The sequence below is a fragment of the Neofelis nebulosa genome, chromosome 7 (assembly GCF_028018385.1).
Source record: "Neofelis nebulosa isolate mNeoNeb1 chromosome 7, mNeoNeb1.pri, whole genome shotgun sequence".
NCBI lineage: Eukaryota > Metazoa > Chordata > Mammalia > Carnivora > Felidae > Neofelis > Neofelis nebulosa.
In genome coordinates this window covers 99,513,727-99,642,481 of record NC_080788.1, presented here as the reverse complement: position 1 = coordinate 99,642,481, position 128,755 = coordinate 99,513,727, and the positions used below count along the sequence as shown (strand labels likewise).

The window sequence follows — 128,755 nt, the reverse complement described above, 5'->3', positions numbered from 1 at the left end:
TCCATGCCTTGGGGATGGGTAGAGAGAGGATACCACTGGATCAGAGGAAGCACTGAGGTCCAGTCCTGGAGCATTTGGGATGCCGAAACGAACTCAAAGGGGACAAGAGAGAACAGGATACAGGTGCATCTAATGCTCATTGACAAGGAGCATTAGATGCATTCTACACCTCCTTTTTTTTTTCTTTAGAGGGCTTGAGTGTCAGACTTCGTCTTTAAGCCTCTTGTCAGGTCTTTGGTAGTAACTAAAGGAAAGGCAATCACTCAGACACATTCCTAGTAGGACCTATCAAATGTGCAATAAAGGACAACAAAGGAACATCAGTTTTTCCACAAAATGGTTCTGAGCCAATACGTTATTTTTCATGGTCTGAATCTTCCTGGGGCTGGGCTAACAATAACAATAATAATACCCTGTTTTCTTAGATCTCTTGTTTTTCTTAATTAATTTTCACACTTTAACATCTCTGCGATGAAGATACATCTCACATGTGTCAAAAGAAGGTCACCAGCCACTGGTACAGGGGTGGTCCTCAATCTCCACTGCACATTGAAATCATCTGAAGAACTCTAAAAGTAGTGATATCAGACTACTTGGTTTGGGATTCGGCCTGAGGATGTGGGAATCTTTTAAGTTGCCCAGATGATTCTAATGTGCAGTCAGGTTCGAGAAGGCAGAGAACGAGTGGATGGCATCCACTCACAATTTTCACCCCCTCTGCGGTTAGGAAATTCACATGATGTGGGTCGGTTCATCACCTGTTACTTCTGTGGAGTTATTTGCACTGATAGCTGGTGAATTTATTCATTTATCTATTTTTATTATTTTTAAATTTTAATTCCACTACAGTCAACATACAGTCTTATATTAGTCTCACGTGTACAGATAGCTGGTAAATTTAAATCCACATTACAATTATCACTTAAAAGGTCTTTTTAAAGATTCCACTAATAATGCAACATAGAACAAAATTTTGTGTATGCACAAAATTAACCATACATTGGATGCTGTGATTGAAAGCAGTAAAAATTGCCAAAATTCTGAGAACAGATAAGATTTTCAATTGTTAAGACCAACTGATGTGTCAAAAACTATCATTCAGATGCCCAAATCTATCAAAAGCTTCCAGCTCTTCCCAGAAAAGCTCTTTACTTAAACTTATTTGTAATGTAATTATCCACAACAACACAAGGTAGCCAAAAAGGAAATGCAAAGAAACTAATGAAACCCCACATAACCCACAATATTCTTTGATATGTGATTAAATTATTCTGCTATATCACAAAGATGCTAACAAGGTCCAGATCACCAGCAGCGGTTACCATTACATTACATGTAACAGCCAATGGCCATACTTGATAGGCATGTTAGACCCAATTGTGATTGTCATCCTGAAAAGGAAGGCAGCATGTATTTGTAGAGATAAATCTATGATGTTGTAAATTAGGTTTTTTAAAATTGGGTGCATTTAACATTATATTTGGTTGTGGTTTTCTCCGAAAGAGTTAATGTGAAGTCCGTGATACATCTTACAATCTCTGACAAAAGCTTGTTACAATTGAGAAATACGCTAATAATATTAGTGCTCATATATTGAATCACTTTGTTTTCCATGCAATGTACAAGAGGCTTACTTAATTTTCATCTTACACATTTATATTATTAACATTTAGAAATGATAAAAATTGAAGCACTGAGAGCTTAAGTAACTTGCCTAATGTCACCCAGCAGGCAAATGTTAGAGTTAAGGATTCTGTTTTTCTCCCCCACTAACAACAGCTTGTATAATCTTTATTTTAGCCTATAAAATCTGTTAATTTCTTTTAGTATTTTTATTTTTTAATTTATTTTTTACTTTATTTAAATCCAAGTTAGTTAACATGTAGTGTAATAAGGGCTTCAGGAATAGAATTTAGTGATTTATCACAAATATATAACACCCAGTGCTCATCCCAACAAACACCCTCCTTAAAATGCACATCGCCCATTTAGCCCATCCCCCCCACCCAATACCCCACCATCACCCCTCAGTTTGTTTTCTGTATTTAAGAGTCTCTTATCGTTTGCCTCCCTCTCTGGTTTTATCTTGTTTTTCCTTCCCTTCCCCTATGTTCATCTGTTTTGTTTCTTAAATTCCACATATGAGTAAAATCATATCTTTGTCTTTCTCCAACTGACTTATTTCGCTTAGCGTCATACACTCTAGTTCCATCACGTTGTTGCAAATGGCAAGATTCCATTCTTTTTGATCGTCAAGTAATATTCCATTGTATTTTTATGCCACATCTTCTTTATCCATTCATCAGTTGATGAACATTTGGGCTCTTTCCATAACTTGGCTATTGTTGATAGTGCTGCTATAAATATTGGTGTGCATGTGCCCCTTTGGATCCACATTTCTGCATCCTTTGGATAAATACCTAGAAGTGCAATTGCTGGGTCATAGGGTAACTCTATTTTTAACATTTTGAGGAACCTCTATACTGTTTTCCACAGTGGCTACACCAGGTTGCATTCCCACCAACAGTGCAAAAGTGTTCTCCTTTCTCTGCGTCTTCGCCAGTATCCATTGTTTCCTGAATTGTTTAGCCATTCTGATGGTGTGAGGTGGTATCTCATTGTGGTTTTGATTTGCATTTTCCTAAAGGTGAGTGATGTTGAGCATCTTTTCATGTGTCTGTTAGCCATCTGGATGTCTTTGGAAAAGTGTCTGTTCATGCCTTTTGCCCATTTCTTTACTGGATTGTTTGTGTTTTGGGTGTTGGGTTTGGTAAGTTCTTTATAAATTTTGGATACTAACCCTTTATCTGATATGTCATTTGCAAATAACTTATCCCATTCTGTTGGTTGCCTTTTAGTTTTGTTGATTGTTTCCCTCACTGTGCAGAAAATTTTTTATCTTGATGAGGTCCCAATAGTTCATTTTTGCTCTTGTTTCCCTTGCCTCCAGAGACATGTCCAGTAAGAAGTTGCTGCAGCCTAGGTCAAAGAGGTTGTTGCCTGCTTTCTCCTCTAAGATTTTGATGGCTTCCTGTCTTACATTTAGGTCTTTCATCCATTTTGAGTTTGTTTTTGTGTATGGTGTAAGAAAATGGCCCAGTTTCATTCTTCTGCATCTTGCTTTCCAGTTTTTCCAACACCATTTGCTGAAGAGACTGTCTTTTTTCCATTGGATACTCTTTCCTGCTTTGTCAAAGACAGGTTGGCCATACGTTTGTGAGTTCATTTCTGGATTCTGTATTATGTTCCATTGATCTATGTGTCTGTTTTTGTACCAGTACCATACTGTCTTGATGATTACCGCTTTGTAAATACAGCTTGAAGTTCATAATTGTATGCCTCCAGCTTTGGTTTTCTTTTTCAACATTACCCTGGCTATTCAGGTCTTTTCTAGTTTCATACAAATTTTAGAATTGTTTAATCTAGCTCTGTGAAAGATGTTGGTGTTATTTTGGTAGGGATTGTGTTGAATGTGTAGATTGCTTTGGGTAGTATAGACATTTTGACAATATTCTTCCAATCCATGAACATGGAATATTTTTCCATTTATTTGTGTCCTCTTCAATTTCTTTCACATGTTTTCTATAGTTTTCAGAATACAGATCTTTTACCTCTTTGGTTAGGTTTATTCCTAGGTATTCCTAAGTATCTTTTGGTACAATTGTAAATGGAATCGATTCCTTGATTTCTCTTTCTGCTGCTGCATTATTGGTGTATAGAAATGCAACCGATCGGGGCGCCTGGGTGGCGCAGTCGGTTAAGCGTCCGACTTCAGCCAGGTCACGATCTCGCGGTCCGTGAGTTTGAGCCCCGCGTCAGGCTCTGGGCTGATGGCTCGGAGCCTGGAGCCTGTTTCCGATTCTGTGTCTCCCTCTCTCTCTGCCCCTCCCCCGTTCATGCTCTGTCTCTCTCTGTCCCAAAAATAAATAAAAAATGTTGAAAAAAAAAAAAATTAAAAAAAAAAAGAAATGCAACCGATTTCTCTATGTTGATTTTATATTCTGCAACTTTGCTGAATTCATGTATCAGTTCTAGCTGTTTTTTGGTAGAATCTTTCAGGTTTTCCATGTAGGTTATCATGTTGTCTACGAAGAATGAAAGTTTGACTTCTTCCTTGCCTGTTCTGATTCCTTTTATTTCTTTTTGTTGTCTGATTGCTGAGGCTAGGATTTCTGGTACTATGTTGAATGACTGGTGAGAGTGGACATCCCTGTCAAGTTCTTGACCTTAGAGGGAAAGTTCTCAGTTTTTCCACATTTAGGATATTAGCTGTGGGTCTTTCATATATGGCTTTTAAGATGTTGAGGAATGTTCCTTCTATCCATACTTTATTGAGGGTTTTCATCAAGAAAAGATGCTGTATTTTGTCAAATGCTTTTTCTGCATCTATTGACAGGATCATGTGGTTCTTACCCTTTTTTTTTAATTAATGTGATGTATCACATTGATTGATTTGCAGATATTGAACCATCCCCACAGCCCAGGAATAAATCCCACTTGATTGTAGTAAATAATTATTTTAATGTATTGTTGGATTCGATTTACTAGTACTTCATTTAGAATTTTTGCAGAGTCAAGATTACAATTCAAACAGCCTGACTCCAGGGCCTGTGCTCTTAACCACTTGGTTGATTATAGGACACTGTGATTGCTCTCCCTAGGGTGCACCACATACAACACACTCATTCATTCAATAAATATTTAATGAGGATCTATTAAGCACTAAACGCTGTTAAATACTAGGTATACCAGTGAACAAAATAGACAAAGTCTCCATATTCTTAGACCCAATATTCTAATTGGGAAATGCAAATAATAAATAAGTAAATAAATAAATCTCAAGATATTTTTTTTTAACATTTATTTATTTTTGAGAGACAGATCATGAGCGGGGGAGAGGTGGAGAGAGAGGGAGACACAGAATCCAAAGCAGGCTCCAGGCCCTGAGCTGTCAGCACAGAGCCCGAAGTGGGGCTCGAACTCATGAATCACGAGATCATGACCTAGGCCGAAGTCAGACGTTTGACTGAGCCAGCCAGGTGCCCAAGCTCGAGATAATTTTAAATACTAAGACCAGAAATTGAACCGGCTCATGAGATAGAAAGTTTTGGAGTGGTCAGTACTTGTCTGAGGAGATGGTATTTGGGCTGCAGAGCCATGGGCAATGGCAGAGGGCCTTGGGTCTAAGGAGCTAGAAAGCAATGCAGTACAGCTGACCTGCAGTGAGATGGAAAGCAGCGCCAGGTGAGGCCAGGAGGTGGGCAGGGCCAAACCAGGGAGGCTCCCGCAGGCCAGAAACAGCAGGTAAGAGTCTGGTTACAAAAACTGGAACTTGGGCTGACCTAAAGGCACGGACAGAAGATATTACAATGGTAGCTCCGAAAGATGGGAACCAGAGCAGCTCCAAATATCGAGCAGAAACTGATGAGCCATTGGCCTTCTCCAGGCCCCACAAATGCTGCTCAAACGCCCCTGCTCTTTCCCATCTTTTTCTCTCTGCTCAAGATTTGATTCCAAAAAGATAGTGTGATTTTGCTTGGGTCCTGTGTCTGACGCTTGGCTGAGGGATGGCAGGACATCATGACTTAGAACTCAAACCACGGCATTCAATCTGAGTGCTCTTTCTAGAAAAGTGGGGAATGGGTGCTAGCAGCAAAAAGAGCAAATGAAAGTGACAGGTTATATCTATGCAGTGATTTGAGTGAATGAATGTTGTTTACGTCTGTGCCTTTAAATACTGCAGTGGTTTTTTTGTTGTTTGTTTGTTTACAAAAACAAATGTTTTAGAAATGGCAGGAAGCGAGGCGGCTCGATTTCAATCTCTGCAGAGAATAAACAGGGCAGGGGGACATCCTCTTCAGTATTGATGTTATGTCTCAGGATACTAAATGCTCAACTGATTTAGCTCAAAAAACAACAGAGCTTCCACAACTCGGCTGAATCTGGGGCCAGAGCCAATTTTACCTTCTACATGTTTTCTGAGCAATGAACACAAGAAGTCCCTGCCTCTAAGTTACTCAAAACTGAACTGGGAATTTTTTCTCACGACATAAAGATCCACATAGTTGATAAAAAAAAATTTTTTTTAATCATTCTTTGGGTCTTGCTGATCTGAAAATCTGTCTCAACAGAGTCATGAGTCACAAAAATCAGGTTCCCAGCACACATCAACCTCTTTATCACATATGAACTTAGACAAGGTAATTAACCTCAATAAGCCTTAGTTTGTCATAAACCGGAGATAATACCTACACGAAAGGGTGCTTGTAAGGATTAAGTGAAAAAATAATATATATGGCCGAATGTAGCACTTCCTTGGAATTCCTCTTGGTTAAGCTCTTGTCCATCCTGGCAATGCAGAATGGTCAGTATATAATTAAATATGCATTGCTCTTAGGTTTATAACGTGGATAGGGAAGGGGAAAAAAATTTGCAAGGGATTTTGGCCTTGAATAACTTCACAAGATTTTCATTCTTTGAGTATCGTTCACACCCATGTGTCTTAGGGCAAGTAACAATAGTCATTGTTACTGTGCTCACAGGGTACTGAGCACTATTCTAAACACTTGACAGGGGCGCCTGGGTGGCGCAGTCGGTTAAGCGTCCGACTTCAGCCAGGTCACGATCTCGCGGTCCGTGAGTTCGAGCCCCGCGTCAGGCTCTGGGCTGATGGCTTGGAGCCTGGAGCCTGTTTCCGATTCTGTGTCTCCCTCTCTCTCTGCCCCTCCCCCGTTCATGCTCTGTCTCTCTCTGTCCCAAAAAAAAATTAAAAAAAAAAAAAAAAAAAAGCTAAACACTTGACAGCTACTAGCTCACTTAATCTATAGAACAAACCTACGAGGTTGGCATTACTGTTAATCCCCATTTTAAAAATGAGGAAGCCTGGGGTGCCTGGGTGGCTCAGTCGGTTGAGCGTCCGACTTCAGCTCAGGTCATGATCTCACGGTTTGTGAGTTCGAGCCCCCCATCAGGCTCTGTGCTGACAGCTCGGAGCCTGGAGCCTGCTTCGAATTCTGTGTCTCCCTCTCCCTTTGCCCCTCCCATGCTCATGCTCTGTCTCTCTCTGTCTCTCAATAATAAATACATGTTTAAAAAAATTTTTAAATACAAGTGAGGAAATTAAAGCAAATACAGTTTGTGTAATTTGCCCAAGGTCACACAGCTGGTAAGTGATAGAGCTGGGCTTGGAAGGAAACCCCCACATGTCAGTTCTGGGGCCTTCACTCCTAACCATCTGTTCCATTTTCTGAATAGGAAAGAAGCACTAATCTATATGTACCCCCAGTGGGATGCCCAGCTTCCTCCCTTGCATACAGTTGTTCCGCTCAGGGTGTGGCCTAACAAATTACAACTCCAGTTTTAAAATTACATGTGTTTTGTGGATCCTCAAAAGTAGATTTTAAAGAGTTTTCAAGTTTTTAGTTTGTTGGAAAAATACTTTATGTGAATGAATTCTTTGAGGACAGGGACCGTGCCTTCTTTAGCATCCTTCCAGTAGGAAACAACTGAATATGCTATTCTTTATCTGCGTGAATCAGCCACAACAACCTATGGACACTCCTTTAATGCTTGATCTTGGTCAAGCTTCTCAGCTCCCTCCATTCATGAGAATGGCACACAAGACGTGGAGGAAGTGTTGGCAATTGGAATCAGACACTGGTGGAGGATTCGAGGGACTTAGGTCTTCTTTTCCTGGAATAGATTAAAGCGGTTTCTGTCCAAATATTTCACTATTTTAGATACTGATGTAAGTGAACCATGTAGCGTTGTCTCTTCTGAGACTGGCATATTTCATTCAGCATAATGCACCCAAAGTTCATCCGTGTTGCCTCACATTACAAAATGTGCTTCTTTTGGGGCGCCTGGGTGGCTCAGTCAGTTGAGCGTCTGACTTTGGCTCAGGTCATGATCTCACAGTCTGTGGGTTCGAGCCCCGCGTCGGGCTCTGTGCTGACAGCTCAGTGCCTGGAGCCTGTTTCCAATCCTGTGTCTCCCTCTCTCTCTGCCCCTCTCCCAGTCTCACTTTGTCTCGCTCTGTCTCTCAAACATAAATAAATATAAAAAAATTCAAAATGTGCTTCTTTTAAGGTCGAACAATACTCCATTGTGTGTGTACGCCATATTTTCTTTATCCATTCATCAGCAAATGGACATTTAGGTTGTTTCCATATCTTAGCTATTATGAATAATGCTGCAATGAATATGGGGATGCAAAAATACAGAGTCAAGGAACAGAATGGCGGTTGCCAGAGGCCAGGGGATAGGGGAATGGGGAGCTGCAAATCAGTGGACATTAAGTCTCAGTTAAGCGACATGAATGAATTCTAGCGATCTGCTACATAACACTGTACTTATAGTTAACAATACTGTGTTATACACTTAATTTGTCAACAGAATAGATCTCACACTGAATGTCCTTACCACAATAAAACAAAATTTAATTCTTTTAAAAAGGTTTATGTCCAGGACCTGGAGAAATTCTGATAGAAATCTGGTCTCCCTGGACCCTGGCCCTTGGCCTTGGCCCTCTCAGAGGATCACCAAGCTGGTGTAAAAAGGTTCTCTTCTTTAGGCTTTATTTCCCATCTAGTATCCACGAAGATTGAGACCAAAGCCAACACCAGGAAAAATTCCAAAACAAACAAGGTATCACTCTAGTAACCTCTCACTTTCCTCTCCAGTTCAGCCCTCCTCACCAGGAATACAGGATCCAAAGTAGGACAGCTCCCAACAACTGCAACTTACCCCATCCCTGCCTCAGGGGCTGTACTCAGCTCAATCTCTCCTCCACTTCCCTCGTTAATCAAATCTCCCAACCTACAATTTCCAGGTTACTGCTGCATCAGGGTAATAATCTCCAATAGTTTCTTACAACTTCCCACTAAGATATCCATATAAGCTTCTTAAAATACAAAAGTTTCAACAGCATTAGAAACCCTGTCAACCAGGGGCACCTGGGTGGCTCAGTCGGTCAAGCATCCAACTTCAGCCCAGGTCATGATCTCACAGTCCGTGAGTTCGAGCCCTGCATCAGCTCTGTGCTGACAGCTCAGAGCCTGGAGCCTGCTTCAGATTCTGTGTTTCCCTCTCTCTCTCTGCCCCTCCCCTGCTCATGTTCTGTCTCTCCCTGTCTCAAAAATAAATAAAAACATTTTTTAAAAAATTAAAAAATAAAAAAAAGAAACCCTGTCAACCATTTGACAGGACCCAAAAGGAATCTAGACCCATATGTCAGCACAAAGGATACTGGCCTGTGAAACATAATTGTGGCCAAGACACAAAGAGAACGCAGTGAACTAAACAGGCTCCAGTCCTTGGGACAGAGCCACATGGGCGCTTGGGAAGAACAGAAAAGGAGCACGAGTCACCCCACTATCAGCACCCAGCTCAGAAATGCAGGTCCTGCACAAAATAATACCCAGGAGCTATGCCCTGTTGCTCTCGATGGGGTCCCACCTCCTCTTTTTGCATCCATTCAGGACTGTACCTCTCAGACACCCAGAGCTGGAGGCAGAGGGCATGCCCTGCCCTGGAGGTGATGCTGGCACATAAGGGCTGAGGCAGGAAAATCTTCAGAGGCCAGCCACATTGAGGGTATTTGACTAATATTCTCGACAACAAAAATTATCTTTCCTTGTGAAGCAGAACAAAAGGGAGAAGGTTAGGACCAGAATTTTTTAAGCTGCAGCCACCGCTGCATTGAGGACACTGGAGACAACTGCCTTGGGGGAAAACTGCTTTTTTCCCCATTTTTTTTTTTTTTTTTTGTGAAAATGCTTTAAGGGAGGCGTACCTGGGTGGCCCAGTCAGTTAAGCGTCCAACTCTTGGTTTCGGCTCAGGTCGTGATCTCACGGTTTCATGAGTTCAAGCCCCACATAAGGCTCTGTGCTGGTAGTGCAGAGCCTGCTTGGGCTTCTCTCTCTCCCTTGCTCTCTGACCCTCCCCCACGTGTGCTGCCTCTGTCTCTCTCAAAATAAATAAATAAACTTAAAAATAAATAAATAAAATACTTTAAAGGAAACTCTGATTATGTAAAAGGAAAGCTCTGGCCCAGCCCAGCCCAGCAAGGATGACTGAGAGGATATGGAACTAAGCTGTTCTGTGCAGTAATGTGAGTCCTTATCTTTGTGCGGGTAGGTTTGGGTTTGCTTCTTGGTCTGTTGCATGTTAAGGGACTTGTTTTTTCCTGCTGGCATCCCAGAGATTGTAGTCAGGGGTCTCAAGGGAAAGAGGAGCTAGAAAAAGCCACTCTGATCTCTAAGGATGGTGTCTAAGAGCATGGAAGCAGAATAGGACCCAAGGAAAGAAACAGCCAGAGAGCAACTCCCTCTGACCGTCTCTGAGGGTCTGTGGACACAATGATGTCTGACAACTGATTTCGAGATATTTCCTGTGTTGTGACATAATTCTCTTCTATTACCACCCTCTGTGCCAAGTCTTTAAAGACACTTCTTAGCTTCCATAAACTAGTGCCAGTTTTAAGTGAGAAGCGTCTCAGCGCTTGAGACCAAGTGATTTGGGGATTGGGGAGTAAAGCAAAATCCCCAGGATTTATTGAGAATAATCCAGCAGCCAAGCAACACATTGCTTCTATCATGTACAGGGCTCTCAGTAAGGAGAACCGTATAAATAAAAATTTCTCAATTTTCTTACGTATTTGTACTTATTTTTAAGATTTCCTCTGCTTCCTGTATTAACTCTTTCTCTTTTGTGAGTCGGTTCCGTCTATTGAATCCATGCCTATCATACTATTGGTTTTCCTTAAATGTTTGGACATTATATTGGGCTGAGGGTATATTGAACTATGCTGATAGTTGCGATTTTTTTTTTTTTTTTAACCAGTGAGACTGTTCTCCAGCAAGAGGATTGTTCAGGGCAGAGGAGGATGTGGATTGAACAGATAGATAGTCCTCAGGTTCAGTCTCTCCAACCCTCCTGTGGCTATAAGTTACCTGGGACATTAAGCCGTTTATCTTGCCCAAATCTCTACCCCTGGAGCATGGCTTTTGAGGAGACCCACTCAAGGACTTATATCCTCAGCTTTATCCTAAGGTTCACCATGAAAGGAGAGGTAATGACTCATCTGGTAACTTAAGTTCCCAGTGGGTCACCGTATCAGGGGTCCCCCAAGACCAACTTTATGTTCAGTGATTTGCTACAAGGACTCACAGAATGTAGTTATACTCACAGGTACAGTTTATGGCAACAAAAGGATACAAAGCCAAATCAGCAAAGGAAAAAGATGCCTGGGGCAAAGTCCCAAAGAACCTGGAATCAGCTTCTAGATAACTCTCCAAGTGGAGTCATAGGATGTACTTAATTCTTCCAACAACCACATGTAGCAACCTATGCAAAGTGTTGTCTACCAGGGAACCTCACTAGACCCAGTATCCAAAGTTTTTATTGGAGGCTTCCCATGTAGGGACCTACCACGTGTCAAAATTCCAGACTCTCAGAAGAACAGGTGTTCACCAGAAACATATGTTTGTACAAACAGTCTAGGCTGGGTACAGTAAACCATCCTTATCAGTTAGAGAATGGTAAGAAAACTCCTGAAATCTAAGTTTCCATTGCTGGGCAAGGGCCAAACTTGCCAGTAAGTCATTCTTTTTTTTTTTTAAGTTTATTTATTTATTTTGAGAGAGAAAGAGCATGTACAAGCAGGGGAGGGGCAGTGAAAGAGGGAGAGAGAGAATCTCAAGCAGGCTCCATGCTGTCAGCACAGAGCCTGACACAGGGCTCAATCCAACGAACCGTGAGATCATGACCTGAGCCAAAACCAAGAGTTGGACACTTAACTTACTGAGCCACCCAGGTGCCCCACCAGCAAGCCTTTCTAAGGACAGCGGTCTCAGGCTGCTATGTTCTCTTTCCTGCACCATTTCCTGGAGGTCATTCTTTCCAGCCCCATCATCTCTGGTCTTGGAGTTGTTCTGAATCCTGTTGGGTAAGCTCAAGTCTTGGAGAACCTATAAGAGATTGCAGGACACCTGGTTCTATTCAGTTGTACCATCAGTACATAGGAAAATTTCAAAAACACGCACTGAATAAAATAACTATGGGAAAAAAATGGGGAACTTAAAAACTGAAAGCAAATATTCCAAAATATTAACAAAAGATGATGCTATTACATGAGATTTTTATGCGTTATATTTTTACACACCATCCAATTTTTCTAGAATAAACACATGCTAGTTTTATATTTAAAAAGTGAGTAGAAATAATATTAGTTTTCAACAAATCCAAGTGACAGTCTTAGAGACTAGATGCAGAATTTTCAGTGTTGGACCAAGAGCTACTGGGTAATTTTAACCCCAGGGATATTTTTCGCCACAGAGATTCTGAGTGAGGCTTACAGCACAAAACATTTGTCTCCTGGGACCCAAACTTAGTGCTATTTCCTTCCAGCCAGTCTTCATAGCTTAAATTCATGAAACACAAAGGTCAACACGCAAAACAGATTAACTAAAAATAAAACAATTAGAAGACCCACTGATGTTTCTCAGCCTACAGGGGTAAATGCCACAAACCGTGCTGCCACCAACTTCTAGCCATCTCCACTGATGGACAGAAATATTTTTTCGTAATTTTAATTAGTTTTCTAAGCTTATCTTCCTAAGGCTAATATTAAAAATGAGCTTCCAGGAGGAGATATTTTAGGTAGCAGTGGAAAGCTACCCAAATTGCTTTTTGTTTATTTTTTTGTTTAGAGAGACACAGAGAGAGAGTAGGGGAGAGGGGCAGAGGGAGAGAGAGAGAATCACAAGCAGACTCCAGTGCAGAGCCCGATGTAGGGCTCCATCCCACGACCCTGGGATCACGACCTGAGCTGAAACCAGGAGTTGGATGCTCAACTGACTGAGCCACCCAGACACCCCTATCTTAATTATTTTTAAATTTGTCATGAGCAATGACATAGTTCACATTGTTGCCACTTTAACTTATGATAGCAAATGAGTATTCAAAAGTATCAGTACCCAGCTAGTCTAAGTAATGCCAGTGCTTTCTTCCTAGCCTTCTCTTCAAATTACTTTCATCTTTACTTCAATCCCTTTACTTCAGGAGAACTGCACATTTTCTACATCAGGAAATTACGTTTTCTACATCAGGAAGGAAAAAAATGCCATTAAAAATTATATGTCAGATCTGGACAAATGAGGGCATGTGTGCAGGAAAAACAGGTTCTGATATCTCTATGGCAGCATTGTTCATAATATCCAAAAACTGGACACGACCCAAATGTCCACCAACAGTAAAATGGATAAATACAATTGTGCTACATTCATATAATGGAATATTGTACAGCAATGAAAACATGAAGTTTGGCAAGAACATAAATGAAACTTGCAGGCATAGTATTGAGTAAAACAGGTCAAACAGAATATCGATGTTCTGTATGGTTCCATTTATACAAAGTTTAAGAGAGGCCAAGAGGAGGGGTGCCTGGGTGGTTCAGTCAGTTAAGTGTCTGACTTTGGCTCAGGTCGTGATCTCACAGTCTGTGAGTTCGAGCCCCCCCATCAGGCTCTCTGCTGTCAGCACAGAGTCCCCGTAGGATTCTCTGTCCCCCTCTCTCTCTGCCCCTCCCCGCTTGTGCACTCTCTCTCAAAAATAAATAAACATTAAAAAAAAAAGAGGCAAGAGTAATTTGCAATATTGGAAATCAGGGTGGTGATTACCCTTAGGGAGGGAGAGTGGAAGTATGCCCAGGGGGCACTTCTAAGCTGTTCATAATGTTCTGTAAATCAGTCTAGGTGGGTGTGCACATGTTTTTCATTTGTAAAATTTGTTGTGATATAAACTTAAGATTTATCCACCAGCATATGTTTTACTGCTATAAAAATATTACTCAAGGGGCGCCTGGGTGGCTCAGTCGGTTAAGCGTCCAACTTCAGCTCAGGTCATGATCTCACAGTCCATGAGTTGGAACCCTGCACCGGGCTCTGTGCTGACAGCTCAGAGCCCGGAGCCTGTTTCAGATTCTGTGTCTCCCTCTTTCTATCTCCTCCCCCACTCATGCTCTGTCTCTCTCTTCTCAAAAATAAACATTAAAGAAAAAATTTAAAAATATTACCCAAGAAATGCGGTTTTACAAAAAAAGCTTATACATCAAGAGAGACACAGTTATGAAGATTCTTTTAGTAGATGTTTTATCATTCTAAGAACTTGGCTAATAGTATATCTGTAATGCCTATTTCTCCAGTTCTTAACAAGCCTCTGAGTCAGAGGACATCCCATTAACTCCAACACAAATGTCCCTGGTTCTTGCTACCAAACCTCCAGCCCCTATAGAACACGTCCTGTATTTCTGGAAGTCTCCAGAAGGTGTCTCCATGTGCTCCCAATTCTGCTGGCAACCGCCTCTGCCCCTTGAGCAAGCAGTTTTTCCAGACCCTCCTCCAAGCTGTGCAGGAGTGAAATGCAAGAGAATGACTCACCTGTTCAAGTTGGAAGGGAAAACAGTGTTTCTGGGATCTGAGTATTTTGTATAAAGCTTAATGCAAAAATTCATTCCGTTTTTACCATAGCCCTCTATGTCCCAATGAAGCACATGCTTCTAAGTAGCTAGACTACAGAATACAATCAAGAGATTGCTACAATGTCCCAGTCAGACACACTGCTCCCCTCTGACAACTAAGGTTTCCTCCTGGCTCAAGCTTATCACCAGATTCCTTTTGCCCTTAGGGTGAGTTCTCACCCAGGAAGCTCCTCAGACCTTACCACCAACAGCTTGCCAGACATGCTCATATACACCTGAACCCCACAGTGGGCATGACTTGACTTCCTCCCAGATGACTTCAACCTCCCCTGGGCACTTGACTTCACTCAGGCCTGTTTTATCAGTTCAGACATGCCCAGATAGCCTTGAAAACCTCTCTAGTGGAGACCCCTCTGTTCTGCCATTCTAATCCTGTAAACTCGTAGTTGACTGGGAAGCCTACTAGCACACCCAATTTAGGTGTGTCCTAAATCTAGCATAAGAATGTTAAGATCCTGGGGTACCTGGGTGGCTCAGTCAGTTAAGCATCCGACTTCAGCTCAGGTCATGATCTCGTGGTTCGTGGGCTCGAGCCCTGCATGGGGCACTGTGCTGACAGCTCAGAGCCTGGAGCCTGCTTCAGATTCTGTGTCTCCCTGTCTCTCTGCCCCTCCCCTGCTTGCACTCTGTCTCTCTCTCTTTCTCAAAAGTAAACACAAAAATTAAAAAAAAAAAAAAAAAAAAAAGAATGTTAAGATCCCATGCTTTCTTTTTTAATTTTAAGACTTTTCCAATATTCTGTCTCAGAATAAATTGTTTCTTTAGATTTCAATATTTTACATCTCCGATTTTGAAAGGGACAAACTTTATGCTCTGGCCCCAGTGACGAAAATAATCAATTTTGATTTATCTTCTTCAGAATATGGGTATTTTTTCAGGGTACTTTGGTGCAGAAATATCTGGAACAAAGAAAGAGAACTAAGGCAGTAATTAAAATTGCAATCTCAACCTTTGCAGAACCACTGGATAACCTGAGAGGTCAAGTTCAAACGGCACATTCCTCCACCTGCTGGTGTGAGCCTGTCTCTGCAGTTCTCGCACTAAATCTTACCCTCAAAAACGTGAAAGATGGTTTGTCATGAAAATTATGAGTGAGGTGAAACTTCATGTTTTCATCTTAAACTGGGAGTGTATTATGATTCCATGACTAAGATACTATCATTCAAGAGGGTGGAAGAGGAGATAGAACTTCCAGGAAGAAAGAGAAAGAGCTGTTGTCATTTGACCTCAAGACAAAGACAAGTTGCTCTTTCCTTCCTGTGAACTTAGATAGCACTTAAGGTCCTGGCTATTTTTTTTTTTTTCCTTTAGCATTGTTCTGCCTTGTATTTTCATGTGACTGTGGTAACTTAACATAGTTTAAAGTTCTTGGTAAGGCAGAGACTGTGGCCTCGATTTTTTGTACCATTAGCCGTGAACACCGTACCTTGTATACAGTGGGTGCTCATTCAGTGATTACTTTGTTGACTTTCCAAGTTGGCCAATACTTCCAGGTCCTTCTTCAGCCAGTACATGACCATAAGGGAGTCCCGTAGTCATGGTTGTACAACCTGGATCCAGTTGTACAATGACCACTCCCACAATAAGTATACAGACTTATTCTTAAATATAAAGGAGAAGGAGATCAAGAGAGGAAGGTAGTTCCCAGAAAACAGACTACCAGGGAAACAATGCATCTGGCTACTCTATAGTCAGTAGATGTATCTCAAGTGCCCAGCCCAGTGCTGGATACACAGTAGGCACTTAAATATTTTTCTAATAAAACAATAAATTAGAAATATTGAATTTGAAAAACAGAGATAGATTATGCTATGCAAAACTATGCTTTGTGAACTACAATCCGTAGAAGACAACAAGAAATGCAGAAAGAGGGGCGCCTGGGTGGCGCAGTCGGTTAAGCGTCCGACTTCAGCCAGGTCACGATCTCGCGGTCCGTGAGTTCGAGCCCCACGTCGGGCTCTGGGCTGATGGCTCGGAGCCTGGAGCCTGTTTCCGATTCTGTGTCTCTCTCTCTCTCTGCCCCTCCCCCGTTCATGCTCTGTCTCTCTCTGTCCCAAAAATAAATAAAAAACGTTGAAAAAAAAAAAAAAAGAAATGCAGAAAGAAAAGCCGTGCATTTGTGTATGAGAACAGCTTTCAATATAGCATCCCAACTCCCAGAACCCATCCTTGAAAATATCAAATGAAAAGGAAACTATTTTTCTCTGTGTTACATGTTTTAAGCCCTCAGTATCTAAACACCTTACTGATAGAGATTTAAAGGTTGGTAATTACACAGCTCAGAAATGTTAAAGTATCTGGCATTTGAGAACCTGGTGTTGGTGATTCTCAGATCAACCTCTAAAGAAACAAAATTCTAAAACCCAATAATATTTGTACAGGAGAACCACGAGGTTTTCAGGGAACCACAGTTTCTTACGGTCTATGTTTTATTTGGTTAATGCTTACAATTAATCAATCACACACAAAGGGTAAGTCAAAATGTGAGCTCACCTAGGTGTGCACATGACAAAGGGCCTGAGCCAAGGTTACTGGGATGCTGTCCCCAGGGCATGTTGCATCATGATTATCTGCTGAAACCCTGTGCTTAGTCCATTTCTCACTTCCCTTCACTTGTCAGGATTTGTTCATATCTCTTTGCAAAATTTTCTCAGAATTAATCTTCTCATTCATTCCCATTACAAGGTAAAGCTTTTTCTGAAACATGCATTGTTGCGTTAGGAATAATACCAGAGGCTAAAGCAAACACAGCAGTATATAAACTCAGTTAAATGAGAAATGCAGCTTTATTTTTCATCTATGTGATCTCGGTCAATTGGTCCATTCATTTGGAGACCAAGGCACCAGTGGAAGGGGTGGGGGATGGAAGCCTCAGGCTTTGACATCCCCCTGCCCCCCTCCTCTCCCCCTGCCCCGCCCCCCCTCCCCGCCCAGTATTCTCTGAGTCAGCTTCGCACAGGTCTCCAGCCTGGCTCCTGGTGGGTGGAGAGTCTTTGTGAACACATCTAAGCCTGGACCACTGAAAGCCTCCAAGCAGCCACATCCTCCCTGGGGCCCTGCTACCTCCCTGGATCTTCCAAGAAAGCAGAGCAACATCCCAGGCTGCTTTCACAGACTCAGACTACCTGGGTTTTCTGCTGTCTCCCCAGAAAAGCAGGCTCCAGGCTCCTTGCTGCAAGATCAGTTACATCTCTACTCCCCCATACCCGATATGTCATCTTTTCACTCCTGCCCCAGTCTCCTCAGCCCTTAGCCCTTCCTCTTCATGCATCCCCCAAACCAGGAAGGCTCATGTCTTTCCTCAGAGCTTATAAGTACAGGTGCTAGAGCAGCTTCTCAAGGGAGATGGGGAAAAGGCAAACTACCAGGAGAAAATTGAAATATTGACGAATGTAGGGCCTCCTGGGTGGCTCAGTCAGTTAAGCGTCCGACTTCGGTTCAGGTCATGATCTCACAGTCCGTGGGCTCGAGCCCCGTGTCGGGCTCTGTGCTGACAGCTCAGAGCCTGGAGCCTGCTTTGGATTCTGTGTCTCACTCTCTCTCTGCCCCTCCCCCACTCTCACTCTGTGTGCCTCTCTCCCTCAAAAGTAAACATTAAAAATAATTTTTTTAAATACTGATGAATAGGGGCGCCTGGGTGGCTCAGTCAGTTGAGCGACCAACTTCGGCTCAGGTCATGATCTCACAGTTCGTGAGTTCAAGCCCCACGTCGGGCTCTGTGCTGACAGCATAGAGCCTGGAGCCTGCTTCAATTTCTGTGTCTCCCTCTCTCTCTGCTCCTCCCCCACTCATCCTCTGTCTCTCTCTCCTTCAAAAATAAATTTTTAAAAAACATTAAAAAATATATTGATGAATATTTCCAAACATAATCCCAAGTCCAAAGTTTACATCTTAAGAATGCTTTTAACATAGCCTAGTATCTCTCCATGCACACCTTTTTTGAGCTTAGCCATTTTGTGGAGTGAACAGGACAGACAGCTTTAGTCTTATTTGGCAGAAGTCAAAATTGCACTAAGTGATTCTCCAGTCTCAGCATATTCCACACCAGGCATATTAAGACCATCAGTGATTTGATGGATGGGGAGAAGACAGATTGTTAAATATTTCTGGCTTTTCGGGAACTCCCACTGGGCCACACCTAACAAGCCAAACTACCGTATTAATGAGCAAATCAAATATGACAGGATCTGAAAGTGCCAGAAACACTCACTTGCTTCAGGATAAGCCAAATATATTCAGGTAGCAAGTGAATGGTCACAGTCACAGACAATTACAGAGATGGCAATTCGGTCAGCCGTGCTGTCTACAGATTCTAAGGGAATTCAACAGTATAATAAGTCTGGGCTCTCAGTCATCTTACTAAATATTTAAAACAGCAGAGCCTAGGTAGTAGCCTTGGTTGACAGACTCATACATTAAATATACTGAGTGGAATGTACTTAAATAAGCTCAGTGAACATGAACCTCAGCTCACCTTTATCCTGCCCATCCCCAGAGTGCAAGTGACCTGTTGCAGGGTCACTTTGGACTTCTGACATATCCCTGGATTTCAAAACTGATTAGAAGTAGGTCAAAAGGACAGAGAACAGTACTAAGCAAACCACATGGATGGGGTAAGTAGGTCAGCTGAAGGGCAGTCAGAATTCCGGTGTATAAAATAGATCTCAAACCCTATTTCAGAAGAGGGAAAACAACATGCAAAGACCTGAAAACCTCTTCAGCCCCTTACTCAAGTGGTCTTGAGCAAGCTGCTTACTTTCCCTAAGCCTCGGTTTCCTCATCTGTAAAATGGGAAGAAAGCTACAACTTGCCCACAGAGCAGGTGAAAAGATTAAATGAGGGAATGCACATTAAGCACCTCGCCAGAGCCCTCAGGAAACGCAGTTCTGATGAATCCGAAAGTGGAATGTCAACACAATCGGCTCCACTTAGAAACATACTGACTGTTAATCTATGTCTATCTAAAATCTTTCTGTGGTGGCCCCCAGAATGGGCCTCAGAGACCTCCCACTGTAGAAAACATAACTGAGCAAGGGCCCCAGACCTCCTGGACAGCCTCGCTGTGCTTGTACAGGGGCCATGCCTCCGGGGCATGCTCCCACCGATGACTCAGAGAGCACAGGGCCACCTCTGACAGTTGACTTTGGCCCCAGAACAGCCCTGTGGCCTTGCTGGTTCTTCCTAGGGCTTCAGGGCAGCCTGGGATGTCCTTTCTCATTCTTCCCTCCCTCTCTCCTTCAGTGGTACAGAGTGGGGGGAGGTGGTCAAACTAGCCTCACAGTCTGATACTCTCCCAGGCTAACTTGGCTCCTTCTCCGTTTTCTCTCCCACAGGCATTTGCCCTGATAAAATCTTTGCACGTTTAATCATGTCTTAGCATCTGCTTCTCTGAAGACGTGGATTAACTCACTTTCCCAACATTCGTTTCTGACAATGGGCAACTTATACTTGTCCTGTGAGGTCCGGACAGTTTGTTCAGGTATTCACAAGTGCCATTTCATCATAGCACCCGCGGGGGACCGGTAGTTGAGCAGCAGGAATAGCACAAGTCATTGCTGGCAATTCTGGCAATGGACTGTTTCTGATAGAGTCTGATAGATTAACACCACCCTTTGTTGAAGAAGCAAAAGCCTCTGATGACATCCTAAAACAGCACGTGTTTGCCTTTTCCAAGGCTTACACACACACACACACACACACACACACACAAATAGCACCCAAGCTGGAGGCAAACAGTGTGCAAAGATCAGCCTGTACTACAGATTAACACAGACTGCTTTGTGGGCAACTTGTTAACACGGCAACTGGCTCAGTGAGTTATCCCTTCACTTTCCACACATAGACCCTTTTCTTTTCTCCCTACCGCACCCCACCTTCCTTAAAAAGGTAATTCAGGGGTGCCTGGGTGGCTCAGTCGATTAAGCTTCCAACTTCAGCTCAGGTCACGATCTCCAGGTTCCTGAGTTTCAGCCCTGCCTCAGGCTCTGTGCTGACAGCTCAGAGCCTGGAGCCTGCTTTGGATTCTGTGTCTCCCTCTCTCTCTCTCTCTCTCTAAAATAAAAAATTAAATAAAAAATTAAAAACTAAAAGGTAATTCAAACAAGAGGCCTAACGTAAAAGCTCCTGCCGCCTCATCAGCCCAAAGGTCCAACGCAGGACTTTCTGATTCTTACTAAGTTGTCTCTACAGATGAGCAGTAGGGGGCTTTTGCCAGGGCAAACGTGGGTCTGAGGAGTCAAGAAATTCGAATCCTTGAGTCCTTTTAGCTGAAAGCAAAAGAGGCACCCTGGGATTTCCTTCTGAAGTCTGGGATCCAAGGTGGGGCAATGCCACGGACTGACTAGTGGGACGGGACAGCTGAAGTAAAGGCGTGCTGATCCCTTCAGATGCTTATTGGTGGCACCCCTTCCAGGTGAGAAATGACGACACAGCAGGTAAACTTCTGTAAAACAAAAGTTTGCCGACAACGTGCTTTCAGACGTCCTCCTAAAGCCGAGCATCTCCAGTGGGTTGACAGGACACCTGCCGTCCTTCCCCAATTCCCGCATTCGGAAACGAGCCGCCGAGTGGCTACGTGACCAGCCGGAGGTCCCGCCCTGGACCGCCCAGAGGGCTCAGCCCAGCCCCGGCCCCACCCCGCCGCGGCCCCGGCCCCGGTCCCGGCCCCGCCCCCGGCCCCACCCAGCCCCAGCCCAGGAGGGCTGGTGCGCACACTCCGGCCGGCAGGGGTCCCGCGCGCGCCCCGCCCCAGCCCGGCTCGGCGGGCGCGCACACTCCGGCCGGCAGGGGTCCCGCGCGCGCCCCGCCCCCGACGCCCCCGTCGCGGCGGCCGCGGAGTCCAGGGCGGGCCAGGTCCTCCCTCCGCCCCGCGGCTGGCGGGCCGGACCCGGGGCGGTGCCGCGCCCAGGGGCGGACCCCAAACTTTCTTCAGACTCAAAAGCGGCGGCGCACGGCGCGGAGCCCACTCCGCCCGTCCTGCCAGCTGCTCAGCCCCCGCCGCCGCCGCCGCCATGGCCAAGCCCCTGACGGACCAGGAGAAGCGGCGGCAGATCAGCATCCGCGGCATCGTGGGCGTGGAGAACGTGGCCGAGCTGAAGAAAGGCTTCAACCGGCACCTGCACTTCACGCTGGTCAAGGACCGCAACGTGGCCACCCCCCGCGACTACTTCTTCGCTCTGGCGCACACGGTGCGCGACCACCTGGTGGGGCGCTGGATTCGCACGCAGCAGTACTACTACGAGAAGTGCCCCAAGGTACCGGCCCGGCGGGAGGAGCCCCCGGAGTGACCCTCTTCACCCCGTTCTTGCCCCCGTCCCCCGCGGGGAAGTGCCCCCCCGAAGCCCGGGCTTGACGTGTTTGGGAGGCAGGGGACGGCACTGCGCCACTCCACCAGAGCCCCACCCGGGTGCGGCGGCGCCGCGCACCAGCCCCACCCGAGCCGCCGCGCCCGTGGGCTCCGACGACCGCCCAGTGGGCGACCGCCCAGGTTACCCTCGCTGCCCGCTTATTTCACTAACTTTTTTGGAACGTCTCTGCTCATCTGCGTTTAATAGGAGGTCTCGGGCGCCTCCTGCCTGTACGCCAGGCACAGTTCTAGGCCAGGCGGCCCCGAACAAAATGGACAAAAGCGCTGCCTTGGCTAAGTTTAATGTTTAGAGAGGGGAGACAAATTGGTCGTGAAAGGGGAATGTGAACTGGGAGAGTTGGGGGGGGGGCGTGGAGAGGAGGCAGAAAAGAGGAGATGAAGGAAGGTGCCTCGCTGCCCCTAGAGGCTTTGGAGGGGCTAGATTGGGGGATGCGTGGATGACCCGGGCTTCTCATCCCGTCTGAGGTGGAGAGGGAGGGGCAAGGGTGCCGCCCCCGCAGTCAGAGCTCTGCCCGCTGGCTCCCAGCAGTTCCCACCAGTGAGTGGGGTGTGGAGCTCCTGCACTTCCTTGTTTTCCTGCGGGCTGGAGGCAGAGGGCCAGGACGTGCTCTGGCCTCTGAGACCTACCGAGGAGCTGCTGGTGTTCACAGACTACCCCTGTCCACTGCGCGGGGGCTGGAATGCAGGGGTCCTTAGGGAGGTTTCGGGCGCACAGAGGGACAACCTAGGCCAACCTGGCCAACCTAGGAAGGTGGGGTGCCAAGGTTGGAAGGAACCTGGCAGGGAGAGGTGTTGTGTTGTGCATAACGAAGTGGGTGTGAATAAGTATTGGGAGAGGAAACTGGAAAGACTGGCTGGAGGCATCTTGGAAAGGGTGAAAGTGGAATATACCCAGGAGGCAGTGGGAAATGCATATAAACATTTATTAGGACTATTTTCAATATGTAAAAGCATGAAAAGAAAGAATACTCCAAAGAACCAATGAGCAAAAGAAATTCTCATAGTAAGAAACTGAAACTGTAACAAAGCTTTCAAATGCTTCTGTGCCCCAGAAGCCTAGGCCTCTACCCAAAGGTGGCAACTGCTAAAATATAATCTTAGAAAGCACTTTGTGTATTCTATTTATTGTATCTTTTTATTTGCATAGAAGGGACTGCAGCTTGGGACTTCCCATTAAAAATACTTTTATAAGTTTTTAAGCTGGAGAGTGAGGCAATGAGCCATATTTTAGAACCTTACCCCCACCCCCCACACACCCCTCCATAGCCTTTAGCACCATAGAATACACTGACCTTGTATGTTTCTCCTCCAGTGGCCTTATCTGGTACTTTATTGTTCTTCTGTCCTCTGGCTAGTTTCTTCACTGGCCCTGAGTGCAGGTATAAACTGGGTATTCTGAGAATGATACACTGGGGATACAACAGCAAACAAGATTCATTCCACACATGTTAATAAACTGTCTCCTCAGGGGTTCCTGGGTGGCTCGGTTGAGCATCTGACTCTTGATTTTGGCTCAGGTCATGATCCCAGAGTTGTGGGATCAAGCTCCTTGTCAGGCTCCGTGCTGAGCGTGGAATCTGCTTAAGATTCATCCTCTCTCCCTGTTCCTCTCTCCCTCCCTCCCTTCCTTTGCCCTTCTACCCAATCATGCTCACGCTCTCTCTCTAAAATAAAATGAACAAAAATAATAAAGTATCTCCTTTGTGACAGTTCCCCTAAACAGGAGATCCCTGGCCTCATTAGAGCAGAGAATGGAGCCAGTAAATGTGTCCAAGCTTCCCTCCCGTCTCCCCTGCTCTCTGGGAACCATGCAGATGAATCCCAAATCTGGACCTCTAGCCTGAGTTCCTTTTCAGACTCCATTCCTACATTTCTGAGTGCTCAGTGAACATACATACTTAAATCTCTTCCTATTTCCTCAAACTCAAATCATCACCCCCCACCCCCACCCAATCCTGACCTATCTTCTGTTTCTAATTTAATGGCATGGCCCTCCTGGCAGTCACCCAGACACAACGCTGTAGTCTCACCTTTGATCTTCTCCTAGATTCTTCATTCAACAAGTTGCCAAATTCTGCTGATTCCCGTGGGTCCTCTTGAAATTACCCACTCCCCTGCATTCTCCCTTTTCTGAGCTTGAGGCCCAGGCTCCTGGTGTATGAAGTAGACTTCTGAGCGGTTACCTTGCTTTCCACTGAGTGGTAAAGCTGGCAGTGTGTGGCTGAGTGTGGCTAGCCACTGTGTTTTGTTTGGCCAGCGAGACACCTGTAAGCAGTTAAATTTTCAGTGCCTTCGAGCAGGACACACACACCCCAGTTCTTGGCCCAGGACTCCTCATTGTTTCATGTGACTTCCATTACACATTTATTTTCCCTGCCTGGCTCCTGGAGGCATCTAGGTATGCAATCCCATCTCCCTCTGGGCACTGTAGCCCAATTAAGCTTCCTAAAGGAACACATGTTGCCCTCTGTTCAGATATCATGGCCCCCACTGCCTGTCACAGTCATGCATTTAAGGTCCTTCTCAGTCCAGATGGACCTGTCCCTCCTATCCTATCTCCCATTATTCTCCTGGACCTACCTTGTTCTCCTACCAAACCAATCTTCTATCCCTGTCCCTGCCCTGTACTCCCCACTTCTGAGCCTCTGCCCACAGTGCACCTGTCATGTGCGATTGCCCTTCCCTCCACGTGTCTCCACGCTCAACTCTTACCTGTCCTGCAAGTCAGTTGTGTTGCACCTGTTCATATGTCTTCCCAGAAGTACCCGGGTCCTCTGATTGATGCTAGAAATAAAAATAATATTATTTTTAAAATATTCTTGTGTCTTTTTATAAGCCTTTTGAAAATGTCCACTTTATGTAATATATACATAAAATGTCAGTAACAGTAGTGCATGTACACAGTTTTTAAGGTGTGTTGGAGATGTTCAAATATTTTACTACCAGGAGTATATTTTAAGTGTTCAGAGACCACTGACTCAGGTTGGAGAGAGTTCAATTTTTCAAGGTCTCATATATCCCCAAATAGGAGATGAGGTTTCCTCCCTGCCAAAAATTATTTATGAGAAAACAGGAAATCACTTTAAACAACATTTTTTTAGGAAGACCTTGAAATGTCTTAAGTCCATGCTAATTCATTAAAAGGGAAGCAAAGAAAGTGAACACAGGTGTGACCTCACAATTGCAAACAAGCTTTTTATACATCACTAAAACGTGAAAAGCAATAATACATTGTGGTTTTATTGAAATAATGTACAGGGAAGAATGGGGAAAACTGCACTGACATTATGCAAATGATACGTGTGGCTTGAGGCGTTCTTTCCTGTGCTATAGTAGCCTCATGGACATCCGTGGGGGTGAGTGACACCATGCGCCTCTTTGGCGTGTGTCTGCCTCAGGAAAGATACCTTTTCCCAACTCACACAGAGGCATCTAATAAGCTAATAACAGCTTTATAGATATTCAGACCACTGGGATAAAAATAATGATGATATACTCTGGAAGATCGCATTATACTACCCACGAAGATATGGATATTAACTATCCGTGGGAACACTTAAAAGCCAGTTGTTTCATTAAATGAAAGTGGCAAAAAGTGAAATTTCTAAGTTGAAATTTTCATATAGTATTTTATTCTAAATATATGTGTGTAACTAATGAGTTAAATATTATAATAAAAATCTGTTATGTTGAAGTATATTCTTTTTATGTTTTCAGGTTGACCAAATACTTTCTTTCTGCTTCTTCCTATCTGGAAATGAAAGAATCCCTAAAATTTGAAGTGACTTTATAGTGATGCATTTATAGATGTTTGTTGTTTTGCGTTTGGCCAAAAAGAAAAGGAGAACTGATATGGAAAGTAAGGCATCGTAAAAGGGGATGATGAAGTTATTCACTGATCTTCCTCTCTTTTTTTAATTAGTAAATTGCGCTTGTACTTTGAAAGGTTTCAGGCAACTCTGACCTTTGCACCTTTCACATTCAACTCAAATAGTATTTACCTGGCTTTCTGTCAAAGGCCAACAGTTTCTAAGTCGCTAGAGAAATTCCCCACCTCATCAAGAACAAACCCCAATAAACCTGAGGTAATCTTTTGTTATTGCCAGATCATAGCCTTTCAAGAATAATTGTATCCTAAAATAATTAATCGCAGTGTTACTTGCAGTGGTCTAAGTGGCTATAGTCTAGCCTTTGGGTGTATCTTGAAGGAGTTAATCTTTACATTTCTTGGATGAGTCGAGATGATCACAGTCAACCCCACCTGACTCTCATCCTATAAGTATTTTACAAATGATTGATGAGCTGTGGCAGTCTGACTTCTGTCCAAAACATAGCTTAATTTATGAGGTTTATGAACAGGAAGGAAACACACACACACACACACACACACACACACACACACACACAAAACACTGAATCTGATTAGTTGGATGAGTTTGCTCTTTTTCTCCCTAGGCATAGAAACTACTTTGCCAAAAATAGGGTGTAAGATGGTTTTTCTCAAAGCCAGTTGTCAGTTATGCTTTTATTTAGCGCTTCATACCTCTATAAGAGTCTTATTTGAATTTGTATTAAAGTAGTCTTGTCTGTTTGTTTCTTATTGGTGACCTTTTGTGCTTTTATGTTGACAAGTAAGGTTGGCCTTCTAGCATTAACATGACCTCTCTTTGTTTTCAGAGAGTTTATTACCTCTCTTTGGAATTTTATATGGGCCGAACATTACAGAACACCATGATCAACCTTGGCCTGCAAAATGCCTGTGATGAGGCCATTTACCAGGTACATTGTCTCCATATATCTTTGCTTCTCTCCCCTTAAATTTCAAGTTCAGTTCAGGAAACTTGGGAGCATAGCACCAAAAAAAAAAAAAAAAAAAAAAGTGAAAAGTTGTTTCTTTATCTGTGGCTATTACAATTAGAAATATAAACTAGTGGAGATCTCTGGTTTAAGAGAAACAAAGAGAACTGGTTTTGCCTCATGAGAATTTTCTTTTGCAATCAGTTGACACATTACAAATTACATGTTAAGAATCAGCATCTGAACAAGCCTTTTAAAAGTACCTGAGCCCCTGCTATCAGAATCACAAGTTTTACTTCGGGCTCCTATCTATTTTTTTTTTAAAGAATTTATTTTTGAGTAATCTCTACACCACTGTGGGGCTCAAACACACAACCCCGAGATCAAGCGTCACACACACGCTCCACCAACTGAGCCCTTCGTGTCTACTTTTAAAAATGATCAAAGTTTGCCTATTATTCATACATCAAGGCAACATGTATAAATAATAGGTTTTTAAAATTGCATTGACATACTTGCTTTATTGCTTAATGAGATGTAAAATACACTTCCTCCTTAAATGAAGAGCTTGAGGTCTGAAACTCAATATGCTAATTTGTTTTCATGAATGTATTTAACTGTTTCTCCCCAGAGCCTCAGGGATCTCCACGCTAAAAAACAAACAGTTTTTAATCCTTTTCATGTGATTGAAAGGAGAAATGTGTATTTGCAAAGACACGTTCTAAATGAGAGATTGTTCAAACCACTCCTTTTCCTTAGTATGGGATTGTCTCATGTGGCCAGCTGCTGTCACTAAGGACTGTTTTCCTTCACGTGGGAGAGGTATTTTCTATGAAAGAATCATTGCAGCTCCCCTGTTTCCCTTTCTTTGCGTCCCCTGATAGCAGGTGAAAATAATATACCTCCCCGCCCTCGCATAAGCAGGTAGGTAAAGTAACCCCTGTCAAGCTACTCAAGGTTTACAGCCTACTTTAGATTTACATTTTGAGAATTGAAAACATCCTGAATGTTGACGTTAGCACCGAGAAAGGTTTTTTCCAAAGTGGCCTCTCCTTTATTTCACTGTTATTTGTTCACAGCTACTCAAGTCACATATTTGTGTGGTATTACCTGAGTTGCTTAACCATTGTGTTGTTGGCTTGCACAAGGACCCCAGTAAACTCTAGTCACCAGGGAGCAAATTTGAAAACCTCTTCGACAGTAAACAGACAAAGCCATTCTTGAATTCTGAGAAGATTTAGTTATTGACACTGGTGTGAGAAAGCCACTTTTGGGATAAAGGTGGGGATCCAAGTAGGTGGCTCCATGAAAACCTGGGCATTAACTTCAAGCATGCTTTTAATTTTTATGGATGTTTGTAAATATGTTTAATTATGTTTCCATTTTAAATAATACTGGATTTTGTGGATTGCATCACTTTCAGCTAAGAATACAGTCCTTTTCACAACAAACCAGTATTAGCCAAGCATGGGCTAGGTTACTATCTAGTCAACATAGAAGAGGTCATTTAATTTATCTCACTGTCAGTTTCCTCATTGCAAGACAAACGGTCCAGAGTCATCTCCAGGGCTGCACAATTCTGACACGAGTCCATGCTGATGACAGTGGCCTCTGGCTGTGCACACCGAATGCTCTGGGTCAGGGAGCTGGTTGGGAACCAGTTCCATCTATCACCAGCGTCACAGAGGCTCATTGGCCTCCCATAGTCCCTTACGCACCACAGAAAGAAGCAGAGGATTTTGGCCCTTACCAGTTGGCCCACAGGGCTGTTTCCCTGACTGCTATCTGACCCCAGGTCTCCTGAGCAGTGACTCAGTAACTGGTTTTGGGTTAACAACCATTGACCCTACTGAGTAAATATGTTCTGGTCACGAAAAGATGAACTTTAGTTCATCCCAGAAGGTCTGACCTCATACTTTTTGATAGTTTTCAAAGTCCTTCAGCCCAGTTAGTATCAGAGTGGCACTGGACCATTCCTGAGGTTTTACCTCTTAGCACACACAAAAAAATAATTTTAAAAATGAGGGGTAGCTAATATTTATTGAGAAATATCTGTTCAGGGTAATTCTAAATGCTTTGTATACTCCCATTTAATTCATGGCAGCCCTAAATGAGGCAGATACTATTATCCTCATTTTTTATTTTTTAAAATGCTTATTTATTTATTGCGTGAGAGAGAGAGGATGCATCCGCATGAGGGGCGAGGGGCAGAGAGAGAGGGAGAGAGAGAATCCCAAGCAGGCCCCACACTCAGTGCAGAGCCCAACGTGGAGCTCAATCTCACGCACCACAAGATGGTGACCTGAGCCAAAATCAAGAGTCAGATGCTTAACTGGCTGAGCCACCCGGGGGCCCTGTCCTCGTTTTTGAAATAAGAGAAGTATAAGGAGAGTTACTTTGCCCAGAGTCAGGTAGCTAAGAAGTAACAGAGCCAGAAATGGACATTTGGAGCCTCCCCTCCTCCCCGAGCTGCTGCTGTGCCATCTTGTGTGGTATGCATCTGCGGTCGCCACCATCTGCAGCGGGCATCTGATGCCAGAATACTCTGTGAGGGTGCCCACAGAATGGAGTACACAGATGACCCAGGTGCCTGACCCAGAGCTTTAGGAAATGACTATGCTTTCTGAAATGGCCTGCATTTGTATCTGCATCCAGTGTGTTTTCCTTTCATCACTAGCTTGGATTGGATATGGAGGAGCTAGAAGAAATTGAAGAAGATGCCGGGCTTGGCAATGGTGGTCTTGGGAGGCTTGCTGGTAAGTGACGTGGTGAGTGTGTTCTGTTGTCCGGACAGTCAGTGGCTTCTCAGATGCTGCGTACCTTAGACCATGCTTACAGGAACCAGAAAGGCTCTGTAGGAGGAGTGCAAGGTGTGAGCTGGTTATAGATGGATTTGTTTTTGAGTTTACACTATGGTTTGATCAGTTCTACACAAATAGTAGAGGAGGGAACTTGAACAAAAGAGACATTGCTTAAACCCCTTGGAGACATTGCTTAAAACCCCAAAGTTAACCAGCTCCTTCCTGTGCGCTGAAGGGTTTCCAAAGCGGACCCTTTACTTCACAGTTATTTGTCCATAGCTGCTCGAATCCCATACTTGGGAGGTATGACCTCAGTTGTTTAACCATCGTGTTGTTGTCTTATGCACTTGACAGTTCGCTTTTTGACTGACTAGTAGGCAGTGATACACTTGTTATATTTTTGGTATGATTTAGTTCATGAATATCTTTTTTTTTTTGTTTGGACACAATTTGAGTGCTTTATCCAGGAAATGCTTTTTCAACAAATGTAAAAGAAAACATTTAAAAAAATACTAACTCCATTAAATTAAAGATATGCTTCCCTATGACCAAGCAATTCAACTTCCTGATATTTACTCTAAAGATATGCTCAAACAGGTACACAAGGAGGCATGTGAAAAAATTATTACGGTATTGTTTATTAAGGCAGAATATTAGAAATAACCTAATGTCCATTGATATAAGAGTAAGTATTAGAACATGTACATTGCAGTAAAAAAAAAAAAACACACACACAGTAAAAATATTACAGTAAAAAATAAAAACAGTAAAATTGATCTGTATATACTTCTCTGGGTAGACCTCTCAGGGGGGAGGAAAAAAACCCCAAGTGACATTAAAAGTAACACAGTGTGATACTATTTATGTTTTTTAAAAATTAAATATTTTCTGGGGCACCTGGGTGGCTTAGTTGGTTAAGCTCCTGACTCTTGAGTTCAGCTCAGGTCATCTGATCTTAACGGTTCTTGAGTTCAAGCCCCTTATCTGGCTCTGTGTTGGCAGTACAGAGACTGCTTGGGATTCTCTCTCTCTCTCTCTTTCTCAAAAATAAATAAACACTAAAAAAATAAATATTTTCTGTAAGTATATGTATAAATTCATAGGGAACAAAGTCTGGAGTTTGAAATATTCCCTCTGATCTTTCCTAGAGAAGAGTGCAAAATAGAGGGTACTGATGCCATCTGTAATGTTTCGATGTTTTTTTACAATGAGGTTGTATTGTGAAATTTATTTTTTTTATTTTTTTAATGTTTATTTATATTTGCAAGAGAAAGAGAGTCGAGGAGGGGCAGAGAGAGAGGGAGAGAGAGAATCCCAAACAGGCTCTACGCTGTCAGCGCAGAGCCTGACGCAGGGCTTGATCTCATGAACCATGTGATCATGACCTGAGCCAAAATCGAGAGTCGGATGCTTAACTGACTGAGCCACCCAGGCACTGCTTATTTTTTTATTTTAATTCTAGTATAATTAACATACAATGTACATGTGAAATTTAAATTGAGTAATAAAAATGTACCATCATACATGTATGTATCAGATTGTGCTCTGAAAAATAATCCATTTCTTCTTTTTCGAAATGATTTTACTCTTAATTTTACACACACTTTCAAATTATGGGAAATCCATTTGTGTGTATTTTGCAGCATTTAATCCTTACTACATTAGTTGCAGTGTTCGTTAATACTGCTGTTAGTATTAGAGATACTTACTACCTTATAAAGTCAACCATTGGACAATTTAGTAGGCTTTCCATGGGGCTATAGGAAGACCAGCAGAACCAGTGGCATATTCATCTAAGAATGACAACCAGCCTGCCTTTCATGTAAAGCCCCAGGCCTATTTGTTGGCTGAGTTAACCCCACTCTGTGCCTGACATTAATGACCTTGCTCCTGATAAGGAGGTAAGGTCAAAGAATGAAGTGGTGAATGAGGCTTGAGTAATTCTCATTAGATAGCCTCATTTTTACCTGACTGAAAAGGTTGGGACCCCATTCTGGTCAAGCTCTAAGAATAATTTGAGAGTGACCCAGGAAAAGACAAGTGGCCACAGCTATGAGAGAGCAGAAACTGGGGGAGAGTCAGGCTACATGAACATAGGGACTAGAAGACCACTGTGATGTTACAGTAACTTGAAGGCGTTGGCTGTTGGCTTTTGTGGATTCTCCATTTTAGGGCCCCACCATGACCCTAACTCAGTCCATTTCTGTTTGATCTACAAATGTTCTTTTCAAAAGGTTTTAGATCCTATTGTACATTTCCTCATTCTCTGTATATTTCTCAGTTCAAATTCCTGAGAGGGACAATCAGATTAGTGTAACCCCCCAGGTTGCTCCTGGCCACAACATAGATCCCTACTCAGTCTTTTGATTGGCTGCTTTGGATCGGAGGTTCTGTCATTAATGTTCTTAGCCACAAGTAACAAAATCTAGCAAAAATTTGTTCAACCAACAAGGACATGTGTTGTCAGTAAACAAGGACTCCAGGAGTTGGGCCGTCCCAAGATTAGTTCAACAGCATGATTCTGTCAGATCTTTGTGGTTCTTTTGGCTTTCCTCTCATGGAAAAAAAAAAAAAAAAAAAAAAATGGCAGGGGCAAATAAATCTTTCACTGCATCTTGCAGATTTCCTAGCACCTCTCCTTAGATTGTAGGTCATTGTGTGCCCATGATTGGCTTAGAAGCTTAGACCAAAGCAAGATTCATTTCCTGGCCCAGCCTCCCTGAAGCATATGGCCACCTGATATCTGAACAACATTGGAATTCCAGTAGCCAGAAAGAGAGGCTACCACAGATGTCCAGCTAGTTGTTTAGATGGTAACATGTAAATTATACTCTCCTGGGGCCGTCTTTTCAAGTAGGGGCCGTAGAGACAGCTTCCCTTAGAAAGGGTAGTGTGAGTGACAGACACAATAATGGATATATCTAAGGCAGGCCATCTTCTTTATCTGTTCTCAAAAAAAATGCCAACAATTTTAAAATGTTATTTTTAAAAAATTGAATACCCACTCCACAGCTGTCTCTGTGCTTTTAAATACCAATGTGTTTTAGAGAAAATGTCTTTTGGCTGCCGTGTTTTTTAAAGAAAGATGAAATTTGGACTAACCTTGATGACTCTGTTTTTTGCCTGTGTTCTCTTTAATTTAGCCTGCTTCTTGGATTCCATGGCAACCTTGGGACTTGCAGCCTATGGATATGGCATCCGATACGAATATGGAATCTTTAATCAGAAGATCCGAGATGGATGGCAGGTATGTGAGCCATCTTTCAAAATTTTGTTATTAAAAATACTTCTCCTTCATAGTATTCTGGGTGATTTATAATGTACAGACAATTAATATAAAGCTTTACTAATTTCTCTGGCATTTAATTGACATCACTGAAAACTATCAGTCTTCCCCCTTTGGGATGTGAGTTCCCTAAGAGCAGAGAGCCTACCAATATCATTCAGCACCAGATCCATAAGCACCTCACATAGTACCTGACTCATGAGAATACTCTGAAAATATTTATCATTGACACCTGAATGTGGACCACCTACAACGTACGATGTCTATTCTCTGCAGCATGCAAGATGGAGGAATACATTTTTTGACTTATGATCTTCCCCTATAATTCTTGATGGTAGGAAGCATGTTCCCATTTTATAGGTGAGGAAACAGACTTTTTTTTTTTTAATGTTTATTGATTTTGAGAGAGAGCGAGGTGGCGGGGGGAGCAGAGGGGAGGGGCAGGGTGGGAGCAGAGAGAGAGAGAGAATCCCAAGCAGGCTCCTCATTGTCAGCACAGAGCCCCACACAGGATTCCAACTCGCAAACCGTGAGATCATGACCTGAGCCAAAATCAAGAGTCAGGTGCTTAACTGACTCAGCCACCCAGTTGCCCCGAGAAAACTGAGACTCTTAAGTAGCATTACCTCAGATCACACTGCTGGCAAACATGGGTCTGTATCCCCAGATTTTCTCTACACTCAGTCTTGCCCTCCTTAATATGTTTATCATATAAGATAGATGAGTTCATTGTTCTAATTTTTTATAAGATGCAAGCAGGCAATTTTATAACTATTAAATCAAATAAATCTGGCACATATTTAATACATATAATTATAGTGCTCCACAGATATTTGCACAAATAGTCCATACAAATGACTCTCATTTGATTTTTATATAACTAAACTGGATTCTTGGGTGCTAGTTTCTTTTATCTTTGGTAATTCTTTAAGCCTACAATCAGCCCTGGTGTGGACGGTCTTTCTGATGCTAAGTGTGATTTAGGCTTTCTCTCTCCCTATCTTTTCCCCCTACACGCACATCATTGACAAAAAGATGCTGAATTTCACTAAATTCAAAAAGCCTACATTCTTGGAGCCCCTCCCACACTTCCATGAGTCAGTCTGAGGACGGAGTGCTCAGAGTTGGATGGGGGGACCTCAGCTGGAGCTAATCCCAGGGGAGAGGAAGGATGAGAATAAGCTTAGTGTCAGCACCATTCTCTCTCCCTCCCTCAGTATTTTGACACTCTGAGCCAAGGAAGAAGGAACTAAAAGGTTTGCATGTGAGGAGAGAATGCACCAAGGCAAAAGTCTCTGAAGGAGACTATTGGGAACATACTGAAAGACACACTTCCAAATTTTGTTAAGGACCAGTGTATCTTAGCTGTCCCTAAATAATTTTTTTTAATGTTTTATTTATTTTCAAGAGAGAGAGAGACGGAGCACAAGCAGGATACACAGAATCTGAAGCAAGCTCCAGGCTCTGAGCTGTCAGTACAGAGCCCAATGAGGGGCTCAAACTCAAAAACCGTGAGATCATGACCTGAGCCAAAGTCGGTCACTCAACCGACTGAGCTACCCAGGCGCCCCTTAGCTATCCCTAAAGGAATTAGGAGGCAGCATTGTGTAGAAAAAAACCATTAAGGCCATAACTGAGATCTAATTTCTAATCTGAGCCTAATTGCTACTCATTACACTTATGAGTTGTGTTGCTTTGATTAGGTTCCCTGACCTCTCTGATCCTCAGTTTTCTCACCTATAAAATGGAGATACCAGCTTCATGAAACTATTATGAAGATATCTACGATGTCTGGCACACAAATAGGCACTCAAAAAAGTGATAATTTTGCCTAAGAAAAAGAGGATACTTTAACAAATTGTGGTATTGTATAATATTAATATAGTTATTAATTTTAATTTTGATTATTTTGATTAATTTTAATAAAATGGGAGATTATTTATGTTAGTTGAAAAAAGGGGGTGTGGAATCATGGATTTTCAAAAGAAGCCAAAAAGATAAAGAAAAAATACTAGGAAAAAATACATCAAAGCTTCAACAGTGATTATCTCTGGGAGATACGATTACAGGTCACTTTTAGTATCCTACATCTTCAATATGACTCATATTTCACAAGACGTGTGTATTTTATAATCATAAAAGTTAGAAAACAAAATAATAGGCTCCCTTCCACAGTGAAGTAATCTAGAGTTACACTGTGAGAAGCCTAGTTTAACAGGCATTTCTAGCGTGACCAACATTTTGATACAACCCCACCAAACAATACATAGTATCCAGTCTCAGTCTTTGAAAGTATGTGTGGCATGCATTATACCTCAGAATAAGGATTTCCTTTCTTACCTCTTTACTGTTCTGTGAACAATTGAAGAGAAACTCAGCACATCAGTCTCAAAAATTTTTCTTCAAGTGCCTTTTCCCCAGGATTTTATGTAAGTTCACTGTTTTAAAACCATACCTACTTCCTTTGCTACTTTTTTTTAAAAGTTTTTATTAGGTGTTCTTTTTTTTTTATTATATGAAATTTATTGTCAAATTAGTTTCCATACAACACCCAGTGCTCATCCCAAAAGATGCCCTTTTCAATGTACCTTTGCTACTTTTAAATGGCCTTTATTCTAGGACACGTTCCCTTTCTCTCCTATCAGATCCAGGAAGCTTATATTTCTAGTGTTCATGAGAAAGAGACACTACATGACTTTTGCAAGTCTCCAAAGCTGACCTTGCTAGCCATCATCACTACTCTCACTATGACTTGAAACTGAGTCAGAAAAACTCATATTTACCATATCCATTGTTTACTGTGATGGGATTTTAAAGGGCAAACATAAAATACGTCGTACCATTAAAAAAGAAGCTATTTCTATTTAAAAAAAAAGTATCTTCCAGGAAAGCCTATCTTTTGAAGGTATGGGCATGCCCCCACACACATCAGCTACATCATTGCTCCTGCAGTGGAGAAGGCTGAAGAAAATGGCACGCACTGGGAAGATTTTTAAAGGTTAATGAACTTCTAGTTTTTGAAGTCTCTTCAAGGAACATTTGCAGTACTAAAGTGTTCATTGTGAATACCCTAAAGAAAATAATTTGATTTATTGATTTATTTTTATTTTAGAAAGAAAAAGAAAGTACAAGAGCAGGGGAGAGGAGCTGAGGGAGAGAGAGAGACAGATAGAGAAAGAAATCTTCAGCAGGCTCCATGCTCAGTGTGGAGACCCTAGAGGGACTGTCCCACAACCCTGGGATCATGATCTAAGCCAAAATCAAGAGTCAGACACGCTCAACCACCCAAGCCACCCAGAAACCCCAGGAAAGTAATTTTATTGCCAAAATTCTTGACTTACCTTAAACTCTAGTGGGGATCATTGAAACTTTATCAGTAATAGTCTTGAATGAAAATAATTGGCCCCTGGGAGGAAGGAGGGAAAGACAATTGGAACAGCCTCACATTAAAGTTTAACAGTCCCATACCAAAGCTCAGAGTAGAAAGGTGCTCACAGTAGGTATCTCAGAGTTGAATCAACCCTTCTCTCTCTCGCACAATTCACATTGCCCAGCAAGATTCTAGTTACCACTGTTGAATTTGTGGTGCCCCCATAAACAGTTTTCAATTTATTGTACCATCAGAAAACAAAGTTTGTTGGCTCACTAGTTCTTCATGTCCCATGTGTCCCAGTCGACGGGGAAAGCCTTTCTTACAGTTCAGTCACCAACAGAGCTCCCTGAGCTGACCTCTGCTCCCATGCTGGCTGGAACACAGAAGCCATTGCGTCATTCCTCTAGGAAGATGCCAAGTCGAGGCTGTGCCCCCTCCTCACCACCCCACCCCCTGACAGGAGCACCTCCTTCCTCCACAGACCCACACTTTCTTTGTCTCCGCTCTCTTTGATCCCACGTGTTCAGATCCAGCAGCCCACTTGGATGTAAATGAAAGCTCTTCTATCTTGCCCCTGCCCTTCACATGACTCAGCATGTCGGTGCGTTCAGGGGTCACTGGCTACATGGAAGTCTAAATTTACAGACCAGTTTGTTGATTCATTGGAAGAAAGCAAGGTAGAGAAGAGGTTTATCACCATTCTGCAGCTTCTGAGGGTTTAGTGGGGGTGGTGGCCGCAGTTCCCCTTTTCTCCTCTGATCTGTTCAGACCAGCCTGTGCTTATGAAATGTTGGCCAATTTACCTTAAAAACAAGATTTGTGAAATTGAGGGAATAATTAACCGGTTCCTTACCAAATCAGGAAGAGGTTCGAGACGAAGAACAGCAAGCTAGGAGTTCTGTCTTCCTACATAACTTGTTAACCCAGTGGAGTTGAAATCAGCCATTATTCAGGGAAAAATTAAAAAGACCGACACTTGATGGCATTACGAGTAATCTGCTGACTGGTGCCTTGTCACCTCATATTCTCTCAAAAGAGCAAATGCAGGGGCGCCTGGGTGGCGCAGTCGGTTAGGCGTCCGACTTCAGCCAGGTCACGATCTCGCGGTCCGTGAGTTCGAGCCCCGCGTCAGGCTCCGGGCTGATGGCTCGGAGCCTGGAGCCTGTTTCCGATTCTGTGTCTCCCTCTCTCTCTGCCCCTCCCCCGTTCATGCTCTGTCTCTCTCTGTCCCAAAAATAAAAAAAAAAAAAAGCCAAAATTTAAAAAAAAAAAAAAAAAAAAAAAAAAAAAAAGAGCAAATGCAGCCTCTGACTTGCTCAGCAGTGGGCCAGTGGTGACGAGTCCAGAGTTCATCTCTTCCGAGAGCATTTCACGCTGCTTGAGGGCAAAACGATATGATCCTGCTGCATTTCTCAGCAGAAGATACATTGTCAGCTCTCCTATACACAGATTTTTGAGGAAAGCTGTTTCTGCCTCATTGTCCCATTTTGTTTAATGCCTTCAGGTGGGTTTTACAACCGTCTCCAGTGCTGAAATGAGGTTTCTTCCTGTTACAGGAAGCAGTGTTCACACTGACCAGTGTTTGAAAACCCCCAGCCTGCCCTTGCCTAAATGCAGCATAAAGTGTTTTGTAAGTCAGGATGTTTTGATCCTTTGTGGATATGTTCATTTATTTGTGTAGCGTTTCTAGCTATCAACACAAGCTAATGGACTCTAACTTAACCAGCTTATCAGCTGCTAAAATTCAACCGTTTCCTTGTTAAATTTTTACTTCATTTTTTGATATTCTCTTCCGACTAGAATAAGCGGAAGTCTAAATTCTGAGTTGCAGTTACTGACTTTGTATCACCACATAGCTCCTGGTTGCACCATGGATGGAGCCCCAGGACACATGTTAAAAATGCAGAATTTCAGGGGCGCCTGGGTGGTTCATTCGGTTGAGTGTCCGACATCAGCTCAGGTCATGATCTCGAGGTCCGTGAGTTCGAGCCCGGGGGAGCTGACAGCTCAGAGCCTGGAGCCTGCTTCAGATTCTGTTCTCCCTCTCTCTCTGCCCCTCCCCCACTCATGCTCTGTTTCCCTCTCTGTCAAAAATAAACATTAAAAACATTTTTTTTTAATGTAGAACTTCAGGGGCATCTGGGTGGCTCAGCCAGTTGAGCATCTGACTTTGGCTCAGGTCATGATCACAGTTCGTGGGTTCAAGCCCTGCATCGGGCTGTGTGCTGACAGCTCAGAGCCTGGAGCCTGCTTCGGATTCTGTGTCTCTCTCTCTGCCCCTCCCCTGCTTGTGCTCTGTTTCTCTCTCTCTCTCTCTCTCTCTCTCTCTCTCTCTCTCTCTCTCTCTCTCAAATATAAATAAACGTTAAAAGTTTTTAAAAAAATTTAAGTGCAGAGTTTTATTTATCTTTTTTTAATTTTTTTAAACGTTTATTTTTGAGACAGAGAAAGACAGAGCATGAACAGGAGAGGGTCAGAGAGAGAGGGAGACACAGAATGTGAAGCAGGCTCCAGGCTCTGAGCTGTCAGCACAGAGCCTGACGCGGGGCTCGAACTCACGAACTATGAGATCATGACCCGAGCCGAAGTTGGACGCTTAACTGACTGAGCCACCCAGGCACCCCTTAAGTGCAGAATTTTAGACCTCCTCCCAGACTGACTGAGAATCTGCATTTTAACAAGGTTTGATCAGCTGATTAGCTCAAACCCAGCTCCAGCCTTCTCTAGGCTTCACCCTACCTGTGGTGCATCTTGCCTCTAGCGTCTGTCTCACGCCCAGATCTACTACCTGCAGATGTTGTTTCTCTGAGTCCCCTTTTGATTCACCCTTATGCACGTACTTAGTATTAATGGGTAGCTTACTGGCTTTCTTGATATAAAGTCATAGTCAATGTTTGAATAAATGAATGTGTATTTTCTTGTCTATCTGTTGACATCAGTGTTTTGTCCAATACCTGAAAGATACTGTATTTCTTTTTTCTCTACAGTATGCCTGGGGTAGGCATTGAACTTGTATTTAGGTGAGAGTCATGAAACATCCAGCAGTCTGTCATAATTCATAAGCAAAATCTTCTTAAAATAAAGCTATATATTCTAAGAGGGGAAGGTGAGGAATCAAATAGCTAAAATATCAATATTTGGGGTAATCTCTTTGATGAGTACTTTACACTAAAATCCCTTACCCCTTCCTTTCTTGTGAAAACACAACTAAATTTTTTGATATATATATAGTATTTTAAAGGTTTCACTAATGATATCTTTACTTTAAAAATACATCCCCCCCTCTCCAATGTGTTTTTTCTTGTTTGGGCATGTGTGTTGCAAACCAAAATTAATTTGATGTGCATACATACATGTCCATACATGATTTAAAATCATACAAATTATGATTTTAAAATTTTTTATAAAAAATGTGTTGTTATAAATTAACATAAACACATGGGGAAATGTTGAAATTGTCAAAAAATTCTTTATGTATTAATAGATGTTATTTTCAAAATGAACCATAATTAATAGTTCATTATCAGATCACAATTATGAAGGATTAAAGACTACAGAATGTAATAGTGTCTTATACCTATATTGAAATAAGCTTTCTTAAGAGAATTTTCTATTAGTAGTATTTTTATTTTATTTTATTTTATTTATTTTTGAGATCATGAGCAAGTGGCGGGGGGGAGGGGGGCAGAGAGCGAGAAGGAATCCCAAGCAGCCTCCTCAATGTCAGTGCAGAGCCCAGTGTGAGGCGTGAACTCACGAACCGTGAGATCATGACCTGAACCTAAATCACGAGTCAGATGATTAACCAACTGAGCCACCCAGGCTTATACTACTCTATGAGTAGTATTTCTTAACTGATTCTGGGTATTCTAGGCAAAAGAATCTTGACAGAAACCATCATCTAGGACCCATCAGGTCCAGGTATCCAGTTATAAACATTCCTGGATGGCCTCCCTCTATCCCTCAAGCTGGACAATTATATTTACAGATATTAAGACACAGGCTCTGGAACCTGCAGACCTAAGGTCAAATCTCAGCTGTACCATTTACCATCTGTGTGACAGATGTTATAATTTCCTCCTCTTTAAAAAAGGAAACATAGGGGTGCCTGGGTGGCTCATTCGGTTGGACGTCTGACTCAGGTCATGATCTCTCTGTGGGTTTGAGTCCCGCATTTGGGCTGTGCTGACAGCTCAGAGCCTGCAGGTGCTTCAGATTCTGTGTCTCCCTCTCTCTCTGCCCCTCCCCTGCTCATGCTCTGTCTCTGTCTCTCTCTCTTAAAAATAAATAAATATAAAAATAAAAAAGGAAACATCATAGTTCCATCCTATAGAGTTATGCTATGAGGATTAAATGTTATGTATTAACAAGTATTATTATTGTTAATTTAGGTAATACATTATTGTAATGTATTACCTAAATTAGGTAATACATTATTGTAATGTATTACCTAAATTATTGTAATGTATTACCTAAATTATTGTAATACATTAACAAAGGTGAATTGAGTTTCACAGTTCTTTCTTACGAAAAGTATTCTTGCATTGATTTAGTCAAAGATATTTTTGATTTGATATAATTGAAGGTCCACATCTCCTGAAAAATAAATTATTTTTCAAATTTTTTTAATGTTTACTTATTAAACATTAAATAATTGCCACCCAGGCATCCCTCCTGAAAAATAAATTCTAAGCCATGTCCTTTTTGCAGGTAGAAGAGGCAGATGATTGGCTCAGGCATGGAAACCCCTGGGAGAAAGCCCGTCCTGAATTCATGCTGCCTGTGCACTTCTATGGAAAAGTAGAGCACACCAAGACTGGCACCAAATGGATCGACACCCAGGTATTCAGAGTGTCCTCATGCTGAATATTTTGTACTGTATAGCACAGTGGATACATAGCATAAAGTATAATATGTATATGATACTGATATAGTACATTGTGTTTTGAATAATTGAAGAGTAAATTTTTACAAATAAATCCATTACTTCTCTTATTGAACACACTCATTTTGGAAACAAGGGAGCTGAGACCAAGAGAGAAGTGATTTCCTCAAGATCAAGTAACTTATCAGGGTCATTTTACAATCAGCTTCATCAGATTAATTGATTCTGTAATCCTAGCATGCCTAGCTCTCCAGTTTTATAAAAAGTTTTTGATGCCAAGACTAAATAAATGTAAATGTCATTCCTCACCTCACTGCCATACATTTACTTGCTACTTCTCAGGGGTAAATATTTTAAAACTAAAGTATTTATTAGGGGTGCCCGGGTGTCTCAGTCGGTTAAAGCATCCGACTTCAGCTCTGGTCATGATCTCATGGTTTGTGGGTTCAAGCCCCATATCAAGCTCTATGCTGACAGCTCAGAGCCTGGAGCCTGCTTTGAATTCTCTGTCTCTCTCTCTCTCTGCCCCTCCCCTGCTCACACTCTGTCTCTTTCTCTCTCTCTCAAAATTAAATAAAACATTTAAAAAAAATTTTTTTAAACTAAAGTATTTAGAGGAATGCCAACATTTATATGTTAAGAAAAATAATACAAAATTTTACAAATTGTTATTTTGTGCAAAATCACTTCTAGAAAAATAATGCTGGTGTCGATCCAAGCGTACTTAATTCATGGATGGATATGGAGCATTACCATGTTGCTGACCAGTTCACTTCTCAGCACCCCCAGTGATGGTTCGTGCTTTGCTGTCTTCTTACTTCCTGATAAATAACCCCTATTACGAGACTGCATTGTCTAATCTTTGGAGGCTCCATTTGAGATATTTGCTTAATAAATATGGTCTCAGGCTGGGAACGATGTGTCACTAGCCATTCTTTAAAAGCTTAAAGGAAATGGTAAAGACCAAGTAGATATTTTTATTTAGCAAAACTGTGAATGAAGTTCAGTATTGTAATGCTAAATTCAGATGGTTTGTGGATTATTCTCCATGAATAAAAGCTTCATTTTATTTTAGAAGAACCAACACCCATTTTATAGTTGACTTTTTAAACTGATAATTTATTCTGCTAATCCATGTAGAGCTATTTGCAGTTCAGAAAAATAAGACTATTTAAAAATGATTTTTCTATCTGAGGATGAATTTCTTCAACATATGAAATAGATTAGAAACTAAAATAGGTCATTATAGTATAATGGTATAAGGGATAAACTAATACTATAATTTCAAGATAAGTTTCTCTTTTTCTAAATTTAGTTGAACAATAGAATACAATCTAAATTGCAGTTGGTTACACATGTGATCAGGAGAGCTGTAAACAAATCAATCATTAATATGCCCAAAGAATTCACACACGTATTTGGTATTAAACTAGCAAGTATTTCGTATTAAACTTGCAAGTATTTGGTATACGTTTTGGTGTCTAAAAACTTCCGGTGACTTCTGACCTGTTCAAATGTATGTAGTTAACACAATCAATCCTGAAGCATTCTGTTTACACCAGGTCCCACTGTTGAGCTACCTTGCATTTACAGAGCACCTCTAAGCATTTTCATAATATATCCAGACGTTCAATTAGAAAGAATATATTTTTCTGTGCCCACAAAGGCAAGGTTATGGGGCAGGTGTCACATAAGGTGAGTTGGCCCAAACTGTGCAGCACTTTATGGATTTATGGAAGCCATCACCCAAATCAGCCCCAGGTCTGTAGCTGGTGAGGTCAGAGAGCATGAGGACAGGCGTGGTATACACATGCTGTGGGCAGCTTCCAGGAAACTGAGCAATCCATTTCACATGTGTGTCAGCACTGGTCCTCTGGGAAGCAGACACCAGAGAGAATTAGAAGTACAAGTGACATATTGGGGCAATTGCTAATAGTGACAGAGAGGAGGGGGCAGTTGGAGGAGGTGTGGCACCTGTGAAGAGAAAAGGGAAAAGAAGGAGGATCCTCGGGAAGAGCTCAGGTGGCTGTGTATTTCAGAGCAAGCAGCCAGGTTGGTGGGGCCTGAGATTAAAGATTGCTCTTGAGCCAAGTCCTAGCTCTCAAGCTCCGACATGATGGAAGCATCCCTAGGAAAGCACGGCCTCAGCGGCTCAAGCTCCCTGGTGGCAAGTTCTGCGTAAAGTTCTCTGAAGGGTATCTGAGTGTATTTCCACAGCTGCCTCAATTACACTTCAAGGATCAGAGGACAAATCCTGTTTCAACCCAGATTCACTCCCATTCTGTAACCAACTTTTCCTGATGGATCACAATGTACTTTAAAAATCTCCAGAGATCTGTCTTTCCTGGTAAAAGGTATTTAAAGGAGGGTGATTTATTACTTCGAGGTCCTGGTATTCATGGAAGCATGATTAAATATATGTGATTGATACAGACTATATGGCTTCATTCACTCATAACTCACATTAAAGAGCTTTGTGTTTCGGTTTCACCCCTACCATTGACTGTGACTGTGGGCAAGTCACTTCTCTCTCAGCCTCATTCCTGTCATGTCCAAAAAGAGTGGGTTGCACTAAGTGATCTCTAGCACTCTTCAGTCCAGTCAGTCTGTCATTGCCTTTCTTTTTTTTTTTTAATATGAAATTAATTGTCAAATTGGTTTCCATACAACACCCAGTGCTCATCCCAACAGGTGCCCTCCTCAATGCCCATCACCCACTTTTCCCTCCCTCCCACCCCCCATCAACCCTCAGTTTATTCTGTTTTTAAGAGTCTCTTATGGTTTGCCCCCCTCCCTCTCTAACTGTCATTGCCTTTCCTTAGAGCTTGACTGATGAGTCAGAATAGAAATGAGTCTTTTCCCACATAAATTTTAATTCATGTGAAACACAGTTACCTTCCTGTACTTCTCAGTCTCAATGACTGCCACAAAGACTGAGCTACCAATTTTCCAAAGCTCACCTCTTAACACCCATCTCAGCTGATCATCAGCTGATTGGTCTCATCACCAAAATAACTCTTCTCCATGCAACTTTGAAAAATCTAGCATAGTATTTTAAACGTCATCTATAATCTAGCTGCATATGTTTCTGTTCTGTTAATTTTCACCATATTTGAAATAAGACTATTGAATTACCTACACTAAAATTGCCCTATTCCTGTTTTTAGTGAATACAGATTCACTTTGTCACTTTGCACATCATATTTTATTATTTTTAGAACAATGGCTTATTCTGAAACATGAAAGATCTGCATCCACATCAAGGCAAGGGACACAAAGGGAAGGCACCATTGACATGATTCCGGGGACCATCAGTCTAGATGGTTCCAGCCACCCAGATTGCTCCAGTGGGAGGAAGCTCCACATGGTCCCTAATAACTTACCCTCCAGTCCTAGGACCCCCATCTTGGTTTAGGCCCCTCACAGTCTGAGTTGGTGATGGAGCCAGGAACAGAAACCCAGTTGCTAACTTCCATCCCATTGTTCAGCCAACATCCCTACACATGGGAAACTGAGCAGCTGCTTTGGTTTAATCCCACAGGTGGTCCTGGCCCTGCCATATGACACCCCGGTGCCCGGCTATATGAACAACACCGTCAACACCATGCGCCTCTGGTCTGCTCGGGCGCCAAATGACTTTAACCTCAGAGACTGTGAGTACAGACTGGGCTCTCGTGTCTGTGTGTGTATGTTTAATATTTTGATCACAGAAGCAACCAAATCAGCACCAACTCTAAAAGATGGCACAAAACAAAGATATTGGGGAGTGGGGCATAAATGGTTTCTGTATATGTGTGTGTATGCCTGTGTAGTCTTTCTGATTAATAGTTAGTATCAAATTGAGCTTGAGAGAACAGTCTTGAGTTTCTGATAGAACTCTTAAGTGGCTGAGCAGCCATTTTATGGAGCACATGCAAGGACATTTTTAAAGCAGTCCTTCTGTCTGGCCCTCTTAGACTCTCATGCAAATCACAGCAGGGAGATCTATGGAATTCCTTTTGAACTTTCAGGAATTGTAGAATCCCTACATCCACATGGCATGCAGCAAGCATCAGGTGAGGTCAAGGGGCTTCGATAACAGTGGCTGGCTTATCTGTTTGTTCATTTTTCTAACCTTCCCCCCAGTTAACGTTGGAGACTACATTCAGGCTGTGCTGGACCGAAATCTGGCCGAGAACATCTCCCGCGTCCTCTATCCCAATGATAATGTGAGTGGTCAAGCTTGCTTTCCCGGTAGAAACAGAAGCAGCTTATTTCAGAAGTACCCCTTTATAGCCCATAAAGCACATCTTCAATACTGATTTTTTTTCTTCAGTGCACAGTAATCTCTGTCACCTCCTGAATTACTAGATTTCCCTTCCACTCCCCGCCAAGTAAGGAAAACAAATTTGTACATTTCATGAAATCAGAATGGGTATTTTGCCCTTGACTAGTAACCTCATGACCAGTTGGGAGGTTATGTATGTGCATTTCAAAACCAAGCCTGGATATAAAAGATGAAGGGAGCACTGGTGAAATACTGCTTCAGTTCCAAACAGAAGTTTCTTCCACAGGGTCAGGAGACCCTGGAAGTTTCCTGCCTGGCCTCTTCCCCTTGCTGACAGGCTCGTCCCAGCCTTCTGCCCTCAGGCAAGCTGGGGTCTGGACCTGGGAGCAGACTCAGAAGCAAACATTTGTTTCTTATGCCACTTATTCATCCCTTGAAACTTTTTTTAATAGGTGATTATTCCTAATTTTACACTAAAAATAGCTAAAATTAGGGGCGCCTGGGTGGCGCAGTCGGTTAAGCGTCCGACTTCAGCCAGGTCACGATCTCGCGGTCCGGGAGTTCGAGCCCCGCGTCGGGCTCTGGGCTGATGGCTCAGAGCCTGGAGCCTGTTTCGGATTCTGTGTCTCCCTCTCTCTCTGCCCCTCCCCCGTTCATGCTCTGTCTCTCTCTGTCCCAAAAATAAATAAAAAACGTTGAAAAAAAAATTTTTTTAAAAAAATAAAAATAGCTAAAATTAAAAAAAAAATCTTTTTTAAAAAACTTGGAACTGGATCACAGAAGACCACTATGGATTCTCAGTTGATTTAAATAGACTTAGCTCTACCTTATATATGGGTGAAATTGTTTTCTTGAAGCTGTAATGATTACTCTTTTATAATAAGTCTCAGGAACAACCAAATTAGTACTGTGCTCTGAAAAGTGGCACAAAAGAAGGATTGGAAGACTGGGATATAAATGGTCCTTAAGACCGGGTGTCCACTTGGTGTTGAACTATAGTCTCTACAGAGGATTAAGTTTGCCGTAGTATTTTCAGAAACTTTATGGTATAGTTTTTCCTTTGAGAGAAACATTGTGACTTCAGTGCATGTCAGAAAAATCTCTGACCCAAAAGCAAAAAGTGGTCTTGTTTTGTGGTCAGTTAATATAAGAATCCTTCCAAGTACTACCTAGCTAAACCCAGCCTCCCGAATTATTTAATTGGAAGGGGCTTAAAATGCATCCTCCAGCTTCAGTAGGGGCCAAACCTAACTTTTCTTGGAAGTAATTATCTCTAGCAGTTCACAGTTATTATCTGTAATTATCTCAGCAGTTCTAAGTTAGCATGGGATGCAAAGTTAACTAAATTCATTGAGTAAAAGGTAGCTCTCGGGGTCATGCCTGTTTTTAAGTACAAGTTAATAAATCATTTTTGTACTGTAATTACAAGAGCACACTCATTCTCTCTTCCCAACTTGGCCATAGCCCTCATCCAGACATTAGTCTCTCTTCCAGGAATCTTGCAACTGTCCTCCCTCTGCTAGCTAGATTTTTTTTCCCTTGCTTAAAGCTCTTTAAAGTCTTCTAATCACCTATAAGAAAAGTACAGAATCTTAGACATGCTCCCTAAGTTCCTCAATGATACAGTCATGAGGGGCTCCTGGGTGGCTCAGTCGGTTACGTGTCTGACTTGATCTCAGCTCAGGTCATGATCTCCTGGTTCAGGAGATTTAGCCCCACATCAGGCTCTGAGCTGACAGTGCAGAGACTTCTTGGGATTCTTTCTCGCGTTCTCTGCACCTCTCTCTCTCTCTCTCTCTCTCTCTTTCTCTCTCAAAATAAAGAAATAACCTTTAAAAAAAATGACACGATCTTGAGTTCTCTGACGCATCCTCCATGGTCTTGCCCTGGTCTGAGGTCTGACCATGCAGGACTATTTGCTCTGATCTTTCTCACCTCCAAGAGAAGGCTCTTGTAGCTTCTTTCCTCGCAGAATTAGTGTTGGCTGCCTGTGTTCTGAAATTTGATTGGGAGAAGAAAACTTAGAGTCTCAACAATTCAGCACATAAATTTTCACTTAACTCCCTTTCCCCCCATTTTCAGTACAGAGTGGTAACCCTGCTTTCGACTGTACCTGCTTCCCTCCAGCCCAGGGAACCCTGTGTTTCCATCTCCAGAGAATGTCAGCTTCTGTCTGAGTTGGGGAAGGAGATTGCTCAGCTGAGGGAACTGGGGATGAAGTCTGAGGCCAGCTGCTTCCTAGGCTTGCAACTAACCATTTATTTTTAAATGTTTATTTATTTATTTTTGAGAGAAGGAGAAAGAGTGGAGGGAGGGGCAGAGATAGAGGGAGAGAGAATCCCAAGCAGGCTTCATGCTGTCGTTGCGGAACCTGACGTGGGATTGGATCTCACAAACCTGTGAGACCATGACCTGAGCCTAAATCAAGAGTTGGACACTTAACCAGCTGAGCCACCCAGGCACCCCCTCGCAACTAACCTTTTACCGCATCTTCACCCCCACTTCCAAATGCACCCACTGCTGCCAAGTCTGGAGCCTTTAGAGGATTTGGCACATAAATTTAGCTGCTTTTTGGCTCTTCTCCTCTACCAGGTCAAAATTCAGCTTTCCTGGGTCTTCTGGCCCAATTACCACTCATCGATCTATTTTTCAGCTTCAAAAAGTTTGTTACTGTTGTCTCCCATTCCTTTCATCCTTTATTTGTATGCCTTCTTTAAGCCCCTTTACTGTCATTTTAATAATGTTTCAGGAAAGAACAAAGTCTAATGCTTGACATTCAACCTGCCATCTTCCACCGTATGTCCTATGAGCTTTAGTCTTAAAGTTCTCTGGGCGGGAGATCCCTGTCATATTTTGGCCACGCCCACTGGGTGAGCTACTCTCACTCAGTCTCTCTGGCTTGAAGTTTTTTGAAGGGAAGGAGCTACGATTGAAGCAGGAGTACTTTGTGGTGGCTGCTACCTTGCAAGATGTCATCCGACGTTTCAAAGCCTCCAAGTTTGGCTCCACTGACAATGCCAAGACTACATTTGATGCCTTTCCAGACCAGGCAAGTATTTGGTCTGTGAACACAGACAGGGACAACTGAGGGCTCAGGACTTCCTATTAGATTTACAACCCTTTCTCTGCTAAAACATTTGAGTAAGTATGGTAGGCTTAAAGCACCCCACAAAAGGTGGGCATTTTGCTTGGTGCTTTGCACAGACATGCATGACGATAAGGAAGCAGACACTAGGACATCTGTCACCTTCACACCGATGCCTTTTTCCCCACACAGGTTGCCATCCAGCTGAATGACACACACCCCGCACTGGCCATCCCTGAGCTGATGAGGATTTTTGTGGATATTGAAAAATTGCCCTGGTCTAAGGTCTGGATAGTTTGGCTTCCTTTTCCCTCAACTAACTAGAATATCTGTGGTTCTGAGATTTTGCCAAAAGGTCCTTTTACGGTTTTTCAAAATAAGTTACTGTTGCTAACTCCCAGTGGTTAAAAATAAGTTTGCCCTGGTGCTAACATCTCTCTCTCCTTACTGCTTTACATGGAGTAAGATTAAGAAATAAATACATTCCTAATGGGACACAGCTCAGTAGTTCAGACTTTTGTTGTGTTTACCCTTATTTCTGCATCTAAAATGATTCTAAATTAAACTCTGCAACCTCAGAACACAGCTAATTGAAAACATTACTTGTTTGTGTTCCTCAGATTTTGCTTATTTTATAAATAAAAGGCATGTTAGGATAGTAGAGAAACCTTATCAGTATATTGTCTTCAGTTTTATCGGACAGTTTTGCAAATAACTGCTTCCCAACTACCCCCCCTTACATATTCCCAGTCTCTGGACCATTCAGGAACCTGGTAGAATTGAGCGTGTCTTACTGTGTAGATGAACTGTCCTGTTGCAGACTGGCGGGAGCTTAGGGAATGTCTGGTTTTGTGTGATGGGCCACCTTTCTTGCAGAGGAAAGCTGCTAAGCCCCTCCTTTTCCCGTAGGCATGGGAGATCACCCAGAAGACCTTCGCATACACCAACCACACGGTGCTTCCAGAGGCCCTGGAGCGCTGGCCTGTAGACCTGGTGGAAAAGTTGCTTCCTCGACATTTGCAAATCATTTATGAGATAAATCAGAAGCATTTAGATGTAAGTCATTTTTAGAGATTCATAGCCCTTTTGAGAACGAGGTCTTGAGATGTTAAGGGTAGCTACAGTGTTTCCTCTTACTGAACTGGAGGCCCAAACATCTTTCCGTCATTGATACATAAAAAGTATTCAAGTCTGGTGGGGCTTTGTTAAAAGTATCTTTTTGAAAAGACTAAAATGGAGGATGGCATCTCCCTAGGGATAACCCGACCCCTGTCTGTGGGAGTGAAGTTTTGTATTTGCTCCATCAAAGATTTTGTTTGGGAAGTGAACAACATTATCTCACTGTTGCTTTAAACCTGAGTGGCCAGCAAGGCCTTTCTCTTCCTTTGGCCAGAGAATTGCGGCCTTGTTTCCTAAAGATGTCGACCGTCTGAGAAGGATGTCTCTGATTGAAGAGGAAGGAGGCAAACGGATCAACATGGCCCACCTCTGCATTGTGGGCTCCCATGCTGTGAATGGTGTGGCCAAAATTCACTCAGACATCGTGAAGACCCAAGTGTGAGTGTCCATTCCTGTGGTGCTGGGTCTGAAGTTGCTCCGTCAGTGCACTGGTGCTAGTCGATGCGGGCTTGCATTTGGGGATAACAAAAGGCCCTATCAAGATGTGCAGAAGTATTTTCTTCTACACGAAGTAACATTCACTTAAAAAAGAAAAAATGCCTTCTTCTCTCAACCATCCTAGTTCTAGATTTAGGAGAAAAAAAAAAAAAAACCCACACAAAATTATTCTGCTGAAAAGTCTGGTCTATATGTCAGTGCCAGCCAGGAAATCATACGGAGGTGATTCGATGTGGAGTTTTTCTTGTAATTATTTGGAATTGCAAATGGATTTCTATTTCAAATAACAGCCTTAGCTGCTGCCAGCTCCTCCTTCCATCTTTTAATCTTGCGAAGCCTACACTTGGCTTCTTGAATGTAGCAGAAACACACTCTTGCAGCCAGATTCAGTGATGTGTCTCTTCTGTCTCCAGATTCAAGGACTTCAGCGAGCTAGAACCAGACAAGTTTCAGAATAAAACCAATGGGATCACTCCAAGGCGCTGGCTCTTACTCTGCAACCCGGGGCTTGCAGAGTTAATAGCAGAGGTAACCGGGAAGGGGTGCCCTTGCACTTTGTGAACCCAGTCTGCAGCAGGCGGCTACATCAGCCACCAGCATGTGACTTGTGCTGTCCCACAGGCTCTGTGCTTGACTTAATTTTCCACTGTAACCATCTTGAAATTCTTGATTTGTAAAGGAAGGGCCTGCAAATTACATACCTGGCTGACCGTACTCCTATGACACAAAGATGAAAGAGGGTAATGCTATTTAGTAAAAGAGAATAACAAAGGCCATATAAATAACTAGTAGAACCTGGGTTCCGTGTTACCCCGTTTAGGTAGGTTTCCTGTTTTTAACACTTAACACCACTGAAACTACATTTAAGATACTAGCAAAGTGTTCTTCCCACATGGCCTTGCCAGCCTCTTCTGTGAGTGTGGCCATTCTGGGTACTATGTGGTAGGTCAGCCATCCTTGCTGTAGGCGAGCACAAGCACTCACCGGACTGACAGAAACTGCTCATTTGGGCTTGACTGCCATCGTGATTAAATCACATCTTCTTTAAACTGAAAGAAAATCGGGGAAGACTACGTGAAAGACTTGAGCCAGCTGACAAAGCTACATAGCTTCGTGGGTGATGACGTCTTTCTCCGAGAACTCTCCAACGTGAAGCAGGTGAGGCTTCCCAGTGTGGATTCTTTCCACGGCATTTGTTCTGCTCCAGTTTTTATTATGGTTTATTATTGCTCCAGTTTTTAAAAACAGACAACCTGATGCTTCTAAGTCAAAAGGGCTCTGGCATCGTGCACTGTCTCCACAGGAGAACAAGCTGAAGTTTTCCCAGTTCTTGGAGAAGGAGTACAAAGTGAAAATCAACCCATCCTCCATGTTTGATGTGCATGTGAAGAGGATCCACGAGTACAAGCGGCAACTCTTGAACTGCCTGCACGTGGTCACCATGTACAACCGTGAGTCAGCCCTGTGGCCACCATGCCCCCTGGAAGTGGAAGTGACACTCTTGGCTGGCGCAGGTCTCGCCTCCCTAGCCATCAACTGCCCTCCGTTCCATCCGCTTCTCATTCTCTTTCAGGTATTAAGAAAGACCCTAAGAAGTTATTCGTGCCCAGAACAGTCATAATTGGTGGCAAAGTAAGTTGATTCTATTCACTGGGGATTTGGGGGCCCTGATCTCTTACCATTTCTCCACTTGATCATGGCTGCATTCTGTCAGTGTGTTTGACATTCTTCTCCAAGGCTGCCCCAGGATATCACATGGCCAAAATGATCATAAAGCTGATCACTTCAGTGGCAGATGTGGTGAACAATGACCCTATGGTTGGAAGCAAGTTGAAAGTCATCTTCTTGGAGAACTACAGAGTATCTCTTGCTGAAAAAGGTAGTTTCTTCATCACAAATCATGCGGGGCCAGGACAAATTCTAGAGAAAGATGACATGATATGGAAAAATGAAGTAGCTGGGCACAGGAAGCCAGTAACTTAGGATAGAAGAATAAGGGCCTAGGCTAAGAGCCTTTAAGGTGATCCAACTCACAAGATTGCTGTCCCTAAAGTCAGTATCACTGATTACATTTGCAAGTGCATTTTCCTGCCAGCTAGTCAGAGCTGGGTGCTGGAGGAAGTGACCCTGAGGTTTTGGCAAAGTGTAGACTGTGCTCTCCAAAGTAAAGGAAAGGTCTTCCATTCCCAGCTCCAGTTTTGCAATAGAACACCAGTTCCCCAGCCCCTGATAGTCCTCTGGTCACTTCGTGGAATGAAGAAGGGCTGTCATTTGTGTACATGACAACAAGGAGTAAGGACAGACATCAGGCTGCAAAGCATGAGGCTTACCTGTGCTTAGATGGGCACTGATCACGCATGGAGTTCCCACGTGGGGAAAGTCAGGCTGGCAGAAAGCCAACATCCCTTTCTCTACCACTGGGACCTTTGCTTATTTGTATCATGTGCTCACAAAGCACCATCCACCTGCAAATGCCAACTGTGCATTCACCCAAGTCCCAAACTGAAAACAGACCTTTCTCTTTTTGAGGTATTTCTGGGTCCTCTGAAGTTGCTGTTTAACATTGTATGCATAAAGAGAAAAGAGCCAGGCTCCTAGAGATGCAAATGAAGATATAGCTAATCCACAAAGAAGCCTTCAAAGTAAAACAGAGAATTCATCCTGACCTTTGAAGTCAAAATGGTCAAAAGGGACCTTCTGGCAATACTAATTTGTGTGTAAATTAGGCTGAAAGGTCAGAGGCTTGGTGTCTAGCCCCAGGCACACCACAGGTGCTCAGGGCTGAAAGAGGGAAGGAGGAGGTGAGAAGAGGAAGGAATGCAGACGATCCAATTTCCTCAGATTATAAAGGGAGAGTCAGGAGAGGCTGAAATTTCAAGTTCAATAAAGAAAAGTTTTAATATATTTTATAAAGTTATAAAGCAGAAGAAATAAAAATAAAACCATAACAAAAACTGGGAGGAAGAGAAGAGAGAAATGTAATGTCAACTTTTATAGCAGAGAGCAGTAGATACTCTTCAGAGTTTCCAGTCCAAGAAAGAGTAGTATAAGCATATAGTTATTTAGCACTGTGGCAATAACCACCCAGATAGCACATCAAAAATGGATAAAGGCAGTTGCCTGAGTCCAGGGGAAGAGTGAGATCCATCCTTCTGTATACCATAGGAATGTTTATTTTGATGTACGTGTAGTACTTTAATGATCAAAACAGGCCAGGTAGATAAATGTTCAGATACAATACAAGCAGGTCTAGAGAGACAGAATCAACTGATTTTAATACGCCTTGCTTGCAGTCATTCCAGCTACAGATCTGTCGGAGCAGATTTCCACCGCAGGCACTGAAGCCTCAGGGACAGGCAATATGAAATTCATGCTGAATGGGGCCCTGACCATCGGGACTATGGATGGGGCCAATGTGGAAATGGCAGAAGAAGCTGGGGAAGAGAACCTGTTCATCTTTGGCATGAGAGTAGATGATGTGGCTGCTTTGGACAAGAAAGGGTAAGAGAGCAGCTCCTCCTTACTGGGCGGGTGCCCTCCACCCCCAGGAGAGTGCCTGCCCACCCAGGTATCCTGTTGATGTTGGGTCACATGAAATGTGGCCACAGAAAATCTCCCATGCATCAGAGGAGCCTCCTGGCCACAGGTTAGTTTTATTAAACCTAGCAAGTGAACATGAAAGGAGCTAAGGCACAGGTACATGAGGTCCTTGCTATTAGTTATCAGCCACTGAAGATCTGGGCTTAGTGAGCTTTCATTTCTGCATCTATGATTTTGACTTTGATCAAAAGATGAGCCAGTTCCTAAAATTTTTGCCTATAATTTAAACCACTGAGTGCTCTTTTAAGATTTCAGGGAAATGGACTAAAATGTGGTAGAGGATAGGTATGGATATACAGAAGCACCCATGAATCAATCATACTAGTTTCACGTAATATCTAGATACATTTTTTAATCTGAATTAAAACAAATAAGGAGCTCTGCCCAAAGAAATGAATAGGGATCCAAAAATTTGGAGGGTGTTGGATATACTTCCTGGCCCTTAAAAGTGAGTTTCCGCTAAAGAACAACAAATTTGGGGGATCTGTGGGTCCAAAAAGCAACTGGTCCTCTTAATACAATACTTGCTTAGAGCTGTAAAGTCCTTTTGAAATGAATCTTACTGTATTTTACCAGATTAGATTATATTTATTATTTACTATTTTTTGGGTCTCCAGTTATAAGAAACTAATCAAATTTAGGGGGGAAATTTTCAAGATCTAGTCAAATATTATTTATACCCGTGTTCAACTCCATAATGGCTTCTATAAGTGCTAATATTTCTGAGTGCATTTTTTACAGGTAATATAGTATCTAGTGTATCTTTTTTGTTATTGTTTGTTTTTTAATTCCAGTATAGTTAAGATACAGTGTTCTATTAGTTTCAGGTGTACAGTATAGTGATTCAACAATTCCATACATCACCTGGTGATCATTACGAGAAGTGTACTCTTAATCCTCTTCACCTATGTCACCCATCCCCCCACCTACCTCCCCTTTGGTAACAGCCTGTTTATTCTCTCTAGTTAAGAGTCTGCTTTCTGGTTTGTCTCTTTTTCTTTGTTCATTTGGTTTTTTCTTAAGTTTTACGTATGAGTGGAATCATGGAATTTGTCTTTCCCTGAGTGACTTATTTCACTTATCATTATTCTCTAGATCCATCCATGTTGTAAATGGCAAGATTTCATTCTTTTCATGGCTGCTTCCATAATTTGGCTATTTGTAAATCATTCTGCAATAAACAGAGGGGTGCATATATCCCTTTGAATTCGGGTTTTTGTATTCTTTGGGTAAATACCCAGTAGTAGAATTACTGGATCATATGGTAGTTCTATTTTTAATTTTTTTTTTTAAATTTTTTTAACATTTATTTTTCAGAGAGAGAGACAGAGACAGAATGTGAGCAGGGGAGGGCAGAGAGAGAGAGATAGAATCTGAAGCAGGATCCAGGCTCTGAGCTGTCAGCACAGAGCCCAACGTGGGGCTCAAACTCACGAACTGTGAGATCATGACCTGAGCCGAAGTTGCACACTCAACCAACTGAGCCACCTAGGCGCCCCTATTTTTAATTTTTTGAGGAAACACCATACTATTTTCCACAGTGGCTATACCAGTTTGTGTTCCCACCAACAGTCCATAAGGGTTCCTTTTTCTTTACATCCTTGTCAACACTTGCTGTTTCTTACATTTTTGATTTTTAGCCATTCTGACAGGTGTGAAGTGATATCTCATTGTGGTTTTGATTTGCATTTCCGTGGTGATGAGTGATGTTGAGCAACTTTTCATGGGTCTGTTGGCCACCTTTAATTGTCCATATTTAATTGGATTATTTGTCTTTTTGGTGTTAAATTGTATAAGTCTTTATATATTTTGGATACTAACCCTTTCTCAGGTACGTCATTTGTAAGTATCTTCTCACATCCACTAGGTTGTCTTTTAGTTTTGTTGATTATTTCCTTTGCTGTACAGAAGCTTTGTATTTTGATGTAGTCCCAAAAGTTTATTTTTGCTTTTTTCCCCCCTGCCTCAGAAGAATGTTGCTATGGCCAGTGTCAGAGAAAGTACTACCTGTGCTCTCTTCTAGGATTTTATCAGTTTCAGGTCTCACATTTAGGTCCTTAATCTGTTTTGAGTTTATTATTGTGTTTTGTATAAGAAAGTGGTTCAGTTTCATTCTTTCATACGTAGCTGTCCAGTTTTCCCACCACCATGTATTGAAGAGACTTTTTCCCATTGCATGTTCTTGCATCCTTTGTCAAGGATTAATTGGCCATATAATCGTGGGTTTATTTCTGGGCTCTCTATTCTGTTCCATTGGTCTATGTGTCTGTTTCTGTGCCAGTACTGTACTGTTTTGAATACTACAGCTATGTAGTACATCTTGAAATTTAGGATTGTGATACCTCAGTTTCGTTCTTCTTTTTCAAGAATGCTTTGGCTATTCAGAGTCTTTTCTGGTTTTGTACAAATTTTAGGATTATTCTAGTTATATGAAAAATGCTGTTGATATTTTGATAAAGATTGATTAAATGTGTAGATGGCTTTGGGTAGTATGGACAGTTTAATAATATTTGTTCTACCAATCCATGCCCATGGAATATCTTTTCAATGGCTTATATCATCTTCGGTTTCTTTCATCAGTGTCTTATAGTTTTCAGAGTACAGGTCTTTCACCTCCTTGGTTAAGTTTATTCCTAGGTATTTTATTATTTTTGGTGCAATTGTAAATGGGATTGTTTTCCTTAATTTCTTGTTCTGCTGCTTCATTATTAGTATAAAAAATGCAAGATTAAGGGTGCCTGGGTGGCTCAGTTGGTTAAGTATCCGACTCTTGATTTCAACTCAGGTCATGATCTCATGATTTGTGGGATTGAGCCCCACATTGGGCTCTGTGCTGACAGAGCCTTCTCCTTCTCCCTCTGCCCTTCCCCTGCTCACACGCACACACACACTCTCTCTCAAAATAAATAAACTTTAAAAAAATGCAAGATTTACGTATATTGATTTTTGTATCCTGTGATCTTACTGGATTTATTTATCAGTTCTAGTAGTTTTTTAGTGGAGTTTTTAGGGATTTCTATATGTAATATCATGTCATCTGAATATAGTAAAAGTTTTGCTTCTTCCTTACCAATTTGGATGGCTTTTATTTCTTTTTTGTTGTCTGCTGTGGCTAGGACTTCCAGTACTGTGTTGAAGAAAAGTGGTGTCTTGTTTCTGATCTTAGGGGAAAAGCTCTCAGTTTTTCACCACTAAGTATGATGTTAGCTGTTGGTTTTTTGTATAAGGTCTTTATTATGTTGAGGTATGTTCCCTCTAAATCTACTTTGTTGAGGGTTTTTATCACGAATGGATGGTACACTTTGTCAAATGCTTTCTCTGAATCTATTGAAATGACTCTATGGAGTTCTTATCCTTTCTCTTTTTGATGTGATGTATCCTGTTGGTTGATTTGTGAATATTGAACCATCTTTGCATCCCAGGAATAAATCCCACTTGATCGTGGTGACTGATTTTTTTTAACATAATGTTGGATTTGTTTTGCTAATAACTTTATTGAGGATTTTTGCAGCTATTATGTTCACTAGATATACTAGTTCTCCTGTAGTTCTCCTTTTTTTGTAATGTCTTCATCTGGTTTTCATATTTGGGTAATGTTGACCTCATAGAATGAATTTGGAGGCTTTCCTTCATCTTCTATTTTTTTGGAATAGTTTGAGAAGAATAGGTATTAACTCTTCATTAAATGTTTGGTACAATTCACCTGTAAAGCCATCTGGTCCTGGACTTTTGTTTGTTCGGAGTCTTTTGATTACTGAATCAATTTCATTGTGGGTAATCAGTCTGTTCAAATTTTCTATTTCTGTCTGATTCACTTTTGGGAATTTGTACGTTTCTAGGAATTTATCCATTTCTTCTAGGTTGTCCAACTTGTTGCCATATAATTTTTCATAATATTCTCTTATAATCTTTTGTATTTCTGTGGTATTGGTTGGTATTTCTCCTCTTTCATTTCATTTCTGATTTTATTTGAGTCATCTGTCTCTCTCTCTCTCTCTCTCTCTCTCTTTTTGATGAGTCTGGATAAAGGTTACCAATTTTGTTGATACTTTCAAAGAACGATTCCCTGGTTTCATTGATCTGTTCTGTTGGGTTATTTTAGTTTCTACATTGTTTATTTCTGCTCTGATCTTTATTATGTTCTTCCTTCTAATAGTTTTGAGCTTTGCTTGCTCTTCTTTTTCTAGCTCCTTTAGATGTAAGGTTAGGTTGATTCTTTGAAATTTTTCTTATTTTTTGATATAGGCCTGTATTGCTCTAAACTTCCCTTTTAGAATAGTTTTGCTGCATCCCAAAGATTTTGGATTACTGTATTTTCATTTTCATTTGCCTCCATGTATTTTTTATTCTCTTTGATTTCTTGGTTCACCCATTCATTGTTTAGTAGCATGTTATTTAATCTCCTTGTATTTGTGCTTTTCCAGATATTTTCTTGTGGCTCATTTCTAGTTTCAAAGCATTATGGTCAGAAAAGATGCAGAAAAGATGTATGACTTTAATGTTTTTAAATTTATTGAGACTTATTTTGTGGCCTAACATGTGATCTAGTCTAGAGAATGTTCCATGTGCACTTGAAAAAATGTGTATTCTGCTGTTTTAGGAGGCAATGTTCTGAATATATCTGTTAGATCCATCTAGTCCAATGTGTCATTCAAAGCCATGGTTTCCTTGTTGATTTTCTGTTTGGATGCTCTATCCAGTGATTTAAGTGTGGTTTGAGAGTCTCCTACTATTATTGGATTACTGTTGTTTACTTCCTGTGTTTCTTAATAGCGACGTTATGTATTTGGGTATTCCCATGTTGGGTGCATAAATCTTTACAATTGTTATATCTTCTTTGGATTGTTCCCTTTATGCTTATGTAGTATTTCTCTCTTTTTACAGACTTTGTTTTAAAGTCCATTTTGTCTGCTGTCAGTATTGCACCCTGCCTTTCTTTTCATTTCCACTTGCATGATAAATGTTCTTCCATGTCTTCACTTTCAATCTACATGTGTCTTTACTTGTAAAGTATGTCTCTTGTAGTGAGCATTTAGATAGGTCTTACTTTTTTGTCCATTCCATCATCTTGTGTCTTTTGATTGGAACAGTCTATTTACATTCAAAGTAATTATTGATAGATATGTACTTATTGCCATTTTGTTTCTTGCTTTATGGTTGTTATTGTTTTTTTCAGGTTTATTTATTTTGAGAGAGAAAGCATGAGCAGGGATAGGGTAGAAAGGGGGAGAGAGAGAGAATCCCAAGCAGACTCTGCACTGTCAGCAGGGAGCCCAACATGGGGCTTGAACCCATGAACTATGAGATCACAACATGAGCTGAAACCAAGGGTCAGATGCTTACCAACTGAACCACCCAGGCACCCCATGGTTGTTTTTATAGTTCTTCTCTGTTACTTTCTTCTCTTGTCCTCTTCTCTTGTGGTTTGTTGGCTTTCTTTAATGATATACTTGGGTTCCTTTTTATTTTTTGCATATCTATTACTTGTTTTTGATTTGTGGTTACCATTAGGTTTGTATATAACATCTTACACATGTAGCCATCTCTATTAAGTTCAGTCACTTAAGTTTGAACCCATTCTTTACTCTTTCCACTCCCCCCCCCTCCATTTTACGTATATGGTATCATACTTTACATCCTTTCATTTTGTGGATCTTTTGACTGATTTTCATAGATATACTTTTTTTTACTGCTTTTGTGCTTCCTACTTTTCTTACTCCTACTTATGGTCTTTTCTTTCCGCTCAAAGAATCCTTTTTAACATTACTTGTAGGGCTGGTTTAATGGTCATAAATTCCTTTAACCCCCTTTTGTTTGGGAAACTTTATCTCTCCTTCTATAATGAATGATAAAGTATTCTTGACTGTGTGTGTGTGTGTGTGTGTGTGTGTGTGTGTGTGTGTGTGTGTTTTCTTTAAGCACTTGAGTATATCATGCCACTCCCTTCTGTCCTGCAAAGTTGCTGCTGAAGAGTCAGCAGATAGCCCTATGGGGTTTCCTTTGTATGTAACTGTTTTCTTTTCTCTTGCTGCCTTTAAAATTCTCTCTTTACTACTATTTTTTTTGCCATTTTAATTACTATGTTTCTTGGTGTGGACCTCATTGGATTGATTTTGTTGGGTGCTCTCTGTGAATCCTGGATCTGGATTTCTGTTTCCTTGGCCAGATTCAGGAAGTTTTCAGCTATTTCGTCTTCAAATAAATTCTCTGTCCCATTTTCTTTCTCTTCTCCTCCTGGGATCCATATAATGTGAATGTTATTACACTTGATAGAGTCACTAAGTTCCCTAAATCTATTTTCATTTTTTTTTCTCTCATCTGTTCTACAAGATGCTTCTCATTACTCTGTCCTCCAAGAAGTTAATCCCTTCTTCTGCTTCCTCTAGTCTACTATTTATTCTATCTAGTATGCTTTTAATTTCAGTTATTAAGTTCTTCATCTCTGGCTGTTTTTTTTATGTTTTCTCTCTGTTAATGGTATCACTGGGGTTCTGCACTCTTCTCAACTCCCATGAGTATCTTAAGACCATTACTTTAGAATCTCTGTCAGGCATATTACTTATCTCCATTTTGCCTATGTCTCTTGCTCTGATTTTGTTCTGTTCTTTCATTAGGGACATATTCCTCTGTCCTTCGTTTTGTCTAACCTTCTGTGTCTGTTTCTATGTATTAGGAAAGTCACTTACATCTCCCACTCTTGATAGTAGTGGCCTTGTGAAAAAGAGGTCCAGTAGTGCCCTATAGTGCAGTGTCCCCTGTTCACCAGAACCTGATACTTCAGGGGTATCTCCTGTGTGTATTGCATACACCCTTATGTTGTGGCTGAGCCACATTTTCCTCCAGTTCAGGTGTCTGCAAGGCTCTTTGCCTGTTGTGGGCAGGGTTTGGTCCCTGTGTCATTAGTGGGCCAGTCTGGGGCTGCCTTGAGCTTGAGTAGAGTCAGACCAGGTATTTTCCAGAGCTGTAGTCGCAGCTGCAGTGTACTCTCCCTCTGTTGTCCCCTGAGAAGCTTTTATTGATGGGTGGGGACTGTAGTCAGACCAGCTGTCTGCCCCCAGCCCTCTGCTGGGCCTGAAGTTGGATTGTTGTATGTGGTTCTCTTTCCCTCTCCCTGGGGCAAAAGTCACTTTGGAGTAGTGTTGACCCCCTTGGGGGCTGCTTGCACACTGCCCTGCCTGTGGCACCACTTTGGATGGGCTCCAGCCAAGAGCATACTGTAGGGAGCAGGACCACAGGAGAACACGGGGGCAAGGTGGGCAGTGCCAGCAAGGTTTGCACAGGTCTGCTGTGGGAGGGGACCTGGAGCAGAAGACTGGCTGGTGAGATGTATCTGCAGGGGAACCTGGAGGCTGGGCACACTGTTAGCAAGTTAAGGAGCAAGTGTTGGCACAGCAGTTGTTCTTGCAGGTGTCCATGTGGCTAGGCTGGGGGACAGGAAAGGGAAATAGCACCTACCAGCTCCTTTGTTCCTAGAGAAGCCTCCCAAAGACCCCTGCCCCTCTAGTACATGCTCTCAAATTAGTAAACTGACATTCCTCCAGTTTACCTCAGGTGTTTTTCAAACTTCTGCTTCCATGCTGTATCTCCATAGAGCTGTTTACTGTACTATCTCTTTAAAGTCAGGGACTTGGTTTCCTATTGCTCTCCCAGAGCCAGCCTGCTGATTTTTAAAATCCCAGGTGGTAATCCCCGCTGATTATAAGAACTCACAAAATTCAACACTTCTGGTTTTCAAAGCCAAATGTTATGGGGATTTGTCTTCCTCATGTGGGTTCTTCTGTGTGAGAGTCTGTCTCTCTACCCTCTCCATGCCCACAGCATCCCTCCCTCCTAAAGACAGTCCCATGGGTCACTTTAGTTCCCAACCATGTCTCTGTTCTTCCCACCCTCTTTGGCGTGGCCTCTTCTCTACATTTAGCTGTGGAGAGTCTGTTCTGTCAGTTTTTGGGTCATTTTCTGGGTTATTTACACTAATGTGGGTGTTACCTAGCTGTATTTGTGGGACGAGGTGAGCTTAGGGTCCTCCTGTTGCATCATCTTCCCTGGAAGTCACCTGTCTAGGGTATTGTTAATCACATATACTAACTTAACCTTTTTCTTATCATCCCCACTCCCATCTCACAGGTATGACGCAAAAGAATATTATGAGGCACTTCCAGAGCTGAAGCTTGTGATTGATCAAATTGACAATGGCTTCTTTTCTCCCAAACAGCCGGACCTCTTCAAAGACTTAATCAACATGCTATTTTATCATGACAGGTGAGTTCCCACAAGAAGATGGTGTTTCAGCCATGAAAAGTGGACAAGAATATCTTAAACCAGCTGTAACACACCCATTTAAATTAGAATGCTCTGTGATCTGAGAAGCTAACCTACTCTTAGAAAGAAATATTAGATATTCTCTACTAACCAAGCTAGGAAGGTTTAAGAACAAGACCCACAAATCTGGTATTCTTTTTCTCTTTCTGCTGGTATACCCAGCTTTCACAAACATCCATATGTTGACATTCTTATCTGTGGAAAGAACCATATAAAGGTTGAAGCTGGTTAAAATTCTTGTGAATTGAAATGTAAGTTTGGTGAACCAGCCATACCTGACATTAAGTAAAACAGAATTTTAAGTGGAATCTTAGCACACATATTTTAATGAAGCTTTTTGTTGGTTTGTGTTTTCCTTCCAATCACAAAAAACAGGTTTAAAGTCTTTGCAGACTATGAGGCCTATGTCAAGTGTCAAGAAAAAGTCAGCCAGCTGTACATGGTAAGTACATTGATGAGACCTATAAAAGGACCCAGTTTACTATGGTTAAAATTTTTGTTTCTTTTTATTAAATCTAAATAATAGGGCCCCATTATGAATCCAAAAAGAGAAGTGAGACAACTATCTAGATTATTCAAATCAAAACTTGGCTTTTGTCACATTCAGGCAGAGGCTGAGATTTGACATGTAAGTAGTAATTGTGAATTTTTTAATATTCAAGTAAAAATATCACAATTCAGTATTTATTGAACACCCACCATATAGCAGGCATGGCCTGGAAGCTAAGATTATAAAGCCAAGTTAAATATGCATTTTACCAACTCGTTGATTTGACAGAGAGGCTTTGGGGACTCCTTGGTGGCAGGCACTGGACTAGAGCTCACCACCAAAAGTGTGCATCACAGTCACCGGGAGCAACTTCTCCAAAACACGGCTGCCAGCCCCACTCTGAGAGATGGTGACCCAGTAGTGGGTGGGATCACCATCAGTGTCTGAAAACTTGTTAAGATGATTCTCAGGCTGAGCCTCAGTTAATTAGGTCAAGGACTGACCCCTAGTCCAGGAAAATTGCACAATAAGTACCTCTCCTGGACTACCCATGGAGTGGGGCTATCTGTACGATACAAATATATAGAAAGAGGGGAGGTTTCATGTTTGAATTTTAAAAAGGAAAAGAAAGGAACAAGAAAGACTGGGCTTTATTAAAAAGAAAAAAAAAAAAAAGCTAGAGCCATGTGAGTAACCCTTCACATGCAAGGTTATACATCTTCAAATAGCCTAGCCCTCTAGGAGCATTTAGTAAATGCTAATAAAAATGGAAATTTAGTAAATATAGAGAGGTTGATCATCTCTGATAAGAAAGACTTTCAGTAATTGCTGGAACTACAGAAGAGTAGATACAGGAGACTGGCTCTGTGCCAGGACTCCAGAATGGTTTTCTTGAGGTTGATGCCCTTGAGCTTTCTGGGCATGGTTTCCCTCGCTCATATAGTCTCCATTTTTGCCCTTTAATTCAAAAGCCTTTATACAGCAGAACAGCAAGTTTCCATAAAATTTTCTCCTGCCCTTTGGACACATGACTGACTACTTCCAACAAAAACATGCTTCACTAACATTTCTTTCTATTCCTTTCCCAAAACAGGTGACAGGTAGTTCCTACAGTTATCCCATGGGTCCCATTGGGGTTTTAAAATAAGATCAAAGCCCATGCTGCTTTACAGACCTTATCTTCTGGTAGAATCATATCCAGTCCCCCAAAAATGTATAGACCACAGTAAATTCCAGCTAATGGCTCTAAGCAAGGAAGGGCAGTCCTTAAGCTGAGTGGCTCACTACCTGCCTCCAAGAACTCAAAACAGGCGAAAGAAAGTGGCCAACTCAAGCTCTTTCCTCTTGATCTCAACTCATGCTATGTGTAGAATGGCTACAGAGGAAAAGAAATATAAATAGAGCAAGACAGGAAAATATGAACAAGGGCAAGGACAGATGTGAATGTCAGTTTTGCACAATGGATCTCTTTGCTAATGTTCTGGCCCATATCCAAAGATGCCTATCTCAAAGCCCTGCATTTGGTTCAGTCTTTCTTGTTCATTTGTACAAATTGCAGTTTTTACTCTTAACAATAATCATATTGTTAGGCTTAGAAACATGTTGGGAAGTCTATTCATTATAAATTTAAATAGTTTAAAAAAGTGAAAAAAGGTTTTTATTTTCCTCTTATTTTAGTAAGTTTTCAAAGCCTGAATAAACTGATTTTAGACTCTGTTTTGCAGTACTTGTGGAATAATGGAAGTTTTAGTTTTTCTTCTAAATGCTTATGATACATTGCTAATGGCTTTGAATCATGCTCTGGTCATTTTTAATGAACTTTCAGAGTTCTTTACAATATCATGAGAGTGTAAAATAAATAGCTTCTTGTATTCTTTTGTATAAAAATTATAAAATTTGGATATTATATATTTTATTAAGGGTAAGGCCTTAATTGATCCTGTTTTGAAATCCCAATGGAACATTTGGGATTCAGTATAAGTCTACTGGAGCATCTTTCTTCAGAAAGAACAAAAAAAGAGAAGTAGGTCAATACGTTCTCCCATTAGATTATTTGCTGCATGATAGCTGTCATTCTAGAGTTTTTCAAACTGTGATGTCAGCCACAGGTTAAATCTCTTGACATGGCATCTAGCAAACAATGAATGTTGTGTCTAAAGGGAGGTAAAATAAAAAATAAAAGCATGGGAAATATGGCTTGCATGCCAGAACACTGTAACCATAGCAACAATTACCAATTAGGGAATTTATATCCATGATTTCTCTTAAAATGAAAAATACTTTTTTTTCACTCTTAAATATATTCTAAATAGGAGAAAAGCACAATCTGCCCTATCTAGCTCTCAGCCATGAAAGAAATATATTTATGATTCACTACAACTTACGCTTGTCATTTTCTCCATGAAATGTGCTTGGGTATACTTGGCCTAGCGTTTGTCATAAAGTTTGATGGGCACTCAGGCTGTGGGCCATATATATGTATGTGTTGTTTACAGAATCCAAAGGCCTGGAACACAATGGTACTCAAAAACATAGCTGCTGCAGGGAAATTCTCTAGTGACCGAACAATTAAGGAATATGCCAGGGACATTTGGAACATGGAGCCTTCAGATCTCAAGATTTCCCTATCCAGTGAATCTAGCAATGGGGTGAACAAAGCCAATGGAAAGTAAGTTGTAAAATGTCTCTAGAAAAAAAATAGCTTCTTACTGGATTTGAACACTTTTACAACATTCTTTGATTTTGTTTTGTTTTGTTAGCAAATAATCTAAGAATTTCTGGGCATTGGGAAGAAAGTATAAGACTGTATTAGGGCTAAAAATAAAGTGTCAATTTACAAGAGCTGCATGAGTGCCAAAACTTGTTATTTGATGGCAGATTGAGTAGCATGCTAGAACTTTTCCCAGTGCTATTCAAAAAGCTAGGAAATACTTGAAATGTTTTAATTCCATTTAAATTTACTAAACTAAAACAAGGTATTTAACTACATCGGAGCACCTTTCCTACACTTTTAAGTCCCAACCACAGACCACCTTATTCATAAATATCCCCAGGATGTTTAATAACTGCACATTTTTAGATGGGATCCAAATTTTACCAAATTCTGATTCTCTACAGTGAGGTTTCAGTTTGTTCCACAAAGTAAACTGAGATAAGGTAAATGAGAACTTTCAATAACACCTAGCATCCATGCTTTCCCTCCTTACTAAAATGGCAGGTGACTTGTACAAATGTCAGTGACTTCAGCTCATCCAAGCAGCCCAGTGCAGTTTCCCATAAAAAATATATATCATCGGTGGTGTTCAGACCAAGTCTTCACTGTAGATTTCCATCCCTCTCAGCCCTCATGCCCACTGCTTGCTCAGGAAATCTCTGCAAAAAAAAAAAGACCTAGGTCAGCTCACATGCCTTCTCTACTTCCTTGTCTAAGTAAGCCAGAGCAGCCCTAATTGCCTTGAAGGGAAAAATAATCACATTTAGTAAAGCAACTCTTACCTCACAGTTTTTAACAGCATGGGGCTTTTACAGAGCAAGTTGTGTTGGAAACCAGGAGGAAAGATCACCATCTTGACCCTCTCTTTGTTCCTGTATGCATTATGTGCAATTTCATAGAGCTGCACGGGACAGAAAGACCGAGACTCAAAGGCTGACAATCAAAGGTGGTGTTTTTCTAGTTTAATTTTCCTAAGAGGGTACAGAAGCAGCCATCTTGGGGAGGTAGTCCCATTAAGTCAGAGACGAGGGAGTCTCCACTCCCTCCCCCCAGCTGGTTGCCTCTACAACTGAGGAACTGAAAGCTGCACAGCTCACGCGGAACACTGACGGGTTGTCATCCTTCTCCGCCAACACCCTCCCTGCATGGGGACAGGAACTGCAACAGACCATCTCTGTTTATTGACATCCCATTTTTAGAGCTGCTGTGGGAGAGACTACATGGAGGTTCCCATAGCGGCCTGGGATCTTTCTATACCTGCAGATGCATGGATGAGGAACCAGGGTCCACCACAAACACACCTTCAGCTAAGTAGCACAGCACACTAATGCTTCTTGTATACGCCAGGCAGCATGGCTATTTAGGGGTGGAGAGAGTCCCTCATAATGTCAGAGACCCTCCTGTGGGCTCTAATCAGACTGTGGCTAGATGAGAGAATAGTGAAATAAGCATGGCATGTTTCAGTCAGCACTGGGCTTAGTTTACCTTTTTTCCAAACTCCAAAGGCACCGTGTTGTCATCCTCACCATGTATGATGAGAAGGGGAGAAGACAGGGATTTAACACTAGGGACAAGTAGAAGAAGAACAGTCTTGAGGTTTGCCTTAAAATACAGGATCTCTCTTTCCTTCTCTCCCAGGAACCACAACTTTGTACATAATAAACTTCATATAGTAACTGTTTCTTTCCAGGCAAGATTATCTCTCTTCTGTTTACTCAGACAATTTAATTAAGTATTTAATTAATTTAACTTATTTCTATGTGATTTTTTAAAATAATGAAGAAGAAAAATACTAAAAACACTGAATTTTTATACTTAAAAGGACCTAATCTTTTTCTTTATTCTACCTTATTTCATAATTTCTGGAATATTTTAATTAAAAGACCATATAAAAGAAAATAAAACAATTCAAAACCCAAAAATAACAAGAACCACCACAGGACTAAAGAGAACTCTTTGTAGCAATGTTTTACTTTCCCCCATAAATGTACAGATGGACACGTGATCAACAAGTTTAATCAGCTTCCTGGTCAACCTCCTGATTTAGTAATTCAGAAAGGCTACAGCAGGAAGAAGACTTGTTCCTCACTCTAGCAACTTTCTCAAACAGTACTCCCCAAATTCTGATACTCATCTACCCCATCCCAGTGACTCACTGTTACTCCTGGGAAGGTTAGATCCCTCAGTTGTGCTGACATAGAGAAAGGACTGATAACAACGGCCCATTTGGAGGCACTCTTACCTTCTCCAGCTGCAAGAGCTAACCTGCCAAATTTTGGTCATTAGACCAAGTAATGTTAGGCTAGACCCCAGAGCTCCTTTTAAAAGGTCCTGATTTCTGATAGACCCTAAATCTACAACTCCCTTTACGACTTCAGAGAAAGTACTGAATTGGTGAAGTTATAAAATCAGACATGAGGAAAAATATCAAATACTAAATATTTGTGGACACGTTAGCCCATCTAAAAATTCTCATCTACCCATTCAGTAAGTCACACGATAGTTAACCCCCTCCCAGAATCCCACAGATATAGTAATGACATATTTTCATCATTAGCTTACTTTTCATCATTAGGGAAGACTATTTTGTCTTTTCTCAGGGCATCCATAAGCATGCGTAAAAATCCTGGAAGTTTCCGGTAAATCTATTTTTTTAAAGGAAAAAAAATTAAAACATGGCCTATATCTGTGTCATTTGTTAGTTTCCTACATGAATTTTAGTAATGTAGACAATAGCAACTTACTACATATAATAAACTTTAAAAAAAAAAAAACCTCATGAATTTAAAAGTAACTCGTGTCATTGTAGGAAAATTGGAATATACGAAAAGGAAGAAAGGAGAAACAAATCACACATAATCCCCACCATCCACAGATAATCACTGTTAACGTTTTGTTGTTTTTGCTTCCTATCTTTCTTTAAAATACAAATAGCACCCCTAACTCTTTTTCTTCACACTTGTAAAGAAGCAGTGATATGCATAATCTAAAAATTGCTTCTATGGTGAACATAATTTACTGGTTTAGGTGTGAAACAGAATATTCTGATTAGTCAAAAATTCTGTTGAAAGTATACAATACATAGATAATTTTTTAAAGGATTTAAACATTAGAAACTGTTGAATAAAATTTAATGTTGCAGTGCTTTAAAAGGGCAATTTAGGTTTTAACAATGACCACAGGACTCCAAATATAAAAATTATCATTCTAAACATACTGAATTTCCTCTTCAGTGGCAAATTATAGTAAATAGAAGGCTAGCCTAATTAGCTTTTACCACATTGTTATTAAATCAATAAGTAAATTCGTTTACATGTCCTAAAAAACATCCATCTCAACTGAATATGAGGAAAAGACAGGAACCCTGAGCAATATTGTACCTTTGTCACAAAATTCTAACCCTACCCCCAAACTATATCCCCAATGCATTCATTTCTCTCCATTCCCACTGTCACCCAGCATAATCTACCCTTCTCCTCTTGTTTGGATTGTGCCAGCAGTCTGTTGTGGCTCCCTGCTTCTAGCCTCAGGCTGCTATAATCCACTTCCCATGGGGAAGCCAAGGTGGTAGTTTTGATGTGCAGTTTGTGTCATATCACTCTTTTGTTTCACATTTTCGAAAGGCACTACCTTGGCCTTCGAGGCTTTACAGAATGTGGCTGCTGTGTCTCTTCTCTCTCACTAAGCCCACTCCTGTCCACCCTCAGGCCCTGCTGCCTTCCGTTCCTGGAATATATCAGGCTTGAGCCCATCTCAGGACCCCTGCCTATCTTTTCCCTCAACTCAAGACCTCCAGATTTTCCCATGACGGCCCCTTATCATGCAAGTCTCACCTCAGATGACAGTTAAGAGAGGTTTTCCCCACCCCCTGCTTCCCCACCACCCAGTCACTCCCTGTCACAGCACTACTCACTCCTGAGAATCAGCTTATTGTGTACTTGCCTTCTCTCTGTCTCTCCAGCAAGTATATATACTTCCTAGGAGGTCAGGCCACCATTTTCTTCCAACCGGTGGTATTCCCAGAACTTAGAAAAGTTCCCGGTACCTAGCAGACGCTTGGTACCTACTTGCTAAAGATGGAATGAATCTACTGTGCAAATATCCCTGGAGTAAACGGTAAGCTATTATCTGTCATTTTCATCTTAGTGTGACTTGAATTTCATTCAGATTTTATTCCTTGGAATAGATTTGCTAAGAGAAAAGGCCAGAAAAGTATCACATGTATTCCTCCATTGTGCCTACGAGGGGAGTGGGGAGGAAAGAGCAATGTAATAAATGGGGCGTTGCCAAAGGAAGGAGATGAGTACAGCATAGGGAGGCTGGGGCCAGGAAAGACAAACAACTGCTTCACAGTTTAAAAAAGAAAAGAAGGATATTCACTGTAGAAGCAATTTTTAGGTTATGCATATCACTACCCCTTTATGGTATGGAGAAATTAGAGTTGCCAGCTAGCATAAATCATTTACTGTAGTCTCTTGCTATGAACTGTAGTGATAGAGAACAGCATCTTTCTAAATATAATGAACTTAAAAAAATGTGGTTTCCTGATTTTAAAAAATAATTCCCGTCACTATAGAGAAAGTGGTACAGAAAAGGTACGCTGGGTCCAGTACAGACAAACGTCTGCTTCACAATTTTGGTGTAGGCCTGCTGTTTTCAGGAAACTTCCATGTTTTCATGGGATTTGTTTGGCTTGCATTTCTTGCATGGTCTCATGGCAAGTGATTTGCATTCAGGTGCAACCTGGAGATCCTAATACACCCTCTCATGTCCCTTCTTCCTTTTCCCTCCTCTTACCCATAACTAAGGGCAAGATTTCTTGTTTTGTTTTCTTTTGTGTTTGTCGTCTGATTCTGCCACCCCTGGGATCAGGACTCCTCTGAGGGAAATTCAGTAAGAGAAGCCCTTCAGCAGTTCATCTCAAAGTCCAAAGGCATAAAAAGAAAGCATGCCCAAGTCAATCTACTCCCACTATTCCTTACCAGCCAGAGGTAAGGAGACTTAGACTCTTGAGACTCAGCGGTCACACCATCCCCTCTAGCCCAGACTACAGTGATGGGCCCCTAATTGGTCTTCCTGCCTCCTGTCTTCTGGAATGCCACCAAATAAATATCCTTAAAAGACCAGTTATGCAAAACGTACTGTCACAAAGCTTTGGCATTACCACACAAGCTACTTAAAACAAGGAACTTCTATCTTGACTGCAAGCCCATCCACATCTGGCCACAATCTTTCATTCCAAAGGCTGCACAATTCCAGTCTGTCTGCCTAGAGTTAGAAGATGTAGGATTGAGTCCCATTTCCTCTTCTTATAGGGTGTGTGACAGCTGGGGAAGCCTCTGAGCCGCCATTTCACTCAGCTCTAAGTAGAGGCAGTGATGCCAAACTCAGAGAGTTGCTATGAGGATTTAAAAGGATGACAAGTATGCAAGATATTTCATGGAAGCCTTATATGACTCTCAGGTATTTTATAACACACAGTTGCCCCACTCCACAACGTGGTTTGGTTCACATTCTCCCCTCCCCTCTGTGTTTGCTAACTGTTCTCCCTTACCTTCAAGAAAGGAACTTAGATCCTATCTTATGGCCTTCACTGACCATACCTGCACACGAAACCCTTCTCTTCCCTGAATTCTTCCTTCCCTGAAATTATTGTTCTGGATCCCACACTAGCACTTACCTTAATCTACTTTGCAATAGAAAACATGGGAGGGGGGGAACACACATTGGTTGAGTGCCCACCAGCAGCTGGGTACTTTGCAATGATTATCTTACTTAATTTAATCTTCTAAACAAGTGTAGGCAGTATCAACCCCATTATATAAAAATGGGAAAACTCAGAGCAGGGAAATAACTTACCAAGGTCATAATTGGTTAGTGGCAGAAGCCAAATTTCAACCCAAATCTGTCTGGCTCCATAGCCCATGCTGTTTTTTCCACCGTGTCACGCTGCCTTCCTATTTTGAGTAATGAAATTGATTCCAAAGTGACATATGGAAATCCCTGTCATTGTTTTATACCCACTATTAATTTCCTGTCTCCCCAACTAGACAGGAAGTTCTTGGGAGTGAGGACCCATGCCTTTCACTCTATTTGTATGTCTCACGCCACCTACATGTTCTTATTTAACAGTCATATTCAGAGTAAAGGCACTCCACTGATACAAAAATAGTTAATGGTCACTCAGTGCTTACTTTGTCCTGGGAACTATTATATTATAGATGCTTTTCATATGTTAATTTATCTAGTTATCACAGTAATCTGGAATAGGTTATTATTACCCCCATTTTATAGATAAAGTGTTTAGTCCTTAAAAGCAATTAGTCCAAGATTATACAGCTGTTACACGACAGCCCTGGAAATCAAGCCAGCAAGTCTGACGCCAGAGCTGTGGTTCTTAAAGACAACATGATACTACAGAACTCCTACATTTCTAAACCATAAATGTACCTATTAAACTAAGGTTATATGACATTTTTAATTAAATTCCAAACTTAAAAATATTAGGAGATTCCCCATTTCTAATAATGGAATTGTTACAAACCAAGCCTTTTGCCCAAGACAGCTAGAAAAACTGGAAAAAAAATATTTTAAAAACCTTTCTGTGAAGATGTCAGAGACCTACCAAGGCAGTGAGGTCTTGAGTGGTCTAGATCCCAGAGAGGAGGGAATCTCAGAGAGGTGAAACTGACATTCAACACCACTTTTCCCCTGGAGACACAGCAGGCAAGTCAGGGAAAGCAAAACAGTAGAGACGAACACAAATAGAAACAGATGACACAAATAGAAAAGAACATAGTAAGAAAGTAGATTTAAACCTAAATATATCATAACCACATTAAGTTAACTAGACTACTACAATTAACAGACAAGGGTTGTGGTACTGGAAAAGAAATCAAAACCCCACTACATGCTGCTAATGAGATATATGTTAAATACAAGAATTCAGAAACGTTGAAGGTCAAGGAATAGAAAATGATACATCATGCAAACACTATTCAAAACAAAGGTGTATTAATATCGGACATGGACAAAGTTGACTTTAAGTCAAGAAGCATTATTAATCAACAAAAGGGATATTTCATGATAAAAAAAAGGATCGATTTCACATGGAAGATATAAAATGAAATTATTACTAGATGTATGTTCCTAATAACATACCCTTAAAAAAGCTAAAGCAAAGATTGACAGAACTAGAATAGAAATAACTCCACAATGATGATGATGAGACATTGTAATACTCTTCCCTGGGTAACCAATAAAACAACCAGTGAGAAAAATCAGTGAGAATATAGAAGAATTGAACAGCATGAGTAATCTTGACCTAACTGACATAAATAGAACACTACGCCAAAAACGGAACATATTCTTTACAAGCATATGGAACATATACCAAAATTGGCCATATGTTGGGACATAAAGCAAGTCTGAATAAATTTCAAAAACTGAAATCGTACAGAGAGAAATCTCAGATCATGATAGAATTAAGCTAGATATCAATGCCAAACATAACCAAATCCCCAAATGTATCAAAATTACAAAATATACTTGTGAATAACCCATAGGTCAAGAAAGTCACAATTTTTTTTTTTTTTTTTTTTTTTTTTTTTTTTTTGAGACAGAGAGACAGAGCATGAGCAGGGGAGGGGCAGAGAAAGAGGGAGACAGAATCGGAAGCAGGCCCCAGGCTCTGAGCCATCAGCCCAGAGCCCGACGCGGGGCTCGAACTCACCGACCGTGAGATCGTAACCTGAGCTGAAGTCGGATGCTTAACCGACTGAGCCACCCAGGCGCCCTGAAAGTCACAATATTATAAAATATTTTGAACTAAATAATAATTAAAATACATTTGAAAATGTGGGATGCAGCTGAAGGGTGGCTTCAGTGGAGTATGCCTTCATGAATAAATTAGAAAAGAGGAAATACTGAAATAAATTATTCAAGTACCATCTTAGAAACTTTTTAAATTTTGTTTAAAGTTTATTTGTTTTGAGTCTCTGCACTGGGTGGGCCTAACACAGGGCTTGATCCCATGACCATGAGATCATGAATGAGCAAAAATCAAAAGTTGTGTGCTTAAAACCGACTGAGCCACCCAGGCATCCCTAGAAACTTTTAAAATAATAAATTGAATCTAAAGAAAACAGAAGAAAGGGAATAATTCAGGTAAAACCAGAAATTAATAAAATAGAAAACATTCAGTGTAGGTAATCAACAAAGTCTGAGTTGGTTCTTTGAAAAGACTAAAAAATAATTCTTGCTATAAACACTGGCTGTCTCCCTTCTCCTTAGCCTTGGATAACCAAAACCATCACCCCTAGAAGGTTATGTCACCTTCCTCCAACCTATCCTCTGACCCTGGGGATAACAGAAACAACCACCCCTGTTAATTCGCAGCTTAGAGTCCCATGTGGATTAGACCAAAGCTACACTTTACCTGAAGTTACATCTTGTTCTGCTCTTTCCCCTTCCCTATCCTACAACCCTCATTCAAATGACCTTGCAGGCTTCTCCTTTATGGTACTCTCTCAATAAATCGTGACAAATCTCTGCCATAGGTTCTGCTTCTAGGAGAACCTGACCTAAAACTAAAATTAAGAAAACCTCAATCAGTCAACATAAATTTATAAATACCATGTTCATAAATTGGAGGATTCAATATTAGAAAAGTATCAATTCACCCATGTTATAGACCTAATGCAATTCCAGTCAAAATCCTGGGATGTTTTTTATAGAAATTGGTAAGCATATACCAAAATGTATGTCAAAATACAAAGGATCAAGAATAGTCAAGACAAATATTCAATAAGAAGGAAAAAGCTGAAGCAGTTACATAGCCAGATATTAAAAAAAAAAAACCTATATTATACAGCCCTAGTACATAAGAGATTGCAGTATTCATATAAGAATGGACAGATAGACAAGGGAGAAAAATGAGAATCTACCAACAGATCCATATATATTAAGCCCTGATATATGCAAACATTGGCTCTGTAGAGTTGGTAGGGAAGGTTTGTTTAGTAAATGATATGAAACCAAAACTGGATATCCACATGGACTGCCTCGTACATATACAAAACCCACCTGTAAATTATAGCTGTAAATGTAAAAGGTAAAACAGAATTTCTGTAAGATAGCATAGAAGAATATCTTCATAATCTTTGGTAACCAGAGTTTTATTAGGCAGGACACTTTTCTTAAAAATATTAACCGTAAAAAATAGTTGATAAACTGGTCTACATTAAATTTAGGAACATGTCTTCATCATAAGATATCATTCAGGGAGTAAAAAAGGCAAAATAAGCAAATATACTTGCAGTACAAATAATTTTCTAATGACTTATCCTATAAAAAAAACTTATCTTACAAATAAAAAAAGACAATTTAAAAAGGAGCAAACACATAAACAAGTATCTTACAAGAGATGATATCTAAATGACTAATAAACTTCAAAAAATGCCCACCTTCATTAGTCATAAGGGAAATACAATGAGATATCCATACAAGGGCAAGGATATGAAGCAACTGGAATGCTCACACACAACAGGTGGGAGAGTAAAGTAGTAAAGTCACCTTGGAAAACTGTTTAGCACTGTAATTACTAAAGCTGAACATATGCATATCTTACTATCCAACAATTCTACTCCTAGGGTATATACTTCAGTGAAGCATATACACGTTTGCAGAATACATGTTCAAGAACATTCATAACAACTTTATTAATTACCCCAAAGAGAAAGCAACTCAAATGTCCATAAACAACAGGTCAATGAAGTATAGTATATTTATACGATGATATACTATTTGGTATTATGTTCAATGTTATACAAATTATATATTTATATAAGTTATAAATTAAATTATATAAAATTATATTGCTCAGAGAGGCACACATAGGCAATAACACTATAAAGAGAAGCTTGGATATGATGACCATAAAACTCAGTGTAAGGACTGTATATCTAAGGTGAGCCTTATTGGATTGGGAAATGTCATACAGGAGACTTCTGGGGTACTAGTGATACTAATTTCTAGACTTAAGTGTTAGTTACATGGATGTTCTGTTCATAATTGTTTGTTAAATTGTGTGTTTCCCTATTAGATTTCAAAATTAGAATTTCAATAAAGAAACAAAAGTACATGGAAAGATTGTACCTGAATTATACTTACAAGTTAGTGAATTTATTAGTAATTAGAGTAATATAATAAATGCTCATTAGTGGTTACCTTAAGATGAATATTTAATTGTCTAAAACCAATTGGAAGTGTTTTATTGTATCTTAAATTATTCAGCATTCAGTATCATCTATTAATGGGAAGATTCCTATATTGAGATGGAGTTTATAATACAGTTATTCTCAAGATTATGTGGTTCTGTGAACTAGCTGTCCCAGGAAGTAATGAGCTACCTTCTCCAGAAATAGTTAAGCAAATTCAGAGAGTTCTATGATGATTTATTGTAAAAAAAAAAAAAAAAAAAAAAAAAAAAAAAATTCCAAAAGTAGGCAGTTGAATTAAAGTACCCTTAAAATGCCTTCTGACATTAACCAACAATCTAAAAATTTGGATCATGTTGTCATGTATCCCCTCTGAGAATCCTACCACTCTCTTTCTCTGTCTCATTTACTAACATTTATATGGAGGCATGACTCTAAGCAATTGAACATTAGGCATGGAATTATGAAAATAATGAAAATATTAAATTAGGATAATCTACATGACAGGCTTAAAAATGACACTTTGTTGCCCAATTCTTTAAACTTTATGTTCTTGGGAAGTTTGTCTTCTCTACTTGGGATAAAACCATTTGGTAGTTTCCTTGAATTCTCTAAAGACTTTTTTTTTTTATAATCATAAAATAATGAAAAATATATGGCTGACAATAATAGGGCTAAAAATGATGTATGAGAGGCATGTTATCACCTTAAAAAGAAAGTGTAATAAACTAACCTAAGTCAAGTCTATTTAAAAAACTACATGATAAAAGATACAGTTAGTGGAAGAGGAGGAAAAAAACTTTGGCCCTTAATAAGCCACTATCTCAATTTATTAGAAGAAAAGAACTAGAAAATCCAAAAGCATTGTGCCCTCCTTCAATAGCAACTGGCTAATAACTTGTCTTAGGTTAGAATAACTTAGAAACATATAATACCAGAAAATGGTTAATAAGCATAAGTGTGTGGAAATAGCTTTGGAAACACTTTAACATCTTGTGAAGATGAATCAGAGACTCACCTTTAACAAGGGATAATTGATAGTTGCAACCCATATGTTGGTAAATGGAGCCTCCAGGATAATAGCATCAACTGGGAATCCTTGAAAATAATAAAAAAGAAGTAACTCCTCTATCATATATAAATACTACCTTTCTTAAATAAGGAGTTCTAAGGTCTTGTACATGAATTGCCTATGCCAAAATTATTTGTGAAGCTTATTAATAATGCAGATTCCTGGACTCCACACTAGACTTGAGTCAGTCAAAATCTCGAAGGAGAGGGGTGGAGAATGCACACTTTTTTAAGTAGGCTTCATACCGAGCATGGAGCCCAGGGCAGGGTTTGAAGTCACAACCCTGAGATCAAGACCTGAGCTGAGATCAAGAGTTGGATGCTTAACTGACTGAGTCACCCAGGTGCCCCAAGAGTGCTCATTTATTTTTTATTGTTTATTCTTATTTTTATTTATTAATTAATTTTTTTTTTTTTTGAGAGAGAGGCAGAATGTGAGCCAGAAAGGGTCAGAGAGAGAGGAAGACACAGAATCTGAAGCAGGCTCCAGGCTTTGAGCTGTCAGAACAGAGCCCGATGCAGGGCTCAAACTCACAAACCATGAGATCATGACCTGAGCAGAAGTCAGGTGCCCAACCAACTGAGCCACCCAGGCACCCCCAAGAATGCTCATTTTTAACAAGCACCCCCACCCCAAGAGATTTCTATGCACATGATAATTGAAAACCATTACCTTCTTCTAAAACATAAAACCACATTTTCATGACTTAGATAATTTAAGAAAGCAAAGTACTATAGGAAGGGAGATTGTTCTGCAGCTCATTGTTTAGAAAGTACTAGATGCTTACTAGTTTGTTTTAGCCAACACTCCCTCTAAGAACAATGAGAAAATGTGTGTTAGACGGGGATATGAATTTGTATATGTACACAGTAGTCCCCCTTTATCCACAATTTCACTTTCTGCAGTTTCAGTTACCTGCAGTCAAGTATGGTCCAGAAGGAGATAATCCTGCTTCAGTCATATTATCAGAAGGTCAGTAGTAGCCTAACACTACACAATGCCTACATCATTTGCCTCACTTCATCGTGTAGGCATTTTATCACCTCACATCATCACAGGAACTGAATACAGTACAATGTTTTAAGAAAAACCATAGTCATGTAACTTTTATTATAGTATACTGTTATATATGTTAATGTGTTATTATTAATCTCTTACTGTGCCTAATTTATATTTTGAGAGAGAGAGAGTGCAAGTAGGATAGGGGCAGAGAATCCCATGTGGGGCTTAATCCCATGAACCAGGAGATCGTAACCTGAGCCAAAATCAAGACTCAGACGTTCAACCAACTGGGGCACCCAGGTGTCCTGTGCCTAATTTATAAATTAAACTTTATCAGGGGCACCTGGGTGGCTCAGTCAGTTAAGCATCCAACTTTGGCTCAGGTCATGCTCTCACGGATCGTGGGTTCGAGCCCTGCCTCGGGCTCTGTGCTGACAGCTCAGACCCTGGAGCCTGCTTCGGATTCTGTGTCTCCATCTCTCTGCCCCTCCCCCATGTCCCACATACTCTGTGTGTCTCTCAAAAATAAACATTAAAAAAATTTTTTCAAAAAAGCTTATATACATATACAAAAAACATAGTATATATAGGGTTTGGTATTATCTGTGGTTTCAGGCATCCATTGTAGGTCTTGGAACATACTCCCCATGGATAAGGGAGGGCTACTATATGTATATGTGTATGTTTGAAGGCATCTCAGAGCTACTAAATCAATGAGATTTTGAGAGCCAATAACAAAAGAAAAACAGCCACAAGATTTTGAGCTGCTTTTCCCCTCAAAGCAGTTGAAACTTTGAAAGCAACAGTGGTGGCTGCTCATAGAGGCTTAGATCTAGAGAGAACTTTCAGCATTCCCACAGGATCAAAAGGACAAAAATTAGAGTTCAGAATCTGCCAAGAAGGAGGGCTCAAGAAATTTCTCAGACTTTTGTTGGGACTTCAAAGGACTACACCCTGGGAGTAATGGTGAACTAGAAACAGACAAGCTGTCATAAAGACTGAAGCCCAGCTTCAAATCAGCTCAATTTCTGATTGAATTAAGGTGATCTCCCCTCTATTTTAACTGCCTTTCAGAAGAAAAGTAACTTTGTCTGGAATATTATCCCTAGTCCCTCAAATCACCTCTACAATTTCCATAAACAATGTCTACATTTAATCAAAAATAACTAGGCATACAACAAATAAAAACAAAAACATAAAGAGACCAAAAATACAAAACAACAACAACAACAACAACAGGTAACAGAAACAGATCAACAAAGGAACTAGATATTGGCATTATGATATATGGACTTTAAAATAACTTGTAAATAAACTGTAATATAGTAAAATATTTATTAAAATTTTAATATTTAATAAAATTTGGTATTACATAGTAAACAGTGTACTATGTCAAAAGAAAATATTTAAACTGGAGCATAGGAGCACCTAGGTGTCTCAGTCAGTTGTGTCTGACTTTGGCTCACGTCATGATCTTGAGGTTTGTGAGTTTGAGGCCCGCATCAGGGTCTGTGCTGAAAGCTCACAGCCTAAAGCCTGCTTCAGATTCTGTGTCTCCCTCTCTCTCTCTGCTCTTCCCCCACTCATACTCTGTCTCTCTGTGTCTCTCAAAAATGAATAAACATTTTTAAAAAATTAAAAAAATAAAAATAAACTAGAGCACAAATAGAAAAATGTCTGGAAAACCCAGAAAAGAATATTGGAAACATACAGGACATGGGAACAGATCTAAAAAAATACATATAATTATAGTCCCGGGGGGAGAGAAGATGAAAAATGAGGTAGGCACAATATTTGAAGATATAATGACCAATTTTCCAAAATGGATGAACATCAAGCCAGAGTTCAGAGGTATTATGAACCCCAAGCAGGGTAAGTACTAGGAAACCCACACCTAGGAAAATCACAGTAAAAATGCTGAAAACCAAAGACAAAAAGAATCTCAAAATAACCAGAAGAAAAAGTAAACATTATCTTCAAATTAAGGAGCAGCAGTAAGACTGGAAGCTGACTTCCCAATGGAATAGTGAAAGCCAAACAAAATGGATGATGTCTTCAAAGTATTGAAATAAAATAACTACCAACCAAGTATGCCCAATGGAAATATCCTTCAAAAATGAAGATAAAATAAAGATATTTTCAGGCCCAAACTGAGAGAATTCTTCACCACAGACAGGCAGAACAAAAATCCCAAATGAAAGCACAGAAATGCTATAAGTAGTAAAAAGCAAAGAAAAGGGTAAATCTAAATATTGACTTCATACTATAAGAATAGTAATGTTTTATGGAGCGAGTAATAAAGAGGAAATTAAAATACATGATAGCAAGAGTTCATAAGTCAGGAATGTAAATGGAATTAAAGTGTTCTAAGGTCATTGCTTATCTAAGAAGTGAAGTACTCATTTGTGTGAGAATTTAGGTCAGATAAATACAGCATCATCAACACTGTGCAGGAAGTGTGTGCAGGGAGCTATGAGAACTTAGAGGAGCAGTAAATAATATCTGCTTTATTTCCATAACTAAGACTGCGTATAGCAGGTGACTTGCTTTCAAATGTTATGTAACTCAACCTGACCTGTATTGACAAGTTAGGTTTAAGATATAACGCAAGAGATTACGTGCTTTTAACGTACATCAAAATCCCCTTGTCCTATTCACAGAGATTCTAATTCATGAAAACAGCTAGGATCCAGGAACTGTGTGCTTATAACAAGCACCTCTGGGGATTCTGATACAGGCAGCAGTCAGAACACTTTGGGAAACACTGACATAAACGTGATGGAACAAGGGCTGCAGCAAGCAAGTCCTGCTTGTTATTTCATAAATGTATTTTTTCCTCCCTTATAATCCAAATTACTCCATAGTAACATTTACTTCACAGTGAGGGCTTTTTCAAAGGTAATTTTAACTGTTCCTCAGCATTTACTTTTAATCTCATGATCTTGAAGAGCAACTGTTATTTTGTATTAAATAGAAAAAAAAGCTTATTACACTATCAGAAACTGTCTCAGGTTGGGGTGCTTGAGGTATCTCTGTGTTCTGAGTGTGCACAGTGTTTACTTTCCCACCCCCAGCTAAGAAATAACGTGTGAGCATTTTATGGTACCTTTCTCTTCCAGTACTTTTGCGGCATTGGTTGCAACTCTGTAAAGCAATGAAAATTAGTACATTTGTGAAGCAGTAACTTAACAGTCAAGTAAACAGTACAGACATCCAATATGAGCATCTGATGAAAGCTCTGGACCCTCCGCTAGAACACAGACACAAAATTTCGCATAGGATTTCAAGGAGTTCCAGTGGCCCTAAATTAAGAATCCTTTTCTTTAAAACTCTCAAGGAGAGTTCTGGAATGGGTTTCAGTGTCACAGATGACCATAGAGCTACACCCTCCCGTGCATTACAAATTAGCACCTGTGATGGCAATTGTCTCTAGCCACATGTGGGATGTGAGAGAAACCAGAGCCCCCTCTCCTGGCTCAGTGCTCCTTCTTCTGTTCACTGCTGCCTTTGATATGACACCAAAGTCCTAAGGACCCACCTAAAGCCATCTTCAGACCCCACTTACCCTGTACCCAGAGAGTGGCCCCAGAGACACACAGGGGTGGTACCACTTCTCGCCTTGGTCCACTCATAGACACAAATAGCATCTGCAGTCAGCCCCTCCTCTGTGGGCTTCCCTGTGGAGTCCCCGAACCCTGGCAGTAAGGAAAGACAAGCACAGAATCACTACCTCCAAAACCGGGGCCATCAAAAGCCCTCCTGCTTATTGAAAAGTCTTTATATACTGTTCTTAACACATACCTCTGTAGTCCACAGACAGGACATGAAAGCCACCGTCACTCAGCACCTAGATGACAAAGGAGCTGTTACCATTTTAATTAGGGGGTGTAAACAGAAAAGGTGGTATAACCTCCTCAACACTTCCATAAAACTAGTTGTGATGGTTTCATAGGCAGGGAATAGATGAAATCTGCTGCCTGGCTTCAAATGTGAGAAGGTCAGCCTCAACAGGAAAGGAGCGAGGCGGGGGCAGAGCAGGATCAGACAGCCTGTTCCCCCCCCCCCCTCCGATGTGCCCCTTACTGGCTGTGTGACCTTGAGCAAGCCACTAAACATCCGAATATGTAAATATTATTCTGAAAAGTGAAAAACACTAGTGGCTATCTTCAGGATCATTGGAAGAATACGTGAAATGACATATTAAAGTATCTTGGTACATAGTAAATGTCTGTTTCAAGAATTCCCTTGAGAACAGAAGGTCTACACAGAGTTGTAGCAGAGGAGTCAAATAATGGGAAGATATTTATATTAAATATGAACAAAGAGTTAATACCAATCAAAAATAAACACATTGCCTGATTCTGTGAAACCATTGCCAAGCCCCAAGTGGATGAATGAGGAAGGAATACGAAAATATAATTTCAAATGAAATGAATTGCAATGATAGACAAAGAGAAAAGGGGGACAAAAATGTAAAATGTTCTTTAATCCTCACAATAGTCCCTAAAAGGTAGGTGTTATCCCCATTTTATACATAAAGAAATTGAGTCCGAGGGTTTAGGTAACTAGTTCTTGGTCACCCAAATGGCTAGAGGCAGAACCAGGATTCACACCTGGGACTGCTTATGTCCAAACACTGCGCTTCCCCTGCCATTGCATAGTGGTAGGTAGCTGAATCTCACTAGGAATCTTTAAATATAAATCCAACCGATAATGAGAAACTAAGTGAAACTTTGTAATATCTCCAAAATAGTTATCCAAGACACAGAGCAGTTAGGCATCCGGGGAAATTGGAGTATTCACGTGATCACTATACAATGAAAGACCACTTGATGAAACAACTCAAGAACAGTAACAGATCTTACTCCTAAGAATTGATCTCTAGGAGAAAATTCCAAAAGAAGAATAAACTAAAGGCTTAAAGTTTTCTCTATCAATATTATTTAAATGATTTTAGCAGGGGGACTATTGACTTTATAATTAGATAATGTTGTATCTAAGAAAAGTGGAATAGTTAAGTAAATAAACAAGAGTCAATAAATATAATGGAGAATGACCACCTTTTAAATTAGTGACTGTGATAACTATGGGAAAACATGCAACAATGTTTATAATGTAGTATTAAGAGCACAAGATAAAATTACATGCAGATACAATCACAGTTATATAAAAACTTTATATAAAGAGATAAAGACGTAAGGTGGATTACAAATTAATGAAAACAGCTGTGTTGAATGACTGAAGCTATGAATGAATGGATGAATGAATGAGACAATGAGGAGGGAAGGAAAGAAGGCAAGAAGAAAGAGAGGAACGACAACAATAGTAAAGATCTAATTTTTTTAAGTTTATGTATTTTGAGAGAGCGAGAGAGGGCACATACATGAATGGGGAAGGGCAGAGAAGGGAGAGAGAGAGAGAGAGAGAGAGAGAGAGAGAGAGAGAGACCCAAGCAGGCTCCACGCTGTCAACGCAAAGCCTGACACAGAGCTCGAACTCATGAACTGTGAGATCATGACTGGGCACAAATCAAGAGTCGGACACTTAACCGACTGAGCCATCCAGGTACCCCAAGATTTAATTTTTAAAGGAAATCATCCATTCAAAGAAGAGAATGAAGGGCTAAGATGTTTGGTCAGGCTGGGAAATGATGACCATGGCACAAGGTATCCAGGGTCGGCCTGGGAGAAGTCTTATCATACCTTCCCCTCCCACCCCAACTACCACAAGCATGACCTGGCTACTTTTCACACCTACACCTACGACTCTTTTCCTTTCTGTGCACACAGGGGATATACAATTCAGCTTTGCCAAGAGTGGGAGAGGGAAAAATACATGGTCTCATGGACATCAGCTTCACCACCATCTGGCCTAGGAAGTGTGGAGAGTGAGGTGCAGGGTAGAAAGCAAACCTAAAAATTATTAGACATGATCATCCCAGGCAGAACTGCATCCAGACCACCACTCCTCCGCAAGAGTCAGTCTGAGAAGGCAGTGAAGACAGGGAGGAGTAGACAAGAGAGGAGTTTCCTGTCTGAATAAGGGAGGGAGGATGAAGGGGGCACTTGGCCATTCTGGGCCTGGCAGGATTCCCATTAACGCTGTCACGCCAGGAAAGGGCTCTGAGGTGGGAGGGCATGTGGGGGGAGAGATCAGGTCCTGCGGTCAATAACTGGACAAGCAGCCTGGTCACCTGAGGGAGAGGTGACCCAATCAGGGTGTGGGAGAAGATGAACAGGTAGCTGCCCTACCAGCCATGAGTCAGATATGGCTGAGTGGAAAGCCTGCTCCCTCACACTTGGAAATGCAGGGGCCGCGCCCCACAAACTGTAGTCAGGTAGCAGGCTAGCGAGAAGAGCAGTATGGCCACCATTTCACTTGCAAAACCCTTCATGGGACTGAAGCCAGAGCCTGAATGACTTTTTTTTTTTTAATGTTTATTTATATTTGAGAGAGAGACAGAGCACGAAAGACATGTGAAAGAGAGAGGGAGACACAGGATCTGAAGTAGGCTCCAGGCTCTGAGCTGTCAGCACAGAGCCTGACACAGGGCTGGAACCCTCAAACCATGAGATCATGACCTGAGCTGAAGTTGGACACTTAACCGAGTCACCCAGGTGCCCCCTAAATGACTTTTAAAAGCAGACATTCTATGTCTTTATCCTCTTCCACTAAAAGAAAAAAAAAGGGGGGGGGGCTGTTTCCCATAGGAGTAACTTTCACATTTAATATACTCTCTCAACCCTCCTCCCAGCCCTCAGAAAAATCAAATAGGTCTTCAACTCCATCTGGTGATGAAGGTAATATATTTATGAGTGTTTTGGTTCTCAGAGATGTTCACTTCTGTTTTCATCCCCCGTGGTGACTGCAGGAAGAGAAACCCATGTGAGGGACTTTGAACCCTAGACACCAAACCCACTCTCAGGAGCTCTCAGTAGATATCCGTGCTGAGGGCTGAGAAAGATCTGTGGCTGTAGCCCAAAAGAGAATAAATAAAGACATAGAATTGGCACCTTGAGGCCCCTTCAGACATACCTTTACGAGCTTAAGTCTGTGAGGAGCTGCCCTGTAAAGGAGGTAAAAAAAAAAAAAAAAACAATTAAAAAAAAAAAAAAAAGAGCAAGAATTAGGAATTACCATGACAAATCCAATAAAAATCACTATCATGGTTCTGGCATCTGACCTCATGCATTTCTTTTTCAGGTTAGGAAAGTAAATAACTAGGAGGAAGGGAAATGGTTTTTGGTGTCATAGCCCACTTGGATGTGTCAGGGTGAATGATGGATGGCTCCCCACCGCTGCTGTGTGCGTCTGTATGGGTGCCGGATGCCCAGGTGGCCAGTGCTTCTCAAAAGAGGCATGTGATTAACTACTGGTAATCCACTTCCTTTCACTGCTACACAGCAAAACTTATTTCTAAGAATACTTTTAGAAGCTAAAGGAAAATCAGTTCCGGAAAGTGGCTTTTCAGAACAAAGGATGACACAGCCATGTTCACTAAACTAGGATGTGCCTGTACCCTGTTCACCCTGCCATTAAGTGCAAGATGAAGTGAAGGAGACAGACTCACAGTCTCGAAGGTACAAGAAACCCTTTTTCCCCCAAATAACCATATCATCTACTCTCTATTAATAAAAGGGAGACAAAGATGATTCAAAAGGCAGAGGATTCTTTTAAAAACCATTTGAATTTTTGTTTTAGAGCCTAATGTCTTCAACTTCCGTGGATCATGGAGCCCTTAAAACATGTAATTAAAGCTATGGGCCCATTTCCCAGAAAAATATATCCACACTTGACATTTTCTGTACAATTTTGTGGAAAAGGTTCAGGGACCCTCCGGGGTTTTTCTCTGGGTCCCAAGTCTAGAACCACTATTTTCACCAAGGTCCTGGTGACCTCCCATTTGGCCTCCTTTTGGCTCAGTACTGCTGGTAGCAAGCTGAGACTTCTGGCAGGAAACAGGAAGAAGCTGGGGCTCACCCCAGAGCCAGTAAATCTGGGATAACAGCAGATTCACACAGAGGGGCAGAAATGAACGTGTGGGCCAAATACATACACTGTAGCACCGTGCCCAAGTTTGCCCAATCAGAACAATGTTAAACAGTGTTGAAAGATGTTGAATTTCATGGAAAGCCTCTGTAAATATCTCTCTAAAATGGACATCTCCTGAAAGCCCTTGGTGCAAAGTCAAGTCTTGAGAAAGCCATCAAGACAAAAAAAGAGAGTGAAAAAAAGACACAGGCAACAGAGCCTAGGGGCAGATTCCAGAGCTTGTCACTTAGTGTGCAATGTCCCTTCAGAGACAGAGCTGGGTCTGTAGGTCTCTGAGGCACGTCACCCCTCCCCCAACCCAAAGCGATGCAGTCACAGCTGATAATCATCACCGATGACAGGCCCACTGGAGGCTCTGGCAGCACATCAAAAGGGAGCAGGACTTCAGGGAGGCGTTCTTTGTTACAAAGCAAGGATGGAACAACAGAGAGTGGGCTGAGGCATCAGTATGCTAGACTAGAACCAGTCAGATGGTCCCCAGTACCAGTGGTCAGAATTCCAGATGATGTCTCATAGGGAGTCCATGCATTTGATTAATAGGATGCATGGTAATTAAGGAATCTCCATGTACTTCTGTGAGAAGACCATTGATATGGAAATTGCTCTCCTTTTCCCCATATCTCATGCCTGTTCCCTTTCCAGTTATCCGTGGGCTCAGTTCATCATTTCAGACACTCTTTGGAGTAAAGGAACCACTGCCTTCCTTGAAATTGGGATCCAAATTTTAGAAGTTAGTCTTTCAGTTAAAGATCTACTTTATTCTACATATGGAATATGTAGGGTTTTTTTTTAAGAGAAGCCTATTGCCAGAACGCCCTCAAATTTCCACAAAGGAGAAAAGACTATATGGAGGCATGCTTCCAGAATTGAAAACTGAGCTCTGCCTTTTATTCCCCTATGGGGCTGAAATGCTACTTCTGTCTTTAAAAAACAAAAAACTCCAAGCAAAGGCACTGACCTATGTTCCGCGCTGCCATGAAGATAAACAATGATTGGATTGCCATCATGAAGGGCTGCTTCATACCAGCAACGGTCCTTTCCCTTCGCATCCTCACCCCGGCAGCTGGGAACCGTGTGCCTGAAGAGCAAGGAAAGGTTTTAACAAACAGAGGGAATTGGCTTTCCTAGCCAAAGTCTGAAGCCCTCCTTACGTCAATCATAAATTTATATGTTTATATATGTATAAATATATACTACATATTTATGTATAGAAATTTCTGAGTATTATATGCACCTGGTAAAAATTAAAATATAATACCACAAACATCTTACAGCGGAAAGCACTACTCTACCCCACCTCCCTCATGCACAGAAACAATCCCTTTTAAACATTTGCTGTTTTAGTTCTTCTGATGCCTACACCTATTAATCTTCCAAGACTGCGAATCTTAGGTGCTGTCCATTGAAATGAAGTCCATTGGGTGGAAACAAGTAAAAGACAATAGGTATTTGTCACCTGCTATTTGTTTTGCTGAAAAAAACAAGTTGAAAGAATTTAAAGGGAAACCAGTTTAGGTAGGAGAAAAGAAATTTAGTGTGAAATGAAGCTGTTCTCCAGAAAGCTGTGACCTTGTGATTTTAAACACCTGCCTAAACGCCAGTTCCTCCACCCTGTTAAATCAGTGAACGAATCCTGAGGACGCAAATCCTGCCATATGACATGTCACAAAGGGACTTGGAGAATTGGCTACGTAATGATAAATCTTCAGTCCTCTCAACCATTTAGGGGCACAAAGTCTGACATCAAACCCATCAGCACCGAGAGGACAGGCATCACTGCCAGCTGGATAAGCCAGGGCAGGAGCAAAGAATAAAAAGATTTTTTTTTTCAACGTTTTTAATTTATTTTTGGGACAGAGAGAGACAGAGCATGAACGGGGGAGGGGCAGAGAGAGAGGGAGACACAGAATCGGAAACAGGCTCCAGGCTCCGAGCCATCAGCCCAGAGCCTGACGCGGGGCTCGAACTCACGGACCGCGAGATCGTGACCTGGCTGAAGTCGGACGCTTAACCGACTGCGCCACCCAGGCGCCCCATAAAAAGATTTTCAAATGCCAGCACAATTAGCTGAACCACACGCTGCACATTAGGAAGAAGTTATGTGAACCCATGTTGGTTTCCACACATTCTAGGAACACACGTTTGAACTCAGGAAGAGGAAGCATAAAACAGGACACTGGAAAAATGGCAGCCAAGAATAAGTAGTAGAACCAAACAGAAAAAAATACTGACATTAGCATAGCAAAAAAAGCAACAGAACGCTCATGATTTTGACAGTGGAGTGTCTTCTCTGTGCCAAGCACTGTGCTAAGCAGTGAAAACCCACCAACAAAGTCACCTACAAAAGTTACAGTCTTGTAAAGAAGACTGGCATTAACCAAATAATCGCACAAGCACTGAATTACCGTGGGAATAAATGCCGTACAGGACAAGCACAGGTGGCCTACAATGGGAGATGAGGCAGGGCTTCGTTGAAAATTACCAAATTATCATTGAAATGGAGACCCTGAAGATGAGTAGGCAGTTAGCTGGCCGAAAGGAGGGACCAAAGTGTTGCACTCAGAGCATATCCTGCGAGAGAGTGGCTTGGTGTGCAAGGAGGCCAGCAGGTCTGCAATAGTGTAGGAAGGCTGGTGTGGAATAAGGCAGAAGAGTGAGGCAGGGCAGGTCCTTCAGACCCGGTGAAAGAGCCAATGCACAGAGCAACACCCAAAAGACTTTGCACTCCAAGGTAAAATTAGTGAGAAGCAAATTCAGGTAGGTCAGATATCCGTACAAAGGGAAGGTATATGGAACAGCAAGAAACACCAACCTCTCCACAGGTGACTCACACCGTGCTGCTCACCCGTGCCCTTGTAACATGAAAACCACGTCTGTGAAGCGGCCCAGTGTCCCTCAGTGCACTCACCAGATTCCCAAAATCACCCCAGGTTCAACTCTGATATAGAAGTTCACTGTGTGAGCAATCTTTAACTCCGGTCTCTTCAAATCCACAAGAAAGGGTGCTTTGACTAGAAAGCAGAAGTCATTATCAACACCCCAAATCAAATTCCGTGTCTTTTAATCACTATCGAAAAAAGTAGTTAGTCTCATGGTTAACATGGTTTCTAAGTTGCAAGCTACCACACGAAATTCTTAGCAAAGTGTTTTACTTTATAAACTAGGAGTAGCCCACAGGAGAGGTGCCAAAACAAAAACAAGAAAACAAGAAAACAAAAAACCCTAAAGCAAGATTTTAAAATAGCACCAGTGTGATAGACCATAATAGAGTTTATTCAATCCTTAGCCTAGTCTTAAGCTAAAAACAAAGGAGACTATTCCCCTAAAAAGTTAAGAGGGTCTAGAAGAAAGGAATGAGTATTCTTCCTATGTCAAGCGTTACTGTTTCCACTAAATAAAATCTAATCATTAGCCACAAACCATGAGATGGCCAGAATCAACATACCTGTGGGACCAGGCAGTGAGAGCATTGGCTGTGTGCTGGAAGGACTGTGTTGTTACAATGTACACTGTTACATTAATTAACAGCACTCAGTAGAAAAAACATGGGAAAACAGATTACTCACATCAGTGTCTCCCCACCCCAGCTCTCTGCTTTCTCTCTCTTTCAAGGGGTACAGGTAAAATGAAGAAGCAAGAAAGTAGAGAATACACCAAGCAGTAAGGTATCCATATTACCAGCTAATATGAAGACTGAGCTCCTGAAGTTAAACCCCACCCACAAGGCCATGTTTTCCTATCCATCTCCCCCCAACAGTTTGCAAGGATTCATGCTAGACCCCAAAGCCAGTGTTAAACAGGTTTCAGATCATTGAAATCTAGCCACAATTTTATTTTATTTTTTTTAATTTTTGAGAGAGAGAGAAAGTGCGAGTGAGGGAGGAGCAGAGAGAGTGGGAAAGAGAGAATCCCAAGCAGACTCCACACTGTCAGTGTGGAGCCGGACACAGGGCTCGAACCCATGAACTGTGAGATCACAACCTGAGCTGAAATCAGACGCTAAACTGACTGAGCCACCCAGACGCTCCTCTAGCTACAATTTTATAGCTGACATGCCTTTTTCATTGTCACAACTTAAAAGGCAGTGAGGTCTTTATTTGGGAAAAAATACATAGGCAAATTAATGAAAGATATATACTTACAAAAATTAAAAAATATTAGCATGTTCATCAAAGGAGGAAAAATGTGTTCTTTTAACGGTTTACTAGTAAAGCTGTTGTACAGAGCCACAATTTTTCTTCCTAGTGTTGAACAGGAACGTGGAATGGATCTGAAAGATATTGTGAAACAAAAACAAGGTGTTCAAAATCAGTCCAAGTTTTGTCTTGGTGTGGTTTTTCTCTTAACAACCAAATAGAATTTCAGAGACTAACACTGGGAATTACAGGTGACTTGGCATTAAAGCAAAATGTTTTACAGAATTGTAGGTCATTAGGACAGATCAGGACTGGACACTAAGGAGAATAGGAAAGGAAGGCAATAAATCAAGGCCCCAACCAGCTGCTGACAAAGCCCAGGTTTCACAGAACAGAAGTGGGAGGGGGCATGAATGCACCAGGGTCAGGCCTGTTCCCTCAGTGCATCCCCAAAGAAGACCAAGGCTGGACCCCAAAGTCATCAGGAAATAGGATGCAGACTACTAACAGGTGCCACAGTCTTTGATCACATCACGATTTAGTGCTGTATGTGTTAACTATTATTAGTCTAAAGCAGTGCATGAAAAATCATCAGATTCCCCAGTCTTCTGGCTGGGTCTTAAGAAAAAATGAGCCAATGAAAGAAAAATCCCCACTTCTGACGTGACATCCCAGGTAAGAGTGGCTGTGAGGAGCAGGGTGGGGAGCAGGGGAGTACCCGGAGGTTGTTGCTGCATCAGGGCGGGGGCCTGGTCAGGAAATGGGACACAGCAGGCCATACACATTTTGTTTATTCTACTGTTTGTTCCCATGACACAAACCACCCAAACCAGGAGCCATCAGCAGACTAGTTAGTTAGGACTTGTCCATGAAGGGTCACTAATGCCACCTCGGTCTCGAGCCACATCTCTTATCAGAGTTGAATGCTTCCTACCTTTGAGAAACGAGGGACACAGGAAGTCAGTGTCACCACTTCCTGCTTCCAGTTTTTATCCACATCATCCATTAAAGAAATCCCTTTCCCTCTTTCACGCTGTCAATGTAAAAGACTGCTCAGTGTATCAAATCATGAGGTTGTGGGACTGGAAAACATTTTGGATGCATTGTTTCCCACCCCCCCCCCCCCGATTTCTCTGCTAGACCAGAGCATTTTAAAAGATAGCTGTTGTTACCTGCAACTTGCAAATGAGGAGACTGAAAAGTTTAAGTAAGTTCCCCAATGCCACAGAGCCAATGAATGGCCGAGTCACGTGTACCCAGGTCGGTGTGACCCCAGAGTTCTATGAAGATGTCCAATGAGCTGTCACAGTCCCGGTGAATGCTGCTTGCCATCCACACAGGCACAAATGAACCTCAAGAACAAGGCTGGCTTCTGGCAACAAAATTCAGTCCTTAGAGGAAGTTGTTTCAGGACCACCCCCACTCTCGCCTTCTCCCCTTCTGCACCCTTGGCCTTTCTTAGGGTCCATTCTTCCTCCCACGCTCTTCTCCCTTCCTGTTCCTGTGTTCTCAAGGAGCCTTCTGACTCCAAAGTCATTAAAGAAAGACCTCTAAAAAGAAATTCTCCCTCGTGTTAATACTAAAAATTCAGAGTGCTTATATGTCTGGAAGAGGCATGAAGGGAGAAGATCATGCATCGCCAATGAATTTCCAGCAATTCTGCAGGCTGTGGAAAAGAGACGTGGGCTAAGTGTAATGGGTAGCCCTCCAAGTAGCAGGCATAGGCAACTGCCTACGCCTAAAATCAGCAAGGAGAAAATGAAAATGATTGTTTCATAATACTTTAAAATAGCCTCCATGAAGGAGGTGGGAAGGAGAGGACATTGTTGTTCTGATTTTAGAGATAAGAAACCAACACCCCAGAGAAGCCGCTTTGAGCCCCAGATCAAGTCCAGACGGGCAGAACCAAACACAGGTTGAATTCTTATGCTTCCTTCCAGTTGGCTGGCTCACGCTTTCTTTCTCCTGATTCTGAACTCACGCTACCCTGCCTGTTAGTCTCCCGCTAAGTTATCTTTTGAAGGTAGCAGGGTGCTTGGGAAGCAGAGGCAGTAGAGGGAAATACGTTTCTGTTTTTAAAGAATAATTCATACAGGACCCTTCTCTCAAATAGCTCAAGGCACTTCTGTGAGAAGCACTGCGGGAAGAGAACAGAGTGACCAGATCCCTCGGAGCATCAATAATGCACAGCAACTTCTTTTAACTAGGGGTTGTCAATTTGACTTCCCCTAGATCAGCGGGGGATCAAAAGTCACCAGTGGCTAACAGACCTTATTTGAGTGGAGGATGCAATTTCAGCCCAATCCCCGCTAACGGCCAGCCACATCAAACAGCCACCTTGATGCTGTGGTGTTCTTTCGCCTGCCCTTTGATCAGCTGTGGCTGTAACTGCACAGCATCCCACAGGGGCCACAGAACCTAACTGGATCATTCTTACCTTGGAAGCTGAGTTGCTGCGGGGCGAATCATTCATGTTCACGCTCAGAGGCACCAGCTTTAGGAAGCCCAACTCTAACCCCATTTGGCAAGACAGCTATTCCAAATAGTAAGACAATGCCACACAGGCGTCCCGTGTACCCATTCATTCAGCCAACATGAATTGATCACCGAGCACCTAAGTTATAGCTGTGTTCTCCTCCCTTCTTTCCTCCCGACCAAATCCTCCCCTTCCGTCAATCCACTCAAGGGTTTCTTCTTTGTTGAAGCCTCTCTCTGAGATAGACCTTCCATGGTGACCTTCCCTCTCTTTTCACCCTTCCCACTAATTATAATTGGGCCTCAGTTTGACCTGTAATTGTTCTCCAGCTGTTTTCCCACTATCAGTCCTGCGTTCCCACTGACGAGAACCACATGGCATATAGTGCTGTTTTTACGGTGCTCCCTGTCTAGCTCGGGTCCGAGAACTGTCCTGCAAGTGGACCTCTCTCGTACGGGAGAAGGAAGCAATGCGTATTAGTAGCTTCAGGGCAGAGAAGAAGGCCTTCATTCTCTTTTCTGAATTACAATTGAAAATCAATGGGAGAGACACCTGGGTGGCTTAGTCGGTTGAGCGTCCAACTTTGGCTCAGATCATGATCTCACATTTCGTGAGTGAGTTTGGGCCCCACATCGGGCTCTGTGCTGACAGCTCGGAGCCTGGAGCCTGCTTCGGATTCTGTGTCTCCGTCTCTCTCTGCCCCTCCCCCGCTCATGCTCTGTCTCTCTCTCTCTCTCTCTCAAAAATAAATAACAAAACATTTAAAATTTTTTAAAGAAAAAAAGAAAAGAAAATTAATCAATGTGAGCTTCACAAGAGCAGGGATTTGTGCCAGTTTTATTTACTTCTTTGTGCTCAAGCCTAAACTAGTGCCCAACGGGGAGGCGACGGCCAGTGCTGTGGAAAGAATGAATCCGTCTACCAGCCTGCTCATGGGGGGGCGGGGGGTATTCTTAAATTATCCAGAAATGCAAAGACTCGGGGTGAATGGGGAGCAACGAAGAGGGAAATAGCCCACTGGCTTCCCTCAGCTTCTTTCCTGAGCACATTTCCCATTTTTCTAGTTTGAAGAAAACCAATTGCAAGTGAAGATTTACTCTCCTGGACCCGTCTATCTTAAGTAGCAACTACACCTTATGAAATATTTGCAGAATAAACAGATCCCCAAGGCATTAAAAAATAATCACTGAAAACACCTTTTCATTAAATGTTTTCCTTGAGTCACACAACACATCACAATAGATCCTGTGCGACTAGCGGTTCCAGACACAGGGTCAGCCCTCCGTGAATGCTTGCGGATCTAAACTAACTTGGCTCCAAGAAACAAAAGGATCCAGGATGCTGGATATCGGTCTGTGCTTCAGCCTCAGCAGGTCTTAAATTAGAGCAGTAGAGATGACGAAATGTGCTTGTATCTTATTCTTTCAGGAAGCATCTCCTGAGACTTCTTTTTTAGTAATTAGTAAAGCAAGTAAGAGAGGGTCCCCAATTCCCCATGTCCCATTCCATTATCAACAAAGTGGATTGTTCTCTAAAAGCATGAACTGCAGCTTTGATTCTCTGCCAAATAAATGTTAAATAATCAGCTGTCAACTCTAGAGAGAGCATGAAAGATAAAGCAGAAAATGCCACCTTTTTCAGAACAACCATGTCAAGGAGGTAAGGCCCAGGAATGTGAAGTTGAAAAGTGTAATCAGTCAGGATATTCTGACTAATGGTCAGTGTGGGTCTACATTGCTGGCCCAGGGGAGAGCTGCTGTCTGCTCCAGAAGGAATAGAAGAGACAAGATCGGCTTTAGTCTTCATCACTCACACATTTCAAAGTGAAGTCCCTGGTGTCTGGATGTGACTCTTGGATATTTTGTAATCAGCAATAAACAAAACATAGGAATATAAAGGAAGGTGAACAGAAATGCCAATACCTTCCCACCCCAACAAAACAAATCAAGATACTGAGTCTCCTGAGTCCAGGGTCTCTAACCAACACCTGGATTCAATGCAAATGAGACTGGCAATATATTGCTGGTCGATTCAGGGTAGTTTAACATTACTGTTAAAGCCACGGATTTAAAATAGGAGAAAGAAGAAGTTTAAACCCACTTGATACAGACATTTCAGAGTTAAAAGGATGTAAGAACTTGGCACAGGTATGGTTTCAATGCACTATACATTTTTAGCATTATGGAGGGATGTTCTTTAAATACATCCAAGAGAGTTCCCCCTGGGGGAGCTGGCCTTCCGCCCACACAGACAGGCCTTTGACCTAAGTGGATGCCATCTAAGAGTCATGGTAGATTCGTATTGTCACTATTATTGGTCTTTTTAAAAATCCGCCCGGAATTTTAGCACAAAGCAGGTAAGAGACCGGTAGAGGAACCTGAGCCATCTTTCTGGAAATCTCTATTTCAGAAACCCCAAGGGGATGTAAGCTCCTGAAAAAGCAAACCCTAGAGGCTCGCGGGTGCGAACAGGCGCCGAGGCGAAGGATCACGCAGCCCAAGGGCGCCGGGGCTCACAGGGCTCTGGGGGCCCCCGAACCCTGCGGGGAGCCCCAGGGCCAGGTCCGCCCGCCGCCTGGGGCCCGATGCGCCCTGCCCATCCCCGGGGCTCAGGGCGGGGGGACGACGGGGCGCCGGGCCCTGCGCGCGGCCAGCACTCACCGCAGGTTCCGCGCCACCATTTCCCACCAGGCGGCCGCGCAGTCCCGCGCGTCCATCTCGGCGCCGCACCGTGTGCCCAGCCGCCACCGCGGAGCCCCGGCCGGGAGCCCGAGCCACCCCCGCGGGCGCCCGGCCCGCCCTCCTCCCCCGCGCGGGGGCCCTGTCGGCTGCCGGCCTGGGGCGGGCCTCGGGGTTCCGGCTGCTGGCGGCGTGACCCCCGCCCCCCCCCCCCCCCGGCTGTGCTGGAGAAGCCAGTCACCCACGCCTGGGGCTAGCTGTGCACGATTTTACTTTCCAGTGTATTCCATACATCTGTGGATGTGTGTGCGCGCCCCGCACGACGAAATAAAATAGATTTCTTATCATGGTGGTAATAGCGCAAAAATCTGATGGTCACAGTTTTAGATCTGCATGAAGAGTATAAGCTTTCCTCTACTTTGACCCCTCTTCTTTTTTTTTTCTATGTCTTTATTGTTTTTACCTTTTTCTGAAGCTTACCCATCTCCAGCATCCCTGCTCCCCTCCCCCCCCCCACCTCCAGCCCCCTTCCCTTGAGTAATGGTTTATCCGTCCACAGGCTTATGAACTACACAATTAACACTAAAATTAACACCCTTTTGCCATTTGGTTTATTTAGCAACATCTCTCAGAACCTTGCCCTGTATCCAGGGGTTCACGCCTTGACAGGTTTGGCCTACATAATGCATTGCCACGCAGGGAAGTCGCCTGGCAAAGTGTGGAGGCAAAGGAGGAAGGAAGGGAATGCGGTCTCTATCAGATGCAATTTGATGCCAGTATGAAGATTTCATCTTGGAGGCAAGGAGCAACCTCCCCAGGAGGGAGCATGTATGTATGTGTTTTTGTTTGTTTGTTTGTTTGTTTGTTGTGGTGCTTGTGCTATGGGGCAAAGGGCATAAGGGAGGACTGCCAAACCCCAGAAAGTGCACAGGGACCCCCCCCCCCCCCCCCGCTTGGGTCCAGTAGGACAGTCTGGAGAAAAGCACTCATACCTTTCAAGAAAGGGCCGTTCTCTTCAAGGACTAGGCCATTTCCTATAACTAGCCAGCCAAGGAGGAATTTTGTTCACTGCCTCTTGTAATTGCTCTGGGGATGTCAATTTTCTGGGTCCTATCAAGACAGAAGAGGAATCAGATCAGGAAGGATGGAAGGGATCTGGGCCTGACTGATGAGCCACCTGCAGGTGAGTTTTCTCAGGGCCACCCACACCCTGCATGGTAAGGGAGGTTACGTTCCCACTCAAGCAGATGTCCTTCACAAAATGGGTCTGGAATCCCATAGAACCTGTTTAGGGAAGCTCTGGAGGAGACCCTAGGCCTTGCCATGTGGAGGTGGAGCGATCAGAAACAGGGAGCACTGGGGGAGGACTATGCAGCAGCTGCATTTGGTCCCAGATTGCATTTCCATCTATTTATTCAAGTTGAGAGGATAGAGGTCCACAAGCTGGTTCAGCCAAAAAGTTGTAGGCCCCAAGTCTAGCAAAATGTTTGAAATGCTCAGCCAAATCCCTGAAGTTGGAAATCACTATGGCCCCTTTTTTAAAAAGACTGTAAAGATGAGGGGTGCCTGGGTGGCTCAGTCGGTTAAGCGCCCAACTCCGGCTCAGGTTACAATCTCACAGTTCATGAGTTCGAGCCCCACGTCAGGCTCTGTGCTGACAAGCTCAGAGCCTGGAGCCTGCTTCAGATTCTGTGTCTCCCTCTCTCTCTGCCCTTCCCCCATTCACTCTCTGTCTCTCAAAAATGAATAAACTTAAAAAAAAAAATGTGCTTAAAAAAGACTGTAAAGATTAAAACTCTAGGTGAAAGCTTTCCCTGACATTAATAGCCCCTTTTCAAATGGCATGTCCTGGAAATCAGAGAGCAGAGTCTGATTGGATTTGGCAGAATCTAAAACACAAGTGATTCATTCATTTATTCAGCATTATTCACTAGGCAACTTTTAAGTGCCAGGTACCACGTTGGGATACAAAGCAGCGTCCTGCCCGGTAGAGAGATTTATCTCGGAGGAAATCATGAGAACACAGAATAGGAATTGAAGAGTGCACTAAGGGCACTCAGGTCAGGGGGGCACAGGGCCTGGATGTGGGGAGAGGAGGTTGAGTCCAAAGGGATATGAGGGAACGTTCTAGGGTGATGGAAAAAGTATACATCTCCAGTGTGGTGGTGGTTTTATGACTGTAAGCTTTCACCAAAATTCATAGAATTGGAAACCTTTCAAGGGTGAATTTAACCGAATATAAATTGTACCTCAACAAACCTGACTTGTGGAAAAGAAATCTAAGAAATGTATGGACAAATTATATAAGTAAACATGTCTTATGTGATTTTGTAGAAATGACAAGACACTCCTGGTACACATATTTCAGAAACCAATGGGTGGATGTTATTTACGCTTCTAGTAGAAAAAGAAATCTCAGTTAGAGATAGATTAATTTTACCACCAAAAATTGTTCTGGAGGAGCGCCTGGCTGGCTCAGTCAGAAGAAGGTACAACTCTTGATCTCGGGGTTCATGAGTTCAAGCCCCACATGGGGTGCAGAGATTACCTAAATAAATAAAAACGAAAAAAGAAAGAGGTATTCTGGCAAAAAGGAATCGGAGATAACACTGTCTCTCAGTTGCCACGCAGCTGTGAAAACAAACTGCTGGTGACAAAGCACTTGAGGAACAAAGAAGTAGCAAACAACAACTCGCTAATTTTATATTATTTAGAGAAATTTTATCTTGAAAGTATTCATCCCCCTTGCATTTTCTTCTTTTTATTTTATTTTTTTTAATGTTTTTATTTATTTTTGAGACTGAGAGAGACAGAGCATGAGCAGGGGAGGGGCAGAGAGAGGGGGAGACACAGAATCTGAAGCAGGCTCCAGGCTCTGAGCTGTCAACACAGAGCCTGATGCGGGGCTCGAACTCATGAGCTGTGAGATCAGGACCTGAGCTGAAATTGGATGCTCAACCGAGTGAGCCACTCAAGTGCCTCCCCATTATTTAATTTTAGAATATTTCATCACTCCAAAAGGAAACCCCATGCCCTTTGCTGGGTCATATGGTAATGTTGTGTTTAATTTTTTGAGGGACTTCTAAACTCTCTTCCAAAGTGGCTACCCCACTGTTCAATCCCACCAGCATGAGCACCCTGTGCACCCCCTTGCTCGACGTCTTCACCTTGCCTCAGTTTCCCATATGCCAATAGGCAATTACCAAAAGAAACAAACTGATGCTGTTGATGCTGAAATGAAACATTAAAGGGAAGTCTGAGGACAGTCCCAGATGATAGTGAGTGAGTGAGGTGACTCACTCAGAACATTCATTTTTCTATGCTTTTAAAGTTTTGTATTGTCTCTGCCTACATCAGGTCTAATTTAAAGCCTGATTTATTACAGTTACAAGAGTGGATGGTTACTCTTGGTTTGAACTCCAGAGTGTTCCTCTGAGCTTCCTTTTAGTGGAAGGGGTGATTTCTTTGAGAAGAGAGAGTGATAGGAGAGTTGAGCCTGGGAGCGAAGTGCTCAAGTGCCTTCTATCTTCCCAAGAACCACGCACGGTCCAGGACATGGCCCAAGGGCTCCCTTGTCACTCCGTTGGCAAGAGTTGGGACTCTGCCTTTTCCCTGTACCTATGGAAACACTGGGCCCAGATGAAGGCCCAGCAGTTAAAACTCCTCGTCCCTCTCTGGATGCTCTTCTTCAAATGCCCCTGGCCATTCCTTAAAGGTGACTTGGTCTGCAGGCTTCCTTCCTAGCCCTGCTTCTCTTCGCAGGTTATACCAGTGTTTTCAGTTAGGGGCGCCTGGGTGGCCCAGTCAGTTAAGCATCTGACTTCAGCTCAGGTCATGATCTCAAAATTCATGGGTTCGAGCCCCGAGTTGGGGTCAGTGCTGACAGCTCAGAGCCTGGAGCCTGCTTCGGATTCTGTGTCTCCCTCTCTCTCTGCCCCTCCCCACCTCCCAAAAGTAAACAAACACGAAAACACACACACACACACACATTCAGTTATTTGGGAAGCTTTGGGCTGAACACAAAGTATGTTCCTTTGGCCAGGACCTCATGTCTCAAAATAATTACCTGGCCTGGCCAATGCTCTCTGAGAATCTCAAGAAGGATGTATAGAATGCAGCTCTTCTCTAAATTCATCTCCTCCACTCCCTGCCCCAAACCTGCGTGTTTGCAGGACTCCCTGTCTTGAAGAGCAGCCTCATCACACACCATGTTTCCCAAACCGCAAATTGGGGCTTCACCCTTGATTTCTTCTGCCTCCCTTAAGCCCAGAATTCCCTGTAGACAGAAGGAAGATTATTCCTTGTTGTAATATTTATTTATTTAACAAATACTTACTGAGCACATTCTGGATAGTATCTGGCTTGGGAAGCTTACACTCTAATCTCAAGGACAGGACCCACACAGACGGAAAGCTAAATAACAACCTGAGATGTATCACTAGGTAATAAATAAATACGCATTACAGATACTATCATGCTGTAGGCTCGGTGAGAAACATGTTTGTGGGCTGAGAGGTCAGGCAAGGAGTCAGGAAGTACTGTTCTGTTGCTTGGAAACAGCTTTCGAGATGGGAGGTAATTTTAAATGGCTGTCCAAAAGGCCTCATGGAATGTTAAAACTGGAAGAAATATAAGCAGTCATTTGCCAGTACTCTCATTTTACATAGAGGACACTCAGACCCCCAGAGACCAAATGATGATGTTAAGCTGCTTTCACTCAGTATGGATTGAGTGCCCACTGCGTGCAAAGGCTACACTCATTCAAAACAGCAGGCGAGGGGCATCTGACTCTTGGTTTCTGCTCAGGTCATGGTCTCGTGGTTCGTGGGTTCGAGTCCCGCAACGGAGTCTGTGCTGACACGCGAAACCTGCTTGGGATTCCCTCTCTGCCTCTCTGCCCCACCCGCCCCCGCTCTCCCTCTCTCTCAAAATAAATAAAAACATTTAAGAAAAAAATTTTTAAGAACACTAAAAAAAAACAGCAGCAGGCAAAGTGAGACTAATTCTCAAAGGGCACCTGGTATCTGGTAAGAAACCAACCTGTGTCAAAGCAGCCCAAGGGGCAGGGCAGTGACGGCAAAGTAGGTGGGACCAACTGGTAGTTGTAACCTGGGTTACGAGTCCTTCCACTTACCCTTGAAAATGCAAGAATTAAAATAGCCAATCACAAGTTAGTTCTTTCTTCATGAGTAATCAGGGTGGAAGAATTCACCACCCACAGTACCTGGTCAGATACCCAGGTAGGAAATTCTGAAGCAACCTTTACAGTGTCCACTCCAGGGAAGGTGATACAGCCTGAATTTTTGTGAAGTGTAAACACTGCAGGTTGGTATTAGGACCGTACAGATAGGGATGGGGGAGAGCCTCACTCTCAGGGTGGTTTTGTTTTTTGTGTTTTTTTTTTGTTGTTGTTTTTTACTTTTATTTGAGTTATTTAAAAAAATTTTTTTTAATGTTTACTTATTTTTTGAGAGAGAGAGAACAAGTAGGGGACAAGAAGAGAGAGAGAGGGGACAGAGGATCCAAAGCAGGCTTCTGCACTGACAGCAGCAAGACCAATGAGGGGCTTGAACCCACGAACAGTGAGGTCATGGCCTGAGCCCAAGTTGGACACTCAACCGACTGAATCACCCAGGCACCCTTGAGTTATTTTTTAAATGTCCGAGCAATTTCAGAGAAGGGCATTTCCATAACCACAGCCCAGCCTTAGGAAAACAATGACATGGTGTTTTTACTCCAAAGGAAGTCTAACAGAAAAACCTTAAAAGGTTAGGTGAAAATATGTTAAAAAAAAAAAAAAAAAAAAAAAAAAAAAACCCTTCCTGAAAATGAAGGCACGCTCTTGGAGAAATTGGGGAAGACAGGGAAAAAGTCACAGCTGTAGATAGAGTAAACAGGAACTGGCTTTTCAGTCCCAGGAGACTAGAGGTTTCCAATTCTGGGCTTTCTGGATGCCTGACGTGAGTTTGAAGTTGTCTGTTTCTCATTGTTTGCAGAAGCTCCAAAGTCGGTCCTGAAAGTAGCCTCACTTCCTTAGTTCCCTGTTCCTGCCCCGAGTGTGTGTGTGCGCCCAGCACCACTTGAAACGAGTGTACTTTTTCATGTTTGCCTTTAGTTTTCAAACAAGCCAAGAGAGACCCCACGAGACTGGAGGGCCCCGAGTGCTGGGCTGCCCTGCGGAGTGATGTCGGGTAGCCTGAGGCGGGTCTTCATTATCCTCACCCTGCCCGGCTTTACATGCGTGGAACAACCTGTCCCTAGAGAGGAGTTTTTAAATAATAATATGTAGTGTGAGATGAGATCATAGATATGAAAGCTCTTCTTTGAAGTTAAAAACATCTCAGCCTGCAGATGCACAGTATTGATATTATTTATTAATGAGTATATTTGATACTGTCTTTGTCCGGCTCCTAGGCACATTTGCATGCATTCATTTAGAAATACAGTCATCAGCATTGTGGCTCATAGACTGACATAGAAGTTTAATTAGTAATAAATACGAATAGGTACACAGATGTACAGAGGAGGCCATGCGGCCGATCTCATCAATTTCATCACCCACCAAAAGGAATTAAAAATTGATATCGCAGGAGACTCTCTTCCTTCCCTACGGTGTGAGACAAAGGAATGCTTGAGGGTGGGGGTAAGGGACACTCTTCCCTCTCCTGACTGCTAAGTGTCAAAAGGGATAGAAACTCCCAAAGGAGACCTCCCAACCAGGCAGTCACAAACTGCTTAGCAACTCCACCAGCACATGATGGAGAGGCGAGTGTTGAATTGCATCGTGACGTGACCTGCTAAGCAGTTTTTAAGCAGAAGGGCTATAGGGTTTAACACACAACCCTATCACCTTGCACTGTATGAATTGGGAATCCTTGTTATGTTTGACATTACTTGTCAAGTTTGGAACAGCACGGGTATCCCCAGTACCTAGCATAACACCTGGAACAAAGCAGGTGTTCAATAAGTATTTTTTTCTTAGTCTTTTTTTTTTTAATTTACATCCAAATTAGTTAGCATATAGTGCAACAATGATTTCAGGAGTAGATTCCTTAGTGCCCCTTACCCATTTAGCCCACCCCCCTTCCCCACCCCCTCCAGTAACCCTCTGTTTGTTTTCCATATTTATGAGTCTCATGCTTTGTCTCCTCCCTGTTTTTATATTATTTGTGTTTCTCTTCCCTTATGTTCATCTGTTTTGTCTCCTAAAGTCCTCAGATGAGTGAAGTCATATGATTTTTGTCTTTCTCTGACTGACTAATTTCACTTGGCATAATACCCTCCAGTTCCATTCTATCCATGTAGTTGCAAATGGCAAGATTTCATTCTTTTTGATTGCCGAGTAATACTCCATTGTGTGTGTGTGTGTGTGTGTATATACACACACACACACACACACACACACACACACACACACATACACATCTTCTTTATCCATTCATCCATCGATGGACATTTGGGCTCTTTCCATACTTTGGCTATTGTTGATAGTGCTGCCATAAACATGGGGGGGGGGGCATGTGTCCCTTCAAAGCAGCACACCTGTATCCCATGGATAAATGCCTAGTAGTGCAATTGCTACTAGGGTCCTGGGGTAGTTCTATTTTTAGTTTTTTGAGGAACCTCCATACTGTTTTCCAGAGTGGCTGCACCAGCTTGCATTCCCATCAGTAAGTATTTTGTAAGATAAATGAAAAATTGAAGAACTGGAATCATTCAGCAACCTGACCAGTGCCATAAGATCCCAATCTCCCCATCACATACATTCTCTTTGGCCCCTCTGGCACTCTCTGATTCACATCTATACAATTTTGAACTGCATGATCATGGAAAAGTAGAACTCAAGACAAGAGAAAGTTTAGAGGTCTCTTGCGGTTCCACCACCTTATTCTCCTTTTCCCCACACCCAAGAGCCACATTCCCAGCTTAGTATGCCCATCGTGCCCTCTGCAAAGGTGGCGTCCTGCCCCACTCTGCCTTTGACCCACCTAAGGATTCCACACATATTCCTTCTCCTGTGCAATCCCACTCAACAAGCACTTATTAAAAACCATCTGTACAAGTTATACCATGCCAGGCTCTAAGGAGAAGAGCAGAAATTATAAGATATGGCCCCTGATCTCAAGAACTAAGATTATAGTTAGGGAAATTCTGCATTGTTCTTTATTTATTCTACAAGCATTTATTTAGCATATATGCTAAGTACTGTTCTAAGTGCTGTGGATTCAATGTTAACCAAAGCAAATAACTTCACTGCTCTTATGATGCTGACGTTCTAGAGGGGGAAGACAAAAAAACAATCATACAAACAAATACACGATACAAATTCAGATAAATGCTATTAAAATGAAATCAGGTCATAGAAAAACTATTTTATTTGAGATCTTTAAAAAAAATTTTAATGTTTATTATTTTTAAGAGAGACAGAGACAAAAAGCAAGCAGGGAAGCGGCAGAGAGAGAGAGGGAAACAGAATTGGAAGCCCGTTCCAGGCTCTGAGCTGTCAGCACAGAGCCCGACTCCAGGCTCAAACTCACATACTTCGAGATCATGACCTGAGCTGAAGTTGGCCGCTTAACCAACTGAGCCACCCAGGCACCCCTTTTTGAGATCTTAATGGCAAGACTTGAGAACAGAGTTCCAACCAGAGGGAAGAGCAAGTTCAAAGTCACCCAGGTGGGAACACAAACTTGAAGTGTTCAGTAATACTGGCTGCCTGTTCACACCATGCCCTTCACATCTTCCCTTCGGGAGCAGATATGGGGTTGGGTGTAAGACAATCTGCCTTAGGGGAGCTACAGCATCCTATGTGGGCACTGAATTTCACTAGATTTGTTTAATTACTTTGGAGGAGGTAAAGCCCATGTCTTCTCCTGCAGAGCTATTTTCGTATTGAGCAGTGAAAGACCGGTAAGATCGAAAGACAAGCACTCAGGAGCCACCGAAGTTGCTTCAGCAGGTGTCTTTGAGAGACGACACTAAGGCCGCCGCTGCAGCATAGAAAGAATCTGGGGTGACCGTTAGGAGCAAGTGGTAATTTCCTCCATGCAGGTGATGCTTCTGCAAAAGGGAGCACCCCTTCCTTGATCTACTCAGGATGGAAGGCATTTTCCAAAATCCATCTGGGACAACATGATATTCGGTGTGGCTCCCAGTTTCTATGAAGCAAGAAGCATCTCAAACTACATGGATGAGCAAGAAACGGGAAGAACTGGTGCTTAATACAAACCCACAGAGGGAGCTAGTTCACATCAAGGTGGGGATCCGATCTGTTCACTAAAGACAAAGGAACCAGGTGAGCACAAGGAGGTTGCATTTTGATGTGTATTTGTTTGAGCCATTTTTCAGAATTTATCTCACATCAGAGACTCTTTGTGCAAACTTGTAATCATCCTGTATGTAGGATTTTTATTGAACGGTATCAAATAACATATAATGTACATCACTGGATATGGATAAGTTATGTGATGTCTCTGGAAGGGGGTATCATTAGTAAGACTTACATTGATAATATAATCATAACCAATCTCTCTAAGGATTAAATTTGTCCTTCCAGCAAAGGCCCAATGAATTGGAAAGGAAGGAAGGAAGGAAGGAAGAAAGGAAGGAGGAAGGAAGGAAGGAAGGAAGGAAGAAGGAAGAAAGGAAGGAGGAAGGAAGGAAGGAAGGAAGGAAGGAGGAAGAAGGAAGGAAGGAAGGACGGAAGAAAGGAAGAAAGGAAGGAGGAAGGAAGGAGGAAGGAAGGAGAAAGGAAGGAGGAAGGAAGGGAAGGAGGAAGGAAGGAAGGAAGGAAGGAAGAAGGAAGAAAGGAGGAAGGAAGGAAGGAAGGAAGGAAGGAAGGAAGGAAGGAAGGAAGGAGGAAGGAAGGAGGAAGGAAGGAAGGAGGAAGGAAGGAGGAAGGAAGGTGGGTGGTATGTACAGCTCTCGCTAACAAACTTAAGTATCGCTTTAATCCTGTGTAATTTATTGTCATGGAAGCTAATAGACTGGTGGGGAGGGGGGTTCTACCCTGTATTTGTGAAGCCGAACACTGTGTTGTGATTTTTAGATCAGACACAGGGAGGCAGCAGTGAGCCAATGAGGAGCAGGAACAATGGGAACAGCTTTGAGCCAGAAAGTTTGACTCTAGACCAGGAGAAGCCAGCTAGCTGTTTAAAATCATTGAAACCAGGGGCACCTGGGTGGCTCAGTTCGTTAAGCGGCCGACTTCGGCTCAGGTCATGATCTCGCGGCCTGTGAGTTCAAGCCCCGTGTCGGGCTCTGTGCTAACAGCTCAGAGCCTGGAGCCTGTTTCAATTCTGTGTCTCCCTCTCTCTGACCCTCCCCGGTTCATGCTCTGTGTCAAAAATAAATAAACGTTAAAAAAAAAAAAATTAAAATCATTGAAACCAAACAGAAACACATTATTCTAAAAACTTTAAAATCAAACATTAGCAGAATTTACCGTTCTAGCATATGTTTTCTGCTCCCTGTTAGCGCTTAATTTCATTCACTTCCCAAATGTTTTGCTTTGCTTACTCACAATTTTCTTTTTTTTTTTTTTAAGATTTTTTATTTTTCAGTAATCCCTGCACCCAACGTGGGGCTCGAACTTACAACCCCGAGATCAAAAGTTGCATTCTGTACCGAGACAGCCAGGCACCCCGACAACATTATTTTTTAATCCATTTAGGAGTATGAGCATTTTAAAGCTGACAAGCATCTTCCTGACTGGTCCAAGTTGAAGCCCCAGGAGTGGATCAAGATATTCCTACCCCAGGAGGGCACAGAAGGCAAGCCCGGAGCGGTGCAGAAGGTAACAAGGACCGCCTTAGTGGAGAACCCACGGTGGACTGGAGCTGACAACATCGTTAGAGCAAATTGGTTTCCAAGGGCTCCTTTTTAAATGAGGGAACGCAGCCGCACTACCTCTGTCTCCCCAAAGAGGATTCATCTCATCCCTGCCTGTCTGAAACCTGGATGCTGCAGACTGGGGATTTCGTAAACAAAGGTACCACAGCCACCCACCTTTACCCGCCAAGCCAGGGTGCAAGTGAGAGAGGCCTGGAAGCAAAGGTGGGGGGGGGGGGTGTTTACTGAGGGCAGGCTGGTCCACAGTAAAAGGCAGGTTGGTCCCTTGGGGAGTTGGGGAATGACACCCCGGAAGGGAGGGTCTGGGCTCCCTCTCCATGTGGCCCCAGAACTGCCCGCATGGAGCACCCAGCACGGTCCCCTCGGTGAGCCTCACCCCAGGCCTTTGTTAGGCCGGCAGGTTTAGACTCGCCAGCGCTGCCCCTCCCCGCCCCGTCTCCCCTTCCCTTCGCACAACTGTTGCTTCCGCTCGCCGGAGCGCGGCCCTTCGGGTGCTGAGCTTCCCTTCTTCCCACAAAGTCAAGTCGCTAGAGCGCTGGTAGCCGCATAGAGGGGGCTGGGGAAGGTCGCACCGGGGCTGAGGCCCCGCCTCTGCTCCCAGGCCCCAGCGCCCAGCCCTGCCCTGAAGCTGCGGGCCCTCTCTCAACCCACCTCGGACCCCCGTCCCCCGGGGGGCATTTCTAAATGGGACCATCCCCGGCCGCCCGCCAGAAATGCTAGGCCCTCCTCCTGCTGAGTGGGGGCCATTTCTCCTGCGGAAGCCGCGAGGAAGAGCACAGGTTCGAGGCCAACCCCAAAGCCTGCTCTCCATTCTGCGCCTCTATACCCCAGGCCATCTCTGATAGAAAGGGTTCCTTTACATGTTATATTTTAAATCGTTTCTTTGTCCGCTGTTAAAAAAAAAAGTGTGGTAACATGTCCATCCGGTTTGTCTCTCTGGACAAATCCAGGCGTGATTTCACTTTCTGATGTTTTGAGCATGCTTGCAGGTGTCAGCCTCCCTGGGGGTGCGAATCTGCACAGAGGCAGAGGGTGCCTCTGGGGAATAGGAAGTTTGGGGTTTGGGGTTTTTTTGTTTTTTTGTTTGTTTTGTTTTGGGGGGCTTTGGGTGTTTTTTTTTTGTTTTTTTGTTTTTTACTTTCTCCCCTTCTGCATTGTTTCATCTTTTCCCAAGACATGAATTATTTTGTACTGTTTGAAAAGGAAAGAATGGGGACAGTTCTAACTAAAGTCAGGGCCATCGCCATGTTGGACGTGCCCTCAGCCAGGGCCCCACACAGCAGGTTTTTCTCTTCCATTCTTAAAAATATGCTTAAATTCTTGCTCCTACTGTTGTAGTCTCCTTTGCTAAAAGAGTATTAAGCGCATATCCTGTCCTTGGATGCCTGTTTCCTGAGGGTTTCCTTGTCAGTGGCTGGTGGTGGAGAGTCCTGCCCACTCCCCGCCCCCGCCCCCAACCACACCTCCCAGACCCTATGTTACATTTTTCTCTTTTTCAGAAGCTTCATGCTATCGAGCCCCAGAACTGGCCAGGGAGGGATTCACTGCAGACAGGACCATGCAGAAAAACAGTACAATAAGTCCATGTTGTATATAATACTTTGAAAAGCAAATTGTCAGGAGAGTAGGAGAGAACTGGCTTCTCTTTATTTAACACTTTGTCCTTTGATTTGAATTCTCTCTTTAATCCATTCAGCCTCTACACACTTGCTGAACACCCACCCGCCCTGTGCCTGGCTCTCGCAGTTCCTGGGTTACAAACGGAGGGAGCCACCTCCCACACCTAGAGAGCCACACATTCTCCTGTGGGATGCAGCTAAGTGATGGCTGGGTAGGGGCCATGGAGCCCAGAACCCTGCCTGCCCCCCCCCCCCCCCCGCCCAGGCCCCCAGCCCATGTTCCAGAAGGTTCTCAGGAGGAGGAGGTGCCTGAGCTGAGTCCTAAAGGACCAGTTGGCCAAGCGGAAAACATGAGAGGTCATTCCCCACAAGAGAAACGTGAAATAATACCAGGGTCCCTCTCTTTCTCTGCTTCTCTATATGCTATGGCCCCATTCTGAACACTTCACACGTGTCATATCACTTCGTTCTCAGAACTCTGTGAGGCAAGCACTCTTACGGCTCCATATTAAAGCTGAGGTCCCCGAGGCCCAAAGGATGGAGTGATTCTTCAAGGTCACGTCCTTCGTGAGCAGTGCAGCCAGCATTTGAACGGAGGTATTCTGGCTCCAGAGCCCTTGCTCTGACCCTCAATTATCTTCCAGTTTGGCTAACTCTAGAAGTGAGAGGTGGCTGGAACAGAGTTGCAGGAGCGGGGTGGAAAGGTGGGCAGAAGCCATGGGAAGCTAAGGAGCCCAAATTGTATAGTGAAGATGGGAGAGGATTGGAAACAACAGGGTGTCATTATCTGATTTGGGTTTTAGAGAGATTTGTGCTTCCAGAAGGATTGGTGAGGCAAAGCCAGGGTAGCAGGGAGGTGGCCGTGAGCAATCAAATGGACCAATGAGATGGTCAAGCTGGGTGGAGAAGATAGACGAGTCTGAGCTCTACTGAGGAGACAAAGCCTGATACTCGGCACCCAGTTTAGGTGACAGTATGGAGGGGGGCTCTTCTCAGGCATGCTGGGAACACTGCAATAACAAGATTGGGCTTTGAAGAAAGGGGAGGAGCCAATCAAGCACCTGTGGAGATTCCATGTGGAAGGAAGGACCCTAACTAGGTCAGTGGCAGGAGCAATGGAAGTAGGAAAGTTCCTCAGATCATTTTTTAAAATTTTTTATTATTTATTTTATTATTGAGAAAGAGAGACAGAGCATGAGTGGGGGCGGGGGGTGGTGGTGCAGAGAGAGAGGGAGACACAGAATCTGAAGCAGGCTCCAGACTATCAGCACAGAGCTGGATACAGGGCTGAAACTCACAAACCATGAGATCATGACCTGAGCCAAAGTCAGATGCTTAACCAACTGAGCCACTCAGGTGCCCCTCTGAGATCATTTTAAAGCAGGTCTTCTTAGTCTGGATAGAACTCAAGGGGTTTGTTAACCTGTATGGGAGAAACACTATATCTTTATTTTTATTTTTCTCTTACTAAAATTTATCATATTCTTTGATGATTAATATAGGAAAATTACATTAGCAGTATGTATGGCTTTGTCATCAAAAGAAATCACAGATTTTTCACATCGCATTTCTCCAAGAATCCCCGAGTATCATTTGTGGTCCTCATTACTTTAAAATGATGGTAATTAGGGGTGCCTGGGTGGCTCAGTTGGTTTAGTGTCCGACTTCAGCTCAGGTCATGATCTCATGGCCCATGAGTTTGAGCCCCACATCAGGCTCTGTGCTGACAGCTCAGAGCCTGGAGCCTGCTTCGGATTCTGTGTCTCCCTCTCTCCCTGCCCCCTCCCCCCTCCCCCCATGCCACCCATGCTTCTGTCTCTCTCTCTCAAAAAAGTAAATAAACATTAAAAAAATAAAATGATGGTAATTACACCTGACATTGGATCCAAGTATTTAATACTGTTAGTGTATTATTACATGTATTACCATATCAAAACTTTTTATAATTTCAGAAGCCGTATTTCAAAAAGTTATTTCCTTTTTGATCCTTTGATTTTGTTTTATTCTCTAAAAAGCATTATTCTAGAAGCAATCCAAAGTCTTCACCATACTGCTGAGAGGTCTAGTGATTCAATAAAAAAAAGAACATCTGGCTTAAAGATAAAATAAGTAATGCTTGTTAATGATTGGAGATGGGGAGTGGGGGGGGAGGAGGAAAAGAAGGAGGCTCTAAGAACACCTGGGTGATTGATGGTGACACCTTTCACCATGGACAACACGGAGGGAGGAGAGGTTTGGAGAGGAGGAGGAAGAGGAGGAGGAGGGTCTTCATTTATGAAGATGTTGCATGTGAGAAGCAGATGGATCTTTCCAGCAGAAAGTTGAAAATGTGGCTACAAAGTTCAGGAGCAACCATGGGAATAGAAATCTCGCTGCAGAGTCAAGAGCAGAGACTTGTTACCGAATGAACAGGCATATCCAGGAATAGCATGGAGATGGGGACACAAGTGGTCTGAGCCGGAGCCTGGGGGACACTGGTAGGTACTTAAGGGAACCCGGGGAGGAAAGGGGGCCGCCAAAGAGACCAAGATCAAGTGGAGTGGTCAGAGGGGAAGGAGGTGAACCAGAAGGACTGGCCCTGGGGAGGGGCGGGGGGCACGACAGAGAGGATGCAGGGCAGAGTGGTGTCGACATTTGCAGAGGCACTGGAGAGGCCCCATAGGAGGCGAACCCATCAGAGGCCAGAGTCTGGCAGTGGTGACTCCAGGGGACAGTTCCCTAAACCTGCAAGAAACCAGATCTCAATGTAGTGAGGAATGAGGAAGCCAAGGCCATATATATCAGCTTCTCTTTCAAAACACTGAAAGAGAGTGGAGAGAGAGGGAAGGAGTCAGGAAACTTCTAAAACAGAGGTGGGCAGGAAGTGGGTGGCCAGAATCAACGACACTTGTGAGCACGCTTGTGGTGTGACAGGGAAGAGCCAGTGGAGAGCAAGGACATGGCCATCCAAGGGTGGGGACATCCGTGGAGGTAAAGAGCTACCGGAAGAGGTGGGTGAGTAGGGTAGGAGGCCAGGGGCCATCAGGCTGTAAGCAGAGGGAAAGAGTAGGGCCATGTGTTCCTCTTCTAGGACAGAAGACATGAAGTATAACAGAATGTACAGCTCAGTCTGGATGAGGTGGGAAAAAAAGCCAAGGCATTCCCTCCTTCCTCTTTCCTCCTGGTAGAAGTGTACCAGGGCTTATGGGCCTGAAATACATGTAGTTTGGGAGGAGGGCCTATTTAAGAAAAAGAACACAAAATTTATAAAACCAAAATTAGGGACAAAGTGGATATTATTTAGAATGGGAAAAGAAGTCACACATATTATAAATTTTTTAAACCCAGATACATGCCACAAATACTACAAAATTCAGAAAATAATATGATCTATATTCATTGACCGGCATGCCTCTAGAATATGCTTTTTTCCCCCACATATTTGGCTATAAACTCTGATCAATCTCTAAAATGAAAATAATTTTGTAATATTTTCTTTCTAAAGGGAGAGCAGGAGAAGAACTCAGCATTTCTTCTGATGTGGTTCGTGGCTATTTGTTTTTTTAACGTTGATGGATGGGATGCGTAAAGCTTGCGACTTTACACACAGACCACTTGCTGTTTGTAGTTCTGCCGTGGGCTTCTGTTCTGCAAATGCAGGAATTACATTTCTCTCTGATGTGATTCCAATTAAAAAAAGAAAAGAAAGTGTAATGTATGTCTTAGCTTGGGCTGCTAGAACAAAATACCGTAGACGGGGTGCCTTAAACAACAGACATTTTACATTTTATGTCTCACAGTTTTAGAGCCGGGAAATCTGAAGTCAGGTGCCGATATGGTCGGGCTCTAGTGAGAGCCCTCGTCCTGTCTTTCAGATGGCCACCTTCTCTCTCTGTGCTCACATGGCAAAGAGAAAAAGAGCAAGTTCTCTGGTCTCTTCTTTTTTTTTTTTTTTTTTTTTTTAGCATTTATTCATTTTTGAGAGACAGAGAGAGACACAGCATGAGGGGGGAAGGGGCAGAGAGAGAAGCAGACAGAATCCGAAGCAGGCTCCAGGCTCTGAGCTGTCAGCACAGAGCCCGACGTGGGGCTCGAACTCACGAATCGCAAGATCATGACCTGAGCCGAAGTCGGACGCTCAACCGACTGAGCCACGCAGGCGCCCCTCTGGTCTCTTCTTTTAAGGCCACTAACTCCATCATAAGGACCCCATCCTCACGACCTCATCTAAACTGGATTACCTCCCCCAAGTCCCATCTCCAGTTACTATCACAGTGGGTGTTAGGGCTTCAGTGTATAAGTGGTGGGGGCACCAACATTCAGTCCATCAAAATGCGCTGGTAATTATTAATGTCGCCTTATCTAGTGTGTGCCTGACAGGAAAGGACTTCTGTTTTGACTGTGTCCTGAGGAGCGGATTCTCTACTTACGGTTTTATGTATCAGAGGATTACACCAACTTCCACAGACCAACTTCTGGCTCTATACATTTTGCACCCCGATTCCCCCTCTCCCCCCCCCACCTCTGTTGTCAGCCTGCACGGGACACATTCCCTCTACCATGTCCTATGGCACAGTGGGTGGAAGGAAGCCTGGGAGCTGCCTCCACGCCAGGACGATAAGCTCTCACTGAAACTGATGTAGAAGTGACCAAAACACATAGATGTTTCCCCACTAAACTCAGACCAAATGTGTCTCCCACCTAACTTCCTCTTAGCTGAATCCCCAAGTGCCCACAGCCACCTCGATGCTACCTAACACAGCGGCATCTTAAACAGTGCAATTAAGATGTCTTACTTTCAAAATATATGTATCTTACTTTTGCAAGCACATTGCTGAGGCCTCTCCCAGGGCCCCAGAAGCGAGTGACTTCTGCAAGCAAGGAGCTTTCCCTTCAGGGTGATTCTGTCCCTGCCTAGAGGGCACAGGCCGTGAAGGTGAGGGGTTGTAGCAATGGTTGAGACAGCTACAAAGTTGACGATCGTGTAGTGCCTACCAGGGGAAATGTTACTTGTGTCTTCAGTCATTTAATCCTCTTAACGACCCCAAGATGTTGGTACTAAGAAAATCTTCATTTTTACAGATAGGGAGACTGAGTCATAGAGAGGCTAGGCCACTTGCCCGGGGTCACGCAGGTAGTTAGCGCCGGACGGGGGATTGGAACCCAGGCAGTCTGGCTCACCCTCGCACCTAGTACAGGAAGTAGTCTCTCCACAGTGTAGCCCACAGTTTCCACTGCCTCCCCAGGATGCTGCCGTCCCACCTGTAACTTTCTGACAGTATATATTTTACTTATTTGTCTATTTTCTGTCCCTTGTTACTAAAATACTGACTCTCTGAGAACAAAGCTGTTTATTTGGCTCACCGCTGTATCCCTGTACCTGGAGAAGAGCTCAGCATGCAATAGCTATGTAGTAAATATCTTCTGTTTATCTTAAATTCTTTAATATTCTTCTAAACTCTTTAATAAGTAATCTATTGGAAAACTGCAAAAGAAAGTGAAAATAAGAGGAAAATACACACCCCAAAATGGGGAAAGTTTGGCCCATATGAAATCCAGGGGAGAAAATGAACTTTATTATATGTTTTGAGTATTTATTATTATATGTATTATATATATGTATATGTATACACATATGTATGTATACACATGTATCTATTATATATATATGTATAATACATACATATTATTATATGTATTATTCAATACAGCTCTGTTCTAAGTATCTGTGGTTTGTGTTATCCAGGTCAGTTTGATTTTACGGGGAACCATATAATTGGTCTTGAATTTTAGATGGTCTTGAATGCCTAGTTGAGGTTTGAAATTCAGAATGTGTATTAGCGTGGTATGTGATTTTCTCCGGCAATACTCATGGGCCGAAGAAAACAGATGAATGGATCCAAAGTTGAGGATTTGTTGACTGGCTGGGCCATTAAGTCAAAGGAGTAAGGAGATTGTGTCAGATGAGGAGAATGTCCTTAAGACCAAGAGGGCTGGGGGCCATTTTCTGGGGAGAGTGAAGGCCAAACACCTTGGTAAGACTGAAGATGGGTGGGATGGGGGTGTAAGAGAGGAAGGATATAGGGTTGAGGTCAGTGGAATTTCAAAGTTCAAGATGTCAGAAGTGAAGAAGTTCTAGGTGATGACAAGGTCTTGTAACAAGAGAGGGGATCTTGATGACAAGTGAACAGAGCTCTCAGATGAGTCATAGGATATGAGAAAATTTGATATTATGTGCATTAGGCACTAATGTATACATTTATCGCGTGAGCCATGATTTATAAACTGTAAAGCCAGCTTTAAATATCACATGGTATTTTTGTGCTAGATATGTAATGTCATTTATTATGTTCTCAGAGTTCTAACTGCAAAATATTGAAATATCACACGATATTTAAATATCACCATCTCCAAGAGTCCATGTTTGATTTAATAGACTTTATTTATAATAATGCTAAAACCATGATCCTCCCCAAATTAACAAACTAGGACACTGACACCATCTCAATTCAGTAGGCTCATAAAGTTGGGGCTGTTTTGTTTGTCGAATGTTTGATTCTGTTCATTTGCAGATAAACACACACCAAGGAAATGTTACTTCATAGCTCCAGATTAAAGTCCCTTTTAAGATGATCCTGAAGAATCCATATTTTATTCAGTGCTACACACATCATAAAAGAGCTGTAGTCTCCAGAAATTCACTCTCTGAGGCTCCAAGACCCTCAATAAATGCATAAAAATAATGCTAAACAATGGTAGGGTGGAATGAAAGCACTTATATCTCCCAGACACCCTGTCCATGAAGTGCTCCAATTACAAACATAACCAGCTGATTTTCAGAGAAAAAAAAAAAACGTTACGAGGTATTCTGCAGTGGCTTTCAAAAAAGATAATAGAAGCTTGAAATTGGATGTAATGTCCAGCGAGGAGTAAGATTTCAACTTCTTTCACTGTCAGGTGCAGCTGGGGATAGGCAAAGAAATGTTTTGTTTGGTTTTTCAGATTTGTTTTTCATCCAGTACTTAGCCTGAACCATTAAAAAAAGATACCAGAAATCCCAGATCAACTGTAGCCAGCAAGGAAGCGGATTTTACTTTAAGGATATTCATAATAAAAGAACCAATCTGTGTGTTAATTAAATTCACCTGAAATGATAAAGTCTTGCAGAAATCTCTCAAGGTGAAGCCTTTCTCAAAGGCTTTCTACCTTGCACACTTTCCAAAAAGGGAGTAACTAAACAATTTCTCCTCTTCCTGCTTTGGAGGGAAGACTACCCCTGGGCAGTGTAGAAGTTAGAAGTGAAGGAATCCAGGCACCAGATCTTACATGTGAAGTAATTTTTAGATATTTTATGGAGCTAGGGAAACAATTTTGCCCTTTCCATTTTTTCCCCGACTGAGTTTCCCATATCTCCAAGACAGATGGAACACATGTAACAAAACCGACCAAATGCAGAGAATGCAATCTGGGGTATTAAAAATAAAATCTTTTCCAAATCTTCACAGGCTCCTTTAAAAACACTTCTACTCGCGTGTTAAAGCAGCTAACAGAGGTGTCTAAAAATGGAAAGAAGAAGAGGTGCCCCAAGGGTTCTTTTTTCAAAACCAGTCAGCATTAATATTTACTTCTCAGAAAGGGCTGTCTATACAATCAGCAAATATGACCAAATTTAGTCATATGAGGATTGAAGGTGATTATAGCCCAGAGAGCTTTCCTTTCAGAATCCTTAAATATAAAAATGCTGAATCTAATCCCGAAATAAGGCAAAGAGGCAAATGTAATTAATACCCAGACAGGGATAATGTTAATATTTCAACGGACTCCAAATAAACATACAGTGCCATTATATTATTCAGAGAAATTAGTAAAGAACATATGGCTAGCTGGATTTTGACATTGTATCGCTTGCCCTTACTAACTATAAGCTCTTTATTATGGAAACATTGTAGCTTGTATTTTATAGTTTCATAGTATTTAAATTTTACATTTTCATGATATTTAAATGTAGGAACCTATCAGTCCTGGCTCCTGGGTTTTTAATTTCCTACATAAAACTAATTTATCCTGAACTGTATGTAATTTCAGATTTTCTAGGAGTAGATTAACCTCACAAAATTGTGTTCAAATATCACTATTTCATTGCCATCATCCAAAGAATACATCAATATTCAATTAAATGTAAATAAAATTAATTTTTTCTCCTTCTTTTTTCCACCGGGGCATATAAGTAAATTGTTTGAAATGTATTACTGATGGAAATTAAATGTAAATTACTTATTTCTTAGTTTGCATAGCCTCTGTGCACTGGGAACTTATCTGGGCACTGGGGATATAGCCACAACCGAGGTGAAGAAGGCCCAGTCAGGCTAAAAGGGGATTCTAGCAAGAGCCCTGTAAATAAGCAAATGGATGAACAAGGCCATTTCACATAGCAGTGAGTGCCATGAAGGAAGGAAGTCTGCTAATGGTGTAGAGGGTGCCCAGAGAGGGTGAGGGGCAGGGAACAGGGTGGTAGAGAATTTGGAGACAGTGATGTTTGGATCACTGGAGGGAAAGGAGTCAGCTATGCGGACAGTTGGGGGCGGAAAATGCAGGAAGGAGTTGGGTGTGTTCATATAACAGAAGTGTGGCCAGGGGGGCTGGACTGGGGGGAGGATGGGGGGGTGGTGGCAGCGGAGAGTGGTGAGAGATGAGAGCCAGGTGTTAGGCAGAGACAGCTTTCATAGTAAAGGTTTGGAGTTTATTCTAAGAGTGAGAAGCAGCCATAGGCACTGCCTGCCTTCTTTTAAAGATCTTTCAAAGATCACTCTGTCTCCTGCGAGGCAGGCTGATGGGACAGGGGCAAGAATGGAGGCAGGGAGACCAGCCGGACTGATGCAGAAGTCTAGGAGAGTCACAGCGGTGGCCCCAAGTAGGGCGCTGGCAGTGGCCATAATGGGGATGGTGACACGTGTTCAAATTCGAAACAGATTTTAGAGATACCAACCTAAAGGACTTGCTGTTAGTTAACTGCATTTTCCCAAACTAAGTTCTCCCTCTTGAGCTACATCTCCAAAGCTTTTCGGAAACAATTTTAGGGCCAAGCTCCTGGCCCCCAGCTCCTCACCCATATGCATATTCATGCAAACCTTGCAGGCCTCGCGAAAATACATCTCAACCCTCTTAAATCAGCCAGTCCGAAAGGCTTATCTAGCCTTCCTTCCAATGAGCCAAGTTCACTTCAGCTGCTTTTCTGTCTGTAGATTCCCAGAAAACGACTCTCCAGACAGCCTTTCCTAGGCCCTTCCACCCCAGACGTCTAGAGAAATCCCCAAACGGTCATTTCATATTTGTGCAGGACTTTTCCTGTGCCCCAGACTTCTGCCCCTGTGGGGCCTATCCTACAAGCCACAGCAGCCGCTATAACATTACCAAGGCCCGGCTCAATGTTGGCGTCTTCACCGGGCCTCGCTTCCTTCACACAGGGTGCAACCCTAAGCATTGCCGTGTTACAGTTGGGAAAACCAGGACCTGGATGTGCTTTGCAAATTGTGAGACATCACCCAGCTGGGTTTTCAGTCAGGCGAAGCCCACCTGGACTTCTTAACCTCTTGTTTCTCCAAGAACGGCCATGCCGAGGGCTTGGTTAAGCATCACAGAATACGACTCTGGAGCCAGATTGCCTGAAATTGAATCTGAGTGTCACCACGTTTTAGTTGTGTGACTTTGGACAGGACGCTTAACCTCTCTCTCTCTCCCTCTGGGCCTCTGGTTCTTCATCTGTAAAGAAGAGATGGTAAGAATACTGCCTCGTAAGGTGAGGATTAAGGGAGTTACTAAATTGAGCTTAGAATGGTACCTGGTGTAGAACTGGTGCTAGTTAAGTGTTAGCTGTCACCCTCATCATCCTCCGGTCCCGCCCACAGAGGTGTCACCCTCGTTCTGTATTTGTGCATCGAAAATTCAGCTATGTGATTGTTGAGCCACTACCAAGCCCCCTGGGAAGGCGTGAAGGTGGATGTGGTCAGGAGAGTGCATGGTGAGGTCATTCCAGGAGAGCTTGGTGGGGGGGCAAAGTGATGAGGTGAACTCAGAGCTACAGAAGAGACACTTAATAAGTTGTGATTCATTTACTCTGAATAATGCATTTGAAGTGAAGACATTTTTCAAGCATTCTCTGGATTAAATTACTTACTGTTCTGAGGCTCATCTCTCTGAACAGGAAGGGTGTACGGTCGACAGAGGGTAGCCTGTGTTTTGCAGGAACTCCTCAAGTTGAGGTTCTGCCTTTACTTTGTCATTTCCCTACAGCTTGTAGGATGCTTCCCAGGTGAAATAAACTAGAGTCGCCTGTGGTAACAACAAATTTCAGCAGCTTCCTATGAAGGTTACTTCTTGTTCATGCTACAGTCCCCCATAGAAGGGATAAGGTCTAACTTGTTGCAGTGATTGAAGAACCAGATTGGCAGGGGCTACATCTTAACATGCCTCCCCGATCATAGGAGCAAGAGAGAAGGGGCGTGACAAAATATATGTTGGCTCTTGAAGCTTCTACCTGGAAATGATCCATCATTTCTTCTTTATTTAAAAAAAATTTTTTTTTAACGTTTATTTTATTTTTGAGACAGAGAGAGACAGAGCATGAACGGGGGAGGGTCAGAGAGAGGGAGACACAGAATCCGAAACAGGCTCCAGGCTCTGAGCTGTCAGCACAGAGCCCGACGCGGGGCTCGAACTCACGGACCGCGAGATCATGACCCGAGCTGAAGTCGACCGCTTAACCGACTGAGCCACCCAGGCACCCCCATCATTTCTTCTTTAACTCATCTAACTATTATCTCATATTCCTTTTGTCAAAGCAAGTCATATGGCCATGCCTGGGCTTAAAAGGGAGGACGTGTATAATTTTCCCACAGGGAAGTGCCCCCAAATACTTGGGGACAAGTTACCACAAGGAGTTAACTGAAAGTTAACAGAAAACCCATGTAAAATCAGCTTAAATAATTAAGGGGTTATTTTCTCACACAACAAGACATTTGGAGATGGATCAAGGCTCACGTTGGTAAATCCAGCAGCTCAAGGATGTCTTCAGGGACCCACTTCATCACCATCTTTTTACTTTTCCATCCTTAGGGTACCAGCAGTATCTGTCTTCATGGTCACAAGATGGCTACAGCAGCATCAGCCATCACATGCAGACAAACAACATCCAGGGAAGAATAGAAGTGTCTGCTTTCATTAGTCTCATAGAATTGAGAGTATCTTTCCCAGAACCTCCAACTTACCTCGGGTCCTATTGGCCAGAATTGAATCACATGAAAATGACTTAGCCAGTCATGGGCAAGAGGGATAAGACTGCTTCCTGGGATAAGACAAGACCAATTTTCCCTTTGCAAAAACAACTCTGATTTCTCTAAGAAATATGCCACTGAACACAAGAAATCAGGAGAGTGTAACCCGGTTTTACCAATTCTGGGAAGCTCCTTTATTCAGAGTGTAAATAAAGAGGGACCACAATTCCCTTCATGGAAAGCCTGCATTTGTGCTCACATAATTATTCACAGTTGAATAACTATGGGCAAATAAAGCAAGCAAAACAGGCATCTAATAGGGAAGGATCATTTACCTAAGGGTCAGGGAAATAAGAAACTACTTTGGATTGATATTACATCCATCTCAAAAGAGTTGACCAAAAGAATTCACCACTCTCTTTCTTTGTGACCAACTGCAGCCTAAACACTCTTCCTTCATTGTTCACCCACCACACTTTATTGCCTTTATCTGTGTACCTGTCTGTCTCCAACGGCAAGACTATAAGCTCTTTAAAAGATGTGACCTGTTTCATCTATTTATTCCTGTGCAGGCTAAAAATAATAATGGATAACATCAATTGATTGTCCACTGCCCATTCTAAGTTCTAAATGAATTGATCTCCTTGTAATACAACTGTCCCAAGAGGCATGTGCTATTGTGCTGTTATCTACGCTTAATACATGAAGAGTTGGAGGGTCAAAAGGTTAAGTCATTTGACCAAATGTACGCAACTGTTAAATGAGAGAGTTGAATTCCAAATGAAGGTAGCCTAGTTGGGTTATGGGTAGCACATCTAACCCCAAAATGGGTGAACTTAATATGCTTTAATATACAATATAAAGGTGAGAGAGAACAGGAGTGAAGGACAGGAGATACCATCTTTTATTTACATGCAGAATCTGAAATCAAGTATGATAGACTTAAAATCCCCAAAGGTAGAGATCATGTATGTCACCCTTGCTCAGTATGGTGTCTCTAACTCCTAGTACACTTCCTGACACATAGTAGGTCCTCACGTGTTTCTCGAAGTGGGGGAGGGAGGACTGGAGGAACCAAGGGAGGAAGGAAAAGAGGGAAGGAAGGAGGAAGAGAGAATGAATGAATAAATACAATTAATGTCCTCTTTCTCTTGTTCTTTGGATTTTCTACCTTCTCTTTCTGTATCATTTCTATGGGTAACTTGGTTTCTAAAATCTTTAACATCTTACCTAAGATAGAAGGATGTGTTAGTTTCTCGAAGTATCAAGGGTTCTCAAAGAGAAGACTCTAAATGTAACATTGTTACAGAGTCAGGAAGCCTCTATATTGCCCTATAATTCATTTGGCTTTTGAAACAACTTTAGACTCATATAGATTGTTCCTCAAACTGAAACACTTTTTAAGAATTTGGACTTGTGCTTTTTCTTCTAATTGTGCTGCTTGCAATGTCAATACAATTCATGGACATATTGATTTATTTCTTTTTAAATCAGCTCAAGCCCATAAACAAACGAACAGCAATAATTAAGGAAATAGCCACTGTCAGTTGATGGAACTGTTTCTTAAGGAGTCCCTCCTCCAGCAACATGTTGCGGTAGACAGATAATAGGTCACAAACACTGAAAGCGGTATTTTTCTGCTTGTATTTCAGTGCCAGGATCATAGGGCTCTGCTTTCATAGATTGCTCCGAACAGTCACACAGATGTAATACATCAGATCTAATCTTTAAGCCATATCCACCCCACTCTAGTTTTAATCAGCAAAATAAAATCCTGGCAAAACTGAGTCATTACACTGTTGTGACCGGTGAATGTTAAGTGTTCTTATTCTTAAAAGGTGTCCAGGTTTCTATGGTTGATTTTGTTGTTTTGATTCCTATCCAGAGAGCTAATTTTAAAAAGTGTTTCTTTGGTCTAACCTTGAACTGGAACTTCATGAGTCTCTGAATATTCCAGTTGTTCCTAATATCCCTTTTTTTTTCTTTGTTCTTTATTCCCAGATGAATTTTCAGATTTCATTCAAATTTCTTTGAGTTATTAGGGATTATTTTTTCAGATGTCTCATCCAATTTCAACATATCTAAAAATGAACTCACTGATTTCTCTCCCCCATCTGTCTTTCCCTCCTCCTAGGTTCTGTCTCTTGGTTGATGGCGCCATCATTCACTCTTTGATCGAAACCAATATTTAGTCACTTTTGATGGCTGTTTTCCCACTTACATCCAGTTAGTTGATAAGTCCATTCATTCAACCTCTAGATCCATCCTTCCCTTTTCATTCTCATGCCCTAAGTCAGTCCCTCATCATCCTCACCCAGAATATTGCTGTGACAATCACCCCTCCCAACTGGCTTCCATTGTTTGTCTCTTACCCCACCAACCCATTCTTTATATTTCCATCCAATTATTTTCTTTAATTTTTTTAATTTTTAAAGGTTTATTTATCCATCTTTGTCTGGGAGGGGGGGAGGATCAGAGAAAAAGGGAGAGAGAAAATTCCAAGAAAGACCCACACTCAGGGTGGAGCCCAACATGGGGCTCCATCCCATGCCTGTGAAATCATGACCTGAGCTGAAATCAAGAATCAGATGCTTAACCGACTGAGCCACCCACACGCCCCTCCATTCAATTATTTTCTGAAAGGATGTATCATGTTTCTTCTCTGCTCATAAACCTACAATCACTCACTATGGCCAATTTTTTTAAAGTCCAAACTCCTTAATAACATTCAAGACCCATCTTCACTTAACTCCTTAGCAGTCCCATGTCCTATCAGTCTCCACCATTCCCTTCCTTAGTGCTGCACATATATGTACTTTCCTCAGGTTTATTGTGACACTTCTCAGTTCTGTCTGCCTGGCAAAATCCAAATTACCCTTCAAGTCCTGGCTCAAATACCCTCCTTTTATGGAAAGGTCCTTGATCTCCAGGCAGAATTAGTCAGTCCTTCTTTGCTGTCTTAGCATTTTGTTTCTGTTCTTATGAAGTGCCTGTCTTACTTAGGTCAGGCTCCCAGAAGCAGATCCTGAGAGGAGGATTTGTAGTGAAGTGTTTTATTAAGGAAATGCTCCCTGAAAAGATTGGCAAATGAAGGAGAGAAGGAGATGGACAAGAGAAAGGGACTGAGCAAGAGTGGCTTTAGACAGAGTCCCAGAGGGAGTTCTCCACCTCATTCAGTAGGGAAAGCCTGAACATTAGTTTGTGTCCTGCTGTAAGGCCAGGCGGCTGAGCCTTTTTATCCCTACACTGAACAGTCACTGGTAAGCAACTCAGCTCCCAAGCACATCCCACTCTCTGACTATGTACACAGTACTCAAGGGCAGCCACTCCAGGAGAGCCATAGGTGCAAGCCATTGGAAGCAAAAGTATGTCAGAGCTGATGGAGGAGAACAGGAATGGTAAAAAGGGGTCCCCAGGCATTTGAGAAGAGGCAGACCACGTCAGCTATCCTTCTCACTATCGTCTATCTTGTTTCTACCCATGCATCTCCAGCCCCAAGATAGTGAATTCCTTGGGAGAAGAGACCCCTTCTTAGTTGTCCTATTTCCCTACAGCAGAGAGGATGTTACCTCCCACCTGGAAAGTCTGAAATAGCATTTATTGCTTCAAATTGAATACTCCTTTTGTAGGTCTTGTGCAACATTTGTGCTGCTACTGATCATATTACTGAGATTTTTTTTTCCACCTGAGCTGGTTTTAGCTCAATAATAAAAGATAGAGAGGGCTTCTGGGGTTTCACAACCTAAGGCTCAACTTTTCACCTTGCGCTTTTCTTCCCAGGGCCATGATTTGCTCAGCATATCTCTTCCTAAATTCCAAGACAGGCTTCTTGCTCTGTTCAGTCAAGACTGCCAACCCAGGAAACATTTTCGAAAGATCACAGTCAACGTCATTGCCAAAAGAAGAAGTTCTTGGCACGCAAAGAACCGGGTTCAATATGAGATGCCAGATGGTGATTTCAACTTCAGCTGAATTCCTGCTGGAAAAAACTGTTTGAACTGCAGATGAGAAAAGATGCTATGACAAATTTCCAAGTGTTAGGAACTTCAGAGGGAAATGGCAAGTGTTGATACACCCCCCCCCACCCACACCCCATCCCTCCAGCCACACGCACACATACCATAGAACTACTTACTACCTGCATCTGGTAGTTAAGATTCCCACAAAGATGCCTCTGTTTTTTAAGAAGATTAAGCCATGTCTTGATTTTTACTGATATTAAAGTATATTAACTGAGTCCATTGAAAGCAAATACTATATGATTCCACGTGGTGTTTTTCAAAGGATGTGTCCCCTTAGCATCTGCGGTGAGCTTTTTTGGTATCTGGAGGTGGTTCTCATTCCTCTCTACTAATAACTCCATTATTAAACCAATTAATAATCAGCATGTCTCCCCTCCCTATTTTCAAATTACAGGGAATATATATGAACTATAAATTGATGGTGCTCTGCCTGGATGCTCTTGGGTCCCTGACTTACTGGTGCAGGAGATCGAAAGCCTAGCTCCCCTGAGTCAAGTCAGGGCACATTCTGGAATGTGGTTTATGCTCCAGAGCTCCTCTCCAGATCCAGATGAGGTTGGGGCTTTGCTTGAAAGTGGACCCTTGGCTGGGTCCTTCTCTTCTGCTTTCCCTGTCTTGCTCCCTCCCCTCCTTCTTCTCTTCTCCACCACGCTCCCTTACAGAATGAAGGAGTATCTCTTTAACAACATTCTTGCACACAAATCCTCATCCCAGGGTCTGCTTCTGGGGAAATGACTTAAAATTCTGTGCAGTGGAAAATTTCATTTCATGCTGATATAAAAAAAAAAGTTATTTCGTGCTGATAGATAGAAGAGTCACTGTTTCTGGAGCAAGGAATGTATGCATATCTATTTTATCAATCAAAAGCTCAGAAGGAAATAGTGGATGAACTCAAATTAGGTATTTGGAGAATAGTTAATAAGGAGACTAATTACAAAGGGGTGGGCTGGGTGCAGAGAAACAAGGATAGGGCCTGCCTGGAAACTGGTAACAGGGGGTGCTGTTACCAAGCCCCACTGATATCTGGAGAACTGGTGACAGAGTTGTGTGGAGAGGGCTGTGGCAGAAGCTGTGGTCTTAAGGGATGCAACCAGCCTATAGAGACCCTATAGGGGGCAAGCTGGCCAAATAAATACCCCAATCTCATGCCCCTTCATTCCTCCAATCTTTTGCCAGTGACCCCATGAGCTGAACCTAATGGGAAGCCAGGTGCAAAAGGGCCCCTTCATGCAGTACATCTAAGCTGACCTCTTAGGTCATGGGGCAGGTGGAGAAGGGCAGAGAGGGCATCCAGAGGGACAAACAGAAGCTCTCCAGCACACCCACCTACCTATTCCCCCCGCCTCTCTCTCTCTCTCTCTCTCTCTCCCTCTCTCTCTCTCTCTCTCTCTCTCTCTCTCTCTCTCACACACACACACACACACACACACACACACAGAATTTTCCTGTTCTTGACTTTGACCTCTGAACAGACACACATAAAATAGGCCCTAATTTTTCTCTCTGCTGATCTTGTTTTCTTTTATCTTATTTATAGTTTAGGGACCCAGAGATAGGCCGATGATGTTGCTCATCACACAGCCTATCAATAATCAAGAATCAGAAAAAATATATTTTTATTTTTTATTAAAGTCTGGGTGTGGTATCTGGGCATCTCCACAGTAGCCCCCAAAACCCCAGCCTCTAAGATGGCATTTTTTTTTGTAGATTGAAATATGACTCACAGAGCTCACTACCATAAAATCTATCATCACTTACACCTCCATACTTTGGTGGAAAGAGCTCTAATTTACATCCCATACCCATTTTCTCCCAATTGAAAACAAAATACAAATCAAAGATTTATGTGGGTTTTTTTTTTTTGGTAATAGCATATTTAATTTCTTTCTCATCAATCCAAAAATGCCCTCATTATTCAGTTTACTCCCAAATGTCCTCATTATTGGAAGCCATGCTCTTTTACTATTGGTCTCATTTTCTGTTTCTGAAATGGTCATTTTCCTCCCAAGCAGCTTTGGCCTGGTTCAGAATAGAAAGCACTGCAAAATGTGCAGATTGAAGACAAACGGTCACTCAGTTACTTCAAGGTCTTTGAGATTAATCATGGAAAGCAACATCCTGGTCTTTGGGATGCTGGCAGGAGCTGATGCGGGTGAGATGAAGGATAGATGATGGAGAAGAACCACTTGCACAATCCCCAGAGGACAGGCCTTCTGGGCCCCTAGCCCTCTCTCTGCTGGGTGTCCTGCAGACCCAGATACAGCCGAGCACAAAACAGGTAGGCTGTGGGAGCACGCATTAACAAACGGCCTGCAGGGCTGTCTTTGCTATGTATTAAAATCGTATATTTTAGACTATTGTCTTCTGAAATTTTATTTTTAAGATACTATTGGGGGGGGTGTTCCAAGGTTTTGGAGGGTGGTGATTTTTAAAAATATCTTGAGGGGCGCCTGGGTGGCTTGGTCGGTTAAGCGTCTGTCTTCGGCTCAGGTCATGATCTCGCGGTCCATGAGTTCGAGCCCCGCATCGGGCTCTGTGCTGACTGCTCAGAGCCTGGAGCCTGTTTCAGATTCTGTGTCTCCCTCTCTCTCTGCCCCTCCCCTGTTCATGCTCTGTCTCTCTCTGTCTCAAAAATAAATAAACGTTAAAAAAAATTAAAAAAAAGATATCTTGAAACACTGTGTTTCATTTTGAGGCAGCTGTTTGCATCATCCACAAACCCTCCCGGAAGGTAAGTGCCAAGGGTGGTCGGTCCAGCCTGAGGAGTCTGATGCAATCACTGTGAGATCAACTTGAGCAAGGCACCCAACCGTCACAAATTCCTTGTGAGAAGGAACAGGGTTAGATGCACTTAGAATCTTCTTCTTGTTCTAACATTGCACTGTGGGTAGAGTAGCCATTGGCCACATGTGACTTGTCTGAATTGAGACGTGCTGTCAGTACCAAATACTCACCACATTCAAAGACTTAGTACAAACACTAATGTAAGTTATATCATTAAAAAGTTTTGATATTGGTTACATGTTGAAATGATAAAAATTTGAGTTTGTATTGGGTTAAATAAAATATAACAATTCTACTAACTCACTGTTTAAAATGTGGTTACTAGAAATTTTGGAGTTATACATGTGACTTGTATTACATTTCTATTGGGCAGAACTATTTTTAAAATTTATTCAGTTGTTACCTATTTTAAAATATAGGTTTCTGGGGGCGCCTGGGTGGCTCAGTCGGTTGAGCGTCTGACTTCAGCTCAGGTCACGATCTCGCAGTTGGTGAGTTCGAGCCCCGCGTCGGGCTCTGGACTGATGGCTCGGAGCCTGGAGCCTGCTTCCGATTCTGTGTCTCCCTCTCTCTCTGCCCCTCCCCCGTTCATGCTCTGTCTCTCTCTGTCTCAAAAATAAATAAACGTAAAAAAAAATTAAAAAAAATAAAATAAAATATACGTTTCTGGATTCCAATGTCTTCTGGGTGCACATCAAAGTCTAGAAAACTTAAAGGAGTCTTGCTTGGGAAAAAATATTACATCATTTTCCACTCAAAAGTCTTTTTTTTAAAAAGGTAAAAATGTCATGTCATGTTGGCTAAGTGTTCAAGAGATTGTGAGGGGAAAGAACACCAATGTTTCTTAAACTAGAATTTCATTTTCTTTTACTTTGAGTGAAGCTGGAGTGTCAATCTTCGGGCACTTATAGTTTTTAGAACAGTAGAACATTTCCAGATTCCAGATACATGAAAATCGATCCTTGCCAAAGTGAAGAGCAGACCTCCTCCCCTGCCACGCACACAGGCAACATCTCTTCTCCATGTGAGCACCAACCAAGTGTTTGGAAAGCACCTAAATGCTCAATTCATGAGCTCCAGAAAGCACATGTCCAATAATCACTTCCTGCTGTGCATTACCCATTGGGTCAACTAAAAGACAGTAGCAGAGACAGGGTATCAAATATTCCTTAGGACTGATGAGCTGGGCCGAAAGAGCAGCACAGAGGAGATTCACAGGGGAGCACCTAAGAGTTGAGTAGAAGGAGGGTAGGTTGTCTGGAGACACTGAGCATCCATTCATCTGCAGGGATCAAGTGGATGCTTGCCTACCAGGAAGGATATCTAGGACCCGACACGGAAGCCCATGGGCTGAATGACCTGACAGAAGCCATGTTTTAGGGGACTCATCCCTCTCTTCCCTGTCATGCTATATATGCATATCCTCCCAATTGGATTAGATTAGAATCCTGTGCTACCTCACATTATTCCCTTACTCTCTCCTGTGCATGTTTTTACTTCCCCGAAGGAGAATAATACATTCAAGGGCAAGAGCCAAAGTTGATGGTTCTTTTGAATATCTCATGATTTCCAGGACAGTAGTAGGCACAGACTATGTGCTTAGTGCTTACTTTAAAATAATAATAATAATAATAATAATAATAATAATAATAATAATAGATTGTGCTGAATCCATGTATCCTCTTCTTTCATATATTTCATGAAGGAAAATGGAGACTCAAAATTCCAAATGAGGGTTCTTCAGGGGCAAGAGTGTAAATCAGTTTGCCTTCTGTCTACTTCCTTGGCATCTTCTTGGGTTCTTAACCACCACCATTTTGCCACTGACACTTTCTCCTAGCCTTTGACTTACATATCTGGATGGAACCCAAATTGCCCCTTTCCTCCTTTCACCACCCATTTCCTTGGGTTCTGGGGGACAATATGATGTCCCTTTCATCCAGACAGTCCCTGGCTTGGACTATAACTGATAATCTGCTTTAACCATTGAGCCCCACCTGAGGCAGCTTTGCAACTTACCTGAAGTTTGTTCTGATTAGTTCACATGGTCAGAGAAATAAGAAAAACATTTATTAAACAAGTGTAGAAGCAGCTGGGAGTTCTACAGCATGACAGAAGAGGTGTTTTGTTTTTGTTGTTGTTGTTTGTTTACTGTGCTGTAAGAAATAACTTACATCCAACTGTTACTTTGGGTTAGGGTAGAATGAGTTTGGTTACAACTATCTGCTTTCCTTGCCCAGGAAAAAAAAAAAAAAGATAACTCTGTAGATCCTGGGAAATTTACAAAGCCTGAATTTTCTTTCTCCTTTAAAAAAAAATTCATTTGTGTTGTTCTGACTCTAAACTATTCATTACAAAGTTACTTCAAGAAGAAACCAGAATAAATTTCTCTTCCCTAGATTATTCCTTGGTTAACTTTTTAGAGCTTTTAGCCACTTGAGAAAGCCAGTCCAATACTGAAAAACATTGCAGAAAAGCCACTCGAAAACATCATCTACAAATACTTTAAGGATCCTGAGTCCCTGAACAAGGCTCTTTGTGGGAGTTAATATCAGAGGCAAATAAATTACAACAGATAAAAGTGAAATGTGGTCTGTAAAGGCTGGGTAAATGTTTATGCTTCTTTTCATTTTTCTTCCTATTGTATATAATGTAGCTACTATTTCTGCTGTTATCTTCATTTTTTTTTTTTAACAGAGAAAAGCTTAAGTGATAGGTTCTAAGGTAAGTCCTTGCTTTTTTGCAGTGACTCTAGACATACCAAGATTAACCTTCCACCCTGTGTAGCCTAAATTTCAGGCACATGGTATTAAATTATCTGCCTTGGTAGGATTGTCCTTGCAAAGCTACACCACCAAGTCCTCATGCCTCACACTCTCCCCTCCTTTGTAGCAAGGCTGGGGGTTGAATGTGATTTCAAGTTTCTAGACCCAGCATTAACTCCGCCCCATTCACTCCTCTTAAGAAAGAGTATCTTGTGTTTCTCAAATCACACAACCAATTCTGACCTTTCTCTATAGGGAATGAATGCCACCTCCCACAACCCGTGGCTCCCAAGAACAATCCACACCTTAAGGATTCTTGCAGGTAAAAGGGATGCTTGGAGAGAGAACCAGTAGGATGAGGCTCCCATGGCAGAGATTAGGTGAAACAAAGCTACATCTCTTCATTCTTACCTTCTAAGACTGTTGGCTGTTTTCCTCCCCGATGAACATTCTTCTCTTATTTATGAGATGACACCTATGTAAGTATTCTGGCAACAAGTTATTCACTTAACAGTGTGTGTTGTATAATTATTACTGGATAGAACAACTGTGCACAAAGTACATGAGTGTGTGTGTGTGCGCGCATGCACAGGAGTATTAAAAAAGGGTGGGGGGAGGAGTATGTATTGAAAGAAGAGAGTTTGGTTCTAAAATAAGGCAGAACTGTTTTAATTTTTTTTATGTTTATCTTTG

At 42.3% G+C, this 128,755-nt stretch overlaps 2 protein-coding genes and 3 long non-coding RNA genes across 6 annotated transcripts; 4 read left to right on the top strand and 1 right to left on the bottom strand.

Annotated features, from left to right (window-relative positions):
- Positions 1-21,313: 21,313 nt before the first annotated feature.
- On the top strand, positions 21,314-65,269 carry PYGL (glycogen phosphorylase L). Its single transcript, XM_058739023.1, has 20 exons — positions 21,314-21,793; positions 26,584-26,685; positions 29,381-29,459; positions 32,648-32,751; positions 40,874-41,005; positions 44,590-44,701; positions 45,174-45,256; positions 48,221-48,364; positions 48,593-48,685; positions 49,310-49,456; positions 49,794-49,957; positions 50,431-50,545; positions 51,074-51,175; positions 51,321-51,468; positions 51,591-51,649; positions 51,755-51,896; positions 53,311-53,518; positions 61,742-61,876; positions 62,312-62,378; positions 64,922-65,269. The coding sequence occupies exons 1-20, from the start codon at positions 21,551-21,553 to the stop codon at positions 65,096-65,098; spliced, it is 2,556 nt and encodes an 851-aa protein (XP_058595006.1). The 5' UTR covers positions 21,314-21,550; the 3' UTR covers positions 65,099-65,269.
- An 85-nt stretch (positions 65,270-65,354) lies between these two features.
- On the bottom strand, positions 65,355-95,010 carry ABHD12B (abhydrolase domain containing 12B). Of its 2 annotated transcripts, XM_058739024.1 has the most exons (13): positions 94,755-95,006; positions 89,625-89,752; positions 88,391-88,493; positions 86,441-86,560; positions 84,466-84,496; positions 81,232-81,277; positions 80,996-81,125; positions 80,537-80,574; positions 76,375-76,454; positions 67,702-67,784; positions 66,625-66,703; positions 65,922-66,040; positions 65,355-65,798 (listed from the first exon to the last, which is right to left on the bottom strand). In XM_058739024.1, exons 1-13 carry the CDS (start codon positions 94,808-94,810, stop codon positions 65,771-65,773), a joined length of 1,041 nt encoding a protein of 346 aa, XP_058595007.1. In that variant the 5' UTR covers positions 94,811-95,006; the 3' UTR covers positions 65,355-65,770. The 2 variants fall into 2 exon arrangements, with proteins under 2 accessions (XP_058595007.1, XP_058595009.1); XM_058739026.1 differs by lacking the exons at positions 88,391-88,493; positions 89,625-89,752 and having other exon boundaries at positions 94,755-95,010.
- On the top strand, positions 86,555-92,412 carry LOC131517202 (uncharacterized). Its single transcript, XR_009264456.1, has 2 exons — positions 86,555-87,315; positions 87,541-92,412. It is a non-coding gene; the product is annotated as an uncharacterized LOC131517202 (long non-coding RNA).
- A 7,372-nt stretch (positions 95,011-102,382) lies between the features above and the next one.
- On the top strand, positions 102,383-110,615 carry LOC131517199 (uncharacterized). Its single transcript, XR_009264455.1, has 5 exons — positions 102,383-104,067; positions 105,445-105,762; positions 107,717-107,839; positions 109,557-109,719; positions 110,313-110,615. It is a non-coding gene; the product is annotated as an uncharacterized LOC131517199 (long non-coding RNA).
- Positions 110,616-111,791: 1,176 nt separating this feature from the next.
- On the top strand, positions 111,792-122,743 carry LOC131517198 (uncharacterized). Its single transcript, XR_009264454.1, has 2 exons — positions 111,792-112,634; positions 122,272-122,743. It is a non-coding gene; the product is annotated as an uncharacterized LOC131517198 (long non-coding RNA).
- The last annotated feature ends 6,012 nt before the right edge of the window (positions 122,744-128,755 follow it).

What these genes read in the sequence shown, in the direction of transcription:
- PYGL (XM_058739023.1), top strand. Translation starts at nt 21,551, where the DNA reads ATGGCCAAGCCCCTGACGGACCAGGAGAAGCGGCGGCAGATCAGCATC. An exon ending in CCAAATGGATCGACACCCAG is followed by an intron (nt 41,006 to 44,589) that starts GTATTCAGAGTG and finishes TTAATCCCACAG; the next exon opens with GTGGTCCTGGCCCTGCCATA. An exon ending in TCCTCTATCCCAATGATAAT is followed by an intron (nt 45,257 to 48,220) that starts GTGAGTGGTCAA and finishes TCTGGCTTGAAG; the next exon opens with TTTTTTGAAGGGAAGGAGCT.
- ABHD12B (XM_058739024.1), bottom strand. Translation starts at nt 94,810, where the DNA reads ATGGACGCGCGGGACTGCGCGGCCGCCTGGTGGGAAATGGTGGCGCGG. An exon ending in CATGGCAGCGCGGAACATAG is followed by an intron (nt 84,497 to 86,440) that starts GTCAGTGCCTTT and finishes CCTCCTTTACAG; the next exon opens with GGCAGCTCCTCACAGACTTA. An exon ending in ATGCTGTTAAAAACTGTGAG is followed by an intron (nt 65,799 to 65,921) that starts GTAAGAGTTGCT and finishes TTTTTTTTGCAG; the next exon opens with AGATTTCCTGAGCAAGCAGT.